The sequence below is a fragment of the Phoca vitulina genome, unplaced genomic scaffold (assembly GCF_004348235.1).
Source record: "Phoca vitulina isolate PV1807 unplaced genomic scaffold, GSC_HSeal_1.0 scaffold12, whole genome shotgun sequence".
In the NCBI taxonomy this organism is placed as follows: Eukaryota; Metazoa; Chordata; class Mammalia; order Carnivora; family Phocidae; genus Phoca; species Phoca vitulina.
Window position 1 is genome coordinate 30,793,728 of NW_022589715.1, and position 144,179 is coordinate 30,937,906.

Below are 144,179 nucleotides of genomic sequence, written 5' to 3' on the forward strand. Positions count from 1 at the left end.
CCAATACTGATGTGCCTGTTGTGATTAAAACATCAAAGGCCAATAGGACAAGCAAGAGGGAAATCTGGCTTATCTAAACGTGGTTCTAAGATGAAATATCCATCCTGTGTGTCATTAAAGCAGGGTCACTTTCATGAGGAGGACCCACTTGACCATGTCTAAATAATGCAATCACTTATTTTACGGGATCCTTTCTCCCATGATTGCTTCTTGAATCCGCTGGGACTCCGGGGGCCATCACAGGTTTCGCTGACTCTACGTTCCTCCTACCATTTATTGACTCTTTCCTCACGTGACAAGTGTTTTACATTTATTATTTAATACATCAACTCCACAGGAAGGCAGTATCATTCCCATTTTCAAATTAAGGCTCAGAGAAGTTGATTAACTTTCTCTCAGTAACACAGCTAATAGATGGGCTCTGAACTTTCGTTGGTAAAGGCTGCCATCATAGTCTAGTCGTACGGCAGAAGCAGCCCTTTCAGCCTCAATTACCAAAACGTGTAAAGTTCTGCTGAGGAATACTTTTATCCTTCCATTCGGAAGGGTCACTGGACACTGGGGACTTGGGACTATTCTGAAAGAGAGCCTTCTCTGAAACCACGATGACAACAACAAAAAGGTCGGACAGGCACGGTCACTCCAGGCCATACTTCTAGTACGTTCACCAGCGGTTCCCACGGCCTGTGTGATAAGCTGGCAGCACAGGGATGTCCATGCGGGAGGGGCAGGGGGTTCCCACAGCGCAGGAGGCCGACAGGGACTACTGTTGGGCCAGCTGCCCGTTTCTGATGAACTATGTCTTGTGACTCTGACGCAATAGCCGATAGCAATATTTAAAAATTACCTCGTAGAAATTTCTTGCTCACCTTAGTATCATGCATATATTTACTGGCAAAGAAAAAAATTCCCTAGAAATGCTTATTTAACCTTGCCAGTTCTGAAGAAGATACATTATAGTGAATCATGGGAAATTCTTTTATGATCTCATGTTCTACATAAAAATAGCTCCGCCTCAGTACTGATCCAGTTCCTATGGGCCAGATCCCAATTCTTTCTGCTTTCAAAAAAGTGGAAGCCCGACCTACCAAATGATTTCCTCTGGACTGAAATACATTAAAATGGAATAAACCTTCCCATTCAAACTCATCATTTTTCCCTCAGATACCAAAGTACAAAAACACCAGGCTAAATTTCTTTTAAATTATTTTATTTTTGTGTAAGCTAAAAGGAAATTTACACACTGAAATCTCAAAAGACCTTGGGCATGCACATTAACCTTGTCAGAGGTTCTTCTACGTGTCTTTCTTTTTTCCATAGGAATTTCCCCGAACATTTAAAACCCATAGTTTTTACTGTATATACAGCCTAAACCATAGCAATCTATGATTATGTCATTTTACACTGTGCAAAATCCTCAAAAAATAGTGGTACGATAAAACAAAAAATCATTAACAAGTAAATCTCATTGTAAGACATTCATGTAATTTGGTCCTTCTCCAAACCAAACTGATTTAAAACAGACACAATCTCTTTAAACCCCTCCAATCAAGTTCTGACAATGATCCACACCCTGTAACAAAAGAGCAATCGATAAAGTACCTTGCAAAAGGTCAAACAGCAATATGCCAGATTGAAAAGATTAAAAAAGAGCGCAAAAATGTTAAAAGCCAGATCTTAAACCCACTACACATAAAATTGAAAAAAAAAAAATTAAATGGGGACTTTGGAGCTTATTTATGATAGCAAAAATTAATTCAACATATGATATGAAAAATTAATAGGACATTCAATGCAATCTGAAAAAGACTGAAGGGGATTTCACAGACAGTGGAGATTTGAGTTTTTAATTTTCTTTTTTTTATTTCAAAAGTTTTGTAAGAAGGACACCACCAGTGTATTTCACAAAGACATAAATGTATACACCCCAGCAACACAAAAAGAATAAATCTTCAAAAATGTTCATCCCCGATTATTTACATTTTTTTCTAATATAAATTTAGGACTTCAGTATGTAAATAAATATACATTACTATGTATACCTTTCTAGTGCGGCTTACCAACAAATCAGCTGAACTTTTTTTTTTTTTTTAATTAGAGCAGGTATGCTTTTGATGGAAGGGAGGGAAGGGCTGGAGGTAAGGGAAAGCAATTGAAATTGTCCAATTCACATCAGTTATCAGTCTGCTTTCTCTTGGGACCTTGTGGAAGGTGTTAACGTGGCCGGGAACATCAACACCTTGGCATGCATGAACGTTAAGTCCGGAAGGCTAGCGATCACCTTGATGGCTTCTTCACTCAGGTGCTCTTCTCTTTTCGGTTTCCTATTGACAAATGAAAAACGAGAACCGTGTTAATGTGACTTTGTTGTAGGTCAAATGGGAGAAAATCCACTCTCAAGGTAGAGAGTTAGAGATCTGTGGGGACTTCTCTGCCAGGTCCTGAACCTCATAATCCCTGTGTGTGTGCTTCCGTGCCAGATGCCGAATCTCTCGCAGAGATGCATGCCCGAGTCGTGTGTGCTCATTACGGCCAGGCTCGGACTACAGACATTCCCGTGTTCCCATGTACGGCTCACAGACCTGCCGAAGGCTCGCAGCATCTACCTGGGCACACTTTTAAAATGTTACTAAGCAGAAATAGAATGCTGGAGCCCTAATAAAAGTTCACCCAACCAGATTTCTCCCTGACCCCCGTGAAACTACCAAAATTACTTCAACATAAAACAAAGTTTATGTCTGGCACAAGATCTTGTAAGTCATTTTAACCCGGGCTTTCTTCATTCCCCATGGGGAATTCCAGGAGAGAAAGCCCTCGGCTCAAAAACCCCCAGTCTCGGCCCCGCTGGGACACAGGCGGCAGGTCCAAGAGGGGCAGCACGGGAGCTGGTTCTGGATGCTGAGAATGGACACAGGCTGGACATGCTCGGGGAGAGGGGAAATCTCAAAATCCTAGGGGTTCTGCAGACGAAGTCCATTTTACTCACTGCCCCGGTATCAGAGGTGAGCAGGTTAGCGCCTAACACAGACAGGAAGAACTCCTTTTCATCCAGGGCTTCCCAGGAGGTGAGCTGCAGAAATGCCAAGTGAGCCTCAAATGTGGCTCAAATTGAGCACATGACTGTAACCCAACCCTGATTTTTCCCAAGATGTTAAATATATTGAAAGAATAGTTGCGGTCATACAGATACTAATTTTAGACCAAAGTTCATTTAAAATTGCTGATAGATTCTAAAAAGCCCAATTCTCTTTCATGGTAAAATAGTTGGTAGTATATTAGGTGTGACACCAGTTATTTCTTCCATCTAATTATTCTCTTTGTCGTTGTGATGGGGCACGGGACGTCAGGAGAAGAAGCGAGAGGGGAAAGACAAATATGGGCCTTTATTTCATACCTAGATTTTCTGTTATCACTTTTGAATTCAGGCTGAAATGAAAAGATTTAATAGAATGACGGAAAAATCAAACATCAGAATTGTAGGACCGAAGTTCTTCCACAAGGGATGGGCTTTAGGCACACCGAAGCCATCAGATCAACCAGTACTCAGTTCTAGGGGTTCTCAGAAGAATGGAATAGCAATCCAGTATTTTCTGCTTAAAATCTACAATTTTAATTACATTTAAATGGTGGCAAAATTATTAGGTGGGTGTTTGATGAAGAAAAACCAGACAATGAGGGCACCTGGGTGGCTCAGATGGTTAAGCGTCTGCCTTCATCTCAGGTCATGATCCCAGGGTCCTGGGATCAAGTCCCGCATTGGGCTCCTGGCTCAGCGTGGTGTCTGCTTCTCCCTCTCCCTCTGCCTCTCTCCCTGCTCATGCTCTCTCTCTCGATCTCTGTGTCTCGAATGAATAAATAAAAATATTAAAAAAAAAAAAAAAAAGAAAAACCAGAGAGTAAAGTGAAACACTGTAAGTGTCTGTATGATGGAAAAGGCCAGCCTCTCACCAGTGGTCCATTTTAGCATCACTAATGATGGAGTCAACCAGATTATTATGCAACTTCTGATGCAGTACAACACCTGTGCTGGAATCCAGCCAGAACGTTTCACCCGAATTCATTAAACTTGTGGATATAATTCCTAGCTTACAGGAAATAAGGGGAAAAGAGAAATATATTAACTACTACTTGAAGGAAGCCAACATATAAATCCCGAGGTTGGGATGTTCTGCAGGACATCTGGACTGATCTTTTTAATAAGCTACTGTTAAAACTGAAAACAAACAAAAAGGTTGGGGGTAGATAAGCTGGATTAAAGGAAGCTGAGGAGCCGTAACAGCCAGGTACAACAGTTCTCTGCTTTGCTGAAACCAATACTGAGTTGAGGGGACATCTGAACATAGCTTCGGTATCAGATGGAATAAAAATGCACTTAAGTTGACAGATGGAGATCACAAACTGCAGAGGTAAGTTCAATTTGGCATGGACCATAAAATCTCATTTTTGGTTAAAACAACACACATACATATATTATTTACATAGAAAATGATCTGAAAGGAGTTATACTGATCTGAGTGGTAAGGATGTGAAACTAAGTTTTAATTTTTTGTATTTTCTAACTTTCTATATCTTACTGCTTCTGTAATGATAGAAGGTTATTAAAAACAGTAACAGAGAGACTCTGGACTCCGGGAAACAAAAGGTTGTGGATGGGGAGGTGGGTGGGGGGATGGGATAACTGGGTGATGGGCATTAAGGAGGGCACATGATGTGATGAGCACTGGGTGTTATACACAACTAATGAATCACTGAACATTATATCAAAAACTAATGATGTACTATATGTTGGCTAACTGAATTAAAGAAAAAAAAACCTAACAAATAGGGGCGCCTGGGTGGCTCAGTCGGTTAAGTGTCTGCCTTTGGCTCAGGTCATGATTCCAGGGTCCTGGGATTGAGCCCTGTGTCGGGCTCCCTGCTCAGCAGGGAGTCTCCTTGTCCCTCCCTGCCGACTCGTGCTCTCTCAAATAAATAAAATCTTAAAACAAAACAAAACACAATAACAAAATTGCACCTTAATGAACTTTCTCATTTGTGAAACGCAGTTGGGGTGTGGGAAAGTAGAGCAAGGTAGAAGCTTTTACCCAAGAAATGGTTGGTAAAGATTACTCTATAGACTTTCTACTAATGCCCTTACTTCAGAGGCACTACTCAGAGGCAACAGGAAATTGAAAAAGTTTACAGAGTTGACAGTTTGTGTATTTATCTGTAGTCACTGTGCATTGATGTGATCTAGTTTCTTGGAATATAAGAAGAAAATGCTTGAGGAGAACCTGAAAATAAAAAGTTGTATCATGAACTTTTCTCAAATACAAAAGCAGGGACCTAATTTTGATTTACATTCTCGTTAGCTACGATGTATCCTTTTTGTCAGTGCAATACAACTGAGAGTCCAGAAACAAACCCATATATTAATGGAAAACTGATTTTCAATAAGGGTGCCAAGACCACCGATGAGGAAAAAGAGTCTTTTCATCAAACAGTGTGGGATATCTGCATGTAAAAGAATGAAGCTGGACCCCTCACAACACATTCAAATATTAAATCAAAATGGATCAAAGACCTAGATGTAAGAGTTGAAGCTGTAAAACTCTCAGAAAAAAACATAGGTGTAAATCTTCCTGACCTTGAAGTAGGCAATGGTTTCTGGGATGGCTATAACCAAAAAGTCAGACAAAAACAAGCCTCAGTGAGAATGTGGAGAAACTAGAATCCTTAACATATTATTGGAAGAATGTAAAATGGTGGCATTACTTTGAAAAACAGTTCAGCAGTTGCTCAAAAAGTTAAACATATTGTTACCATATGACCTGGTAGTTTCACTCTGAGTATGGAAAACATCTGTCCACACAAGAACCTGTACATGAATGTTCATAGCAGCATTAGTCAGAATAGTCAAAAAGCGAAAACAACCCAAGTATCCATCAACTGATTAATGGATAAGTAAAATGTGGTATAATTACACAAAGGAATATTATATTATGCAGCCATAAAAAGGAATTAAAAATACTGATACACACAGTATCATGGCCGAACTTGAAAACACGCTAAGAGAAAGAAGCCAGGAACAAAAGGTCACATACTGTACGATTCCATTTATATGAAATAACCAGAACAGGCAAATTCCTAGAGACAGAAAGCAGATTAGTGTATGTCAGGGGCTGGGAAAAGTGGCAGATAGGGAGTAACTGCTAATAAGTATGGAGTTTCTCTCTGGGGTGATAAAAATGTTCTGGAATTAGATAGTGGTAATGGTTGTACAATGCTGTGAACATACTAAAAACCACTCAATTGTATACTTGAGAAGGGTGGATTTTATGGTATGTGGATTATATCCCAACTAAAAGAAAAAAAAAAGACGTATGTATCCCTTTTGGCAAATAGTTGTTTGGCTTGTATAAACTTGAGTCAGAGGTCTGCCGCTACTAACAAGGTGGTCACCCACTGATTAAGGTAAGGAAGTAATTTTTCTTTGGATTAGAAAAGGTAAAGCAAGAAGGAACTATTTTAAAACTAAGATCTTGCATTTCTTTAAAAAGTGAGAAGTTACTTTAACAAACTGGGTAGGAAAGAGATGAGCACATGCATTTCTTCCTACATATGCAGCAAAGGCATTCAGAAAAGAGTATGTGTTTGTTACACGTCAATTTCCTCTACCTACTCCTCCGTTTCTTAACCTTGTGGTACCCTACAGTCACTCTACCTTTTGTGTACAGTTGTCAACAGTCAAGAAGATTTTGTTGAGCTTTACTTTCTGTAGTTTTTTTTAATTCAAAAACAAAAAGAAAAATAGAACAAAATGTAAAAACAACAAAGACTCTGAAATTTTCTGAAATGATGCATGCCATCCACCTTTCATCCACCCTGTACAACCGAGAATCATTCATGGGGACACCTTATGGTATTACCTTCTAATTGTAAGACGTGAATATTTGCATTTCTTACCATTTTCAAATAATTCCTCAAAACAAAAGACAGAGTTGGCAACTTGGTGGTTTTATTCCGCCCCCCCCCGCCCCGCCCCAATTTGTTGTGTTTTAAACACGAAGCTGGACAGATACGAGAGAGCAATTCAATGCAGTTACAACACTCACCTTAGGATACACACAATGGTTCTAGTTCATTCCGTAATAGTACAGAGTAAGGGAAACAATGAAAATAATTTCTTAAAGTGACAGGAGTTGTTCAAGTTCCCTGGTGTACACGGGATGTTTCAAGGATGAGTTACAAAGTTAGGAGAGCAAGCAAGCTAACAATGTGGTGTAGAGCTCCTCCTAATGGCACAAAGACTGAATTCTCATCATGGAACTTTCAAAGTTCTACCACAGTTCCTTCAGTGAGACTGCAGAAGTAAAAAAGTAACGAAATGGTAGGACTGTCCTTAGAAAAGGTTGCCCTAAAAATGGCAGGGGAAAGCCCAAACAATAAAAGCATCAGTATTTTTTTTTAAAAGTCAAATGTGCAGCAGCTTTTGGCTAACATATATAGAAAAAATGGACGAGAAACTTGTATGAGAAGAATTTCAATTTGAAAATATGATTTGGGGAGAGGAAAAATTAGAAAGTGAGCAAAAAGAATCCACAGAGGATTCATTTACAAACAGGTTCACTAAAGAGGATGCTTTACCAGTGCCAGCAGGTGTTACCACAAAGACACGGGAACGGTGAGAACAGGAGAATCTGTGGTGCTAAGGATATCCACAATTATAAGATAATAATGCCTTTTCATAATTATAAATATTAATAATAATACATATCTGTTGAATGAATGGATATTTAAGTACACAATACAGTTTGAAAGGCAATGGGATAATTCAAATCAAAGTTTTAAGACTGGTAAGCATTTATTATTCATAAGAAAAAAAGACTTTTTATAAATGGCTTTTTTTCTACAGAAGAATTGATTCAAAAGATAAACCTGAATCTGACATGGAAACAGAAGGTATTTATTTAGGAGTAAGGGCTATAATACTTCTGCCAAAGTGGGCCACTAGCAGGTAAGTATTTCCACTTGAAAATGCTGATGACAATGGGTTTGGAACAGTGAAGCTGGCGCTCCTATCAACCAGTATTTACTCCCGCGGCAGTGATTTCTTGGTTCACAATGACTACCTCTTATTAGGAACTGGCCTATTCTTACGGCTAACATGTCAAAGCAATGGCTTACTGTTCTGGTGCCTAGTTATGTAAAACTAAAGGTTTATCGAATCCTGAGCACAGGGCCCAAGTGACATTCCTTCTGTCTGGCTCCAACACTGCTTTTCTAAAGGCCACGTCCCTGAAGGGCCTCCCAGAAAGCTTGGCAAAGCAAGGCTTCACATCCCAACTCAGAGATGTTGTACATCAGCAAAAATGCAGAAAATAAAATAGTAGCCATCGCCTATTCCAGCTTAGGTCAGGAGTAGAAAGATTAGCCTAAGTGACTCTGGGAGCATGAAAGTGGGTTCCCACAGATGATCATCTCAGTGGTTATGAAGGGAAGAAGGGATTGTTTCTACAGTGGCTTATGATCTCAATACTTGATCAGAATTCTTCTCCACAAAGTTTGGCGGGGCCGGGGGGAAGGGGGGTAAGAAGAGAAAACCACATCTGTCAGCCCTTTCCAGCCTCTTATGAAATAGCTCCGCTCTAATAAAGTTCATAATTAAACATAATTTGATAACTGTTTTCTGGAATTAGGCATCATCTATTGATTTTTATAAATACAAAGTGAATTTTAATACAATTTATTGAAATACTGTCAACTTATTTGCTTTCCCATTTGGACTGTTTTCTTTAACACAGAATTCAAAACAGGGTGTAATGAACACTATCTGCTTACCTGGTAGATGTGCTTGTCTTCTCTACTGTGGACATGAGTCTTGCAAATGCATCAGTCACTTTGAGGTTTGAGGTGGAGATTTCCAGCTTAGCAGTTGTTAACTCATACAACTCTGGATCCACACCTTATAGTATAAAATGACAGTCAGTGAGGGCAAGCTGCAGTGCGTTACTCAGTCAGCCACGATCCAAAATGCAAAAGGCACTCGTTCTGTAAACATCTGAGTCTTTTACGAGCACAACACATCTTTAGACTACTGTAATATTGCATTTATTTTTTAAATTACAGATTCCACCTTTCAGAATTTTTATAAAGAAGGAAAATACTTTTAAAATTTCACTTTGGTATAAATACAGCCTTAATTCATCTAACATTTATGTAGTAGGTATCATGCAAATATTTCTAAAATTTCTATCTGCTGTAGAAAATTCTCTCAATTTTGGATTAGTGACATGAAAGTTATCAGTGTTTTATAGAGAGCACACATGATTTGTTATATGATACCTCAATGTTTAAATGGACTGATTAACCTCATTTTTGATATTTTCTCTCCCTCTACCTCTCTAACCGTTCTATCTCCATTACACTCTCTTCCACACCCAAAGATTTAGAAGCTAAAGTCTCAAATATGGTAAATGACTTGGTTAAATATATTCTGACCACGTGAGGACATGAAATATTCCTCAAAGCATCACATTATTACTAAAGATAAATTATATACCACATTGTTCTTTCTCCGAAGTAGGGAGGGTAAAATATTCCCAGAAAAACTAATAAAAGCACTACTTTTAGACAAAATGAAAATTGTCTCAGGGGTTAATTATATTTCTATGGTCTCATATCCGAGCTGGTTTTAAGGAATTCAAAATGAAGCTGAGTTAGATTTATTTGACTTCACTAAAACATACATATATATTTTTATATTTCCCTTGAATATAGATTTATATTAAATAACAATGACTATAAAAACACTTAAAAGAACAATTAAATATTTTTGACTCAGGCTCAATTTTGGGTAATAGAGACTCAGATAAAAAAAAAAAATTAATCCTCTGCTCTCTATGGTACCAGCAAATTACTTGAGGTAAAAAGTTTAGTAGTTTCAGAGTATAGCAGAAAAGCAGACTGTAAGGAAGAATGTCTTATAGTTTCATCAATTTTTATTTATTGTTTCTAAAAAAGCTCTGAAGATCAGCAGAGAAAATTATACATAAATGTAAATACTAATGTTATTAACAAGTTTCCTCCTTTTAAGATATTTTAAGGTTAAGAAAAAAATCAGGAACTGCCTTCTATTAACCAACTTTGCAGATGACTGGCAGATGTAAATACAGACTCAGATGTTTACAGAAATCAAACAAGCAAAAGCAGCTTCCACAGTTATCATGTCCAACAAGGAAGGAAGGCTATAGAAAATGTTCGTTGACTCTCCCAAGTTCTTAATATTTCATTAAGGTACAGTTTCAAAAAATACTTAATGAGACCCTTTCTTTGTATCTCTGTAAGGATATACGTTTCAATTAAAATCTAAAAAATTGTAGATACCTGTAGGGGACCAAATGAACCCAAAGTACCTCCTTCCTCCACTGTGAAAGGTTAGATTCCAAGTAACCACAAAATTTAAGCTGATGTCTAACATACAGCGCAGAATAAACAACTGCATTCTGACTGGCAACAAAAAGTGGTAGTAAAAATTTGGTCAGGTTTGTAAAATACTGGCCACTTGGCTGTCAAAGAATAAAGTGGGAGATCAAAAAAAAAAAAAAAAAAAAAAAAAAAAAAAAACAAAACCCCCCTTCCCCAAAAAAAAAAAAAAAGTGGGAAAAAAAAAAAAAAAAAAAAAAAAAAGACAACAAAAAACCCAACCCCCCTTGCCCAAAACAAAACCACCACCATCACAAAAAAACCAAACCAAAACAAAAGAAAACAAAGAACCCCAGGAAAGTACCATGACTATATTTTACATTTTTCAAAAACAAGGTAACTACTTACTCTACACTAATAATTGGAGAGTAATTCTTTTTTAATGGAAGAGTCTGCTTGTGTTTTTTTTGGTTTTTTGTTTGTTTGTTTTTTACAGAACCTTAATGAGGCACAGTTTAGTTACATAACTAAAGCTAGCCAACCAAGTTCTATGCCAACCTCCTAAGTCTCACACACAAATAATTAAATAACCGCAAGCTAAGACAAAATGACTTTCCCAGAAACAAGTCAGAAAAAGTGCAAGCAAGTGGTGAAATGGAACACTGAGAAAGGTGTTGATACCTGTAGGTTGATGGTAAGTTTTAACAAAACCCAATAGCAATAAAAAGAAGCCACAGCAAATTTATAGTAATCAAGTTTATAGAGCAGCTAGAGCATATTAATGAAAATACGGAACAAAAATATTTAAAAGGTTCCAAAGTAAGGAGGGCTGCATTTGAGCATGCTAATTTCACTTCCATTACAGCTCTAAGCTTCTGAAACCACTTGCTCTGCTTGAAGCTGTGTATACTGAGCCTGGTTATCACGTAATTTCTGTACTTCATTTGTGTTCTTAACTGAGTTTGAGATGTAACCAAAAATTAAACTTAAACCAGGTTTTAGGTGTCTAAAAATAGTGACCTCATGTAAATTATAGTACAGTTCATGACAAAACAAATCTGAGAGCAAATTTAAAATGGGAGTTTGGTAATTCATTCTTGGGAGTATAGTAATAAGGAAACTGATACACAAGTTTTTGTTGTCTTTTTTTCCCCCAATTAAGTATTAAAAACAGCTAATTAGGCTTACCCCGGTCATTCCATAGCTCAAACATATTTAGAAGTAATTTGGGTAAATAGTAAAATATCATTTTGAAGTCAAAACCAGACACAGATTGGTTTTTCATATGCTTGCAAAACCTTGGAAATAATGAAAATGATAACCAGGGGCTTAGATTTGAGAAATCCAGTCATTCTACCAAATGGCCTTGGAACTTCCTTACAGCAGGATCAGATTTCCATAACCAGATTTTGGAGAAGGATGTTCTGGGTTCCAGGCTCACCCTTATCTGACTCTTATGGTCTCCCCCATTTCCCACCATGGCTCCTGAACTGCTGGAAGTGGGTGGCAGGGTATCAAGCGGAATAGAATAAAACCAGCAAATTCTCAGGAACCAGGCTGGCTGTTAACTGGCTGCTAGTGGGGATAGACAGGGATCCTCGCTATGCATTCTGGGCATCGGCATCTATATAGTACCCCGACAGCTGTCCGGTGATCAATGGGCATGACGACCAGATCACAAGGGATGACAGGGACTCATTAAAATCATATCAAATAAAATGTAAACATATAAATGCCATTATATTTTAATCTTTTATTCAGTTAAAAAATGACAAAGTACATTAGTCCTTTGGTCAATAAACTGAACTTCGCAGGGCTGAACATTAATTTTTTTTTTTTTTTTAAAGATTTTATTTATTTATTTGAGAGAGAGAATGAGAGAGAGAGAGCATGAGAGGGGGAGGGCCAGAGGGAGAAGCAGACTCCCCGCTGAGCAGGGAACCCGATGTGGGACTCGATCCCGGGACTCCAGGATCATGACCTGAGCCGAAGGCAGTCGCTTAACCAACTGAGCCACCCAGGCGCCCCAGGGCTGAACATTAATTTAACAGGCACTCCAGTAAGTTTTAATTTCTAGCTTTTAATATCTCATAGCAATTATTTTCTACTATTCTGTAACATTTCTTTTTTCTCCATGGAAATCTAACAGAATACTTTCTATTTGAGAGCTACATAAAAACTACATAGTAAGTTCTATGTGGGATCTATATAGAACTTAGTGCTAGACTCTTACATTTTGGAACCCAATTATACACTTGGCATTAATAAACAACTAACTGAATGCTAGAATTTGTAGAGGTTCTATTACCACAGGCACTACAATGTAAAGTCATCTTTGTATACTAAAATATTCTTATATCTCTAAACCTGTATTTTTTCAAATGGCTTTATAGGATATGCTTTCAAAAATAAGCATATAAAAGATCACATTTTGCATTTACAGGAGCCCCCCCCCCCCCAAAACCTTGCCTTTAATTGTCTAAGGACATTAGGGCTACTTTATTCCTAGAAACTACTTTCAGCTCTGACTGGTACACCGAGAAAGCTTTCCTTAAAACACATTTCACAGAAGTCATTTGTTATAGTCAGATACTAGAAAATAACAATAGATAGATAAAAGAAAAGTATCAGAAAGATATTATAGAGAATACAACTACTTGTTTCCTTGTTTATAGGAAAGTCAAGTGATGTGGTCATGCTTTTAGTATTAAACTAGAATTGTGGTTTTAACACTCTGCTGACCTGGGATTGTGGTGCTGCTGCTAGAGCTACTGTCATCCACGGGCCCAAAGAAATCAAGGTTCAGAAGAGTGGAACCTCCACTAGCTTGAAATTCAGTGACCGTGTTGGTAGGCAGCCACACAGAAGGTAAGCCAAGGGAGGAGGGGTTATGTGTAAAAAGGGGTAAGACACACACTTGAACATGCAGGTTATAATTAGTAGTCATTACATATTTTAAAAATCAACATTAAAACAATGTGTACAGTATTAGTTTTTCATTACTAAGGACATTTCTAAAGTAACAATTTAATAATTCAATGTACATTTTCTCATGTACAAAGTAAATAATTTAACACTTAGTAAGGTTTTAGTTAAGAGTTCAGTTCTTTCAATCAAAACTCAAAGCCATACCAGAGAGACCAAGGGGAAAGTGTACCCGTTAAAGGGAAACAATACTTTAATCTCAACCCAACAGTAAATCACTGTACATGCCCAAATCAATCTTCTGTGTTAGTAATGTTGGTTTCGAATTAATGATTTTTAAAAAGTGACAAAGTTGTCAGTTTCAGGACACACACCAATACATTAACTTGGTTTAAATTAAAATAACATTAATAAGGACTGTCATAACTGCCCTACCCTGATGTGCAACCTCAAGCTGTACTGTTCCCCTTTAACTCTGAAACAGTAATCAGAAATAGCATACAGTTTTAAAGAAGTTGTTTGTTAATAAAAAGCATGATGATTTGACTGAATATTCGAGACACCAGACAACAGCAAAAGGTGCATCCAGGCTTTCCTTCAGCACTGCTATTCAATTGGATGCTTTCCAGATGTCCTAGGACCCCCAGTCTAAGGCAAAGCTGATAGAATGACAGGTGTTTTAGACAATGGCTCAAATAACTTATGAAGTATAAAGAATAAGAATAATTCTATCTTAGGGTCCAATTAAAATTTGTGGTGTCAACACATGGGAAAACTAGCATTTTGTGTCATTTATTTTAAAGACCCACATTACTAGGATAAGTTATTCCTTTTCAGGATTTTCTCTTAAAGCCTTGAGAGAAACCAATTATTTCTGGAACTACCTACTAGTATTTTGAGATAAGTTTTAGAAAAGGATCATGAAAATCATTCATTTTCCATTTGCATAATAAGTGCTCTATAAAATATTATTAAATCTGAAAACTACTTTAAGTCAATAAATACGGATCTATTTGCACACTGTTTTTGGTTATATAATTGTGCTTTGTGCTTTTTTTAAGCAGCCTCTAGCCACAAGACTTTGCATCCAAGAAAATTCCATAAATTAAATCTACAGAAACAAATTTCAAGTAAACTGGTCCTACCTAAAATATCATTTCAACTACTTAGATACTTGTAAAACATAAAGAAGCTTGTTTTTGACTTAAGATAAAGAAATTAAAATTTCACCTAGCTACTGCTACCTACTTATGGACATTAATACTGTTAATAATAGTAACAGCTGTTGTTTTTGAGCAATTACTGTTCAGAAAGAAAGCCTGAATTTCCAAAGATAAGAATAAGAAGTTATGTTCAAACAAAAAAGGAAATCAGCAGAGAGAAGTTTGTCTGAACTTTGTAGCTTTCTTAACTCTAGCTCTGGTGCTAGAGGCTCTACGGAGAGACGTACCATCTAAAGGGTTAGTAAGGCCACTGCTACTCCAGTCAAACTGGACGGGTGGTAGAGACTCCTAGAGTTGAAAACCAAAAAATCAAAATTAATCAGTACAGGCTGTAGCAACATAAAGAATCCTTAAAAAAAACAAAAACAAAAACTATTATAGCAAGATCATTAGGCAATAAAGTACCTAAAAGACAAAATTGGGATAATTTACAATTTCAGAAGGTTACCTAAAAATATGAACACAAACCAAAACTGAAAAATTGACAAACAATACAGTTTATTGATATTAAAAAACTGTCTGAGAAATGGAATTCACTTTACATTTTCAAACAGATTTTTATGGACTGATTCTATGTCAAGATTTCAATCTAGTCTCAAGTTATGACTTAAACTATTGGCTAGATTATAATTCAAATATTAAAAAAATCACTGACTTTAATCACTAAAGAGTGATCTACTTTATATTAAATGACTAGCCACTTAAAATTTCTCAGTGGACGGTCTAATGCAATAGAGAAGGTACCATATTGAAAATGAGATTTGAGTTATTCAAGACCAAATAACTACTAAATAACTAGTTGTATGACCAGGTGTAGCTTAATTTAGTTGGTCTCTTTGTATATAAAATGAGAAGGTTTAAAGTCCAAAGTCTCTGGTTCTTTACAATTTCCCAAAGTAAAAGTATGGGCCAGTAAATAGGAACTAAATTTAAAATTAAAAAAAAAAAAATTTAAATCAACTTCTCTAGTTTAGAAATTACTTATAATCAGTATCAGAATTTAATTTTTAAAATAATGTACTTAAAAGTATACTCAGAGCTCATCTGAATATTCAAGGTTTTAAATTTTGTTGACTGCCAAACACATAAAGATAAATTGAGTAAATGATACATGTAAGACGTAAAATAATACAAAACATTTAAAAAATGATCATTGCTTTAAGAACAAATTTTATAAGAAAAAATTGGGATTCCTGATTTTCTTCTTTTATTTTGGGGTGGTGTTGACAACACTTACTGAAATAGCCTGTGTTCTGACAGACTCTTAATACCAACATGTTTGCTGTCCTTTTTTTTTTTTCTGGTATTGCTTACCACTATGCTTTATTGTAAGGTAGGTACTATTAAAACTTTACATTCGTTTTTTGGTGTGTAGATAAAGACTTGTTCCCTGTAGGAAAGGAGCATGAACTGATTATTTTTGGAAGTTTAATTCCGTTATAATACAATTGTCTTGATAACTGGGTATCAATGACAGGCATGTTACTATTATGGATTTAGTCTTTCCTAAATCAGGTCAGGCCTGGAGGTTGAGGAGGGAGGTATAAACAAAGCAAAATCCTCACATTAGTGGTTGCCAGGGCGTTATAGGATAGTGGGGGTGGGGACGGCCATTAAGACAGTTCTTTATGGTGATGGAAGAGTCATGTATCTAGATTGTGATGGTGGTTACACAAATCTACCCATATGATAAAATGACATAGAGCTATACACACATATTGTAATAATCAAGTCATATCCCTTGTTTTAATATTATGCTATAATTAAGATGTAATTAGGGGGAGAAACTGCTGAAGGGTACAAAGCATCTCCTCTGTACGATCTTTGCAACTTCCTGTGAATCTATAATTATTTCAAATAAAATTAAAAATAATGCTGGTGAAAATCTAGTTTATAACTTACCTGCAAGACTAATAAGCATTTGGGAAATATCTTCCTTAGCTGATCTCAAAAACAAACAAACAAAAACCTCTAAGCATTCCCACAGATTCAACTCCTATTATTCTCCTTAGAGATCAGTGAAACCTTTAGTCCTACTGAATACTGACAGGATGGACAACACCCAGGTTTATGCAATAACAAAATTTCTGGTTAAATGGAGCAAAGCTCTTTCATTAACATGTTTTATCTAAATGATGTCAAGTAGCTGGTTGCTTAGAAGTATTTCAGTGATTTGCTGGAATTTGAGATTCTTATACAGGTGTACGGCATTTTGAAGACATAGCCAATATTATAATAACGAGGTGCTAAAACACGAATCAACATTTAATGGAAATAAGACAGAAGTAAAACAGAAGACCATAGCAATTATAAGCTAACAAATGGCACTGGTGAGGAAGGCTACTTAAAGAGAAAGCACTAAATGAAGCATTTTAGAACAACCTCAAGCAATGTGGTATGAATGATTACTACAGCGACTAAAAGCACTAAGGAAGATAAGGTCATAATAAAAAAGAGCAAAAACGCTATATGTTAACTAACTGGAATTTAAATTAAAACTTGAAATAAAAAAAATGGAAGGAGAAACATTAAGTACATTTAGATTTATCCCTAAGTATTTCACGGTTTTGTCGCTTTAGAAAATAACATGCTTTTAATCACTTGTTTTTAGTATATATAGAAATATAGGTTCATTTTTATATATTGATCTGATAGCCTGAAATTTTGCTAAATTCACTTATTGGCATTACCATCTTTTTTTTTGGTAAATTCATTGGGATTTTCTATGTAGATGATCATGTCATTTATGAATAAAGACAAACAATGCCTATTAAAAAAAAAAGAAAAAAGAGCTGCCCCGCCCCTGCCCCCCAAACCAATGGGGACTAGAGATCACAGACTTGGGTTCTAGTCTTAGATGTACCACTGATTAATGATTTTGGGTACATCATTTAGCCTTTCCAAATATGTTGTCTTAATGTAAAAAGAGAGCACAATGCTACATCATTTTTTTCTTTCTTCTAACTTTAAAATTCTGATTCACAAATGAAAGAGCCACATCAAGTAGCAGGAAATTGGATAAGTAGTGACTAGCCAGATAACTGCTAGCCAGAGAGCTGACTCTACTCAGCCGTGGATAAAGTATGGTTAACATACTGATCTTACCAAGAGGGGAATCAGTAATGGCACCATGAATGATGTGACCTTGAAATTCAGTGAATAAAGATTTTTTAAAGAACAAAACAACAAAAGTATCACTACTGCTTTTTGCCCATAAGCTGTCTTTCCAAGTAAGAGTATCCTGGAAAAAACACCAGAACGGTTGTTAGTAAGTCATCCAGCTCCTAAACAAGAGATGCAATGGTTACAAGAGTAATGAGTACAAACAAATTTGGAAGAAATAATAAAAATCCAATGGGTACCAAAACAGACAGAACAGACAGATCAGAAAGCAGTTAGTCATAATGAGAATTAAACAATGATGCTAAGTTTGAAAGTCACAGTGGTGCCAATATAAAAACATAAAAGCAAGGTTATGGCTATTTCCTCTGGATATTATGACTAGGGGGAAGATGTAATAGTATTACTGCATGGCCAAAATGTAAAGTAAAAATAATATACACACTGACTGCCAAAGAATAGTGGTAAGAAATATTGCTTTAAGAGAATCTTACAATGCATTTTAGAGGTTTTAAAAATATTTTAACCTGATTCAGGGGTACGGAGCCAAGCAAAGATCATATAATTTAGTGAAGAAGGTCAGGCATCTCAGCACAAAATTCTGATATGGATACTGAAATGTTCAGTTTAATTGTGTGTATGTTACAATGAAGTCCTAGAGAGGCTCAAGTTGATTCAGAATCAGTTTGAACAACAACTTCCACTGGGAAATACTATTTTCATTGGTTCCCAAAAAAGCCTAAAAGTGAAAGCTAATGAGGATCACAAACTACCACAAAAAAGTACAGAATAAACTTTTAAAATTACACATAAGTATTGGATTAACAAGAGAGATGTGTGCACTAAACAGAATAAAAGGATGTGATTAAAAAGTTTTTTTTATATAATTATTAGCAAGAGACCAAAGTTTCATCTTCCAGCAAAAGTCAGATATGCTTGCCTATGAATAGGGGGACAGTAGTCCTTTGATTATAAATCTAGAGGCCTGTGTGTACATGTAAAGAGATAGCAGCAGCTAAACACGTATTATGGAGCTATGACTAACCTCCATTAAATTAATACACATTAATTTCCATTAAAAGTTCCACTAAATTAACATTTTTTTATTAGATCATCTAGACTTTTAGTCATTTATAATTAAGTTCTGTAAGAAAGGTGATATAAACATGAGATGTGACTAGAATAAAATATATGAGATTGATTAAATCAGCTGGGGCAAAAATGACAGGTGAGAGCTAACCATGATAAAATAAGCAATAGCTCATGGGGCTGTAGCACAGAGAAGTACTTGGATGGGGGAGAAGAGGAGGCGTCGGCATCGGCAAGCAAAACTAGCAACAAGTGGCCTCAAATAAAGAGCGGCTTCATTTTCAGTAAACATACCGGGTAGTTTGAACCAGGTAGTTCAAATTACTTTCCTAACATCCAGTATTGCTGCAAGAAAAATGTTGCTTAAGGCTGAAGTAGGAATGTGCTATGGGAGAAGTAATTTTGGAATCTGCTTATGTAGGGCAGGCTTGGGAGGGAAGCTGATAGCTGGAGAACATATAAGGGCAATTAAAGGAAGATAACTAAGGACAGCCTACCTATGGAGACAAATTCGCCCAAACCTCCTTGCCTGCTGCCCAACTATCAACAAGGCCAGGCATCTTATGCTTCAGGCCTCCCTGCCCACTATTTCAGTGCTAGTAATAAATTGGCTTCAAAGGGATGTTTAAGCTATGCTCAAGTATAAACCACATTGGTACACAGCAGTAATATTAGATGTTCCTTGAAACACACGTGAAACGGTAGGACTTTGCTTTATATCATTATTTTCTAAAGTATATTCTTTAAAATACTAGTTCTATGGGTGTTATGACTCTTTTCCCCTGGTCCCTGTAGAGAAGGGTCCTGTGGCCAAGTAAATTTAAGAAATAATTAAAATTAAATAGGGTTATTCACTGCTGGATTCTCCAGAGTCCTTAATGTGTGCTGAGAATCTCCAAGGGTGGTTACAGGGTATGATGTGACAAATTTTCCAAACTTACTTCCCCCTGGAACCCTTCTTTAGTGGAGTATCTCTGGGGATTAGCGTTCAATGGAACACACATTTTGGGAACAGCTGTCCAAATATACATTTTTGTGTTAGATAAAACTGAAGATGATATTGAAGGTAAGAAGTGACAAACACAGAAAATGTTTTACAAATGGTAATGTTCACTTAAAAATATTAATCTTCTAAAAAGAATGCTTAACTAGCACTGAGTCAGTTTCTAATGTGATGTGGGAAGAGTAAGCAAATTTTTTCCCAGATAAAAAAGTGAGGGGTTAGCTTTGATAATAAACATACTAGACTGAAAAAAAAATTTGTGCTTAATGGTGCCAAGGTGGTGAAGAATAAGAAAGGTAAGACAGCTTTCTTTTTTTCTTAATCCAAATAATGTTTTGTAAAAGGCCACATCATTTTCAACTTAAGTAACACTTCTATTCAAACTCTCAAAACAACAGTTTTGATGTAATAAACACACCTAATTTTATTACTTTATAAAATCTGCAGGCTTCAGGAAAAACACATATTAGCAGATTTGAAGAGCTGGTGTAAATGCAGTGTTTCCCAATTATTTTGAAAATCAGTACTTACCAGATTGGTGTGTCAGTAATTATGATTATACAATGTTCAAGCTGTAAGGGACTTTTAGAGATGCCTGCTTCAAAGTCTTCATTTTATAGGTAAAGAAACTAGGGCCTAGAAAGGTTTTAAGGACTTACCGGTAACCAGCCAGTTCTCATATTGTGCCGTTTTTGAAAATTAAAGATGGCTTATTTATTGTATTCCAAGGGATGTTAATAAGTAATCAAAATAATGTCCATCATTAAATCAATTTTTAAAATATTTTAAACTAAAAGTTACATATTACGGGAAACACTGTGTCTGGACACATGTGTGTATACATGCATAAATATATCAATACATGTACAGATATTTTTACCTGGAATTGGTCAGATGTACATGTGTTCATTTCTGGTGACATGGTGTTTGTCTGACCAATGGAAGCGATTTTTTCTGCAGCAGATAGTGGTTTCAATGGTTCCTTGGTGGGCTCTAACATACCCTGAAAAAGGCATATTAGCCATTAGTGGAAGGGGGTGAGAAACCAACTCAAACTTTATGAGAAAGTCAATCTAGCAGAAAGTTAAAAACCAAGTCATTTGGAAAGTACTAAAGACAAAAAGGAACTATTCTTAAATTTTGTTAAGAGACGATCTAGCACTATAATGGAAAATGTTTAAAGAGACAATCTTCTAGCACTATAATGGAAAATGTTTTACAATAGTACCTTTGGAATCCAAACTTTTTGAAGACCTTGTATTTTAAATCTGATTGGTTTTAAAGTACCTAGTTATCACTGTTACACAAAAACATAAGAATTTGGGATGGCAGGGGTGGGGAAGAGGCAAGCACCACAGATTATATCCAGGCCCTAAGACTCCAACAATTTTATGATAGTCCAGACACGGAAACTGCAGAAAAGGACATCCTTTGTACCCTTTACACCATGGTGGTGCTTGGAGAAGTGAGAATTCTAAAACATGGCATCTAATGTGATGCTGTCTACATGCTCCAACGTAAATTTAGTATTTGATCCTATCTCCACTAAAGGATGGGAGCCTTAACACTTAGTTCCTGGGACTAGCAAAGCAGAGACATAGCCATTTCAGAGGGGGGAGAACATCTTACATGTTCCTCTAGGTGTGTTACAAATCTAATGCACTTTCTGAGTAAGAAAGGAAGGCATTCAGGGAAAGAAGGAAAAAAAAAACAACAACCCAGCATTTTGTATCAATACTTTACCAAACACTAATAATAATGGGTAATCATCAATTAATGGTCTGAAAAAAAGCTAAGCTTTAATACATTTTAAAATAATACTCAATAAACTCTTGAATATTTATCAACCAGACCACACAAAAGTCTCCCTTTACTGGGGGAAAAATATTAAAGTGGCTAAGACAGTAAGGTCAGAATCTGTATATTCCCAAAAACAAGTTTTCAGGACAATCCTCCCTCTTCTCATAAAATAGGGCAAATGCTAACTAAAGCAGTTTACAGACTGAATTCTTAACAATGGTATTTGTGAAAGGCTTTACTCTAGCAGCTTGTATGAAAATAAATTCATGGTCTAACTCAGTAGCTTATATATTAGACAGGCTTTCTATCTAGTGCACCCTTATATAAAGAGACAAAGCATTCAGCAAACAATTCCCAGCCTTAGCCAACTTCTCTAATGTGAACTATCCCTTAAATCAGTGGTTCTCAAAGGGGTTCCCAGTCAGCAGCTTTTGCATCACCTGGGAACTTGTCAGATGAACAGCCTCACCCCTACTGAATAAGAAACTCTGGGGGTGGTGCCCAACATTCTGTTTTAACATGTCTTCCAAGCAATTCTGATGCATATTAAGGTCTGAGACCAGTGACTTAAGTGATCATTTCAGGTCTTACTCCTCCAGATGAGACCAAAGGATACTGAATACCTCATCTGTGTGAAGCACCATGGGAAAAATTCAGGTATAATTAAATTTTGAAACCAGATATGAAAAAGAATAAGTTTCTAAATGTAAGGCATCATAAAGATGGAGTAGGAGAGGTATAGTTACTAAATCAACTTTGGTATTAAAAGCTTATAAAAATGGTGAAATTATTACTAATAGATTATAATTAAGATAGGAAAATAAAGCAAAAATATTAGTCTCTAACTCCTCACTAAATTTATTTATTTATTTATTTATTTTTTTAAAAGATTTTATTTATTTATTTATTAGAGAGTGAGCGAGAGAGAAACAGCATGAGAGAGGAGAGGGTCAGAGGGAGAAGCAGGCTCCCCGCTGAGCCGGGAGCCCGATGTGGGACTCGATCCCAGGACCCTGGGATCATGACCTGAGCCAAAGGCAGTCGCTTAACCAACTGAGCCACCCAGGCGCCCTCCTCACTAAATTTAAAGAACTGGCTAATGTGCTAAGCCTACACATAAGGATTAAGTAGTTATTGCTCCCAATGTGCTGAATGAAAACCCCTACAAATTCATACTTCCTACTCAGAATGTGACAGTAACACCAACAATCTCTAGAATGCTACTCCTTGAGGAAAAAAGAAATACAAATAACCAAAAAGTTAAAGAATGTTCTTCATTATATTTACCACAACAGAAAAAAGTATAAGGATAATCAAGGTGTTTTGAAAATACCAGATAAGTTACATTTATAAAGGAGCAGAAACTGAATAAAAGGCTGAAGCACAGAAAAGTTTTTGTCTAATTCCATAAAACAAACAAAACTACAAGAATGAAACAAAGTAAAACATTCCAATTCAGTATCAATAATTAGAGCTTATTCAGGGAAAAAGTTTGTAAATTAAAGAAGGTCAAGTTCCACAGCAAATTCATTTTCGCATGCACATAAAGGGTTGTATGATTTAAATTCCATACCAAGTTAGTTATTTTTTTTCTTAATCATTGTATTTTTACCTTATTTTCAAGTTATTGGTGAAAAAATTTAAAAATATTTTTAGTTTAATAGACAGAACATTTTGTTCACCAATAACTCAAAGACATACCAAAAACACAAATACATCAAACTTTAAAGTGTGACTGAGTCTTGATAAGGTACAGAAAGAAAATTCCTCAGTTATCCTGGACTACCTGGCATATCTGAAAAAACAAAATTCAACACATTTAAAAAATTAATGGAAAAACTGAGGACGAATTATGGGTCCTGGCTCATTTTCAATTACTATCGGTATTCCCAAGCTTTTATACACATCCATAGCTTCACTAATGCAACATTTAAAATTTATCACAACTGGATTAAAACATATGATATCTAAGCCTTCAGATACTTCTGCTTCCACTTTTTAAAAGCAAATTTAGAAAGGAAAAAAAAAAAAAAGAAGAGCAAGACCTCCAAAGGTACATATTACGGAGTTAAGAGCACTATGTTACTAGGATAAAAATAATCTTCAATGTAAAACAAAAGTGTTTTTAATTAATAGAATATAGAAAAATGTCTTTAAATCAAGACTTGAAGGGATTTATGACATCAAAAAGGAAATTAATAGTTATTCATTTAATGTTCCCACACTAAGTGCCCCTTAAAATATACTTTCCATGTCATGCCATGTAAGATAATTTAACAGAATGCAGCAATGATAAATTTGCACAGAGACATTTTTGCACTTACCAATCCTGCTGCATACATGGGCACTATAACAGGCTGCTTCTTATTACCCGTGAAGAGCTACATACATGTGTTAGAGAAAAAGAACACATATTTAGAGAATGCTACGGCATATAATGAAACAGTTAAAATATGCTTGCAATGCTGTATTATATACACTGTGAAACATAAGTATAACAAATTATTAAATTGCCCATATGAGATTATGTTTTTGATCTCTTAGTCCAATCCCTTCATTTTATAATGAACAAAAAACACTGAAAACAACCTTTTCTTAAAATAAGAAATATTGACTGGAGAAAAATTTAGATAGATTTATGTTTAAAAATTGGCATATTCAAAATACATGAGCATTTAAGACAACTAATAATTATTTTTCTGAGCTACTAGCTTATCACAGCTTGATTAGAAGTTGTAACAGTATTTAAAAACACTCATAGGTCCACTAAAGGATTTTCCAAGGTACTAACAAAACTCACAATGTTTCGGGTGTCTATACCCAAGGAGCACAAAAGCTTCTTGTTGCTATGGGAGCCGCCCCACTGATATCTCAAGCCATGTGCATCGTGGATATCCTGTAGCTCGGTCCACACATCCAGCAGTTCCCTGCAAAGGTCATGACAAAGCCACCAACAATGGGTTACTGAATAGCTTTCACCATGAATTCTAGTTTTAATGTGATGGTGAAATGTTATACATTCCAATTAATCTTGCATTTAACGTGAGTATACAACTATTATCTGAATAAAATCAACAGCCACCGCTTAGTCATTAAAGTGACTAAGTTAAACTCATTTGGAACAATATGCCAGTAATCAACCAAAATTTAGTATGTTTTTTTTAACTGTAAAACAAAAATATTTAAAAGGAGAAATCACTCAACCTTCCACCATATTACTACAGCCATTTAATATTTGTGCTTTTTTCCTCTTTGAGTCTTGACCCACAAACACAGCTGCAATTATATAGAGAATTTTGTGTTTTTTCAGATTTTAAGCATTTCTTCATCTACATGTATACCTTTTTCAATGGCTGTGTAACGTTCTATTAGACAGAATGCATCATTATTTATTTGGCCACAACCCTACAGTTTAAATAAGTTGTTTTACTATTCAGCTCCTATTGTTAGTTAAGGCAAAAATATCTTCCTGTATTTTATGGTGTGTTTTGTTGTAGAGTTGTGTTATATCCCAAAAATGAATCTCTTGGAGAGATTCCTGGGTCTATTTGGACAACTAGCATATTTTTAAATAACACATCTAAATGGTTTTAAGATGGGAAAGCATAAATGTTTTTGTCCCCTTTTCTTCTCAGAAATCACCCCCCCAAAAAACCAAGAAGCAAATCATAATCTTCATCTTTAAAGAAATTAAGAGGTACTTAAAACCTTGCACCACAAGCATTGAGGTTACAAAGAGAGATGAAGGAGAGACTTGCACAGAATCTGTCCAGAGGTGGAGAGTAATGAAATGCAAGAGAAGAGTACAGGAATAAGAGTAACTCTGAAATTAAAATTAGAAAATCAATCTAGAGCCTCTAACATCTAATAATTAATAGGAGTTCCAGAAAGAAAACAGACAATGGAGGGAAGGTAATGTCAATACAAGAGAACTGCTCAATACTGAAGAACAGAAGTCTCCAGATTGAAAGACTGTACACCTTGTGCTCAGTCCAATGAATGAAAAGATTTATCAAGACATTTCATTGTGAATTTTCAGAATACCAACAACAAAAAATCCTAAATTATAAATTTAATGTGAGGGTAGAATAAAATAAAATTTTACCACCCATGTACTTTATTTCTCAGGAGGCTATTAGAAGATGCGCTCCACCAGAATGGGCTCTAAGTGAAGGGAAGTCCCAAGACAACATGTGTTTCTAGATCGAATCCATTCCAGATTGGAATAGGACAATGGAGGACTCAGGAAAAAAATGGAATGGCTAGCCTGCCAGGTTTGATCACAAGTAAAATTGTACTAATAGGCTGCTGGAGGGTAGGAAAAGACTTAGTAAATGAAAAAGAGAGGCAACTATACGTCCAGGAAGAAGCTCTAATAATGGACAGTGAACACTATTTACATGATTATAATCATGAAAATACCAAATATCAACTTAATGAAAAACTATGATATAAATATAATGATGTACTACATGTTGGTAAATTGAATTTAAATAAAAAAATTAAAAAAAAATATAGGGACGACGAAGGGAGGAGGATAGCAGATGTAAAGTCTAAATTCTCATCTATCATACTAGAAGTCAAAAGATAATTTATAAAATTGATGAGAATATTGATTTAGAAATATTTTTAAAAGCGTTAAAAAATGGAGCAGGGAGTTTTTTTTTTTTTTTTATAGCACAATCTTACTTTTTAAACTTCAATACAATGTTACAAGAACATTTCAGAACCTTGATGCTTTAAGATAACCTTGTAAGTTAAAATAGTTGAAAGTAACAAATACACATGCTGTCTAAAAACTGTCTACTACTTACCCACTTTCAGCTAAGGCCTCTCTTGTTTTTATTGGGAAGGTGCTTGTTTCCAGCAAGTGCTTCAGGGAAGTAACTTCCTCTTCAGTATCAGGGATAAATATTGAAGGAAAACATGCTTCAAAAATTCGCTCCAGGCGGTTTAGTAAAGCTGTCTGCATCAAAACACACCCCAAAAGTTTATTTTCATTTCTCTAATTTTAATGATGTGTTTTATCATCAACACACACACACACCTCTAACCCTGTCCACTCCTATGAGAGAGGTTAACTACCAGTCAGGTACAGGAAACACTAAGGGAAAGGTGCATAACTAACTCAAAGGAGCTGTTCTAAATGATTACATTAAGTAATCACAGTGATACAGGGGTGACAAATGTAGTTCTATATCAAGCAACATATCTGGTACTTTACAAACATTACCTTATGTAATCTACTACAGAATTCCCAAAGAAGAAATTCTTACTCAATTGTACAGTGAGAAAGCAATCTCAAAGTGTGAATAATCTACCCAAAGCAAAAATAAAAACAAAGAGAAACATTCAGAAAAACAAGCAGCATTCATATTCTTTCTATCACTAGATGTTCCCTACTACCACTCATGTACTCTAGATTTAAGAATAATTAAATTGAATGTTTATGAAAAGTATTATGCTATTATAGTTGAACAGAACCTTTTTCTTGAATATAAACATTTGAATTTTAAAAGCCTTTTAGAAATATCTCTGCTGCTAATAGAACAAACCAAAGTAGGAAAGAATGTCTCAGTTTTTACTAAGAAATTCAATAGCTCATTTAATATTTTGATGATCTGTGTTATCTTTTAAAAATTCCATTTCTCTCTTCTTCTATCTATGGTGTGTATATTTTTGAATAGAACACTGCCTTTCCTCCAAGCAAAGACTGGATATTCCCTAGAGCATTTTCACTGAGAACATCGGCATTTTGGAGTATTTTCATTAATTGAAACTTGTTGAATTGAGATTAACCTACATTTTGGGGGGGTACTACTATATTATTCTACATGTGCAGCCTACAATAACATTTATTCCCACTTTCCTAACTGTATGTCAGATACATGTAAAATATTTTCAACTTAGCTCAATTTACTACTTAAACATCAAAGGGGAATACAGACTGTTAAGTTAAAGATTGTTGGAAGTGTACGCCTGAAATGATACCGAGTGTGTAAGAAAATGCCACATCATGGTGGTATTTCTCGCCAAGTAACAAAAACAAGTTAACGCCTGATTTCTGTTGTTTAGCAGAGTCAGCAAACAGGAAAATGAAAAACAAAAGGAAAAATCTTCACAAACATGTTTTCCAAACCAAAATCTCTCTTTTGGAAGCAGTATCAGAGCAAAAAACTTAACACTGAATAATTAGTCTCAGGGTACTCTTCCGCTATCTCTACAAAAGTTACTCTAACACCTTCATTATATTCGTGTGTGTGATATGGGAAAAGGTTCTCAGTATCAATTATGAAACCTACAGTAAAGAGTAGACTCAAGATCCCAAGGCTTGTGAAACTTGAGTGTGTCAAGGGGACCCGCACTTACTTGCTTCAACAGAGGGAATGGACAGACATTACTTTTAAAGGGATCAGATAACCATCTAATTGGAAACATGATGAGTGCTGGCTCCTTCTGGGCAGGGAAGGTAAACAAAAACTCACATATGACCAAATTTTACTTCTCTGTAAATTAAAACCGAATCTCTCTCGTATCCCCTTTGTTATCCTTTTAATGGGAAAGAAAAAATATTTATCAAAGGAAGGAAGAAATGACCCCAAAACACATTTAGTCAATTGGGCAATATTATACCTAACTACCAGTCTTAGGCACACCAGTGAGCAAATGCTCAAATCAGTGGAATGTACGTGAACAAACAGAACATCACATTCACCTCAAGTTTTTACTTCTTACCTAACCTTTTCTCATACAGAATGTAAATTACATGAAAAATTTATAAGAAAGTTCCATTTATCTTTACAGTTAGATATTACACTCAATTGCTTCAATGAAATATTTTGTTGAATGAAGTAGAGCAGGGGTCAGCAATTCTTTCTGTTCTTTTAACAATTTTTTCAATATAGGGCCAGCTAGTAAGTATTTTCAGTTTTGTGCCACCTATAAACAAATAAGTGTGGTGTGTTCCAATGAAACTTTATTTACTAAAACAGGCGGCAGGATAGATTTGTCTCATAGGCCACAGTTTGCTGACCCCTGAGGTAGAGCAATAAAAAAGATTCAAATAATCAGAATCCACTAACTGAACAGCACACCACCCACCACAAGGAGGAACTCTAACAATTCAAAAAAGAAAGCAGCTAACAATTAACAAAGATTGTGATGCAAATTAAATTTCCTGACATTTTCCTTTAAAAGTACATCAATTTCCAGCTATCCACAAATCCACGAGGCTAGTCTGATGGTAAAAGGGAATCCTCTAAAAAGAGTTTCTTACTAATATGTTGTTCATGGTAATACATCCAAATTTCATTTGCTACTAGTTAATTCCAGGAAGTAAGTGGCTGATAAACTAGAATACTTCAACGGAGGACTGTGGACCCAGAGGTGAGACTCAGTTTCTGGATTTATAAACTGGAAACAGGGGCAATCTCACAGGGTGGGTGACGAATTACAGGATTAAATACTTGGCACCCAGTGTGTGCCTCAGAAGTGGTAACTTCATCACTACTATTGTTAGTATCCAGACAGCACACACAAACACCGTGGCCTACCAAGGCATAAAATAAATGTCAAAACTAGGTTCAAATCTCACTAGGGATGTTTCTCTGCCACGATTTAGCATTCTAAATCATTATGAAAATACTTGTTTCAATCTATCAATTTCTACCATAAGAAGAAATTAAATAATCCAAATTTTTGCACCCTCCCTAAGATCCTCCTACTGAATTGGAAAATAAGTACCAATTTAAAAATGTCTATCATTAAGAGCCACTTACATAAATAGAACCTCTTACTGCTACTCTTTGTGGATTTTGTTTTTTATTAAAAAAATTTTTTTTGAGGGAGAGTAAGGGAGGGGGGCGGGTAGAGGGAGAATCTTAAGCAGGCTCCATGCCCAGTGCCCAGTTTAATACATACAACAGCCTTAAACCAAATTAGTAACAAAATTAATGTTACATCAACACTAGGGTCAACAAAGTGATATATTATTTAAACTTGGACTTACTCTACTGTGTGTAAGTGAAAAGGAACTTATTATTACCCTGCTTATAAGAATTCTTATTTCTATATAATAGAGTATATCTAGCCATAAGAGGCAATCTACTCCTGGTTTTGATTAAATGGGGACACTACACATTTTTAAACTCCTTGTAGCTGATTAACTCAGAAAAAGATGTGAATTAAATAGTAATATTTAATAATATAATATAACGATATATAACAACAGTAATATTTAATAATAAATAGTAATATTTATTAACATGTACATGTGGACTTGTATTAGATATAAAATTCTAAAAGACTGTATTTTATTATGTGGAATTAGAGGTAAGGTCAGACTGGCTAACTGAGTTTCCCCAGGCAGACAGGGCAGCATATAGCAAACAGTATCAGTATAACCCTAATCCGTTCAAGAAAGTGAGGGCCTAAATTCAGTAAAATATCACAAGATGTTCCCTGAAACATAGTTAAAACTGCAAAAGCCTGATAAAGCACATTATGTTTTTTATTTAATGCTTACACAGTGCTCACCACATGCCAGGCATTATTCTAGATGCTTTACAAATATTAGCTCACAGAAGAACACAGAGGAACCACAGGAGGGAGGTAACAGTCATATTATTATCCCCATTTTCTAGATGAGAAAAAGAGAGCACTAAGAGGTTAACTTGCCCATAGTCAGATGAATATTACATGCTGAATCCTAATCTAGTATAGTTTCAGTCTGTGTTCTTAAACACCGTATTAAGCTGTCATCAAAGCAGTTCTAAGTTCAATTTCTAAAAATTATAGGAGCTTTGAGGGCAGGGAATACGTCTCATCTTGAATCTCCAGTACTTAGGTTCCTGTACATAGCTGATACAGAAATGTTAGCTAGTTCACTGTGCACTAGATTTAAGAAAAAAAACAAAACACACTTCACTTTTATTTAAGACTGCAGGGGGCATATTTGTTCTACTTATGAAAGTATATCTTACTATAAACCATCTAAACCATTTTTGTACATAGGCTGGATATATTTACATAATCGTAACAAGTATAATAGCTGAATCCCTTACATACTAGGTACTATTCTTGATACTTACATATATTACTTTATGAATCTTTTTCAAAAAACCCCAACTGTTTCCAATATTACAGATGAAACTAAAGCGCAGGGAGATTAATTAACCACAGTCTCATGCTGGTACGGTGCACAGCAAGGATTTGATCCCAAGTCTGACTCCAAAGCCTATACTCTTTTCACCAAATCATGCTTTTATCCAATTTTGGTAGTTTTTCAAACATTTGTAGCCATTAGATAAGGGATTCAGCTGTTAACTGCTGAGGTGATGACTATACTTAAGAAAGCAATGATTCATCTAACACTACAATTCATAGTTTTCAACAAAGCAAATTATAAATTTTTACTAAAGAGTACTACACTGTAAATTAATGAGAAGGTGCTGAGTGCCCACACACTTAGCATAGTAGTTAGCTGAGGTTCCAATAGTAACTAAATAGCAAACAATGAAATAATAGTCACAATAATTACTTGACATTTAAATGCCTTTAACTCCAAAGTCAAAGAAGAAAAGTAGTCATCAGTTCTCCCTTGAATTTGGACTTAGAGAACTGGTGACTGGTTAGCCGAATACCAGCTATGTAACCAGTTCACACGTGCATCAAATTCTCAGCCTGGCAAATTGCAGCACATCTAGCCATTACACATTGTAAGAACCGAGGGCTCTGATAAATGTAGAGTTGAAAGTCAAATGCTATTCAAGGCGGATTTCTCTATTTTCTCTATTCACGTCGTGCTAGGACAAAGGACGAGGGCACTAGTACTCAGAAGAGGTCCTAATCTGTCAAAACTATTCTGCGAATGGAAACCAGCCCAAAGCAGCAGCTTTCCTCTCAAAATAGTTTGACAGGTGAGTATACAGCCAGAACTAGATGTTACTCCCACACAAATTCTCATTTGCCCCCCTACTATTACTTTCTGCTATTCACCAAAAAAATTCAGTTGCCAACACTATTTCTTTGCACCTTTACAGACCATTTTCCAAGAAGTTCATTTCTGAGATTATTCAGTAACTAACATTTATTGAGCACTTATTATGTGCAAGACAATGTGGTAAGCACATCTATACATATAATTTCATTTTACCTTCGGAGTGAGAGATTTTAAATAACTGCTATTACTATTCTCTAAATCTAAGGTTCAGGGAAGTGACTAATACAAGTTAGTGCTGAAACCTGGATCTCAATCTAGCAGTGTGACTCCAGAGCGTTGCTTTTAAGCACTATACTACTGCCAGGGCCAGGGCCTAAGGCCCACAATAAATTTAGGGATTTATGAAAAAAAATTTTTTTTTTTAAGATTTTATTTATTTATTTGACAGAGAGGGACATAGCGAGAGAGGGAACACAGGCAGGGGGAGTGTGAGAGGGAGAAGCAGGCTTCCTGCTGAGCAGGGAGCCCGATGTGGGGCTTGATCCCAGGACCCTGGGATCATGACCTGAGCCGAAGGCAGACGCTTAACGACTGAGCCACCCAGGCGCCCCTGGAATGCATGAAAATGTTTTAAGAGCTAATTTTTTTTTTTTTAAAGATTTTATTTATTTATTTGACAGAGAGGCACAGCGAGAGAGGGAAAACAAGCAGGGGGAGTGGGAGAGGGAGAAGCAGGCTTCCCGCTGAGCAGGGAGCCAGATGTGGGGCTCAATCCCGGGACTCTGAGATCATGACCTGAGTCGAAGGCAGACGCTTAACGACTGAGCCACCCAGGCGCCCCAAGAGCTAATTTTAACAAACTCATCTTTATACCAAGTTATAAAATAGAATTTTAAATATCTTTTATGGGTAAGACACATAAAAGTCATATGCGGCCCTGGCTACATTACTCGCAAAGGTACACTGGCTTTTATCTTTCCCAATTTTCTCATTTCTCATATATTTGTTTTCCTATCAGGGTCCTTTATTACCTTGAATGTCTCTATAATAATAGTTATTACTTTTTCAAACCTGATATGATTTCTGGGAAAGCACAAATGATCAACTATCCAATGGTTTTAATTCATCAATGAGGGCAAAGCATCATGTATGAATTCACTCTCATTCTGAGTTCTGTCATATCTCCATGTTTAGGGTAGGAGGTATATAAGCAGCCATTTCATTTCACCCACTGATGCAAACAAGTCATATTATCGAATGCAGAGTTTCCCAATTGGTAGGCCCCAGTCACAAACAGGCTACAAGTCTCTCCCAAATCTTGAAAGCTATACAGGGACAAATGGCACTCCCTGTTCTGATGGTTAATTTTATGTGTCAACTTGACTGGGCCATGAAGTGCCCGGACAACTGGTCAAACGTTATTCTGGGTGTATGTGTGCGGGTGGTTCTGGATGAGTTTAACGTTTGAATTGGTAGACTGGGTAAAGCAGACTGTCTTTCCGAATATGGGTGGGCCTCACCCAATCAACTGAAGACAGCTTTAGGACTGTATTTGGGACTTCTCTGCCTCCATAAAGACCTGAGCCAATCCCTTATAATAAGTCTCTCTTTCTACCCCCACCCCCCATCTCCTAAGCCCTCCCTCCCTCCCTCCTCCTGGTTCTGTTTCTCTGGAGAACCCTAATATACCTCTATTTTATAAATAACTATACTGGAGTATAAAAAGTGTATTGAAAATCTCATTCAGTTTTCCAAAGGGGTGTATAAGACCAGCACCTAGGATCCTAGACTCTGGTTCTTATGCCACTCAAATGCATTATCTTCTTGAAAGTATCTTGTATTTAAGGTAATTCCTAAAGTTCCTTCAACATATTTCTAGTTAAGTTTTCTTTTCTTCCTTTGGAACAAAAGTTGATTAATGTTAATAGTTTTAACATTGATAGCATTAGGTCTTGCTCTTAAGTGGAAGTTTAGAAGAAACATAAAATCCACTGGGTAATTTAATCTTCCATTTAAGAGGTTACCTTATGCCTTGCCACCATTAAATATTAAGTAAGATATCAAGTACGATCTACAATTGTACACTTTATCAATTCCCAATTTCAAGCTATAATGTAAGAAGAGTGACCAACTGTAATATTCACCATGTTCTAAAAAGATGGTTTGGCCCTTCTGTACAATTTGTGGATAAATCTAATAAAGTACTTCTACCTATTTGTAATTAAAGACCAGAATTTCCTGAGGGAAAAAAAAACAAAAGAAATTGCTATGCAGATACTTCAAGTAAGCAAAGAGCTATAAAGCCAAAATCTCAATTTCTTTCTTTAAAAAAAACCTGAGATATAACTGACATACATTATATTAGTTTTAGGTGTACAACATAATGATCTGATATGTATATTTTGCAAAATGACACCACAATAAGTCTAGTTAACATCCATCACCACACAGTTACAAATTTTTCATTTCTTGTGATGAGAACTTTTAAGATCTATTTTCTTAGAGATTTTCAAATATACAATATAGTATTATTAACTATAGTCACCATGCTATACATTCCATCTCCAGGACTTATTTATTTTATAACTGGAAGTCTGTATCTTTTGACCACTTAATTTCTTTATTTGGTTGCTTACTTCTGTTTTCAATAAGTTCAGGTGTTCATCCACAGAAAGGAAAACTTGCACAAATCTCAGGCAGATGATTAAATAAACAAAGGTGAAAATGTGGGGTTTGTTAGAGTCAGTTTGAGAATGCTGACTTTCTGGTGAACAAATCAAAATTTAATTTAAAAGTAAAAATAGGCCAAAGTATTCATAATTCTCTTCCTTTTTCTCTTTGTGATACTCTTAATTTTTAAGGCTCTCAAAACCAATCTTCATCTAGGAACACTTTCCCAGTAGCATTATCAAGTAGATGGCTAATAAGAAAAAATTACTCATAGCTTCCTTTTCTATAGTCAGTTAATATAAAGAGATTACTTACCAATTACCTAAATTCTCAAATAACATCCACAGTAATATTTAAAAAATTTTATAAAAGCTCAGAGTACTTACAATATTAACCTCCTTTACCATATACCTAAGAAAAAAGTCGTCTTGGCTATTTCAATAAAATTTCCTTTCTGGAATATTAACAGGTTAAAAAAAGAAATAAATCTGGAAAAAAGGACTGCTTTGAAAGTAAGGAGAATTTTTTTTGTTATTATCATTTTGCTTTGAACCTTAGCCCAAAAAACAAAGAACAGTCTGGACCTCTTTTCCAATTTGTACAACAGAAATACCACTATTTGATTTCTGCAATTTATAAGAATGTTAACAAGCAAATGAAATATATTGAGCTCTGGGTTCTTTTTATTTTTTTAAAGATTTTATTTATTTGACAAAGAGAGACACAGCGAGAGAGGAAACACAAGCAGGGGGAGTGGGAGAGAGAGAAGCAGGCTTCCCACCGAGCAGGGAGACCGATGCGGGGCTCCATCCCAGGACCCCGGGACCACGACCTGAGCTGAAGGCAGACGCTTAACGACTGAGCCACCCAGGTGCCCCGAGCTCTGGGTTCTCAGAAAAAAATATTCACTGAAAGGGAAGAATATTTCTCAATAAATGGTCATGTATGGCTTTTACATCAAGGCTTGAACCTCTGAGTTTCACTAGACCCACATTTGAGAATTAGTTTGACTTGTCCGAACATTTTATAAATTTGAAAGATGTCTTCTTGGTTGACTTTTCCCTAAGTAATAAATTATTACAATAAAGCTGCAACAATTGACTGTCTCTTGACCCAAGGAAGATATATTTTATTAAAATATTAAGATATCTTTTTGATAGCCTGAAAAAAGGAAAGTACTAAAAAATAGGGACCCAGACAATGTCACAGTGAAAATTAGAAATTTGAAATGACAACTGCACCATTTGTTTCATTTCTCAAAACAAAGAATTGCTCCCCATGTTTGTTTAATTGAATTAACTGAGCTATGAATTCTAAAGACTCACAACATTCTGTCAAAGCAGAATTTGGACAAAATGACTTAAAGGCACTGCACTCTGTTCAGGGCAGAATTGTTGCATCCAGGTAAGATTCAAGAGGAATAAATCATTCTAAATTTTACCATTAAAAACCTAATGTTCACTGTCATTTGGGGCTCCTGGGTAGCTCAGTCGGTTAGGTGTCCAACTCTTGATTTCAGCTCAGGAGTGCCGCGTCAGGCTCTGCACTCAGCAGAGTCTGCTTCTCTCTCTCTCTCTCCCCCTCCCCACACTTGTGCATGCTAATTAAAAAAAAAAAAAAAAAAGAACTCAGAGTTCACTGTCCTTAGTATGTGAGGATTTCTGTGCTGTCCTCAACACTGTAGCAAGTAGGAGAAACATTTTAGGAAAAATACCAGTAAATCTAATCCTCTCCTAGGGGACTTAGATTAATGTACTTTTCCAGCATATTCTGGAAAAGGAAGAAACTGCAGGCCACAACTGCCTTCACAACAGCAGGATAAGAATGAAAATCACTTCCAATTCAGTCATTTACTCAGCAGGGCTTACCCATTTCCCCACCTCAACTTCCTTCTAAACTTATCTTCCAGCCCCTTCCAATAATTTCTCCTTTCCAAAATCCATCATTTTCCAAACCTATTCAGCAAAAATAAAAGTCTGAGGACTGAGCCAAACAAATCTCAGGAAGTCTTAAATGTATCTTGCCACATCTACACAGTTTTTGCTCTATCTTTATAAAATAGAATCATACTACAAAATTTTTACTTTTCAGTGAATTTTTTTCATTCACTTTAAAATTTACTGTCATTTTATCTTCACAAAAGTCCCTTGAAGTGGATATTATCTCTCTTTTTTTTTTTTTTTCAAACAACTGAGCTCAGAAGTAACTTACCCAAAAAGCTATATGAGGCTGAGTCAAGATTCAAACTCAGATTTGTAAGATTATATAAAGCTTATATACTTTATTACTTACATCCAGTTATCAAGTTATAAATAACTTCAATCAACTTGTGTAATGCAAAATTTCCTTTTTGAAGTGGTCATACTTTAAAAATTCATTATCTCATGATGTTACAAGTTCTAGGGCTATAAAGATTATTCAATACCAGTGTCACTTTACAGTAAGATGAAACTAAATAGGAAAGGATTAGGTCAAAATCAACAGTCTTGGCTTTGCATTATATAATTAGTTTACTCCTTGTTTAAAATGGAAACCTTCTACTTCAATAATAAATTAATCAACAGGAATAATACACATTAGCCAAATCGTATAATAACTGAATTAGCAAATTAAGCTATTCAGACACTCAAAGTCAAATGAAAAGTGATTAGCTGTTTCCACCACCTGGTAATACCATAATAATATCTTCATGTATCAAAGCAATGATGTATAACCATTCCAATTAACACTCAGACTTCGGAAATACTTCTAATTGAAAATGGTTTGCTTAGCAAAAGATAACTGGAAGAATTTGCAGATTCTGATCTTGTTCTTAGTACCTTTAAAAGAAGCTGGTGAGACAAGTGTTCCCTATATCAACTGTCACTACAAAGCAGTGATTTTCTAGGGAGTGCTCTTCAACACCTCTGGGGTTGAAGAAAGGTTAGGTTTAACACAGGGTATAACTCAGGATTGGGGAACAACCTGGATATCAAACTGCGTCTCTAGGAGCTATTTTAGGTCAAAACAAATCTTACTGAATCTTCTCTGAAATAGTCTGCAACAGAAAAGAATAAAGTACAGGCGCTGGGGGGTAAAAATATTCTCCCCAACACACCTACTCCCCAAGAAGTGTAAACATAAATGTACGTTTGCAGGAAATTATAAGCAAATAAATACAGCCACAGTAAGTCAACCTATGACTGTTTCTCGTTCTAGGTCTAACCCTTAATTCTTCTCATACTCTCATCCCAGGTCTTTAGTCGCTGTCAAATTATGAAGTCCAAATCCGCTTTGTTCAAATTCTCTATCCTTCAATTCCCTACAGCCTTCAGCAGACGCTGGGGTTTCAAATTCTGCTTGCTCTCTCCTGTACTCAAAACTGTACTTCAGGGGCACCTGGGTGGCTCAGTTGGTTAAGCAGTTGGCTTCTTGATTTCGGCACAGGTCATGATCTCAGAGTCCTGGGATCAAGCCCCTCCTCCGATGGGTTCTGCGGGGAGTCTGTTTGAGGGTTCTCTCTCTCCCTCTTCCTCTGCCCCTCCCCCAGCTCATGCAAATGCACGGGCTCTCTCTCACATAAATAAATAAATCTTTAAAAAAAAAACAAAAACAAAAACTGTACTTCAATTACCTAGGTCTTCTGGTGGGCAAAATTAAGAGACATTATTTCTGAAACTTAAAAAAAAAATTCTTCTATACCTCAGTTTAGCCTTCTTCTTTTTTTTAAGTTTATTTTATTTTTTTTAAAGATTTATTTATTTGACAGAGAGAGACACAGCGAGAGAGGGAACACAAGCAGGGGGAGTGGGAGAGAGAGAAGCAGGCTTCCTGCTGAACAGGGAGCCCGATGTGGGGCTCGATCCCAGAACCCTGGGATCATGACCTGAGCCAAAGGCAGATCCTTAACGACTGAGCCAGCCAGGCGCCCCTAACCTTCTTCTAAAAATCACTGTAAAGGTAAAAACTGAAGGATTCATTGGATAGTTAATCAGCTAATTAATGAATTTTGACGTAAGTGGTATTTATGTTAATAAAAAAACCAAGCTGATGAATTTCTGTAAATATTAAATTCACTGAGATAAAAAGCTTACCAAGCATTACTTCTTATAGGACTGTCTATGTAAAGTTTACCACCAAAGGGTTGTGAAAAATTTAACTGATCTACAAATCAAGCAAACATTATGTATCGTAAGAGACTCCTTCAACAGGTACCCAATCTAAAAATACTTTCTGTAAAGCCTCCACAGCAATTAATGTATCATACAAAATAGAGAAAATCAGTAAATACCTGAACTGAAGTGGCTGTTTCCTGTAAATGGCCACCAGCAACTGCTCCTTTGGAAGTTGCTGAAGGGACACTGTGCATTTTGGGGGTTCCTGGAGTATCAATCTTTTCATCTGTCCTATGTGACTGCCAGGCTTCCTTTCGATGGTGAGATTCAGTAGCCTGCTGGTCTCCAAAAGCAGCCCAAGAGCAACTATCTTTCTGTCCATCCTCAAAAGCATTCCAATCTACAACTTGGCTAGGCCCAGCTGAACTGAAGTCTGCAAAATCATCGGAGTCTTGAAAAGCACTGCAGTCATCTCGAATATTTGGCACAGAATCAAAATCTCCAAATTCACCTTCTTGCCCAATTTCCAATTTTGAAACAGGATCAGTGCCTGTCCCAGCAGCCTTTCCTCCCAACTTACATTCCTCTGATAAACTATCAGAAGTCTGTTTTAGGTCGGACTCAGTAAATATAATTTCATCTTGGCAAGAAACAGCATTCGTATCCCCAAATTCTCCAAAGTCATCACCTGGCTCACTAAAATGTGGAAAGTGCTCTGAGGACTCTTCAAAAGTGATATCGCTCATTGAATCTTGAGTACCAGTAACAAAAGGTGGGGTTGTGCCACTGGCTGTGCCGAAGTCACCAAACTCATCCTCGTTAGTATCATTGCAAGTCACAAAGTCGTTACTACTATCACCATTTTTTACACTTAGAGAATCATCCAGAACATTTTCTTCTGTAGGATCAATGCTGCCGCTTTGGGAATAAGTGAACTTTCTACTTTCTTCTTTGGAAGAAGCAACTTCATCATCAGCATCAGAAGTGTTAACAGAATCCATACACAGGTCAGCACACTTCGAAGTAAACAAATCAAGTTGTTCCTCAGTTTTACACTCTTCTCTCATACTGGCTTCTGAATTATCAGCTGAGTCTGCCAAACTCCAAGGCTTTGACTGAACACTGGATTTTAAAAATTCATCCTGTTGCAATGCTGGAAGGCCTTGTTTTTCAGTACTGAAACCTCTGGTACTCATGACGCTTATTTCTGAAACACAAACCTGATCCTCTCCATCCAGGTCTCCTTTATCATCAAAACTTCTACCCAAAGACACTGCTTTTACAGAATTCAGTTCACTGACTCTATTAATTTTATTGTTTTCCTGAATGGTTAATGCTTCTCTATCACTTAAAACTTCACATCCTATTTCTTCTAGTTGTATTCTTTCCTTTTTGGAAAATGTGGCAAAATCTGCAAATTCCTCAGCAGGACTAGGTGCACAGTCTAAGTTATACTCAGTACTATGAGCGGTAAGAGGCTTTCTTCCTTTTGAATTGGCTACAGTGTCCAGATCATCTGTTCCCTGAGGATTTACAGTTTCCAGTACTGCAAACCCATTTGTCAGAATCTCCAGACAAGGAGGCTTTTCACCATTGCAGCTCTCTAACTGCCTGTTCTGATGAACAACATTCATATCAGTTCTAAAATCTCCTGGAGAGAAACTTTCAGGTGTTCCAACATTCTGTCTTTGCTTCACTATAGTATTTAAATTTCTGGGACTTTCTATGTCATCAGTGGAAGTATCTAAAGTTTTAGATGAAATTATTTCTTTGCTGGTGGTAGAAAGTAAAACATCAGACTGTCCTTTTACAGGAGAAGAAAGTTCAGCTGTGATGTCTTTATCATTACCATTTTTAATGGACTTAAAGCTAGTAAGGCTATCTACATTTTCTGAGAAATCATGAATTGGCATAAAATGGTTTGAAGGAACAAACTCTTCCTTGGGATGAGTATAATCCGGTGTATCAAAATCAACAAACCCTACACCAGAAGGGCTAACTTCTGAAAACCCACCAAATTCCCCAAATTCATCATCATCGTCATCCTCAGCTCCATTGTCTAGTGGTGGTGGGGATGAAGAGTACATTCGAATGATGTCTGGCTCCATTGCTCAATTGCTTTCAAATAATTAATTTATACCTGAAAAAAAAAAGAGAACAGATTTTTTTTTTTTGGAGGGAACAGATTACATATAAGGTCTTTCAAAATTCTCTCAAAGCAATTTCAAAACAATGCAAATTTACAGTGCTCTGTTTTGTATCTTTTAAATTATTTTTCCCTTAGGTTAGATTACTTTACACAGCTCTAATGGCAAAAGAAAAAAAAAAATTCTTCTAGTGCATGTTTCCAAGAACACTGGCATTACATTACTGAATTTGAGGTTTCCAAAAAAGTTGGAATAAACACAAAAGTGTATCTACAAAATTCTCTCTCGGGGAACTTGCTTGTTCTCTTAAGTTCTCTTTCCAGTCCACTGAGGATTCAGGTCCTGCCTTACGGATTTGTACGACTTCTTTATAAATAAGACATGAAAATTTTATCTCTAATAATTGCCACAAATATATTCCTCACTTTGCTTTTCAATGTTTATTTCTGACCCAAGTTAATTTTTTTTTTAAATAGACTTTTTAAAGCAGTTGTTTTAGAGCAGTTTTAGGTTCACTGCAAAATTGAGCAGAAGGTACAGTGAATTCCTAAACATTCCCCACCCCTATTAATGCATAGCCTCCTCTATTATGAACATCCTACAGAGTGGTGTATCTGTTACAACTGATGAACCTACATTGACACACATCATTATCACCCAAAGTCCATAGTTTATATTAGGGTTTGTTCTTGGTGTTGCACATTCTATGGGTTAGGACAAATGCATAAATATGTATCCACCATTATAGTATCACACAGAGTAATTTCAATGCCCTAAAAATCCTCTGTTCCACCCATTCATCTCTCCCTCTCCCCTGCCCCTGGCAACCACTGATCCTTTTACTGTCTCCATAGTTTTGCCTTTTTTGGGATATCATATAGTTGGAATCGTACAGTATGTCACATCGTACGTAGCCTGAACATACTGTATGACTGGTTCTTTCACTTAGTAACATGCATCTAAGCCTCCTCCATGTCTTTTCATGGTTGATAGCTCATTTCTTTTTAGCGCTGAATAATATTCCATTGTCTAGATGTATCCCAGTTTATTTAAGTCAATTTTTTTTATAAGTTTCAATACTGAAATCATTTCTGACTTAAAGGATTGCAAAAACAATACAGAGTTCTCATGTATATCCCACCCAATTTCCCACAATGATAGTATAGTATAATGATAGCACATGACCAAATCAGAAAACTGAAAGGAAGTTGCAAAAACAAGAGTTCTCATGTATATCCCACCCAATTTCCCACAATGATAGTACGGTAAATAATGAGAGTACATGACCAAACCAGAAAACTGACATCAGTAAAACACTATGAACTCAGCTACAGACCTTATTTAGATTTCACCAGTTTTGTGTATGTGGTTATGAAATTTTATCACATGTGCAGATTAGATTCAAATAACCACCACTATAATTGGGATAAGAACTGCTGTAAAATAGTTCAATAATATTCATCAATATAAAGAAACTCCCTTGTGTTACCTCTCACTATTCATACCCTCCCCGAAGCCCTAACTCCTGCCAGCCACTGATCTATTCTCCATCATTATAATTTTGCTACTTCACAAGTATTATGTACATGGAATTATACAATATGTAATTCTTTGAAGTTTTTTTTTTTCACTGCGCTTAATGCCCCTGAGATCCATCCATGTTGTTGCATGTCAAGAATTCCTTCTTTTTTATTGCCAAGTAGTCCTCCGTTGTATAGCTGCACCACAGTTTGTTTCTCCGTTCACTCAATGCAGGACATTTGGATTATTTCTAATCACAAATAATTACAAATACAGCTGCTATGAATATTTATGTACAGACTGTTATCTGACCATGAGTTTTTAATTCTCTAAGATAAATTCTCAGGAGTGCAAATGTTGGGTTACAGTAAGTGTAAGTTTAACTTTATAAGAAACTGCCAAACTGTTTTCCAAAGTTAATTTTTAAAGGGACAAATCGATCAACTTTTCATTAGTAATTTTCATTATTTTGCTTTCATACAAGCTTGAGATTAATAAGTATTCACTTTTTTTTCTTTTAGTTTTCTTTGCATTTAGTTTTTTTTAATTTAAATTCAATTAGCCAACAAATAATACCTCATTAGTTTCTGATGTAATGTTCAGTGATTCATCTGTTGCTGCATTTAGTTTTTAATACATCTAGAATTTATTTTGGTATATGATCTAAGGCAAAGGTCTAAGCAATTTTTTTTTTCTAAATAGCCAAGCAATTATCATAATCCCATTTACTGAATAATCCTTCCCATACCCATTAGTTTATGGTATCTTCTTTCTATATACATTTAACTCTTATGTGGAATCTATGTCTGGGTTATCCTGTTCCTTTGTAATAAAAAGTCAAAAGGGCCACAAGACAGATTTACATTAAAAGCAAAGGGAGAATTAACAACAAAAGTCCTAGAATAAAACCAGTCCATAAATTGATACTTTCAAAGAACTGAAGCCCAAGGAATATTCCCTGTAATTCACAGTTGCAAAATTAGATACATGAAGAAAATATTTTACTACAAAATTCAACCAGTTTTATAAATTCAAAAAAAAAAAACCACACCAAAACAACACAACCACTTTCTTCCAACTCTCAGAATAAAAATTCATAAGATCCTCCAGCTATAGGGAAAAGGTACCTTAGAAACCACTTAATTTAATTAGACATGAGGAAAATGAGGCCTATTGGTGAGCAACTCTCCCAAAGGTCATACAGCTGGTTAGTAGACAATGGCTTCAGAATTTTGAAAAGGTTCTTTGAGGTCAATGACTGGTCAGTCACTGAGAGTTATTTGAAAGAAATTGAACAAATCAAAAGAAAAAGACTCCATTGCAATATATCTGTTTTAAACTGCCTTCCTTACAAAATCAGCATCATAAAGAAGAAAATGATGGCTTTACTTCTGAGATAACTTTTCTGCTGATTTAAAGAGAAAAGGAAAATAACAGTAAAAGTTACATATAAACCCTATTTTCCTCCTCCTTTGATAACCCCTTCCAATGCTTAGGTGTACAGGGTAATTTGACCTCTAACAGTTTCCCTGTGATTATGAAGTTCCTATTTTTAAAAGTACTCTGATTGTTAATGAGTATGTGGAGAAAAGGACATTTGCACACACATACTGCTGGTGGGTGTGTAAATAGTTAGAAGGCTTCCAGAAGGCAATCTGGCTATACTATACAAACTTTTTTTTTTCCTTAAAAGTAAAAATGCTCCAAAGGGATTAGTTAAGGAAATCATGCTTTGTCCTTCCAATAGGATACTATGTAGCCATTAATATCATGATTTCCCCCCCCCCTTTTTTAATTTTAAAAGCATTCATAATGTTGGCAACATATCAAAAGGACACAAAAGCCAGCTTGAAGGGATTCTTGGTGGTAAAATCAGTGACAACTTGAGCATCAAAATAAAGATAATACTGGATTATAATCCACTGAATAAAAGAATCAACTATCAGTCCTCTGATATAAACATTTAAGATACTGCAGTTTCAAAATATCTCCCCACAACATACTCAATTACAAAGGAAAAAAATGTAACTTTACAGTGGTGGAGGCTGACACTTCATCAAATGATCAAAGTGAGCATGATTAGTAATGGGAATATTGAAATCATGTATCACCTGACAAGATGCAACAAGAACACAGGATCACTCCTGGAATATTCCTGCCCAAAATACACAACCTGAATCTACTCATGAAACTTCAGACAAATTCAAATTGAGAGTTAGTCTACAAGACAACTGGCCTGTAATCTTCAAAAGTATCAATGTCATGAAAGTTAAGGAAAAACTCAAGAATTCTTCCAAACGGAAGATGACTAAAGAGACATGACAAGTAAATTCAACACCTGATTTTCAACTGGCTTCCCTTTCTATACAGGTCATTATTGGGATGACTGTGAAACCTGAATAAAGTCCAAGGAGCAATGTGTTGATGCTAATTTCCTGATTTTTTTTTTTTTTAAGATTTTATTTATTTATTTAACAGAGAGAGAGACAGTGAGAGAGGGAACACAAGCAGGGGGAGTGGGAGAGGGAGAAGCAGGCTTCCCGCGGAGCAGAGAGCCCGATGTGGGGCTTGATCCCAGGACCCGGGGACCATGACCCAAGCCAAAGGCAGACGCTTAACGACTGAGCCACCCAGGCGCCTCTAATTTCTTGATTTTGAGGGTAGTATTGTGGTTATGTAAGAGAATGTCTTTGGTTGTTGGAAATGCACCCTAACATACTTGGGAGAGATGGGAGATCAGGTTGGCAACAGTCTCAAATTATTCTGGAAAAAGACTTATTTGTACTGAACTTGCAACTTTTTCTATGTTTGTGATCATCTCAAAATGAAAATGAAAAAATTAAAAGCATTCAAGGAGATTTATGTTTGCATTTAAATGTGCACAGTGTATAATAAATGTGTTACTTATATAGTATCTTATTTTTAAAAACTGGCAAAATATACATAAAATTTACTATTTAAAAATATAAAAAAATTACTATTTTAATCATTTTTAAGTGTACAGTTCAGTGGCATTAAGTACATTCAAACTGTTGTGCAACCATCACCACCACCCATCTTTAGAACTCTTTTTATCTTCCAAAATATTAAAATGTTTTCTGTACTCATTTTTTAAAGAGATTTTATTTTTTATTTATTTGAGAGAAAGAGCGAGAGAAAGAGAGAAGCAAACTCCACACTGAGCATGGAGACCGACATGGGGCTTGATTCCATGACCACGAGATCATGACCTGAGCCGAAACCAAGAGTCAGATGCTTAACCAACTGAAGCACCCAGGTGCCCCCGTTTTTTGTATTCATTAAACAATAACTCCCCATTCTCCCTCCTCCCAGCTCCTGCAACCAGCATTCTATTTTGTCTCCATGAATTAGACCACTCTAGGTACTTCATATAAGTGGAATTACACATTTGTCCTTCTGTGACTGGCTTATTTCACTTAGCATAATGTCCTCAAGGTTCATGCATTTTGTGTAGCATGAGTCAGAATTCATCCTTTTCAAGGCTGAATATTATTCCATTATATGTATATACTACCATCTGCTGGCAGACTGCTGGGTTGCTTCTACCTTTTGGCCATTGTGAATAATCTGCTATGAACATAGGTGTACAACATACCTTATTTTTTTTTTTAACTTTTTGTTTTGAAACAATAATAGATTAATATAAAGTTGCAAAAATAGAAGACACTTGCACACCCTTCACCTAGCTCCCCCTAACGGTGAATCTTATACAGTTCTAGTATAATAGCAAACCTGGAAATTGACCATGTTGGCACAGTACTATTAACTAGACTACAAACCTTCTTCAGTCCTCACCTTTATAAAAAAACAAAACAAAAACAAAAAAAACTTGCATCCACCTGTATTTGTGTGTAGTTCTGTTTAATTTTATCCCATGTACACATCGGTGTAACTACCCAACTATCAAGATACAGAACTGCTCCCTCCCTCGCACCCCATCCCTGGGAAACCACTGATCTGTGTTCTGTCTCCATAGTTCTGTCATTTCAAAAGTGTTATGTAATTATATAGTATATAACCTCTTGAAGGTGACTTTTTCACTAAGTATAATGCCCTTAAGGTCCATCCTGGTTATTGCATGTATCAGTAGGTCAATTATTTTCATTGCTAAGTAGTATTCTATGGTACAGATATACCAGCTTGTTCAACTACTTATCAACTGAATGACATATGGGTTAGTTCTATATTTTATTTTATTTTTTCAAAGATTCTATTTATTTATTTGACAGAGAGAGATAGCAAGAGCAGGAACACAAGCAGGGGAAGTGGGGGAGGGAGAAGCAGGCTTCCAGCCGAGCAGGGAGCCCGATGTGGGACTCTTGATCCCAGGATGCTGGGATCATGACCTGAGCCAAAGGCAGACGCCCAACGACTGAGCCACCCAGGCGCCCCTCCTATATTTTATTATTATAAATAGTACATAAACTACATTAATAATATATGTACCAGTAGCATATTTAAATAGTATACATATTAAAGATGCTAACAACATTTATGTACAGGTTTTTGTGTTAACCTAAGTTCTTATTTTCTGGGATAAATGCCCAAAAGTGTGATTACTGGGTTCTATGGTAAGTACAAGTTTAGTTTTGTAAAAGCCTGCCAAACTATTTTTCAGAGTGCTGTACCATTTTACCTTCCATAATACCTTTTTTTTTTTTTAAGATTTTATTTATTTGTCAGAGAGAGAGAGAGAGCGCACATGAGCGCACAAGCAGGGGGAACGGCAGGCAGAGGGAGAAGCAGACTTCCCATTGAGCAAGGAGCCCGATGTGGGACTTGATCCCAGGACCCTGGGATCATGACCTGAGCCAAAGGCAGACGCTTAACTGACTAAGCCACCCAGGCGGCCCATAATACTTTACTTTTTAAAGAATCACCTGTGATGTTTCTTATTGGTAGAATCTGTTCATGGTTAACCTACTGTTTTTCCTAAAACTTTTCATTGTTTGAAAAATGAAATATTTTACTTGGTTCAGGCTTATTTCAAACTCAGATGTTAAGGAAATACCAATCTGAATCAGAAACTTTGTAATCAAACCAACAACACAGAAAATAGTTCTTCTTGTCACATCTTGAAAAAGTACTCCTTCTCCTTCTTGATGCAACAAGCTCTGTCAGCCTCCCAGACTATGAACATTTCCTTCTTTCTCAAAACTGTGTCACCTACTGATGGGAAGAACTTGGGCTACATATTCCCCTTCAGCAGGTTTTGGCTTTGGTCCAATTCATCCTTCAAAAATCTAAGAGAGGGGCGCCTGGGTGGCTCAGTCATTGAGCATCTGCCTTCGGCTCAGGTCATGATTCCAGGTCCTGGGATCGAGCCCCGCATCGGGCTCCCTGCTCAGCGGGAAGCCTGCTTCTCCCTCTCCCACTCCCCCTGCTTGTATTCCCTCTCTGGCTGTGTCTCTCTCTGTCAAATAAATAAATAAAATCTTTAAAAAAAAAAAATCTAAGAGAATGCTACTCTCAAGTTTCAGTCAAGAATGCCAACCAGCCAGTGTGGAGGAGGCTTGAAACTTTCCAGAATTTTCCAACTCAGTAAAATTTGTTAGTTGAAGTACTATTTGTTAATTGAAGTATTTGTATGATGAATTAACTTATTAAGTTTGACTTTGACAAAGCCTTTTTTTTTTTTTTACACAGAAAATATGGACTTAAAATAGCTATTCCTACTTAACAGGAAAAAGGGATAGATGAGCTACTTTAATATTGTGCCTGGCACACAGCAACCTTAATAACTGTTACTGTTTCTTCATCCTTCTTAATGGACTACTTCACACCACAAGGAGTTCTAATCAGTTTTCTAATTTCTTTATCATCTGAACAAGCACATGCACACACGTGTGTGTGTTTGTGTGTGTGTGTAGAAGGGCATGTTCAAATTCCCATTTTTATGCCTGCTTATTCCAAGACCTCTTGAGCAAGTAACTGTTTAAACAAGTAATCGGGGTATCTAGGAAAGAGTCAAGCTATAGTATACACAAAAAGTAGACACAGGGCTTTCATGCTTGGGTAATAAATGGGGTATCCTGAAGCTAGTTAGAGCATGCAGATAAGAGAATTTGGCAGACCTCCTGCACTTTGGAGATCTGTCCATGGGAAATCACATCCTTAATACAGAGCCTAGGGGACAACATAAGTGAAAAATAGTAAATAAAAATGCAAGCCAAAGACGACCTTCAGGGCTACAAACCATGAAAATCAAAGGATCTTGGGTTTGGTAATTCTATTATAGGAGTTGACTACAGAGGGGCCAGGGGAATAATCCACAATCCTAGCAGCAATCAGCAGTGGAACCCTGAGTCCTGTGCCAGATTAGTTGCCAGGGCAACAAGGCATACAATGGGTGAAAGTGATTCAGTATGAATCTCTCATAAGAAAAGAAGTTGCACCTGCTCAAGGAGTTCTAGCCTCAGGTCTGAAATGGTCATGGAAAAGAAGAGGTGGTAGGTCTGTAGGTTGAAACCTCTGGGGTCAAGTGGAAAGGTGGGCCTGGGAACACAGAGGAATAAAAGGAGGAATGGGGCTAACTATCACCTAAGACTATCTGGCAATTTAAAAATAGTTTCCCAAAAGAAAGAAAGTTGGAGCACTTAAGTTACCAGATATCAAGACCTGGTTTAAAGCTACATGTCATGTGATAACAAAGATGCCATTGCAGTGTGGAGGGGGAAAGGACAAGCCTTTTCTTTGAACAAACAGTGCCGGATCAAGTAAATACCTACACAGGCGGAATCAATCTTTGATTCTACCTAATAACTCACACAAAAATCAGCTCCAGACAGACTGTAGGCCTAAATGTGAAAGGTAAAAACAATCAACCTTCTACAAGATAACTTAAGAGATTTTTCATGACCTTAGGGAAGGCAAGGTGTTTTAAATAGGACATAGAAAACAGTAATCATAAAAGAGAAAATGATACATTGGACTTCACGAAGATCTAAAACTTCTGTTCACCTAAAGAACGAAATTAAGAGAGTGAAAAGGCAAGCCACTGCCTGGGAGAAGAAAGCTGTGGTACATATAACTGTCAAAGAACTCAGAGCCAGAATATATACAGAATTCCTACAAATCAATGTGAGACAACCCAATAGAAAAATGGCCAAAATACCTGAACAGGTAAATCACAAAACAGATTATCCAAATAGCCAGTGAGCATATGAAAAGTCGTCAGGGAAATGCATATTAAAACACAGCAAGACACTACTATACACCCACCAGAACAGCTAAAATTAAAACAAAACAATTTTAGGGATGCCTGGGTGGCTCAGTCGTTAAGCATCTGCCTCCGGCTCAGGTCATGGTCCCTGGGTCCTGGGATCGAGCCCCGCGTCGGGCTCCCTGCTCCACAGGAAGCCTGCTTCTCCCTCTCCCACTCCCCCTGCTTGTGTTCCCTCTCTTGCGCTCTCTCTGTCAAATAAATAAATAAAATCTTTAAAACAAAACAAAACAATTTTAATCATAGCTACCAATGGCAACAATATGGAACAACTGGTGTTCTCATACTTTAATGGTTCAAGTGTAAACTAGTATACACATGTGGAAAACTGTTTGTCAGTATATACTAAAACTGTACCAGGTACATACTCCACAAAAGTGAGTACATTCATGCACTGAAGGCATGTACAAGACTGTTCATGACAACTTTATTCTTAATTAAAACAACCCAAGTGTCCATCAGCAGAATGGTTAAAATGAATCATTGTGTGTGTGTATATATATATATACACACACACACACACAAATGGGGTACATTATGAATTATTATTACATGCAACAACATGGATGACTATCACAGACATGATGTGTGAAAGAAACCAGATATATACACACAAAATATATATTGTGTGATTCCATTTCTAGGAAGTCTAAAACAGGCAAAACTAAACTATGGTGATAATTCAGAATAGGGGTACCTATAGCAGGTACAGTATTGACTGGAAGGGGGTATAAAAGAGCCTGGTGTGTGCGAATGTTATTTTCTCTTGATCAGAGTACTAGTTACACAGGCACATATATTTGTAAAAATTCATCCCACCGTACACTTAGGACTTGTACGCTTTGCTGTATGTATGCAACAATAAAAAACAAAAAGTATTTCTCAGAAAATCAATATATTTAGATTAACAACAACTACATTACAAGTGAATGCATATGGGACCATAATAATAAGCATACCATTCTAATAAAAAAAAGTTTGCTTATTTATACTTTGCCTAACTGGGATTTAAGGTAATATATGTATGTCTCAAAAAGTAGCATGGTATAGGAGAAAGATCTTGGACTTGGAGTCAGATAGATCCTAGGTTCAGATTCCAGTTTCCTCATTTACTAATTATGTGAGTTTGCCCTCCTTGAGCTTCAGTTTCCTATCTATAAAAAAGGGCCAGCAGTTCCTCCCTTTCAATGCTGTTGTGAGGATTACAGGTAACAGACCTTCAGTACCTGGCACATTCTGTGCCTCAGCAAGTTATCAACTACCATTACATTTTAACTTACACCAAGTCTGTGGTTCAAACCATAATCTACCCTTAACAAAAATCTAAGCCAATGTTTGCTTGGTTGCCAAAAACATTCACATGACTCTGCATATACTTTAAAAGGTCACTGAAAGAATAAGTCACTTAAAAATATTACTAACACTGGGGCGCCTGGGTGGCTCAGTTGGTTAAGCGACTGCCTTCGGCTCAGGTCATGATCCTGGAGTCCCGGGATCGAGTCCCACGTCGGGCTCCCTGCTCAGCAGGGAGTCTGCTTCTCCCTCTGACCCTCCCCCTTCTCATGCTCTCTGTATCTCATTCTCTCTCTCAAATAAATAAATAAAATCTTTAAAAAAAAAAAAAAAAAAAACATTTAAAAAAAAAAATATTACTAACACTAAAGATACATGACATTGACTTTATTGCCAATTTCTATAACCCATCCCTGGAAAATATGAAACAATGCCCAAGGTTGAAGGACTGAGACCACAGAGGTTAATAGTAGTCTATTAAAAGAATGGAGGTTTTGATGAGGAACAGGACAATACAACCCAGATGTCCTCAGTAGTAACTTGAAGTAAACTGGCTGTAGATACTATCCATTTAGAGAAAAGACCACAAGAATAAAAGCTTCTAAGAAGGTACCTGGTTGGGATGGAAAGGATTCTACATATTCCTCTAAGATAGAGTTAATCCTTGACCACCCCTCTATCCTCCATCATTCACACAGAGTATTAACTATCTTAAGGGTCTTTGGGCTCACATTTGGTGGTAGTGGTGGGGTCTCTAAGAGGCCCTTTAGGAATTTCCCAGATTCAAACACTGAGAGAACCTTCCAGACAAGCTAAAAACTCACCAGAAAGAAACTCCCACGTTTTATAGGGCTCCAGCCAAGCTGCATCAATGTGTACATCAACTTTCAAGGCCAGATAAACACACCCAGATAATACAATCCCCAGCTTTACTGAGGACCTTTCACTCCAAACTTAGTTTTACTGGACTGGAATGGGGGTGGGGGTAATGGAGAACACAAACAAGCAGAAGGATGGTGGTAAGAAATGAGAAAAGAAAAGACAGACAACCATATCTGAAGTTGTGCTATAAGCTTTAAGTAGCACAAACTACACCAGCAAGGTTTAGTTAATGGATCACACACACAAAAACTGCTACCTTCTTACCATGATGTCTGAGGTTTTTAATGAGTCACTTGTCAAATCATTTGGGTGAGTGATGGGGAAAAAAATGTGTATTTTCTTTAGAAAAATGAACGAAAATGTTACATAAGCAATTAACAACATCGATTTGCATTACAAATGTTGCCTGCTATTGCGGTAGTTCAAATTATTCAAATCTTTTTTTTTTTTAAAGATTTTATTTATTTATCTGACAGAGAGAGACAGTGAGAGAGGGAACGCAAGCAGGGGGAGTGGGAGAGGGAGAAGCAGGCTTCCTGCAGAGCAGGGAGCCTGATGCGGGGCTCGATCCCAGGACCCTGGGATCATGACCTGAGCCGAAGGCAGACGCTTAACGACTGAGCCACCCAGGCACCCCTAAATTATTCAAATCTTTACTTGTAATATCCTCACGGGAGTTTTAAGATACTATCAAAATATAGTCTCATTGAATCTGCCCAGCTTACATTCTGCTTAAGAGTCACCTCATCGTCTTGTCTCAGAAAGAGCCCTTCTTCTGAGCGATATGTTTTAGTTAACTTTCTGGTTTTCCATACAACTAGAAATGACTGGACCATGCATGATGTCACAAAAGTTTTCATGCTTCTAAAATTGAAAATCTACAAGAATGATAATTTTCATTTTCTGAGTGCTTTGTCCTCAGCCTATTATATTAGCTCTATGATAACAAAACAAGGAGAGCCCCTAGAAATAGATGCTTTTTAGTAAAGAATTGAGAAAAGTTTTGTTGTTGTTATTTGTTTGTAGGACTCCCTTCAAAACAGGCTGCAAACTTCAAGGCTATTTAATCAAACTTCCATAATCCCCAAGCTGAATATTTTTTTTATAAAGATTTTATTTATTTGAGAGAGAGAGAGAATGAGATAGAGAAAGAGAGAGAGAGAGTATGAGAGTGGGGAGAGTCGGAGGGAGAAGTAGACTCCCTGCTGAGCAGGGAGCCCAATGAAGGACTCGATCCCGGGACTCCAAGATCATGACCTGAGCCGAAGGAAGTCGCTTAACCACCTGAGCCACCGAGGTGCCCCGAAGCTGAATATTTTTAAGAGATCCCATAATTCCTTCAAACTTGCCGATTTAAAAACAAAAACCCAAGACATCATAGACATCAACTGCATAACATGCAGTATTATTTAAAACATTTGTTGAGGGGCATCTGGGTGGCTCAGCTGGTTAAGCATCTGGTCTTTGGCTCAGGTCATGATCCCAAGGTCCTGGGATTGAGCCCCTGGTCAGGCTCCCTGCTCAGCGGGGAGTCTGCTTCTCCCTCTCCCTCTGCCCCTCCACCCCGCTCATGCTCTCTCTCTCGCTCACTCTCTCTCAAATAAAAACTTAAAAAAAAAAATTCGTTGAACAAATAGTATGTTCCCAGTGCTTATACCAATATCAAGTTAACATTTATTCAACGCTTACTATGTGTTGATACTATGTGAAAAGTACTCATGAATTATCTCATTTAGTCCTCATACTATGCTATGAGGTAGAGATTATTACCTTCATTTTACAAATAAAAGCTTACAGAGGTTAAATAATCCCTCATGGTAGTGTAACTACTAAGCAGTGAATCAGTCACAAGCTAATAAAACACTCGAAAAATGTCTTATTGCAGAAATAATTGACAGCAAATACTAAAATTACAAGAATCACCTTAAAGGTTTCTGAAACTTCCACAATAATTTGGAAGTAGAAAAAAAGATGCTTACAACCTAATAACCAACAAAAATGCCAAGAGGTGAATGTCTTCTTTTAATATTAATGTACACAGTATTAAAAATGTGGTGAAGAATGAAACAAGCGGCAAAATATCTTTATAACTAAGTTGATCACCCTCAAAAGGCCAGACTGCCAAAAATGACAACCAAATTTTCTGTCTTCCTGATTTTGATGGGGAAGGATGATTCACAAATAAGGATGTCAATAAGGATGATTCACAAAAGTACAAATATCATACATATAAGGTAAATGATGACAATAAGCAGCAACTCACATTCACTCTTCAATGAATGTTGCTAAATAGCAGTAAGAGTTAATAATTTTACAGAAGGTAGTTTTCAAAAATTCCTAAGAAAGAGCTTTCCTTTTACTGTGTATTTTAACTTTCTACGTAAATCTGTAAGACATTTTATTTGTGTTTGTATGGCTGCACAGTAAAAATTAAACAAGATAAATAAAAACATCTGAAATTGCTTTACCTTGAATTCATCATATCAACTGACCATATTTGAGAGATTACTAGCTATTATTCCCCAAAAGGCACTTCAACTTGAAGTTGAATAAATGATACTGGATAACTGTTGATAACAAAGACAACAAAACAGAAGCAGCAGTGAGAGGATGGATGCATTAGCCCTGGGAAACAGTTTTTTCCCTAGTACTCTCTGCTCTTATTACAGTTACAGAATAAATTAGCCACTCTAATTTTCCCTCTAATATCCCTGAAACTTTGCGACGAAAACAGAATCTAAAAGCAGGAACTACTTCAGTTTCATGTCCTTTCACTAAAATCTTGCTTACATCTACAATATTGTCTACAGATAACCCCTGGACCTTCTGTTCTCTATCTGAATTGCTTGCTCCAGAGGACCCTTTGAATTTCTCCATTACTACTGATGCTTTCTCATCAAGCTTGTAAATGTTCAAGAGTCTTCCAACCTCAAACAAATCAGAGCAAAACAAAACAAACTCCTCCCTTCTGTGTCCTTCTAGCTCTCCTCCTCCTCACCACCAAGCTTCTTCAAAGGGCCCTATCTATTCGCTATCTCTACTTCCTAACCTCCCACTCACTCCTCAACCCAGCACAATCTGGCTTCTATCCTACCACTCCACTGAAACTGCTCTTGCAAGAGGTACTTTACTTGAGCTCAAAAGACTGGAAATGTGCAGGAATAGGCAGGCCTCTGCTGTTGGCCACTGCATCCTCAGGGCCTGGTGCACAGGAGGAACTGAATACACTATTATTGTTTTTGCTGGGGCATTTACTCCACTGACTACTGGTGAACTGTCTCCTCCTCCACCTCCCACTAGGTTTCTATAACCCTAGCTCTGGTGCTCCACCAATTAAGTTAGGAAACACTGAAGTTCAGTTAAGGTAAGTAAGTGTGATCTGAGAGAGGCTGGTCTGAAATCTAATACATGTAAAAGAAAGCAAATCCAATCATTTGTGCTGCAACTGTCTGAAAAAAGAATATGTTGAGAGGGGCAGTATTTATATGCAAGCTAGGGGAAAAAAAAACAAAACAGCTAAAGGACAAATTTTTGTTCATGTGTTTTTAACAGACCAGCTAGTATGACTCTCTGCTTTGATTTGAGGCAGTTTCTCACCATAAGTGGAGGTGTCAGCTGGTTTCTCCAGAGCGTGATGCGACTCTGGATGGCCCAACTAATTTCCCCTGCTCTTGTTCTCTGCTCCCAGCAACTTTAATACTCCATGTAAAATTTCCCACAGATTTGCAATCAGCCGACATGAACTGCTGACATGTTTTGAAAGAAATTTCTTACTGTAAAGCTTTAGATTTAAATTCTGGTCAAGACTGATGAGTTAAACCTCAAGATCCCATGGTATTCTGAAGAAAATAAAAACCAAAAACACAAAACCTACTTTGTGGACTTTCAAAATGGAAACCCCCCCTCTAGTCTGTAACTAAAATACGTATACGTTGGCAGGCCTTTGGCAGCTGCCCTTCCTGATAGTGCTACTCTCTGTATTATAAATATCTACCATGAGAGCAACTCACCTTTTAGAGAAAAAACCATCTAGTAAAAGTTCTAAAACTGCAACCAAATGCAGTTAGAATTCAATTATCTGAGCTAATGAGAAAGGATGCAGTGTCCTACATAATCTATAACTCACAAATTTGGCTTTAAAATATGACCTATGTACCAGCAGATTTACCTCACAAATTGTCTTTGTTAAGTGATATTTGTTACTTTAATTTGTTCCCTGACCACCCATCAACTGAGAAAAAGATAACCTAGAAACCTGTGAGAAGGAAACCAGATGATGAACCAGACTTAAAAATAGTCATAAATCATCCACAAATAATAACATATAATGACCTTCTTGGGATGAGTTACTATAAAACAAAAGCTTTGTATATGTGAAAAACCAAATATAAACACATTACAAAACAGTGCTCAAGAGTGTATGTGTGTGTGGTATACACAGGTAATGCCACAAGTAGGTCCCCCTGTACTGATAACCTTTATGGAAACTATGGAAGGAATTCCCATAGCAAACAAATTCTAGGTGGTTGACCTTTTAATGGTGGTGTTCCTTGGTTTAAAGTTTTACTTTCTCCTGAGAGGTAGAAAGGCTAAAGGGTAAAAAGAATTTCACCAAAGAGTACTTACCCTTACTCTCTGGGTACTCTTGATAGTTTCATTTTTTCTTAAAAGCTGGTCAGGATCCCCTAAATTGATTTTACAAACCTAAATTTATAAACCAGAAATAGGTCATAACCCAAAGTTAAAAAAAAAAAAAAAAAGACAAAAAGGACACTGAAGAATTTAAAGAAAATGACCAAAATTAACAGTCAATTTCCCCTAAATATTATTAGTATCACTGAGGTTAGGGAAATGCAGGTCCTTCTATATAGATGTTATGAACAATGTCAAGTAATCAATAAAAAAAATTTGAAAGTTGTCCATATATTTACCTTTAAACTATGTAAGCGGCACGATATAAGGTGATTTAAAACTTCTGCAGTATTTCTATTCTGGGTATTTTCTAAGACATCAATTCTCCTATGATCAGTTTTATAGGAATAACTCATTTTACAGTCTTGTAGCCATTGCTTAAAGTCTGCTACAACAAGAAAAAAATTCAAAATTATCTCTGCAAAATCTTAGCACAGAATTTGTGTTAATAATGTATGTCTACCATAACAAGAACTGCTTGCACGCATCAATTTTGTTCAAGGTTTAATCCCCCTCACAATAATACTATCATTCTCTTTCCTTCTGATCCACTTCCTCTAAATCCAATTATTGCTTCCAGCATATAAGAGGAGCAAACAGAGCTTCTTTCAAAACAAAGAACTCCTCCTTGATCTGGTGCTTACAAGGACAAAATGCATTCTTAAATTACATTATTTGAATGAACCAAGTAATTTGATAAAATGAAAGTATTCCTTTTCTCTTCACAGAATTTTACATATAGTAATAAAAAATACTATTTATTTTTCAAATTCATACTACCCCCAATCTAGAAAGCAAGTCACTTTAAGAATAAAATTAAAGATACTATTGGTGGGAGTAAATGTTGGTTCATACTCCAGGCAATTCTGCAATATACCAAAAAATTTAATGCATATTTTTTGGACTAAACAATTTCATCCACAAGAATGTAGCCTATAGAAGCATTCATACAAGTATACAAAGATCATTCCACATAAATGTTAATTCCTACAGTTTGTTTAAAAAGCAACTGAAAATAAATATTTATCAATAAGGAATAGGGTAAATAAAAAATATAGCCATTAAAAAAAAGATAAAGCTACATTACTAATCAGGAAATGTGTCTAAAACACATTTTTAAGTGAAAAAAGCATTTCTGAAAGGCATTCTCTCTTGATTCTCTTACTTACCATAGCCTTTCTCCTCCTTCAACGGATCTGCTTCTTCTGCTTGCCTCTTAAATTTCAGTGTTTCCCAGGCCTTGGCCTCCCCATATTCTTATCCTGGAGAGATCTCATCCACCTTTTGTTTTTATATGTTCATAATGCCAAAACCCCTATCTATCTACAAGCTGCCCAACCTCCAGATCTGTCTACCCAAATGCCTTTCTGAGTATCTCTACTTGGATGTCCCAAAGAGATCTCATATTCTCCAATTCCAAAACTGAAGTCAACCTCTACTCAAAGAACAGAAACCACTTCTTCCTATACAACATTCTGAATTCTAAGTCCAGAAATCTGAGTGTTAGCCCTGACCGTTCCCCCTTCGCCACCCCCATACCACAAATTAAATCAACCACAAATTAAATTTTCTATATTGCTTACTATATTTGTTTTAACATCCCACAACCAATAGCTTATTTCAGGGCCTCATTATTTTTGGCCAGGATTACTACAGTCTACTTGAAACTCCTATTTTATCCAACATGGCTAAGACACTCTCTCTTTGCTCCAGCCAAACAAAAGTACCCCCTGGTTCCTCCACCCACTGTTACCTCTAGGTTGTCACATGTCATTTCTTCTACTATCCTTACCTGTTTGGAGAACCCATTTACTATACCTTCAAACCCTATTCAGTCATGAAGTTTTCTGTGAAGTGAGATCACCAATACTTATCAAGTTATTATGTCATAGGTACTATGCTAGGTGCTATTCATACACTATCCAATTTAATCTTAACTACTCATTTTTATGGAGGAAAAACCAGGCTTAGAGAGGTCAAATAATCTGCTCACGGTCTCATACAGACTAAGTATGGAAAGTAGGGCTCTAACATTACAGTCAGTGTTTTCATTATGTTAGGTTGCCTTTCTGAATTAATTAATCCTTCTTTATATCTACCTCTTTTATTACATTTGACAAAATAAATCAAATTTGTTTCCATGTTTTTCTCCCCTAGTAGCCTATAAACCAATGTTACTCAATCTTAGCTTTGTATTAAGTTTTCCTTTTTTTTAAATAAAGTTTTTTTTTTCCTAAAGATTTTTATTTATTTATTTAACAGAGAGAGAGAGAGCACAAGTAGGCAGAGCAGCAGACAGAGGGAGAGGGAGAAGCAGGCTCTCCGCCGAGCAGGGAGCCCGATGCGGGGCTCGATCCCAGGACCCTGGGATCATGACCTGAGCCGAAGGTAGCCGCTTAACGACTGAGCCACCCAGGTGCCCCTAAAGTTTTCCTTTTTTAATAGAACAGGTGGACCTAAAGATTGGTATTTTTTTAAAAGTTTCAAAGATGATGCTGATTGTCAGCAAAGCTTGAGAGCCACTGAGTTAAGTTTCCAGAGGATAAGAATATCACCGGACTTTATAACTTTGGGGATGACATAAATGTCTGTAAACTTCACTGAACTCACTGATACAGGTAAATCAATGAAATTGTAATTTTTCTTATAAAAAGTTTTCCCCTACTTACAATGATTTAATCGTACAAACATTTCTTAAAGTTCTGTCATACACATTTATCTGAGAATATCATAAAGAAATTTCACACTCAAGATTTAAAAAGAGTTTACAACATAAAATTTTTGATATTTTTCTTAAATGAAACTTGGAAGATTTCCTTAAAGGATCAAATTTAAATTACTGCCATAATCCTTGAAACAGATGCAATTATGTATATAATTTAAATGTTATAGAATCCTTGGAAAAAATAAAATCATGTTTAAAAAATTAATCAGTTTCACTTGCAGTTGAATGTTAAGAAACGAATGTGAACAGCAACAACAAACTTTTCTCTACTTCCAGAAACCAAGGTCACTGGTAATCTGATTAAAATCTGTACTTTTTATTTAGGTGCGAAACTTGCACTGTGTGTCAGGTAAACTTCTGAAACCTAATGAGATGGAAAGCTGTCATCTGCTGGCTCATTATGATATAGAGGAATGTGTCTGAAATATGAAAGGAGTAAGAAGAAATGACAACTTAACTATAGGTAAAAAGTCATGAATATTCTCTCTTTTTTTTAAGTAACGAATAGTCAAATATTCCAGTTTGGGCTTCAGGAAAGAGAAAATTTGAATGAGATTCCTGAAACTCTTGGTGTTTTTTGTTTTTTGTTTTTTTAAGGAACAAAGATGCTATTAAAAATATCCAGTGCAAAAAGAGTTAATTTATCTCTTAATGAAGGTCCATGACTTTTTAAAAATAGCTACTATAAGCAAAAGTCTTAAGAAATCAATGCCTCAGATTTTGAGTGTCACTGTAGCAAAAGTGTTTTACCTGAAAATAGTCCAGCTCAACATTTCTGCATCCAAATAACAAGATGAGAGATTATTAACCATAGCAAAACAGAAAATACTACAAAACATAAGCAATGACTAAGAAGAAAATACCCCAAAAACACCCACCTTGGAGGGTGGGTGAGGCAGAAATATTATTCATTTTATCTCTTTAAATAACTGTGGTCTCATTAAGATATATACAAATATTAAAGATCCTACTCCTAGAAGTCTTGCTTTGAAAAGTATCATTTAAAAGAATAATAAGATGTGAATTAAGAATGATATCCTCTATTACCTAAACATGGAATTGTTATTTAACATAAAAATTCAATGTTAGCAATGTAGAATTTTTACATTTGTTGTTAAAACTTGCTAGGTATTTTATTTATCTATTTTTTTTTGCTGCTCATGTAAAATGGGGTCTCCACTTCCATCCTATTTTCTTTTTTTTTTTTTAAGATTTTATTTTTTTATTTGAGAGAGTTAGCAAGAGCAGGAACACAAGCAGGGGGAGTGGGAGAGGGAAAAGCAGGCTTCCTGCTGAGCAGGGAGTCCGATGCGGGGCTCGATCCCAGGACCCTGGGATCATGACCTGAGCTGAAGGCAGACGCTTAACAACTGAGCCACCCAGGCGCCCCTCCATCCTATTTTCTAACTGCTAAGTACTATTTATAAAATTGAAAGCTCCTGTTACTTGTAAAGTTTACCATCACATCATAAGCAAACTGGAGTAGTTTGACCATTTCCTTTCCAATTCTTATGTCTTTTTCTTTATTGATTGCGTTGGCTAATGCCTCCAATACCAAATCTAATAGTAGTGGTGATAGTAGGCATTAGTATCCCCCCTAAATTAAGATACTGATTTTTTATCTGAGGCATACATACATTTTATCATATTATAGAACTATCCAATAATTCTTATTTTAAATTGCTTTGTTAAAAAAATTAAAAATGAGTTTCAAAATTTATGCAGCGAGTTACAGTATTTAAGGAGAGAATTACATAATTTTTCCTTAAATCTGTTAAATCAACAAAAAACCCAATACTTATTCATAATTGTTTTCAACGTGTTCGTGAGGGAAGAAGCCCAGTTTGTTTTCTGCTGCTGGAAAAAGGTATGTTTCCAAATAATCAAATAAACATTGTGTTAGATTACTTGCCTGATTACACATGTCAAACAGAAATATTTAACTTAATTGATCCAATTTACTCCTTACTTTCACTTTTACAAATAAGTCTCAAAACAAACTTAAATTTTCTTGTTAAGTATGAAACATATTCAAATTAGTATAAGTTCTAACAGGTTTCATCCAGGCTCTTTTCTTATTCAACTTCCCCCCAAACAATCTCATCCACCTAAGGCTTTAATTACCACATTCTAGGACTCCCAGATTTATCCCTACAGCCCAGCTCTCAAACCTGAGCTCCAGACCTGCCAGGCCAACACTCTACTAGTTCTCTCCACCTGAATTCCTCAACTCAAACTGAGCTTAACAGGAAGAGAACTCAAGCTTTTCTTCCTCAAATTTGGTCCTCTTCCAGGGCTCTCTAACTCAGGGAATGGCCCCTCTACTCACCTAGTTACTAAGTCAGAAACATGAGGGCCACCTTTGAGGAAGCTCCTCACCTTCCCTTATCTTCTAAATAACGATTTTTATCTCATAAATCCCTCAATTCTAGAATATCTGTACCTCCTTTCACCTCCTGTGACTTGTTCTGGTCTAAGCTGCCATTATCATTTAAACAGCCCCTTCCTGACTGGTTTCAATCATGCCCAACCGAAGTAATCTTTTAAAAAGTCAATCTGATCACACTGATTCCCTGATGGTGATAAAGATTTTTTAAAAATCTTTAATAAAATTTATATAAGCCATTCCCATCTCTCCAGTCACCTTCTCTTCCCTTCCCCTATTGTTTCCAATGCTCTAAACCAGGCCCTCTTTGATTTATTGAAAGGCAAACATTCTTTTGTGCCACACGGCCTTTGCACCTGTAGTCCTATTGCCTAAAACATTCCCACACATCCTTCAATTCTTAGATGAGGGATCAATTTCTCAGGTAAATTTCCTAACACCCTCCCCCAAGTCCTATATTTCATTCAGAGCATAAGAACTGCAGTAAGTTATAGTCTGTAATTAAACACTTATAATTTGAAAAATGACTGTGCATACTGTGCATCCTATGAAAAACATACTGACAAACTGAAATATAAGAAGTGATTTTTAAAAACTTATTTACTGCTTTCCAGAGTAGTGAAGTTAATCTTATATTTCTTTTCCATAGATAAAAATAAGTCAGTGTCATGCTCCAGAGCAGCACTGTCCAACTGAAATACAACTCGAGCCACATATACAATTTTAACTCTTCCAACGGTCAATTAAAAAAGCAGATGAAATTATATGCTTAACTCAAAGCATTTAAATTATCTTAATATATGAACAACCTAAAATATATATCTTAACATTAGTTTTGAAATCTGGTGTGTTTTTTACACTTAGAGCACATCTACTTTGGACTGGCTTTATTAAAAGTGTGACACGTGGCCAGTGGTTATTGTGCTGCACAACATAGTTCCAGAAGATAATGTCTTTTTTTTTTCTTTTAAATATTTTATTTATTTATTTAACAGAGAGAGACACAGTGAGAGCAGGAACACAAGCAGGGGGAGTGGGGGAGGGAGAAGCAGGCTTCCCGCTGAGCAGGGAGACGGATGCGGGGCTGGATCCCAGGACCCTGGGACCATGACCTGAGCCGAAGGCGGACACTTAACGACTGAGCCACCCAGGCGCCCCTAATGTTGTCTTTCTTGTACTTAAATAGCTTGCTAACATAATCAGAGTTATTTTAAAAAGAACATGGCAGGGGCGTCTGGGTGGCTCAGTTGGTTAAGCATCTGTCTTCGGCTCAGGTCATGATCCCAGGGTCCTGGGATCGAGCCCCGCATCGGGCTCCCTGCTCCGTGGGAAGCCTGCTTCTCCCTCTCCCACTCCCCCTGCTTGTGTTCCCTCTCTCGCTGTGTCTCTCTCTGTCAAATAAATAAATAAATCTTAAAAAAAGAAAAAAAAAGAACATGTCATTAAGCAATTTTAAATTCATATCAAATAAGGACACATCTCCCTTTAAACCCCTCAAAAATGTTTAAATTACGCAAATATTCCATACTGCTGAAAAGCCTAAATCCAAAAAAAAAATTCAGGTAAGCAGTTTAAAAACTGCATTTTTACTGATCACCTGAGGAGATTAAAGGAAGATGGGTACTCTCAAACACTGCTTGTAGATAAGTGATTTTATTATAACCTCTTGGAAAGCAACTGGTTTTCCCTTTGATTTAGTAACTCCACTTCTAAGACTCAGTCCTATGGAAATAACCAAAAACAAAGTCAAAGATCACAAACTTTTTCACCAAGATATAATATGATTCATACATACATGTGTATATGACACTCATATACCCACGGAGGGGCGGGGGTGGGGGGGAGGCGGGAAAACTGAATGCAATCCAAAACATTTGGTTATCTCTTTGTAGTGTGATGACTAATATTCCTTTTAACACATATTATTCCTTTTAACATATATTTACTGAGTGTTACTCTGCGCCAGGCATTAAAACAGATGAGTCCCTGCCATCAAGGGGCATACCAGTTTTCTTTATGCTTTTCCACATCTTCCAACTCTTCTATAATAAACATATTATCCTTTCGTAATTTTAATAACCAGAAAAAATATAATATGGATTTGATTTGGACAAATCAACTGAAAAGAGATATCCACCTGGGGAAGAATTTGAATATAGCCTTCAATATTAGTTTAGATGAAAATTTTCTGAAATGGCAAGGGAAGTTTAGTTGACTAACACAAAACAAAACAGTCTGAAGTCTATGATAAGACTTCAGTTTGTTAAAAGGGCATACACACACACACATATATAATGTGGGGAAAGTTATACATTAAACTGTTAACGGGATATTTCTGAATAGCAGGAATGTGATTTTCTTTTTTTTTTTTTTGCTTGCCAATTTTCTACAATGCCCCTGTAATAAAAGACTATTTTCAAAAATTAAAATATATATATACAGCCACTATTTCTGAGCATCTACTACATACAAAACTGTGCTAGGTTCTATAAGAGGTAGAAATGAGTAAAAGGAGTCACAATCTTAAAGAAAACTATAACTAATTAGGGGGAACAACAGAAGAGAACAATAAAATTAACACAAGCCAGAATATAAACATCAAATGAAGTAAAATGTAGTTACAAGGATTCGAAGAAAAAGATCTTACTTGATTGCAAAGAGGAAGAATGGTGAAAATGAGAAAAAGCTTCGTAGAGATAGAATCTGAAATGAAAAGGGTTTTAACTGACAGAGGTAACAGCAGGCACTAAAAATAAAGTATGGGGCAAGTGTCAAAGAACAGTAAGTCACATAATAGGAGTTTGGTTAGAATGTAGGATATATGAAGGAAGTAGGCAGTATGCTGGAAAAGTGGGCTGTGAGGGCCTTGAATTTTCAGAAGGGAGTACCTCTAAGTTTTTTGAATTTAGCAATGGGGAAATTACTAGAGGTTCCAATTCAAGAAACTGTCCATATCACTGTAACCACCTCCTAATGGAATCTTCCTGCTTCCACTCCTGCACTCCTATAGTCTATTTTTTGTACAGCAGCCAGCCAGATCCTTTTTTTTCCCCCTAGCCAGAACCTTTTAAAACAGATTATGTCACATCTCTACTCAAAAACCCTACAATGGCTTCCCATTTCACACAGTAAAAAGTCAAAGTCATTAGAATTTCTACAAAGCCCTGCAACACTGCCCTCTTACCCTCTAACTCTGTGATCACATATACTACTTTTCCCCTTGCAATTCTTTGACTATTCCAGGCATACTTCCGCTTCTATCACTCTTCCCTTGTATTTTCCTCACCAGCTTCAGGTCTTCAGCTTTCTCTGAGCCCATCCTAAATAAAACAGCAAGCCCCAACAAAAACAACCTCCTACTCCTGTCTCTAAGACAAAAAGTCTGAACTCCCATATCCTTCCAAATGGACTGTTTTTCTTTGTGATACTTATCATCATCTGCCACCTCTATATTTTATTTTTTTAATCCCCACACATATATATACACACACACACAAATGCAAGAAAATGAAGCTCAATAAGGGCAATTTTTTTTTCTTATTTGTTCATTTCAGTATCCCCAGCATCTAGAACAGGGCCTCATATACTGCAGCAAGAATGAAAGAGAATACCATAGTGTTAGTTGAAATGGCTTATGGCATTTTTTAAAGTATTTACATAAATAGAGCCTACAGTAAATTTATTCTAATTTACTACTTTATTTTCCTCTGGGAACTGTTCACCAAAACAGTGCTTATAAATTAAGCTTTGAGCATACAGACAACCTTTAATTTACTAGCAATTTATCTCTGCAAGGTTTACTTAAGATTGAAGAAGAAAGGAGAGAGTATTAAACCTATTTTCCTTCTTTTTTCATTTCTCCCAAACTAATGAGCAATGATTCCCCACCTCTCTGCTTCCTCCCCAGTGTATAGTTTCTGACATTTTCCTTTTCCCAGGGAATAGGTCTAATCCAGACCTACGAGCCCCAACCGCAGGGTAAGGCCAGAAATAGACACTAGAGTTTGAGTGTGATACAGGGCTGTGGAGATGGCTGGCAGGAGTAAGAGGAGAGCCCAGGCAAGGGAGGTTACTGCAGAGGAACCTCGGAAGGGGAACAATTCTTTAAATATTTTCAAGTTAGAACCTCCTTATATTTTAAAGGAAAGTCAATACAAAATGACACTTAACTACTTCCCTGTCCTCTTTTTAAATATACAATGCTAAAAGACAAAGTGACACTTTATTTTAAAATGAAAAACCTGACCTTTTATTTTATTATGATTTCAAGCACACAAGTTTAGGAAAAAAATATAATGAATGATCAAGTACCCACCACTTAGCTGTGTTAAATCCTAACCTTTTACGAAATTGCTTCAGATTTATATTAAAAACAGTAAAGCTATGGTTGAAAAACACAGGCCCTTCCTAGATCCTTTATCCCTCTTCAGTTTTTCAGAGGTAACTTTTATTCTCATTTAGTATTTATCATTCCAATGAATGTTTTTATACTTTTGCTACATATTCCATGATTCCCAGAAAATATATTGTATAGTTTTGCATGTTTTAAAAACTATATTAAAATTACATAAATATAAGCAAAACTATCATATTATATCCTGGCTCTGTTACCAGCTGTTTGACCTTAGGCAAGTTGCTTAACATCTGTGCCTCAGTTTCTTTTCTGAAAAATGGGGATACCACCTATGAGTTTATAAGGTTGTTATGAGGATTAAATGAGTTAATATACTCTAAATAAATCACTTAGATAAGTATCTCACTCATCAGTGTTAGTAATTATCATAAAGTTGCAAAAGGACGTGTGATTGTTATTATATATACACACTCTGAGAAAAGACTAATTATTGAATTGATAGATATATATAACCCATATAATGCCAGACATTTTTCAAATTGTGTAAAAAGTATAAATACTTACGAAGTTCAGGCTGGAAAGATTCACTAGACTAAATAAAGAGGAACTGAAACTGCTAAGAGAGGAACTGAAACTGCTAAGAGAGAATAAAGTCCTTATTTTTTAACTTATGAATTGCAGGTAACATTAAATTACAATATAAACATTTGATTTAAATAATTTATGACAGTTTAAAAATACCTAAATACGTAATGGCCTCCTTTATGAGTTTTGGTGGGTAGGGTTATGAGAGAAGGGGTAATTCCTCAATGGGAAGCTATGCAAAGACTTTTTATTTTTATTTTATTTTTATTTTTAAGATTTTGTTTATTTGAGAGAGAGAGAGACAGCGAGAGAGGGAACACAAGCAGGGGGAGTGGGAGAGGGAGAAGCAGGCTTCCCGCTGAGCAGGGAGCCTGATGCGGGGCTCGATCCCAGGATCCTGGGATCATGACCTGAGCCGAAGGCAGACACTTAACGACTGAGCCACCCAGGCGCCCCTCAAAGACTTTTTAAACTGTTAATTTAGCTCTCACACAAAAATAAAACATTTGGTACTCAAATTTCACTTGTTTTCTGAACTCTTAACTAACTGCAAGTAAAACAAATTAAAATTTTAAATGATGTTTCATAATAGGATTCATCTAGATTACAAAATTTTCATAAAGACAACTGGATTCTGCAAAATTTATCCATGCAATTATGGACTCAGTATCTAATTATGGACACATTTAATATAGGATTATTTTTTAATAGTCTCTAGGTTAAAAATCCGAAAACAAAAACAAATGCCCTACATATTATGTGAATTCTAGTGAATTTCTTACAAGAGCTTTTTAAAGGTTTTAAAAATAAATCTATACTTTGAAGATTAATGTATCTGATTGATACATAAAGGAATTCGATCTAATAAGCATTTACTAGGTGTCATTTACTAAATATTTTATACAAGATCTTTAAATCCATGTACTGTATCCTCATGGACAAAATTTACAAGGCTACCATAGGTACTCTGTATAGACACATATACTTCTGCAAACAGTTAAAAATGACTACTACAAAAGCCAACATTTAAGCAGGCAAAGCATATAAAATGTAGATAAACTGTGCAAATTATATCCATGGAACAGTGCTGAAACATTTGTCTCCCCTAGAGTTTGGCATATATTTCAATGTCTAAAAGGTTAACAGTAACAATTAAATGTAACATCAAGGATCTGTCTCCCCCTCCCACCCTCAAAATAAAAAACAAACAAAACCCAAACAACCCAATTCGGAGTATGAGAAAATACTCCGTGAAAGCCAGTGAAGAGGGAAGATTAAAGTTCAAAAGTAAAGTTTTACTTTTCTTCTCCTAAAGTGAGAACTCTGAAACGGAACCACTGCTTTTAATTTGCCCCCTTCCCATGCCCCCACTAAAATATTTACAAATATGAGTCAGTCCTTTCCTCGGTCCCCAAGAGAAGATTCAGTGGGAAACCAAGCTAAAACTTGCTAAACCACTAAGAGAAAAACCTAGCCACTCTCAGTACTTTCCTAATGGAGAAAAGACCCTACCACTGTTCACCCTATACTCTTGTCCTCTGCCTAAGCAAGACACTGCACCTGCCAAACTGGGAGCGTAAAGAATAATGGTCCAACTTTGCGAACGCAATCTGGGGAGGAGACAGATTATTTCTTGAGGAGTGCAAGAAAGGAGCAGAAAAGATCCTTTCAGGAGCGGATGCATGAGCTTTGGGGCTCTCCTCTGCCTGTTGGAGGACTCAAAATCCGCTTGCTTCAGAGACCCTTGGAAGCAGCCGCACTCCGGTCGCAGCCGGCCTCGGGCCTGGGAGAAGCAGGCAGTGTTTACACCTGTCACGAGGAAGGGGGAGGGAAAAAGAGGAAGCCCGAGCAAAGCCCCAAACTTCTCTACAGCTCCCGGGAGGGAGCGGCCGGCCGGAGCTGTGGGCAGGTGGAAGCGGAGGGGCAGGGCAAGTCGGCGGCGGCCGGGGATGTGGGAACCGCTCACATTTCCCCGGCCGGTGCCCGGGATGGCGGGGAGGGATCTGTGCGGTCTGGACGCTGCCGCCGGCGTCCCCGCACCCGCCGCGGAAGAGAGCAGAGCCCAAGTCCAGAGCCCGCAGGCCCGCAGAGCCGGCACCGTCCCTGTCCCCGCAGTCCCAGGCTCCGCGGCAGGCAGGTGCTCCCGGCCCGGGCAAGGATCCGGCCAGCGGGCCGGGCCGGGTCCCAGCACCCTGTTTCCCCCGCGCGGCCGGGGAAGCGGAGCGGTGGCGCTTACCTGGCTCGTTCGGGGCGGCCGCGATGGGCATGGCTCAGGGGCCCGGGGAGTAACTGGCTCCCCGGGGAAGGACCGGCTAGTCCGACGCGGAGCTGGTGAGAGCGGAAGGCAGGCTGCTCACAGCCCTGTCAGCGAAGCAGCGCCATGGACGCCCACCCGGAGTTTCAGCGCTGTCGCGGGACCCCCATCCCATCACCCTCCGCCCTCTTCCGCCGCCGCCGCCGCCTCCTCCACCTCCTCCTCCGCCGAGACCCCCCGCCCACTCCACACACTCTCCCATCATGCAGCGGGGGAACCGCTGCCGCCGACACGTCACTTCCGGGCGCCGGTGGCTAGGTCGGGGCCGGGCGCTGGTGGGTGCGGGGGGGAGGGGCGGAGGACACTCCAGGGGAATTAGTGTCACAGAACGCTTACCCCTGCGCAGGCGCGGTTGTGCAGAGTGCCGGCCGCCATTTTGGGTGTGGGCAAGCTGCCCTTTTTCTTTACTTCCTTGCGAGTCATCAAGCTGTTGCGGGGAAAGACGTCTTTCCGCATTCCGCCTGCCGCTGAAGCTGCGCTCCAGGCGAGGGACAGGTGCTTTTCAGCCGGTTAACGATATCGTTCAGTCAAGACCGAGTTAAGTCTCTTGCTCTCCAAATAAAATTGCCAACATTTTGAAATACAGAACCATATCTTCTCCACCAAAAACCTACCGGAGAGCCCTTATCGGCTTGCCCTTTTCGCCCCGAAAAACGACTTTTCATTCAGTCCAAGTCCCTTCCTCTTTTTAATTTAAACTGACAGAAGAGGAAGCTGGTGGTTGATACATAACAAAGAGATGGTTATAAATCAGTCTTAAGAGGGAAAGCACCCGCCGAAGACTGACAAATCGGCTTTGAGCCCAACACCAAAAAAAAAAAAAAAAGGAATTTTGCTAACAGATGGAGACGGTGGTAATTTTTCATAGATGCTGCGGGAGAATATCCAATGAAGCTAAAGATAGCAAATCAACTTATGCATTTCTCTAGCAGGGGTCATAACGGATTCTTTTTCTATCATCAGTCTTGAGCAGTTGATCATTTGCGTTTTTATAACCTTTCCCTCTTTTTTTTTTTTATCATCACAAATATCTGTTAGAACACCGACCACTGTAAAAATCAAACTACAAGGCTTTAAGGATTATTGTTATCGTCCGGGATGATGAGCCCGGGGTACCTACCCTGCAAATCATGAGCCCTGCTGAGTGCTCATTCTGCTCACTTTTGCCAAACCTGCACCGGTAATAGTTCCAAGACAACAAAGCTCAACAGCTACGCAAAGAAACAAGGACGGAAAACACCCCCTCAGCCACAGAGAAGTGTCCACCCCCTTGAGTGGAGAAATTATACAAATCAGGGGAAGGATAAGGACAAAAGCAGTTCATCACGGTTTATCCCGCCTCTGCAATGTTCTAGACAAATTAACTTGGAGCGCTAAAATAGACTCGCATTTGTCTTTTTACAACTCAGTCGCTGTAAGAAATACGGAGACTGCATCACTTTAAATTGGAGTACCAATTGCTTTGTGGTGGTACTGGATTTTTTGTTATTGCTCAGTCACTAAAGAAAAATCTATATGACTTGTCAAATTCCTATTGTATTTCGCCCCCTGCTGGTGTAGCTCGCGTGCAAGCGTGAAAAAAAATATATGTATATGTCACTATAAATGTTTATTGACCAAGGAAAGAAAAAAAATGTATGTGTGTGTTTGTGTAGAGACTGGAAATGAATTGACTTTAGGTGAACACATGCTTGTTTTAATTTGATAGCTCTACTAAACAGAAATATCGGAATAAGAAGAACATATGATAAAATCCTAAAGCAGACCCTACACCAAGAAAATGTTTAAATTGAAATAATGAATTTAAACATCAAAACGTTAAAAAGAAAACCCTGCTTTAGGAAAAATATCTCCCTGATCCATACATAACATATGATTATAAAATGATGATTCTTGTCAGATAAATGTAGAAGCCAATTGTATTCACTTAAGGACAACAATTTAGAAATCCGTGTCCAACTTTGAATATGGAAATTGAGTAGCCATTTGGTCAGATGACTTGTGAGTGCAACCAACCAACTTGTAATTGGTAATCTTACACAGCATTCTGAAGACAGCATTCCAAAGCCTATGAAAATGTAGTACAAAAGGACAGTCTTGTTTCTGAATGTTTTTAAGATGATGAATCTGTAGGAAACATAATTATTAAAATTTATTGCATTTGGAAAAAAGTCATTGCATTTGGATCTAATGATGGTATTATTTTTGTTTACTTTTTAAAAATTATGACCATAACTTGATTACCTAAGAATTTGCATCAAGAAAAGAAAAAGTAAATGATCATTTATCATGTGTTGTATTTACTTCTAGTTTTTTCTCCTGTGTGGATTTTTTACAAAGCTGTAATCATAACTTAATAAAGTTATGTAAACATAACTTTCCACTTAATATTATGTTGTAAGCATTTCCTTCTATTGCTTAACATTTTATAAAATCTTAACTTTAATTGCCTACATGGTATTCAATGGAGTGGACATACTGTGATCCATCCAGTATCCTATTAGTAGATATTTTCCACTATTGCAAATAATACTCTGATGAACATTTTGTGCATGTGGCTTTGTCCAATTGTAGGACTTTTTTCTCAATATAAAAATGATTGAGCCAAAAACTATTAATGTTTTATTGGCACTTTATCATCTCACATTATTTTCCAAAAGACTATGCCAATTTACAACGCCACCAGGATGTAGGAATGTACCAATTTTACCACCTCCCTACCAGCAGTGGATAATAATTAAAACAAAAAAAAAGATGGAATTATACTTTATAGACTAAAAGTTGAAAGGAACTTAACTCATATTGTATAAGAAATCAACAAGCACAAAACCCCAGCAATGTGATGTTCTGGAAAAGCAATATCATAGACCTGGGTCTATGAACAGGGTCTATCACCACTATGATTTTGTATGATTTTGATTTAACCTCTCTGGGCTTCAGTCTTCTTATATGTCAAATGAGAGAGTGCAACTAGATCACAGGTTCTCAACTCCTTTAGGACAAGTAACTAGCACATATATCTCTTTGAGAATATGGCCAAAGCTTTGGCCCATCCTGCAGAAAATACTCATCCCACAGAGGTTCAGATTTCTTAGACCTCCTAAAGCTCATTCATGGAAGAGGTAAGTCTATGAACCGCAGCTCCAGAAACCCTGCATCAGATGACTTCCAAGGTCCTTTGCATCTACACATTTTCCTAGGATTTCATTTTATGACCCAGTAAACACTTTCTGGCTAAGTAATACTTTTTAGTGGATAAACAAATGATAATATATTCATAGATGGATTACTTTTCAGCACTTAAATAAACTAGGGCTATAGGTATCAATACGGTTAGATTATAAAAACAAGAGTGAATGAAGTTTCAGAATGGGTAAAATGTGATATGAATTTTATAGTATCTGTGAATTTTAAAAAGAAACCAATACTTTGTGGATATAAATTTTATATAATAAAATATAAAAATATGGATTAGGGGCTAGTATGGAATGGGCCAGAGAGCAATAAAGTGGACTTTATCTGTCATTGCAATGTTTTATATCTTTAAGAAAATCTGAAGCAAATGTGACAAGCCATTTACAGTTTTTTCTTTTTTTTTCTAGCTTTAAGATCTAACTGACAAATAAAAATTGTATTTACTTAAGATGTACAATTGATGTTTTGACCAAGCCATTAACATTTAATTCTAGGTGGAGGGTACATGGGTGTGTGTTATATAATTCTCTGACATGCTCTGTATTCACTTTTTCATGGTTAAAAAATAGTTTTTCCAGAGCTAGTTAGTTTAAAACCATGAATTGTGAACAGCATTCTAGAGAGAGTTTCTGACATATTGTGCTAATGCTAGTTTCTGAGATTTGTACAACTTTTCAAAATGCTTTTCAGTATATTATCCCTCCTGATTCTCACAGTCCCTGTAGAGCCTCTAGGGTCCCTCCCTCAAGTGTCTGTTACTGCTCCCCCAAACTTAAAAATCACTCCCGGAGCCAGACTGCCACACTGGTTTTCTGGAGAGCTTCCTACTGGCATTTTGGGCCTCTACTGGTATGTTAGAACTGACAGAGACAATAATTCAGGTGTTCTGGCCTCTGGGTCAGAACCTAAATTCTTATAGCTTGTAGACCCCCTGAGGTAAATGTTGCTGTGGTGCTTTTCCTAACGGGAAATCAGGCCAGACATCTCCCAGAACAAGGCAAGAGAGACTTGAGCAGGAGCTATGCTGGGACCTTACTCTTCTCTAGCGTAGAGGGGTACTTGTTCTCAGACTCCAGGCAGGATCTTTGCCTCCCTTCATTAATACCATCAAGATGAGTGTCTCTCCTCTCAGGTAATCGAGTCATCCCTAGGCTAAGGGCTCAGAAGCAGAGAGCAACCCCAGGGGGCTGGCAATCACTTCTCTCCACACCTTTAGTCCTGCTGTAATCCTATCTTAGACTATTTTATCTCACTCAACCTGTGTACATTATTTCTGTTTGTCCCTCCCCAAACTGAAAGACAAAGGCAATTGGACACAATGAGCCCCCGATGTGATATAGATCATAGCTAAAATACACAGGTCACAGAAAGCATGGAGATGGCAGAAGTACACAGTATTCTTGCCAAATATATTTAATCTGAATCTTACTAAGCCTTTAAAACTACCTTCCAGTTTATAGGAAATACCGGAGGAACAAGTTAAGCAGGACTACTAAGAAACAATTGCACCAGTCCAGTACGTGGATTATTCTACAAACAACTCATTCTCTTCAAAAGGGATAGTCTAGGTTAAAAGAGACTTAAGAGAAATTACAACCTAATGCAATTTGTGGTTCATCGATAGAATTGTTATTTGAATAAATTGGTTATAAAAGACATTTTGGGGATAGTTGAGGAAATCTGACTATGTACTGACTTAAATGTCTTGAGGAATTATTAATAATTTTTAATAATATGGTAATTAAGTTATGGATATGTATGAGAATGTCCTTACTTTTTGGAGATGCCTGACATGAAATGATGTATATAATTTATTTTAAAACGGTTCAGAAAGGGGTGCCTGGGTGGCTCAGTTGGTTAAGCATCTGACTCTTGATTTTGGCTCAGGTCATGATCTCAGGGTCCTGGAATCAGCCCCATGGCAGGTTCCCTGCTGTGCAGGGAGTCTGCTTGTCTCCCTCTCCCTTTGCCCCTCCCCCTGCTTGCTCTGTCTCTCTCAAATAAATAAATCTTTATAAACAAAGAAATAAAAATAAGACGGTTCAGGAAAAAACCCCAAATACATAGAGATAAAGCAAACATGGCAAAATGCTGGAAATTATTAAATTGAATCTAGGTGATGGATGTCTTAGTGTTTATTATGCTATTATTTTTACTTTTCTGCTATTTTGAGTATTTCATAATAAGAAGTAAGAGAAAAGGCTATTAAAAAATACCCAAGTATACAGATGAGGTCTGGGTTTCCCTTACATTTATTTCCAAATTACTGCATTCCCTAGGCAATCATTGTTAAACACACATTTCTGATTCTGGAGCAGACCTTGTAAACAGTGATCTTGTAAAGGGGTTTAAAGATGTAGAAAGGAGAAAACAAGCAAGGACTGCAACTTCCAAATCAATTGTAATTAGTTTAAATCCTCTAATATGCACAAATACAGTAGAATTACAGCTCCGCTCAACAAGGAGCAGTTCTAATGCAGTGTTAGCAAGAGAACAGCAGGAATTATATTATCAAGAGTAGTGCACTATTTAAGCAGCAGTCTCAGCTGAAGCCCTCTCTGACTTTCCAAGACTGGTCCTTCTGCTTGAAATGCCTTTCTTCCTGCTTCTTACAGTGGATGACTGTCCTTTTTCCTTCTTCTTCTCCTCCTCCTCCTCCTCCTCCCCCTCCCCCTCCTCCTCCTTCTTCTTCTTTCTTCTTCTTCTTCTTCTTCTTCTCCTTCTCCTCCTTCTCCTCCCTCTTCTCCTTCTCCTTCTTCTCCTTCTCCTCCTTCTCCTCTTTCTCCTTCTCCTCTTTCTCCTTCTCCTCCTTCTCCTCTTTCTCCTTCTCCTCCTTCTCTTTCTCCTCCTTCTCCTTTTCCTTCTTCTTCTCTTCATCTCCGTCTCCTTCTCCTTCTTCTTCTTTGAAGAGCTCAGAATCTGAACCCCTTTCCTATGTTTGGGAAAATCACCAGTTTATGAGTCTAGGTGGGAGGCAAACCCTTCCTCCCAGTATAAAGGCTGAAAGGGCCAATGTGGGGAATTAAAGACAGCTGCAGATTTTGCCACTCTGCAATTTTGAGATGGCATCTATCGCTCTTCTTGAGTGTGTGCTAGCCTGTGGCTTAATTTGACCCACAGCATGGGTGGACGTGGTGCTGTGTAACTTTTCAGGCTGAGCATTAAGAGATCGGAAGCTTCTGACTTTGCTGCTTGGCATGCTCATCCTGGAAGAGAGACATCACATAAAATGTACAACTCCCTGAGTGCAGCATGCTGTGGGAAGCCCAATCTACTTGAAGATAGAAGTGACCTACGCTAAGCTCCCAGCCAACAGCCAGCCATGCAAGTGAACCATCTTGGTCATTCCAGGCAGATGAGCCTTCAGACGATTTTTTAGACCCCGGAGGCACTGCTTAGAGCAGAAGGACTAACCAGCTGAGCCCAGTCATTCTACAGAATCTTGAGATATAATAATGGTCATTGCTGTTTTAAGCCACCAAGTTCTGGGGTGGTTTGTTACTCAGCAACTGGCAACGAAAACAGGCAGAAACTTCTTTTCTCAGCTTCCTTTGCTGCTAGGTGGAGCATGCAAACGAGGCTTTGCTGAACAGATGCCCCTCCCCAGACTTCAAATTAGGAGCTAATTAACAAATAGAAGCAAGAACCACAGAGAACTTTTTCTGATGGTGATGGGAGCTGGCTTGGCGACACAGAGCTTATGAGGCAGCAGTGGCTGGTGGCTGTTTCATGCTCAAGGCTCAATACCAGTTTCGGCAGCCTCCTCACTGGACCAGATCTCTGGCATGTTTGGGGAGATGTTTCTGGCTGTTTGGGTTCTGAGCTTGGTTCTTGAATCATGTAGGAAATTCTGTGAGCTACCTAATATTTTAATAAATTTCCACTTAATCAGTCAATGTCCATTTCTGTTGCTGGTGACTAAGAACTCTGACAGATACTCCCTTAAACTATGTGGCTTCTATTTGTTCCTTAAGAAAAAATTCAAACCACAATAATTACCCCTCCTTCACTGACCTCTTCTCTGTACTCCCTGCCCCCCCTTAAATTTCTTTCTTCTCTTCTAAGCCCCTGTCATGCCTTGTGTGTATCTATAATATTGCTCTTATCACATCCAGTGTAATTTCCAATTTCCCAAACTGCCTCCCTCACTAAACACATAACTTTAAAGGAAAGAACTGGGTTCTTCATCTCTGTATCTCTAGTGCCTAGTATAGTGTTTATCTAACATTTGTTGGATGAATGAGTAATTGAATGAATGAAATTGATGGTATGAAATTTAGTATGTTTATAACAGCTCTGGACGTAAATAGTTATCATTTCTAAGGTTTTTTTTTTTTTTACCATTTACATTCTTGTCATAATAGAACATTGATAAGGTTCTCTTGACAAGAAAAATAGAGCAAATTTTAGAGTATTGCTTTTATAAAATACCACTGTAAATTCTTTGGATACTACTGATATCCATAATATTAATGGATTCCTTCTTAACCTAGCAACTATCTCCCTTTTGTGCACTGCCAGAGACATTTTCATTGTTATTACAATGATTACTTTTATTCTTTTTTGATGTAAAAATGTTGAAAGTGTGGGTTTAAAAAATCCTTTTAGTGATATTCCCTAGAGTACTTTAATTTAGACATTTGAGATAAAGAGTTGTGTAAAAAAGTCATCTTAGAAGTAAAGCGATGGCAGATACACATTGTGAAGCTTCTAGCCATGATTTAGTGAAGTCATAACAAACATGTTCTCATTTGAGAACAGCATCAGGTTAAAGGTTAATGAAAATATTTGTATGGCCAAAAATCCAGCTACTGAATCAGGATTCTCCCACTGTATCCCCGGGCTTGTGGCATAGACAGCTATGTTTTTCAGAGTTCCACAGGTGATAGTGATGAGCCAAAAGTTGATAACAATTAAGACAAGGGACCATTTATTTACTTTTGGCTATGAGCTTATTATTTAGCCACGTAAGAACATTAACTACTGTGTTAAGGCTCTGTCCCAGGTTCTGTGAAGACAAATATGAACAAGATACTCCTTGTCCCTCAGGGGTCTGCAGCCTGGTATCAGGTACATGCAAAGATTTTACATGTTTTGTGCACTTTTCTGTATGTTTTATACTTCAATAAAACAATCGTTAATAGTTTCTACCTCATCGATCTATCTGAAGTCGAAATGAGATGCTGTCAATATGGTACTGAACACAGAGCTTGGAACATACTAAGTACCAGCCAATGGCAGCTATCACTGATGTGGTTATTCCATGAGTGTTGTATCTTTACTGACTGGGACATAGAATCGATTTCTCCCTACTGTATCAGGTGCATGGAGTTTCAGATAGACCCCCGAGGACTCCCGAGCATGAGTTCAAGTGGATCAGTGTTTCAGGATCAGTGTTCCAAGACCCTTCCTTCCATGTTGTTCTCAAAGCAGTTCCTGGACTGGGACGAGGTAGGGCTGAATCCTGGGTAGTACTTGGGTATAAAAGAGAGCATGTAAAGAAACATGAACTAAGGAAATGGTGTTGGTGGTTCCCAGCCCCTGGGAGGTTTTATAAGCTTACTATGGTGCTTTTATCCTTCCATCAGTATTATGTACATATGATACTCACATGTTTATTGAATGAATGAGCACAAATGTTTAGAGTGCATCAGTGTTAAGTCTGTGTTACCTTCTACAGAAATGTGTCCACTCTGAATCCTGGAGCACTGATATGCTCCTGCTGAGAGAATCCAAGTTACCCATCTTTTGTAACACCCAACCTGGAGAAATGTTATTGAAGTTCACTCAATATGCCAGCTTCATCACAGATTAGCAATCTAGATCTACATTTATGCAAATTCTAAATCTTTCGGCCATGTAGGGCAACCGCTTTCTGGTGGGGTATTTCTCAAGACTCCCTTTACTATAGACAACATGGTTGTTTACATTGAAAACTCTCAAAATCTATGAAAAAAAATACTAAAACTGAAAAGTGAATTTAAAAACATTGCATATTACAAGGCTAGTATACAAAAATCTACTCTATTTGTATATGCTACCAACAAACAATTGAAAAAATGAACTTTAAAAATACCACTTATAATAGCATTCAAAAACAAAATATTTGGGAATAAACTTGATAAAAATCTGCAAGACATTTATTCTGCTAACAATAAAGCATTGTGAGAAACTTTAGCAAAGACCTAATTGAACAGAAATATATAATGTTCATGCAGCAGAAAACTTAAATTGTTAAGGTGGCAGTTTCCCCCAATTTAACCTATAGATTCAACATAATCCTAATCAAAATCCCAAGCAGCGATTTTTTTCCAGAATTTCTTTTTAACTGAGATATAATTGACACACAATATAGCATTATACTATTAGTTTCAGGTGTACAATGTAACGATTTGATATTTGCCTATATTGAGAAATGATCACCACAATAAGTCTAGTTAACATCCATGACCGTATTTAAATTTGAAACAAAAACCAGAAGTGTATTTTTCCTTAAGAAGAGAATCAGTTTTGGGGCGCCTGGGTGGCTCAGTCAGTTAAGTGTCCGGCTCTTGATTTTGGCTCAGGTCATGATCTCAGGGTTGTGAATTTAGCCCCGTGTGGGGCTCCGTGCTTAGCTCAGGGGGTGAGTCTGCTTGAGATTCTCTCTCTCCCTCTCCCTCTGCCCCTCCCCCTGCTCATGCACATGCATGCTCTCTCTCTCTAAAATAAATAAATAAATCTTTTTTAAAAAAGAGGAGAATCAGTTTTTATTCAATGGAATCTATGAAACAAATCATTTGGATCTAAAATATATTATTTATTCAATGTTGTGTTGAAAATGGCCTGCCCTTTTGATGAAGAAGCTGAAATGAGCTAATGAACTAAACAAAAAGCCTTTGTTAGCTGGCTACTGGGATAGTGATGAAGGTCTCAGATTAGCATAAATTTGTCTGTGCCCTGATATCCATCAAAGTACAGCTTTCTCTGTTGTCATTGATTATAGGGGGATAAAATCACCATTGCTGTCAAATGGTTTTTCTACAGAGCCTTATCCTTATCAAATATAAACTTATAACATCTATATGGACAGAAAGGCTTGTGATAAAGGCTCATACAGTCTTGGAAGGTAGTAAAACAATGATAGGAAATGATGATGGTTGACAAATTACCTTAGTATTAATCACAGGGAGATACATATATGAAATTCCATTACACTCGAAGCATTTTTTTCTTCTACTTTCTCGCTTTTCTCTGGGTTTTTCTTCCTCAAGACCATACAGTGTGATTTCTGGTGTTTGAGGCAGCAAGAACCAGCTCCATTATCTTCCTTTTGCAGGGGTTTAAAAATAAATAAATAAAAGTTCTTCTGACAATTTATAAACCTAAAACTCAATGAGGAGCTTTGTCTCTTCCACAGTGTGCTTTAAAAAATATTCTGAGCTGTGCAATTGGCTCTGGCAAGTGCCTATCACACCACAACCCCACATGACTTTCAGAATAGCTAGAAGGACAGCCTCAAGGTCGTTCTCTCTCTGGGATCTCTCTTGCCCTTTGTTTTCTCCTGCCCATCCTTCTCCTAAACCTGCCTCCTCCCAGCCTCCCTGCTTGAGAACTGGCACTCGTCCTCTACCACTATCACCTCTAGATGCGCTCAGTGTGTACATTCAACCCAACCCAGCAAGGCAAGAGTCTTTGGCCTTAGCCAAGCAGATCACCGTTGTTCCTCAATCCTACCTTTGGGATCTCAAGACATCTATGTAGTTTTGTTTTGTTTCATTTATTTTACAAAGATGGAATCATCTGACTCCCCATACAGTTTTGAGCTAATTACTTAAAAAAAAAAAAAAAGTATATTATGGACGTTTCCCCCATCAGTACATACAGCACTTTTCTCTCCTTTTTTATGGCTGCATAGTTCTCCATAATGTGGCCAACTATGTATTTAAAAAAAAACAAACTAATTCCACATTCTCTACTATGTTTAACTGTGACAAATAATGCCATGATTTCTTAATCAGGGGAGTGGGATAGAAAGTGGAAGTAAGTTTGGAGCATGTCAAAGGGCTGGCTGCAAGTCTGGTTTGGAATATGATGATGACTACAATAAGTCTGAACTCACCTCCAGAGTGCAACTGGATGCCTTGGAAATGGGGTGAGGGTGAAGGAAGGAGGAAGTGGAGAGGGCAGCAGAAGAGCTGGGACAATGTCTGGATCAGTGGGTAGGTCTTGTTCTTCCCAGTATCCCAATCCTTTTTAGGCAACTGGTGAATTCATTCAATTACCAACATGGTGTTAGCCCCGTGTTAACTCATCTCTTCTCAACCGAACGCTCTAACGACTGGCTCTTCTATACCTTAGTTTGGGAAGGCAAGCTGAGCCCAATTTTTGCAGGATTTTAAATTGTGCACCAAGGAGTTAAAGCAATAGGGAGCTGTTAATGGATTGTGCTTGAGTTGAGACTTCAGATCTCAGCTCAGAAGTTTGCTTTGCGACCACTCAAGTGTTCTTAGGAGATAAACAGCACTATTAAAGAACAGCCAACTGTGGGAAAGAACACAATACATCACCTGTCTGGTTGTGTTTCAACTCAATTGTTTACTTTTATCTCCAGGGGTAGCCCCATTCTACTCATTTCACTTCATATTATTTGTACTCTTTTACTGTATATAACTATGTTCCCATGATGTCCCCCATCCTCATAGCCCTGTTGGTTTCTTCTCTTTTTGACTACTGGTGAATTTATAATGCACACTTGCAGCATTTTCTAGCATAACTTTTAAAGGTAAATACACTTGTGCCACCCCCCCCCCCCGCCGCCTCCCCGCCAAGCCTGACTTTTCTAAAGCATTTGACTTTACAGTTATATCCCCCCCACAACAGAATCACTTTTTCAGTCATCATGTATTTGGGGAGATGGTCATTTCCTATAAGGCATATTTTGCAAAGAGCAAAGTAACTCTAATAATTATAGCAATATGTAAAATGATATGATCTGCATATGTTAAACTGTGTAATATGATACGATCTATATGCTAAACTACTCATCTAACTACAATCTAACACAAGCCCTCAAATAACAAAATGCTGCAAATTCTCAATTTTGTAGAGTATATTTGAATCTCTTGATGTTATGTATTTATTATTATTATTTTTTTTTAACTCTTAATTCCATTTCCTCTGCAGGCATAACTTCACAGGAGACTTATCCTCTTTCCTTCTCTTGTTGATCACCTTTTGGTTGAAGCATGCCTCTGCTTCCCAAACCTCCTCCAGTGTCCACTCTGTTCTTGGGTTCTGCTTTGGACAACCTGCCATGGGGCTTCTGTTTGATCTGGGGTTTCCTAGGCTGCGTTCCTCAGTCGTTTTGCTCAAGACCAAGAGAGGACAGCTCTCCTCACTGCTTTCTGCAAGCTGCCTTTTGCTGAAAGCTAGAGCGCACAAAGAACCCCTTTAGGGCTTGAAAGAAGGTGCTGTCCACATTCGGTACCTTGCTTCTGGCATCAGTCCCTTCCATCTTTCTCCCTGCCAACCTCTTTCTATCCCTCTCTGGAGATCTGTCTCCTTCGCTGCCAGGGCTCTCAGACTTCATCTCCCCAGGAAATGATTTTCTCAGTCTCTCCACAAAAGCCCAGGAGGAAAGAAACTGGCCTTTCATTCATAATTGGCCACTGTGTGCTATGGGATGTAGTGGGAGTAGGAGTAAATATTCTCCATAGTTGACATAAATGCATCTTCTAACAAAAACCAGCTGCGGCTGTCATTGGAGTGGGTAGAAAGCTTACTGTGTTTGGAATGATCAATGATGAGATTACCAGAAAGTCAATGTGTCAAGGAGTGACTTAGAGTATCCTACTGGATGAGGAAATGAAGATCAATTTATTTTACTCATGGTGTGTATGAATGGGTACTTTTGTGTGTGTGTGTGTTAGTGTGTGTGTGTGTGTGTGTGTGTGTGTGATTTCCTTCCTTTGTAAAGGAGCTAGTTTCTGAAATTGAGAGGACCAGGCTCCAAGGGGATAATTAGGATTTTAACAGCTTACTGTGAGTGGAAAATTTCATTTCTCTAAGTATTGAGAAGTGCATGCTAATAGTTATTCCAGCCATTGGTTAGTCTGCCAAAGATTCCTATCAGACTTAGACATTCAGATAGATGACTGAACAAGCACTACAATCAGCAGAGACCTGTAAAGACTTTTCTGGAGAAAATCAGTCTGTACCCACTGCATTATCCAGGTATGTTTGTTTTTCAGATTCATAAGTATTTTGCTGTCGGAGCAGCCTTTTTATTCCTCTTAACTTTCTACTGAATTCTTCGAGGTAGCTCTTCCAAATTCTTCTCAATCTTCTTACAAAACTTCTGACCTCCCCCTACTGCCACAGATACCTCTACCCCTAATTTACTGAGAAGGTCAAGGCCTCAGCTCTTCTCTCTACTATCTCAGTTTTGTCTGCCTCCCCCCCCATCCTTTTTTCCCCCCCCCCCCCCCCCCCCCGCCCAGTTCTTTCTATCTGTTTCCAGAGAAGCCACATCCTATTTTTCATCCCAAAGCTAACGTTTCCTGGGGGTCTTTTACCAATGATTCTCCACTTAATCCCCATTGTTCATTATCTCCCTCTTTCTGGCATCTTCAAGTTCTTGTTCTCTAGCTTCTTGAAAGCAGGCCCTGTCGTCTTGACTGCAAAAACCTATACCACAGCTATGCTTTCCTGTCAGATTGCTAGCTAACCTGTCTTTCTGGAAAGTGTAGGCTATAGCCAATTTATCTGGAACGATCACAATTTTTATTAAAACTGGCCTCTTATAGGTCATCAACGCACTGCTTAAACACCACACCCAATGACCTCATGCTGCTGATTTCTGTAACCCTTGATACTCCTGACTGTGGGCCATGCTTAGGAAAGGAGGACAACGGGGGTTGGAGTGGGAGAAGGAGGTAAATGAGATTCCAGAGGGGAGGTGCAGTTTTTATAAGCTGCCGTTACCGAGGTAAAGCTGAGTCAGACACACCAGGACCTTGGGCTTGGTTCCTTTTTGTGGAGGCTGGAGGGGGCAGAGTTGCCTCCCAGGCCCTATCCTCAGAGCCCAAACAGCAGGCCCTGTACGTCCTGGTGGACTTGAGCACAGCACTGCTTGGGCAGAGGACTGGCTGTATGACTTTTGTTTTAGGGAAAGGAGTTGGACAGACATCCCAGGGCCTACGGGGAGGTTCCTGCTTACTTTATGGAGTCAGGCATATTGAAAATGTTCAACCTGAGTGTTTCTAATCGAAAGCACCCAAGTCACTCCAAATCCAACACTATCCTCAGGAGCGGAAGATAACCTTGGATGCTTTCTCTTTCTTCAGATTCTTACCATGGTTTCCATAACACCATGCTATTCCTCCCTCTCTGGTCTTCCTCTCTCACTGGCTCATCTGTTGCATGAGCTGTAATAGTCAAAACACCCCAAGTTCCCCTTCATACTGATTCCTCTTCTCTCAGTACATCCACCCTTGATTTCTCTTTCATTCCCATGCTCTTGGAAAGCCTGGTGAAGCACCCTCCTCCTCTGATGTGACCAAGAGTATACTCGTCCTAGGAGGCACAGTTTATCTTAGATTAATTTGAAAGATATGCAAACATGCACCAGGCTACCCCACCCTAATTCACCAGTTTGGAAGGTTGTGGGTGGTGATGGTGGCCACATTCATTCATGCCGGAAATTACAAGTTCCCATAGAAACAACAGTGCTCATTCCACAAGTCCTTTGATGTTGCCAAATCCTTTCATTGTTCACAATCTTTAATTTAATGGCACATTTTGTAGTCTCATACTAGAGGGCCCATTCCTTCCACAAGTCCTTTGATGTTGCCAAATCCTTTCATTGTTCACAATCTTTAATTTAATGGCACATTTTGTAGTCTCATACTAGAGGGCCCATTCCTTCGAGAGGCTCAAGATGCATTGATATGTAATGATAACTAATGAGGAATGTAGAAGGAATGCCAGCATTAGAAAATTGCTATTTGGCCACCACCACAGTAATAACTGCTTCAGGCAAGATTCATCAAGGAAAGCTAAAAAAAATTTTTTAAGTTTATTTATTTAGTTTAGTAATCTCTACACCCAACATGGGGCTCAAACTCACAAGCCTGAGATCAAGAGTCAAATGCTCTTTCCAACTGAGCCAGCCAGGTACCCCAAGAAAAGCTAAAAATTAATGAGCAAATGAGGGATGAGAAATAGGATAGTAATATAATCTCAAAGTATCTCCCCATAAAATACTTATTACAAAGCTAAAATTAGTCATTTTACGATGGAGAAACCTGTGAGATACCACTTTAACCAAGTGATCAAAGGTAACACCATCATTAATGGGACAAAAAGGCACCATGTGCTTCTTGACATGAACCTCTGAGAAGGCTACTATATGGCTTTTGGAATATTCCTGACAAATATGCATAACCTCGATCTAATCATGAAGAAACATTAGACAAACCCAAACTGAGGACTATTCTGCAAAAGAACTAGCCTGTTTTCTTAAAATCTGTCAAGGTCATGAAAGAACTATTTCAAATTAGAAGGGATTAAAGAAACACGACAACTAAACACGACATGTGGTTCAGAATCTAATCCTGGACCAGAAAAAGGACTTTAGTGGGGCAACTGGCAAAATCTGAATAAAGTTTGTAGATTAAATATTATTGTTTCTTTCTTTTTTTTTTTTTTAAAGATTTTATTTATTTATTTGACAGAGAGAGACACAGTGAGAGAGGGAACACAAGCAGGGGGAGTGGGAAAGGGAAAAGCAGGCTTCCCGCGGAGCAGGGAGCCCGATGTGGGGCTTGATGTGGGGCTCGATCCCAGGACCCTGAGATCATGACCTGAGCCGAAGGCAGACGCTTAACAACTGAGCCACCCAGGTGCCCCAATATTATTGTTTCAATGCCAGTTTCTTGATTTTGGCAATTATACTATGGTTATGTAAGAAAACGTCCTTGTTTTTCAGAAAATACACAGTGAGATATTTAGAGGTAAAGGGGTATCATGTTTGTGATTTACTCTCAAATAGTTCAGAAAAAATTGCATGTGTGTAGAGAGAGGCTGAGAATAATAAAGTGTGATAATATATTAACATTTGGGGAATTTGAAAAAAGTATATGGAAATTCTTTGTACTACTTTTGCAATTTATCAGTCTCCAATTACTTCACAATATAAAGTTTAAAAATATCTCATAATAAAAATACCAACTTTTATTGAAGACTTGATGAATACTTACTAAATACTCTTCAAAGCACTTTGTATGTATAGTACCTTTTAATCTTCACAGTAACCGCATGTGGCAAGTACTCTTACTATCTGCAAATTAAAGATGAGGAAACAGGTTTAGAGAGGTTAAAAGACTCGGCCAAAGTCCCACTGTTAGGAATGTTTGAGCCATAATTTAGAGAGGCTGTCTGATTCCAGAGCTCATGCACTTCACCTCTGTGTCATGTATAATTTACCAAAGATTGCTTAGATTAATCAGCCATCTGGCTGGCTAGCTCAGCTCTCTGGAAAATTCTCAATGACATCACATCATGTAGATATAACCAGGTGGCTCTGGTTGGGACTACATTCACAGTTTTTAAGCAGTTTTCTTTTTTCTTTTCTCCTAAAAAAAAAAGATTTATTGGGCGCCTGGGTGGCTCAGTTGGTTAAGTGACTGCCTTCGGCTCAGGTCATGATCCTGGAGTCCCGGGATCGAGTCCCACATCGGGCTCCCTGCTCGGCAGGGAGTCTGCTTCTCCCTCTGACCCTCCCCCCTCTCATGTGCTCTCTCTCTCTCAAATAAATAAATAAAATCTTAAAAAAAAAAAAAAAAAAAGATTTATTTATTTATTTTGGAGAGAGAGCGTGCGCATGTGAGTGGGGGGAAGGGCAGAGGGAGAGAATCTCAAGCAGACTCCCTGCCCAACAGGGAGCCCAATGCAGGGCTGGATCCCATGACCCCGAGGCCATGACCTGAGCTGAAACCAAAAGTCGGATGCTTAACAGACTGAGCCACCCAGACGCCCCTTTAAACGGTTTTAAACAGGGGTAGGGAAGAGACCGATACTTCTTACCTCTATCCAGTTCTTTCTCCTTCCCTGGACACTGAAGGCTACACTTCTCATCTTCCCTGCAGTTAGGAAAGGCCATGTGATTAGTTCTAGCCAATAAAATGTGAGCAGGAGAGATGTGTATCATTTCCAATGGGAAGTATTTAAGGGCAAATGTATCCCCTCCATGCTCTCTCTTTACTGTCCGTGGTGACTGTGAAACCGACAAGTTGAAATGGTAGAGCCACAAGATGGAAATGATCTGGATCCTGGAGTCACTGCATGAAGGACAGATGCCTAGAAGAATTACCCCACCCCTGTTGGATTTTGTGTAAACAAGAAATAAATCTATGAAATTAATCACTAAGCTGTCAGGGTTTACTTATGACCACAGCCTAGCTTAGCCTAATATGCAGACTACAAGGGCTTAAATGCTTGCAGGGGCTTGACTAGCAGACAATTAAAATGAATAAAGTAGCTATCAGTGAACTAGGAATGGGAGGGGAACTTTGTTGAATAGGAGGTGCTTGTCCCGTTATAGAAGAGCAGGGCTCAGATCTAGCTCTTTCTCTTATGAAATATTTTGGGGCCAGCATTGCCGGGTCTTAACCGAATTTTTATTTTTTCAAGAGAAGCTGGAAATCTGGATGTTAATGTGAACTCCCTCAAAATTTAAATGTTGGCAGCTCATACAAATTTAAAACAAAATGAAGTCAAAACCAAAAATAGACATCCTTGCTATTTCCTAAACATCATAGGAATGCCTCTGCCTCAAGGTCTCTGCTTGCTGGTCCTTCTGGGATGTTCTTCCTCTTAGACACCTGCAAGACCTGGTCCTTCTTCTCTTCAGGTCTTTGTCCAAATATCACCTTCTCAGCAAAGCCTTTCCTGACCACCATCTTTAAAATTGCAACACCCTCTCCCTCCTGCCTATATTCTCTCCCCTTTCCCTGTTTTTCCCCGCTCCTTCATACTATCTATCACCTTCTAAATTAATAATAATTTAAAAAAACATTTTGATTGGTCTGCCCATTTCCTATCACTATACTCAAAGTATATGAGGGCAAGAAGTGTTTGTCTTGATTTGTCAGCTTTTGTATGCCAAGTGCCTAGAATAGTACCTGGCAAATAGTGCTCAACATTTATTTGTTAAGTGAATGAATTTTAAAAAACACTCCACTATGTGAATCAGACCAAGCACACCTGGAGATCTGATTCGGTTCAAGAGCCATCAGTTTACAATTTTGCTTTTAGACACTGAGCAGTCCTTGGAGAAAAGTGCCATTTAGGGTTGTGAGCAGTCCTCTGCCTCCCACAGAGTAGACATTTGATTTATTTTGTTCTGGGAAATAGACCACAATGCGTTTTGAGAAAAGTCTTGTCTATTTCAGGGAGCCTCATGCCTGCTTTCCTCTTCCCAGAATACTGGGACAGCAGTCTACTTTTCATCTTGTCTCTGCTGTAAAGCCTGGATTTCATTCCTAAATTTCTGTCTAGATCCTGGCGTGTGGACCAGTCCTGGTCTTCCCAGTTACAGGAGCCAGTGCTGTCCCTTTGGGTTTGAGTTGGGTTTGAGTTGGATTTGAGTTGGGTTTGAGCTGTGTTTGAGCTGGGTTTGAGTTGGGTTTGAGCTGGGTTTCAGCTGGGTCTGAGTTGGGTCTGAGCTGGGTTTGAGCTGGGTTTGAGCTGGGTTTCTGTCACTGTGAATGACAGAGTGCTGACAAGTTAAATGTGACTTTGGGCAAGTTGTTTCATGTTTCTGAGTCTCAGTTCCTTTGTTTATAAAAAGGAGTGGGTCACATTAGAAAAGCACCAAAGCCTTTTCCAGGATTTCAACACTTTATAGAATTCTAACACAATTAAGGCTCTCAATCTATGGAGCCCAAACATTTTCCACTGTGGGTGAACTTGCTTCCCCAGAGTCACATGCCACTCTGCCCCTATAACTGATATAGGAAATGTTGGGGTTTGGAGCCCCAGAAAGAATTCTTGAGATGTCTTCAGTGCAAAAAGATGGTTTTGTTAATGCACAGGGACAGGATCCATGGGCAGAAACGGATTGTGAGGAGCAACTGATTATATACCGTGGAGTTGGGGGAGGTAAAGACAGGGAAGTTTCCAAAAGAACTTCATGTGCTAAAGACTCACAGGATCCTGGAGGCCTAACTATTGTCAAGCTAAGGTTGTTTTTTCCTCTAGCAAAGCATTAACGTTAGGATAGTTGGGAGTTTCCTGGAGGAATGGCCTACTCTGTCTGCCTCCAGTATTTGTCCACGGGCTGCAGGTTATAAGGAAATTCATCTGTATCCACCGTTCTTTTGCCTTTGTTCCCCACCTCGTCGCCACCAGCCCCTCTGACGTAGGCTCTCCCCCTGCCCCTGCTGGTAGAGCCATGCGTAGGTCATTTCTAGTATCTCCAGGTATGTCCTACAACAGGATCCTCGTCGGCGCATTTTGTTCTTTTGGACCCGGCTCTTGCTTGCCGCAGTTCAGGGCATGATGGTAACTGTGGATATGCTCCTTTTCCACGCCCACACGGTACCCTGGTGTCTGGTAGCTGCTGGGCCACACTTGGGCATCAGAATAATAATAACAACTAGCATTTATGGAATGTTACTAAAGTGCCAGGGACTCAGTAGTGCTTTACGTGAATAATTTCATATGAGGCAACTACTCTTTGGTCTAGAACATACTCTTCCCAGAAAACTCACAGTTCTCCCTCATCTCCTCCAAGTCTTTGCCCAATTATTGCCTCCCCAGTGAGGCCTATTCTGACTCCCTGCATCTGGGCCTCACCCCCCACAGCTACCCATCTCATTCCCTTGTGGTACTTTTTTTCCCAGAGCACTTTCTTCTAACATACTCTGCTTTATGATTTCCATACTAGTAGTGTTTCCTGTCTGCCTCCCTTACCGGAATGTAAGCTCTGCAAGGCTAGGATCTTTATTTTGTTTACTTCTGTCTCTCAAGCCCCTAGGACAGTATCTGGCATATAGCTCAATAAATGCTTGTGGAATACATACATATTTTTCATTTTGCAGGAAAGAGAACTGAGACACACAAAGGGAAGTAGCTATCCCACGTCACGTACCCAGCAAGTGACAGAGCTTGGGTTGAAATCCAGGCCATCTGATTTCTGTTAACCACGACACTATCTCTGTGTGAACTGGGTAGTCCCCAGACCTAGATGTATCCTCCCTGGACATACTGTTCCTCCTCGAGGCGCAGCCGTAGCCCTGGGGCACGAACAGGGCACTGAGAGTGGGTCCCAATCCACCAGTGAACCCATGAATCTTCCTCTTCCTTCAGCTCAACCCCATCCCTTCCCCAGACACTGCCCACTTCCAGAATAATATAGTACCCTCAATGAGATTAAACTTTCATTTAAGCCAGGGAAAGAGTTCATCTTCTAGAAACATCAGTTTTCCACCTAGCAAGTGCTCCTGAGGTTAAGCAATAGAAGGATTGGCCACTTTCTTGCAATGAAGTAGGATATCCAGAAAACAAAACAGAATCAGCTCTAAGTGCGTAAATGTGTGTGTGTGTGTGTGTGTGAGAGAGAGAGAGAGAGAGAGAGAGATGAGCAAGACTTTTATACCGTGAGCTCCCCTTACCAAGTTCCTCTCCTTCTCTTCTTTTAATTCTAGTTCCAAAGTCCAGCCATGCTACCAATACCTGCTGAAGCCCCTCTGAACGGAACAGGGTTTTCTGCAAAGCCCACCTCCCAAGAGGGCTGGAGGGAGGGCAGCTCCCCACTGCAAGTATGAGAAAGTGTTGTCCTATTACTGGAGGATTCCCCCCAGCGCCTCCTCAATCCCGCAACGTCCAATTAGAGCCTCCTGTGAGAGTGACTCCTCCACACTCGGTGAGAAACGATAGCTTTTCCTTTGTATGCAGTTCCTTCCGCTCCCTGCCCTGCCCCCTGGGCAAGCGATGGAAGTGTGTCTGTGGTGTTGTTTTGAAACAAAGGAACACTGGACGCGTTGCACGGGCCATAAAAGGCGGAGAGGTACAGAAAGACCGTCTGGGGCTGAGCGCAGTGCTACGCATAGGGTGCTTAGAAAAGGGGCCGATCATCTTTCTGCTCTTGGAGAGAAAGCTGTGTCTTAAAAGCACAACCTCCCCTTTGTGGCCCTATGCTTCTGATGATACCAACAAAGATACTAATATTAATAAAGATGCTATTCTTCTCTCCTTTTCTCCTCCCCCCACCCCCCTTCTAGAAAATCAACACCTATGAATTCTGTGGGGGCCCAGGGGGCGGAGCATTCTCCTAATGTCAGCCTGCCAAGAGGACCCTGGCACTTATCTGAAAAGACATCTGTGCCATAGGACCAGGCTAAGGGGGATGCGTTTCCATCCTCAAACATTTCCTGTCTTTCTAGTGACTTCCCATCTGTCCATGATTGACAAGTAGTTTTAGCTGCTGGGATGGATAAAAACAAAACCAAATCCTGTTGTGATCTTTTCACAGCTGGGCCCTTTGTGTTCATCTCTGAGTGAGTGGCAGGCAGGACCAGTGTGACCAAAGAGGGGAAAGCTGAACGCAACGTCGCCCCAGAGGAGAGAAGAAGAGGACAAGGTGGGGTGCCACATAGCCTGTGCCTGGGCCCAGGGCTCTGAGGTACACAGCAAGGCCTGGGAGAGGCAGACCACCATAAGCGGTTAGGTCTGAGGAACCCCAGACAGTCATTTTTACTGGCCTCCCTTTTCCTCTCTTGTAATTTGGGAGGTTTGGGGGAAGATGCCTTGACAGGATGGCCTCCGGCAAACCACACATCCTCCTACCTCACTGTTCTCCATTTGTCAGGGAACGGTATGCAGCAGGTACCTCTGAATTGTGGTTCTGAGGCTGAGAGGAGGCAGGAGGGGCCACATCTCGTGAAGCCGAGCTAGCAAGCAGCGATGCCAGATGTGGCCATGCCAGGGGGTCTCAAACTTGAGAGTTCATCAGAATCCCCTAGACGGGACTGCGGACCCCCCCCCCCCCCCCAGTTGCCTTTCAGTAGGACTGGGTGGAGGCTGAGAATTTACATTTCTGACAAGTTCCCAGGTGATGGGAATCACTGGTTGAGAACCACCGCTCTCCCCCTCGCCCAGGCGGGGAAGCCCTCAGAGATGAAGATCACCCGGATGAAGCACAGCGCCGCCCCCCCCCCCCCCCCCCCCCGGGCTGCCCCCCCCAGGATGTCTGCCTTTCCTTTCCCTCCCACCTGTAGGGGGCAGCTTCGTTCTGTCTCAGCCTAGAGTAAGGACTTCCCCCCCCCCAACCCGAATAACTTGGAGGTTAACTGCTGATAAAATACTCCTATTTCCTGAAAATCCTAGACAGATGCTATCTATCTGGGCCCTTGGCTAGGGAGCCCCTTCAGTCTGAGTGTTCTCAACGCTGGCTGACTGGGGCTTTAGTACCGAAAGAGGTCAGTTTTGCTAATGGGGGACTCCTAAAGGCAGGGAGGGAGTGGGTCGCATTCGCCTTAGTGTTCCCACTGCTAGCAAAGGGCTGGCTCAGGCTCAGGGCCCAATAAATGGTCCACAAACGAACAAAATAAGACCCTGAAATGAGTATTTGTGCAAGAGCCAGTGAAAGAGAAGGGCAGAAAGGGTTGGAAAGAGTTTTTTTTGTTGTTGTTTTTGAGAGAGAGAGAGCACACAAGGGGGTAAGGGGCAGAGGGAGAGGGAGAAGTAGATTCTTCAGACTCCCCATGGAGCAGGGATTCCCATCGACAGGGCCGGATCCCAGAACTCCGAGACCATGACCCCAGCCAAAGGCAGGCACCCAATCAACTGAGCCACCCAGGCGCCCCGGGATGGAAAGAGTTTTAAACACTGTCAGTCTCCCGGGGACACCAACCCCTGTTTGTGAAAGCAAGAGTGTCCTCTGAAGCTGAGTGATTCCTTCTCCCCTGTGAGGAGACACAGGACTTCACCAAGGCTAACACGTTCAGACAGAGGGCTGCAGCAGCAAAACCAGCCAGCAGGGGGAGCTGTACATGTGCTCTGTAGGTTCTTAGCGCCTGCAAGGGGCAAGGCATCCCCCAGTCCTTCTGTTCTTATTTGGAAAAAAAAAATGTGATACTGCAAAATGCCTCAAACGTTTATTTAAAACAAGATGAGAGTAAATAAGCAATACACAAGAAACTCCCAAGCTGAATGACAGTATTCTATTTGTACTACAAACAGCCTACCAAATCCAGAGGTGGTGTTGCTCCAACAAATAACAATCCTCCCACTCAGGAGGCTGGCCAGCCTATAGATTTGTTCAGTGTGGAAAGGCAAGGCATTCTGGGGACATGCAAGGAGCAGCAGAGGCTCTGAGATGGGAAGAAGGCGTTTTGGGCAAAAGAGAAAACTAAGCTAATTTGAAAGGGCTCCTCTCTCCTGTCCATCCCTCAGGCTAGGAGGTCAGATTTGCGTAGAGACTCAAGAGGGGGATATGAGAAAAATCACAACAGTCACATTATCTACCCACCGGTACTCACTTTCCCATGATGTGCTGATTTCTATGTGAAAGTGGTACCCTGTGGGGCCCACTCTCAGTAGGAGAGGCCTTCTGGTTGGGTCTCTGAGAGTGGCCCTAGGCTTGTAGTACTGTTCCATTCCCTCGCTCTCTCAAAGTTTCTCTAGTGCCCAGAGTGACCATGCCATGGGACATGATCAGCACATAAGACAAGCTATGGATGGAGGACAGAGCAACATCAAGTGACCAACCCATGACGGACTGCCAGAGTCATGACTGACCCTCAGGAACAATGTTATCTGTCCCCCACACTGGTAATGGACACATCATTTGGTGGCACTTTGCACTAAAGCAGTTCCTTGAGCTTTCTATCTCCCCTTCTCCAAAGCTGGTCCCCCTCCCATATTGTCAATCTGCTATTTTATCATCAGCATTTACAAATTCATCTAAACAAGAAACTTTTTATTTTCTACTCTCTCTGCCATCCACGTTGAGGCAACAAAGAATCCTGATGATTCTCTGTCCTTTCCCTTCCACAGCCACTAATGAGGACTCATCTGGATGGTTCCTAGCCTCTGTCTCCTCAAATTCCATTCTCAACACTGATTCCAGATGATCTAAAAGTCATATTTGATTATGGAGTTCACCTGTTTAAAAACCACTGCTAGCTCCCCAGTGCCGATAGAGGATGAGGCTGCATTACTTTCAGGAACCAGGCAGGGTAGGAATAGATGAATGAGGGAATGAATAGAAACAAACAGATGGGGAAGAGGAATTGGGAATAAGAGAGTTTTATTGTACTCCTGTCCTGTGATAGGAGACCCCACCACTGCAATCCTGTAAGCCCTCAAGTTGAATTCCAATCAAGACAGGGGAATATAAATTGTATTTAAAATCTTTTATTCGATTATTTATGCCACGCCAGCCAGGCAGGCTTCTCATCTCCTCCTCTACTCTCCTTATAGATTCCGAAAGCACTTTGGACTGCTTCCCTAGGATTTGCGCTGATGAGAAATAAGGTGCCACACGGTCAGGCCCGTGTAGCCTAGCAGACTATACTCCAGAGGGCCTCTGTACTCAGCTGGGTGGGCACTTCCAACAGAATGTCCCTTCTAGTCCTCCCCAGCCTCTAGCTGGACAGAAGAATATGTTCTCAAAAGTAGAACAATACTTCCTCTTTTAACACAGGCCCTTGTTCTCTACTTTCCTTAGAAAAATATCTTTTTCTGAACACTCACACACACACTCACACACACACACACACACACACACACACACACACAGTATTTAGCTTCTGATAAAAATTGCTGTTGCTCTGTTTTTGTCCTTAATATCTGTCTCCTGGGGCTGGTTGGCCCCTGTTGCTGCACTTGACGGGAGCTGACAAGTAACCACTCATTGGTGTCACCGATGCTGTGACTGGAGTGGCCCTGGGATGAGGTGCTGAGACAGTGGTTTTGTGTTTATGCACCCGGGCAACCGTCATGTTTACTCACAGTCTCTTTGGTCAGGTTCCAAACCAGCAGTACTGCACCCGTTAACACTGGGCTCCCCACCAGTGACTGATGGGCTGGCCTCTTAGTTGTAAGGAATTGTTACTTTTAACCTGAGCAATTGGTGGTTTCATTTGAGAAGCACTTTTACAAACACACATCAGAGTTTCGCCTGACAAAAACCCTTCATGCCCAATGGGGCGGTGAAACCAAAAGGTGTGGCTATGTACTAATCAGCTCATCTGTTCCTCTCCTTGAGAGACTCATTGTGTCTATCAATCCACTTGGATTTGTTGAGGTCCCACTGTGTGTTTGGCATTGATCTAGCCTTCAGGGACCCAAAGATAACTAAGATATGGTCTGCCAGGAGTGGTAAGTATGTGAGCAGGGAAACGCAGGGCGGGGTCCTAGGGCTAGAAAAGCAGGCAGAGGCCAAGTGCTGTGGGAGTACAGAGGAGGTGGAGGGCGATTGGGGAAGGTTTGTGGAAGAGTTGACATTTGAGCTGGGTGCAAAAGGCAAGGAAGAAGCTTTTTAAGAACAGCCATGCCAAATACTGTGCTTGGTGCTTTACTGGCATTGATGGATATGCAAGGCTCATAACAGCCCTGTGAGAAAGAAATTGTTATTATGCCCATTTTACAGATGAGGGAGCAGAGGCTTATGGAAGGTTAAGTCACTTGCCTAAGGTTACATACCTAGTAAGTCAAGGAGCTGGGACATGAGACATTGCCAGTTACATAGTAAGCACTCAGTAAACATTAGCTAATAAAGCCCATGCCCCTTATACCATGTTATTCTGGCTTCAGAGGCATGTGAAAGAAGCATATGTCTGGGTTTTACTCTGGATCACTAGAGGCATGAGTCCTTTTCGGTGGCATTCTTAAAGCTCTGAGTTACATCTTGGAGCCTTGCCTACATTATGAAGAAGGCAGACTCGGTCTATGGCTCCCATTGGTCACAGGCATGCCCCTGTTCCCCTCTCATGCGCTCCTCTTTCTTCAAGCTGCTCCTCCTGCTCTTTCTCCACTTTTAAACAACCTATTTCTTAATAAAGGATCAGGCCATTTAAGTTTGAATCTGAGAACTCGAAATATGGGGGAAAACATGGAGATCATTTAGTTCAGCTTCTTGATTTACAGATGCAAAAACTGAAGCTGAGTTAACCAAGATTCTTTTTGCTTCAAGAAACAACACAATTTAAGCTATCTCAAGTAAAAAAGAGAGAGAGAGATATCAGAGATATATTAGCTTTCAGGGAATTTTTTTTAAATGTCACTGGTTGATTTGTGCTCTCTTTTTAATCTCAAATCTTTTGTCTCTACTTCAAAATGTCATGGCTTCAATTGTTCTTATTACAGTTCGAATTCCTTTATATGGCTGGTAGAAGGTATGGTGACAGGAAACCCCAGGCTGTATCATTTCATGCTAGTGATTTTAGATAAAAGAGAGAACTTCTGTCTCCTTGTTTCAGTGTATATAAATCCCAGGGAAAGACTGACTGGCCAAATGTGGGTCACATCGATACTTCTTGGACCAAGCACTGTGGCCGTCTGGTTGTGTTATGATGATTGACCAGACCTGGGTCTCATGCTATCCCAATGTGGGGGTATGGTAGAGATGGCAGGTATAATGGAGAGCAGCCCTACCAGAATCATATGTGCCTTTATAGAGGAAGGAAGGCGCTCATCAGAAGGGCAGTGAGGTAGTAAGCCATCTAAGATGGTCCCAGATGATCCCCACCACCTCCTTTATCCAGGTCTTCTGTAATCCCCTCCCCTTGAGTGTGAGCTTGACCTAGTGACTCATTTCTAATGAGCAGAATATGGCAAAATTGATGGGATATCCCTTCTGACATTGCTTAACCAAAGTCTGGGACCCCTGCCCCCTCCTTTTTCCTTACTCATTCTGATGAAATCAGTTCCCATGTTGTAAGTTGCCCTGTGAAAAGACTCATGTGGCAAGGAACTGAGGGTTGCCTCTGACCAAGAGCCAACAAGAGACTGAGTCCTGCCGGCAATCACCGAGTGGCCTTGGGAGTGATGCTTCCCCACCTGAGACTTGAGTAGAAGGCAGCCCAGGCCAACTGTTTGATTGCAGCTGTGAGAGATTCTGAGCTGGATGATCCAGCAAAGCTACCCTCCCATTCCCCACCCACAGACACTGAGAGATAATAAATGTGCATTGCTTTAGGCTGCTAAGTTTGGGGGTAATTTGTTACACAGCAATAGAAAACCAACACAAGAAGGAATGACATTGAGCAGATAGGAAAAACAGAGAGATATCCATCACAGAACTTACTAGGACACAAAATACCATCATTGTTCTCGTTTCTGAATGTCCTGAACTTTCCTTTTGAGACTTTTCCTTCCAGTTTTGTATTCTTCCCTGCCTGGATTATCCTTTTATTCTTCATGCCTTTTCTTTATTTATTTTCCCATTCTCCATGCTTTTATAAGAGCCAGGAGGAAAGGGAAGGGAACAAAGAAGAGAAATATGTTAGAAAACTCACAAGAATGAGGGCCTACTATGTGTCAAGCACTTTGCAGGCCACTTTCCATGACTGGTCTAATTTAGTCATTCCCCCACACCCTATTTTTGTGTTTATTAGTTCTGTTCTACAGGTAAGAAGCCTGGAGAGTTGACATGACTTGCTCAAGATCACTTATCAGGGAAGGGACGGTGCTGGGACACAAGCAAAGCATGGTCATTCCCTGGCAGCCTGCTGCCTCCTGGCATGCAGGTAATTGTTTTTATCCAGTAATAGACTCACTTGTTCCTGCTCATGGGGCATGGACTCCAACATCAGGCCTTCACTCAGAGAGGGCTGCCCAGTTTGATTGTACAGCTTCCACAGAATTCCTCTCTTCTTTTCTTTCTGTGCCAACAGGTAAATTTCTAACCAGACCTGCTGCCAGGTGAACAAATCCCCTGGGAAGGAATCCCTTCTTCACTCTCCAAGTCAAATCGTTTCTGTGTTAAATCAAAGACTGAGCGTGCTAGGGAGGACGCAGGGCCACCTGCTCCCACAGGCGCCGGCAACAGCCCTTGTTTATTGAGGACAGCTGCCCATCCTGGCAGGAAAGGGGAACCAGGAATTTCGGGGCCCAGAGAGGATGTCCCAGGCCTCCACACCACAAAGTGGAAAACCTCCGCCTTAGCTTCTCCTGCCACACCAAATGGAGACAGGCGATGGAGTGGAGAGGTTCTATGTGCAGATACAACTCTGATTCCATCACTAAGATGGTCCGGTGAAGTCCCATCAGCCCAGCAAGAGAAACCTACAACAGTGACTAGACCATGAGCCTGGTTTCAGAGACAGAGAAAAAATAATTTCCCTGATATGCTCTTCTATGCCGTATGAGTCATAGCCGAACTGCCCAGAGAAGCATTTTTAGAACATCACCGAGGGGACAGTCATAGGTCTAAACCTTAAGGACTACATTTTTTAAAGGTCAACTGCTTTCTCCCTGGAGAGGGTGCTTCTAAAAGGGACCACAGAGTTGGATAATTAATAATTGTGATGTTGGGAGAGTAGCGTGGAAAAGGGAAAAATTGCTTGGAAGAGGCTCCACATCTGATTTGCGCCTCCCCCCTCCCTGCATTGCTCTCATCAAGGGATGCACCGAAACTCAGCTCCGCTTTCCAGAGCAGAGCTCTCACGGACCTTAGTGATTTGCAGTTGCGTTGCAGTATTAATCGCATTTATAGAGCCAACAATCGCATTTTGGCAGAGACCGCTACCACGGAAACGTGTCACACATTCTTGCCCCCCATTTATATTCTCAATAGCCTATGGTAATTGCCGCCATCGTTTCTTCTTGACAGATCTGTGCTGTATTTGTACACACGCCAATATTCAGCACATACCTGGTGTGCGCTTGTAGCCTAATTCAAGAAATGGGAGAAGGAATCGGATGTATGAGGGTTGAAGGCTGAACTGACTTCTTCCCATTTCTGGGACAAGTCACTCATATTCAGTTTCCATCCTCACCGTCAGGATTTCTCTCTGCCTCTTCTTCAATCCCCACTGCTCCCCTGAATTCCAAGCTTTTCATCCCTGCTCCTTGGGCTGTTCTGCTGCCTCCTCCCAGATTCTCCAAGGCTCCTCTCTGCCGGAACTCTGACATGCTGTGGCCACGTCTCCCCCATATTGTGGCTGGCCCTGGAATGGACTAGCTACTTTTTACCTACTTCCTGCAGCCAGGGCTGTTCTTGGAAGGCTGGCCCTTCTCTGAGGATTGTTAATAAGGAACACCCTTGCTGAGCACTTAGTATCAGCAAGACTTGTGCCGAGCTCTTCATGTGTGTTGTTTTCATTAATCCTCACGAGAAGCTTGTTCTCCTTGTCATCCTGCTTTACAAATGAGGACACTGATGAACAGAGATGCTAAGTGACATGCACGGAGTCACCAGTCTAGTGTTGGTCCTGGAATTTGAACTCAGCCAGCTTGGCTCCAGAGCTGATGTTCTTCACCATGACACTGTTATTGGCTGGTGCCAGGATCTTAGACCCTAAAGGGTCCTTTAGGCCCTTGTTATTTGCAGGCCAGGTGTAGCTCTATCATGAGATAAGACAGGTATTCAATAAATTCTATTCAAGAATCATGTGTTGAATATCTGCTGGGTGCAAAGCACTGCTAGCTAGTAAACCTGAGCTGTAGGTTTTGGTGTGGGGATGACCCATGCTAATCTTTCACTTAAAGATTGGAAAGAGAATCCTTTTGCTCGTAAGAAGAGCAGATCTGACTTGAGGCAAAACTGGCAGGTTTCTGTGTCCCATCGTGGGGCACTTCTTGAAGCCTGTTCTCTTCTTTCTTCAACTTCAAAAGCTTCTCCTTCTCCAGCAGGATCTCCTCTCTGTGCTTCTGCACCCAGCATTGCACTCAGAAATAGTTATAGGCACATCCGTGCATCTGTAATGTAAGTTTTATCTTCTGCTTATCCAGGAGGGCCCTTCAACATTTATTCACTTGCCTAGCTCTGGAGAGGCCACAGTGGATCACGGTATCCCCAACCTCACTGAGCTTATACTTTGGTAGATGAGGGCAGACATGAGTCCCTCTAAAGTGTGAAATGAAATAAGAACCCTAAAGGGGAATATGTGAAGTGAGGTAAGACCCCAAGTTGATTTTAAAGGGCATTATTTTCTGGGGCGATGGAGATATTATAAATCTTGATGGGCATTTTGGTTGCATAGGGAATATATTTTTCAAACCTTGTGTGCATTGAGGACCTGACATTTCTCTGTGTGTAAACTTTACCTAAGTAAAAGCTCTTTTGTCTAGGAAATAAGGAAAGGCGTAGTTCTAAAGGAACACAAGTAAGTAGACACAGAGTCATTCCCAAGTGTCATATAGGTAAATCATCTATCTAAGAGCCATTCATTCAACAAATACTTACTGAGCACCTAATATGTACTAGGCTGTTTGAGGATCCATCAGTGAAGAGACAAAGAGCACTGTGTTCATGGAGCTTACATTCTAGTAGAACCCTTTGGGGGATGAAGGAAGGATTTTAGCAGGAGAGCAGCAGATTTCAGGCCATTGAGATGGCCTCAGTGATCCACAAAAAGGGGGGGATTAGTGAAAAAGGCCCAGAAAGCAGAAAGCCCAAGTTCCTGAGATGCTTTGTAGGCTACAGCTACTCTTTCAGGTGGGGCCCAGAGAGAAAGCCTTCAAATCTTCCAGCCCTAACCCCACCCAGAGTCTCCCTACAGCTTGGGAGGGCAGCCTCCACACCCCCTCCCCACCAGTGACTCCGTGGGATGAGAGGACAATGCCTCTGCCAGAGGGCCCAGCCTCCCTTCTGCAAACAGGGCAACAGGGCGTGGGCTCTGGCCAAAGCCAGCAAACTAGGAGGTTGGAAACTTATTTTCTGAGTGCTGGGAGAGGCAGGGAGGTGTCGGTGCTTTTTGAAATCAAACCTATGTCCTTAGAAACACCGCAGAAGGGCTTGGCAGAGCCCCTGGGAGTGGGATGGTGCTGCTGTGAATCACAGGAACCCCAGGCGAGAAGAGGCCATCTGAGCAGGATGTAGCTTCTTTTGAAGTACCAAAATCTTTATTAAATAAAGGATCCGGGAAGCCTTGATCATACAGCACAGTTTAATAACATTGTCTGTGATGAAGGACAACGAGGCAACATATGGTCGTTGTTAACTAAAAATGATGGAAGTGCCATATAATCTCTGAATTTATAAAGATAGCACGACTTACGCGATACATCATATTCTGCGGTTGGTCTTTTTCAGTAAAAATAAGAAGACGCAAGAGGAGAAGAGTTGGCGTTGCAGTCTGTGAGACTTGTCTTAATATCTCTCATCCTTTCCCAATTTTTGTTCCTCCTAGAACGCATTTTTTTGTCCTTTAGTTGATCATACTCAGATTGTTTACTTTCTGTTCCATTAGTTGAAAATATATATAAAACTTCCAGGTGGTATGGGAACTTTCTTTTAGCAGGTGCATAAGAGAAAGAAATTAAGTTCAGGAAGAATTTCCTTAAGCCTAAACAACATAAAAAACTTCATTTATGTTACAAAATGACCAAAATGCCTCCAATGAACCCTGAAAGTAAACAAGCAGCCAAGTTCTTCTCCAACACGTTGGAACTCTTCTCTAGAGGCTGTCTCAGCCTGTGGCTTGCCCAATGTACCATGCTGACCCACAAGGGGGAAAGAAACAGAAGAAAAGACACAGTCAAGAGAGGTCAACACACTCTTGGAATTTGGAAAGCTGATGTATTTTTGCACAAGTTGTGAAATTTTTTCTGTAAAAGTCTAGGTAGCAAATAGTTTAGGTTTTGGGGGGCTACGTGGTCTGTGTCAAAACTATTTAACTCTCTCATGATAGCATGAGAATAGCCGCAGACAGTAAGTAAACAAATAGGTATGGCTGTGTTCCAATAAAACTTTATCTACAAAAACAGCCATGGGTTGGATATGGCCCACAGGCCATTCATTGTTGGCCAGTCCTTGTATTACTGGTTAAACAACAGGCCAGAGACAACAAAAAGAGAAGTGGGGGAAATGGGGCTGGAAAATGGAGTCAAGGACGGTTATGTGTTCACCAAACCCCATTTTTGTACAGACATGTATTCGCTTGTGTTTTTCCAGCCTCCCTCAGAGTTAGGTGGGGCCATGTGACTGAGCTCTGAAGAGCAAAATATGGGCAGAAATAAGGCATGCTACTTTCAGGCCTGGCCTTTGTGTTCTCACTTGCTCTTTCTTTATCTGCTGGCTGGAACAGCAGGAGACAGGGGAGAACTCTGAGGCCCCAGAAATTGCAGTCACGTGGTTGGAGGAACTTGGGTTCCCAGATAATAGGGTTGGGCAGAGCTTCCCTGCCGACACTGTCAGACCTAGACAGGAAGTAGCCATTAATTCTTCATTTTGCTAACTGGCTGAGAATTGGGGGTTGGTTTGTTACAGCAGCCAAGGTTACTTCTTTGAACCAGTGCAGAATCCAAGGATCATGTTACTTTGTGCCACAGACCCCTGGAAAGCCCAGGAATTGGATGCAACATATACTTTTTTTTTTTAAGATTTTATTTATTTATTTCAGAGAGAGAGAGAGTGTGTGCAAGAGAGCGCGAGCCCCTCAGGTGGAGGGGCAGAGGGAGAAGGAGAGAATCTCAAGCGGGCTCCGTAATGTGCGTGGAACCAATGCACCAACGTGGGGCTGGATCTCACGACCCCAAAATCATGACCTGAGCCCAAACCAAGAGTCAGATGCTCAACCGACTGAGCCACCCAGATGCCCGGCAACAGATACTTTTGAATGTGGGGTAAGGGTGGGGTTGCAATTAGCAGAATTGCTTGAATTTTCAGATTAAAAAAACACTCAGACCCTGAGATCCCACCTTAACTCTGCAAAGTCAGCAGACAGCCTTTCCAGAGGAGTTTTCAAATCCTTCACCTAAAACGAGTCTGTTTGATTCTAACAGAAGCTTTGTTAGAACCTGTTAATTATGAGAAGCAGAGACCATTTAAGCTAGTTTAACAAAACTGGGGAATTTATGATAGAACTATTGGGGCATTGCCACAGATTTGAAGATCAGCATAAAGGCCAGCCTGAGGTCAGGTCAGGGTTCCAGAACTGGAAATCCATCAGGACTGTCAGCTCTGCTTCTCAGCCAGCCGCTGGTTCTTCTGTGACCCAGCTTCCTCTATCAAGGGGTGGCCAAGCTCAGAAACGGAGGTTTTTATTTTTCCCTCTCAAAAAACCCAGCCCAGACTGAACCTGAGTCTCCTGGTACCCATTCTAAGATCGCAGTATGGCAAGTCTGGTTGGCACTGTGTGCGACTGGTGTCCACTCCTGGTCCAGTCAGCGGTGGCCACAGGCTACAGACACTCTGCTGAGGCCCAGCCTGGGGTGAGGTTGGCTCTGCAGAGGGTCAGTGTGAACTGAACCGACCCCCCATGCAGGTAGGCAGGGCAGGTGTTTTTTCCTTCATTTCATATAGGTGGTGACACAGGCCGGGCAGACGTCATTGTTCCCATTTTTCCCACAAGGGAAGCGTGGCCCAGAAAGGTTAATGAATTTCTGTAAGCCACCTAGACGCCTCAGCAGGGCTGGTCCCACGGCCAGCCTGGCTCTTCCTCCAGCTGCTCATCCTTACCACAGTGTCCCTCTGTGTCCCACGTAAATCGGTAATTGTCTGTTATATTTACCAAAAGGATAACCTTCTCAAAAACAAGTTTGGTTTTCCCTATTGCCCTTCCAAAGATTTTGCTTGATTTTGCCATGGCAAGAGGGATGAGGGTGTGAAAGAAAGACCCAGGAGATCCATGGGTTTTGAGCACTATAAGCTGGTTTGAAGACTGGAACTATCTGAGAGCCTCTGCTATAACTCACCTCCTGGACTCTGGCCTGAAAGATCACTAAATAGTATGATTGCTACCATTACTACTATAGTACTGAATAGTCTGATCAAAAAATAATTTTAAAAAACTGCACAAGTAGCCCTAGACCAGAAAGTTCTGGTGGACCGGAATCTTCTCTCTCAGGACCAACCTAGCCCTGCCCTTGGTACCTAGTAGGCACTCAATATATATTTGTTGAAAGACTGAACGCCTTTGTTTCCTGCAGAAAAATTGGGAAGTACTGAGCAGCATAAGGAAGAAATAAGATTCACACATAATTCCACCACTACCTCTTGAAATGTGTCCTTCATACATTTTTATAAAAATAGGATTTTACTCTACATACTGTTTTATCTTCTTTCCTCCCTCTCTTCCTCCCTCACTTCTTTCTTCTTTCTTCCTTTCATTTTACAGTATTTTAGGACATCATTTGTAGTGACAGTCTAGGATTTCATCCCATGATCACATTTATTTGTTGACGATGCTCTCCCTTTTAGGTTGTTTCCAGATTTTTCCCTACACTAAGCAGGCTGTAATGAATCCCCTGGCATCTCAATCTTTAGGTCTATCTTAGGCTGTTTCCATGAGGTAAGTTCCTAGAAGCGGAATTCCTGGCTCAAATGGCGGACGCACTTTGGATGCTTTCTGCTCACTGGCCTGCCGACAAGCCTGCTCCAATGTCTGCTTCTACCTGTGCTGTTTGAGAATGTCTATTTTCAAAGGTCTGATTTTTTTAAAAAGTGTCCTTTGGCTTTAGCAAATGCTTTTAGAAGGTCTGTTGGTTTTTCCTGTCCAGGTGAGACTCCTGAGAGACAGGAAACATTGGCCTGGGTGTTCTAGTGCTTCAGGAGGTGAGGAGGTGGCGTGCTGACAGCAGGGGTGGGGGGGGGTTTGATCTGGAACAGCCTCTTGGCCCATAAGCTGCCCTTTGCAGTCAAACAAGGAGCAGAAAAAAAGAAAGTCTCAGTGTTCATACACTCCGAAGCCCATAAAGTGTTGTATGACAAGCAAAGGGACTTCTTTCTACAATTTGTTCACCAGAATTGGAGCCCTTTTGAGACCATGGGCCACAGGATAAGATGGCTGCAGGGACGTGACATCTACTAAGCGTGGTGTGAGTCTGAGGACCGCACAAGGCTGCTGCCGGCTCCTTCCCACAGGAATGGAGATGGGCCCGAGTCCTGCATGGGCCAAAGCCCTAGACGACTAGGCTTGTTATCAATGACCAGAGAACCAAAAGGTATCATGCGTGATGATAAAACTACATCGTAAAGCATATTCACATGAGGTTAATTTACTCATCACAATGACCAACATCAAGGCCACAGAAACTGTTCATAGCATATATGAATTGTTCTAGGTCACACAGCTAGTAACTGGCAGTTGGAAAATTGAGAATAAGTTTCTGGAGTCTTTATGGTTTGGCCTTTCCACTCTCCTGTGATGAACATTCGTATCCTGTCCATCCTGGGTTACACCCTCTTCAACAGAACCATACTGTGGGGAGAAAACAGACTCTAGAATAAAAACATTAGGCCCATTTAGTAAGTGCTTACTGCCAGGGTGACTGGAGGCCCCATCAGCCTGGATCTTTGAGTGAGGCTGATACGGAATCCAACACTGTCCACCAACCTGAGGTAGATATGTAGCAACAAGCAAGAAACAAACCTGTGTTGTTTTCAGTCACTAAAATTCAAGGATTGTTTATGACTGCAGCACACTATCTAAAGTGAAGGAAGATGGGGAGGCTGGTGGAGCACGAGAGAGAGAAAGTTACCCAGCAGCAGAGCCCGCCATTTTAGCACCTTCTCTCTCCAGACCCAGCTTAATACTTGGCCTTTGTGTCTGCTTTCACCTGCAATGCCCACATGAAGGTACAGGTCAGTTATTGGGAAGAGAAGTGAAAAGCTCATCCTTTTTGGGGGGGGGGGGGGGCTGTGGGTGGTGAAGAAAAGCCCAGAAACTGGAGGGTCTGGCTGTGAGGACTCAAGTGACTACCTGGCGGAACCACAGACACCCTAGTGGAAGGTATGTGGAAATGCAGAATCCAGTGCCCTCTCGGTTCTCCTCAGCCCCAGGGACACAGGCAGATGCCGCGGACCCCAAGGCTGTCGTGGGCTCGGCAGTTCGGCCTCCTCCCGCCAGGGAGCCCAGCACATGCACTGTCCCTCACCCACATGGACTACTCAGGACTCTGTTTCAGGATATGAGTGGAGGCCTCAACTTAGGGAACTTAAGGTCTAGCCATCCTTCTTATTGTCCCCACCTCATGTCCTCTCGGTGCTCATACCCCCATTTTCTGACCCAGTTTGGAGGGCCTCTCAGGAACCCTTGCCCTCCCCATTTCTTAGGGATGGACAGGTCTCCACGAGGCGGAGAAGCCCAGGACCCATGAGTGAGCCATCCCGGCGAAGTGATGCCTGTCTGGAGTGTGGGCAGTGGGCATGTCTGGCAAATGTGGCCTTGGCATCTGTCTTTGGATAACGATGTTATTCTTGGGTACCACAGATGGTAAAGTTATCACTGTCTCTTTCAACAGACTTTCTGCTGGAAGCATCTCTGTAGATCTGAACCGTCTGCAATGCTTCCAGCAGACTACTGTGTTTGCAGACAGCTTTCCAAGGTCGCCTGAGAGCACTTCATCTCAGCCCTTCTCTTTTGTAGGGCATCTGAGTAAGCGGATGAGGCCCTTCTCTCTTTCTGTATCTGTTTTCCTTACCCTTCTAGCAAAGTTCAATTTCTTAGAGGGCCACCCTCATTACTCTCTAAGCAAGGATAATCCTGGGAAAACATGTGAAGTATTTGGAGTATCCAACTCCTTGCCTTCCAGGGCCTTTCCAGCAGCCTGGAACTCCGCCTCACCCCTACTTTTCACACCACCTCCTCCTGCTCCCGGCTTTGCTCCTGCAGAGCCTCCGGGCCAGAGAGAAGAAGATCTGCATTCCAGCTCCACATCTACCTTGGGCACACTGTGATTTTAAGCAGTTGATGTCATCTCCCTGGACCTCAGTTTTCTCATCTGTAAAATGGCAGCATTAGATCCCCTCAAAAATGAGTTCTATGTCTTCTGTCAGTTCCCTTTCTCACTTTAGACCTAGCCTTCCAAGTCCCAGTCCTGCAGGGCCAATAGCTTCGGCTTTCCAGATCTTTTCTTTGAATTCTTCCCTGGTGACTTCTAGAAGCAGGCCTCATCTCCAGAGCGTAACTCTGCTGCTGGGAACGCTACAGCCTGCCTCAGGTGGGTGAGTGGAATTCTGGAGCCAGATTTTGTGGTGTCTCCCACTCGCTGCAAACAGTCAGCCACCCAGAACTTGCTTGTCTAAGGGGTCTTTTTCACCGTGGCCAGACACTTCACTTGCAGCAAACTTCGTGTGTAAGTAGGAGTTTTCTCTCTCTCCTAGGCGGTGGGTGGACTAGGGGGTTCCTTTTAACCTATTGTGGTGTGAGAACACAGCTCGACTTCCCATTTAACTTTCATGGTGATGCTTCATATGCAGGGCTTTTCATAAAAGCCTGTGCAGGGTATGACCTCCTGTCCTCCTGACCTAAAAAGGTTGGGTGCTTTTTTCATTGCTTAACCAGGGAGTTACTTTTTGCGGAAAAGAGAAAATCTGATCCTTTTCTCCTCTAGAGCCCTGGGTAGGTTGTGATAGCTTTCTAGATAGGATTAAAAAAAGAAGTGCGTGCTCTTTGGAGTGAAGATGGAAGCCATTCAGGTGGCTTGAAGAGAGCCTGAGACGCAGGCAAATACAAACGCAGGCAAATACAAACACACTCTCATAAGCTCAAATTTGCAAATGACTTAAAATTTGCCAGGAAAGTGTGGATGACTAATCAAAGCAGAAGTCTTCCAGTGCGGGAACTTTCTTTCTTTCTTTCTTTCTTCTTTCTTTCTTTCTTTCTTTCTTTCTTTCTTTCTTTCTTTCTTTCTTTCTTTCTTTCTTTCTTTTCTTTCTTTCTTTTTCTTTCTTTCTTTCTTTCTTTCTTTCTTTCTTTCTTTCTTTCTTCTTTCTTTCTTTCTTTCTTTCTTACTTTCTTCTTTCTTTCTTTCTTCTTTCAACAGTTTTTTTTTTTAAGATTTTATTTATTTATTTGACAGAGAGACACAGCGAGAGAAGGAACACAAGCAGGGGGAGTGGGAGAGGGAGAAGTAGGCTCCCTGCTCAGGGAGCCCAATGCGGGGCTCGATCCCAGGACCCTGGGATCATGACCTGAGCTGAAGGCAGACGCTTAACAACTGAGCCACCCAGGCGCCCTGTGAGGGAACTTTAAAACAAAAAACAAAAAATACCCCCAAACCCCATAACAAATAAAAGACAAAACAAGACCCAAATACCCTAAACAACCCCAACAACAAGATGGGATAATTAGTAAGGCTCTTAGGACTCCCCAGAATTACAGCTGAGCAAGCTTGTTAAGGCCTAAGTGGTTGTTTTCCATCTGGCTCTAGCTGCCGGGTGCACTCGGTGGCTTATTGGAATAAGGATGCCCTGTCACTGCTGTTTCACCAGCCACTAAATAATCCCTTCAAACCGTCACTGGGAGGTGGGTCAGCACATAAGCCTCTCCTGAAGAATCAACCAAGACAGTAACCAGAGTCCCAGCTCACCCCGGAATGGCCCCAAGGAGCCCAGACAGGACATTGCTGTCTCGGGCCCCTCATCACCCTTCCTCAGCTGGTTCGCACTGTGTCTCCGCAGAAAGCCCTGCCCAGGATCCCTCCTCCCAAGTGGCCATGGACAAGTCACTTAAGCCCTCTGGCTTGTTTTTCTCATCTGCCATGTGAGAACCTAGCAAGCTCTCCTGCTCAGGTAGCCTCAGAACTGCTAAGTTGAGGTCCAGAATATAAAATATCAGGTGAGGGAGTCATCATTCTGATGTATTCGAAGAGCCACCCTTTGCTGAATGCTCGTTACATGCCAGGCACCATGCTAACTGCTCTGTGGACCTTCTGTTGCTTAATCCTTACAATAATCTTGTGAAGAAGATTTTTGCATCCCCACATTACAGAAGAGAAAAATGAGGCTCAGATTGGTCAAAACTTATACAGGGAGATCACAGAGCTGCAAGCAGCAAGATTTGAACCCCAATCTGTCTGTCCTAATGCTCTTCCTTTGCACGGTATTTATTTTTTTTAATTAACTTCTAAAAAATTCTGGTATAGTTAACACACAGTTTTATATTCGTATCAGGTATAAAATACACCGATTCAACCATCAGTTTGTTCTCTATATTTAAGAGTCTGTTGCTTGGTTTGTCTCTCTCTCTTTTATCCTTTGCCCATTTGTTTTGCTTCTTAAATTCTACATATGAATGAAATCGTATGGTATTTGTCTTTCTCTGACTGGCTTATTTCACTTAGCATTGTACCTCCTAGATCCATCCATGTTGTTGCAAATGGTAGGATTTCATTCTTTTTTATGGCTGAATAATATTCCATTGTGTGTGTGTGTGTGTGTGTGTGTGTGTGTGTGTATTGATGGACACTTGGGCTGCTTCCATAATCTGGCTTATTATAAATACCGCAGCAATAAACATAGGGATGCATGTATCCATTTGAATTAGTGTTTTTGTATTTTTGGGCTAAATGCCCAGTGGTGTAATTACTGGATCATAGGTTAGTTCCATTTTTAACTTTTGAGGAACCTCTATGCCATTTTCCACAGCAGCTGCACCAGTTTGAATTCCCACTAACAGTGCATGAGGGTTCCTATTACTCTACATCCTCACCAACACTTATTTCTTGTGTTGTTGATTTTAGCCATTCAGACAGGTGTGAGGTGATATCTCATTGTAGTTTTGATTTGCATTTCCCTGATGATGAGTGTCATGTTGAACATCTTTTCATGTGTCCATCTGTATTTCTTCTTTAGAGAAATGTCTGCTCATGTTTTCTGCCCATTTTTAATTAGGTTATTTGTTTTTTGGGCGTTGAGTTGTATAAGTTCTTTATATATTTTGGATACTAATTCTTTATTGGAGATGTCATTTGCAAATATCTTCCCCTATTCAGTAGGTTGTGTTTTAGTCCCAATAGTTTATTTTTGCTTTTGTTTCCCTTGCCTCAGGAGACATATTTAGAAAAAAGTTGCTATAGCCAATGTCTGAGAAATTACTGCCTGTGCTCTCTTCTAGGATTTTTATAGTTTCAGTTCTCACATTTAAGTCCTTAATCCATTTTGAGTTTATTTTTGTGGATGGTGTAGGAAAGTGGTCCAGTTTCATTCTTTTGCATGTAGCTGTCCAGTTTTCCCAACACCATTTGTTGAAGAGGCTGTCTTTTTCCCATTGCATGTTCTTTCCTCCTTTGTCAAAGATTAATTGACCATGTAAATGTGCGTTTATTTCTGGGCTTTCTATACTATTCCATTGATCTATGTCCTTTGCACAGTATTTCTGAGTGGAGAGAAAGTGATTCTTCTCCAAGATTTTGTCAAATACAAAGAAGGCACCCCAATTACAGAGCCCTGGCAAGCCTTCAGATGACTGTAGCCCTGGTTGACCGCTTAATTGTAATATCATGAGAGACCCTGAGTCAGAACCACCCACTTAAGCTGTTCCTAAATTCCTGAACAATAAAAACTGTGTGAGACAATAAGTGTTTACTGTTGTATTAAGCCTCTAAATTTTGGGATAATTTGTGGCAAAGCAATAGATAACATACAACATTTTGGCTACCATGGATTCATCCAACAAACATTTATTTATTATTAATTGTGACAAGCACCCTGCTAAATGCTTGAAATGCAGTAGTGAACAAGATTAATATGGTACCTGCCTTGATGGAAATGATCATCTAGCAGGAGAGAGGGATATTAAACGAGCAAAGAGATAAGAGAACATTGAGAAGGAAGCACCTTCTTTAAAATTAAGTTATTGGTAAAGTTGAAGAGGAGACATTAAACCTGAGTCTTGAGGATAGAAAGAATCGGAGGTTCTGGCATTTTCCTCCCCACCTGTCTTGGTGTCCTCACTCTTTGCTGCCTTGAGTTGTTTTGGAAATGAGGCACAGTATTAAAGAAACTAGCAAATGAAATGATAGAGACTTCTTAGCTTTCTTTGGGCCTGAATCTCCCCTATGGAGAAAATGGCCTTTAAAAAGCTCCCTTGGGGAGCTGGTCAGGCCAAATAGCTCTGCATAAGAAAGGGAATTGGGGAGATGCAGAAGCTGTGTGGGGACAGCTAGAAGTTAAAGAGGGACTTGGGGAGAAAAAAATGTCTAGTAGGGATTTTTATTCCGCTGTTTGTTGAGTGGTATGTGATAAAATGCTCTTTTTCCCACAAAATGGCCAATAAAATCTCTTGCCGCTTAACGCTTTCTGGAGTAGGTTGGCTTTTTGAGGCGATGACAAAGCACTGCGTTCTCCTCCAAGATTGGCTTCAGGTGAACCCAAGACTGTTCACAGGAGACCAGCCACATAGGGGTTGGACAGACACATAAATACAATCGTGTTAGTCATAAAAATAAATGAAGGCTTCTGATCATCGCAGCCATCTGAAATGGACAGCTGTGCTCCCGACACTGCTCGGCGGCCTCCGCGGTGCTGCGGACAGCTGTGCGGCCGCTGCTGAGTTTTGTGTAGCACGGACGTGCGAGGGGCATTCAGGCCCTTGGAAGCCCAGCTGAAGCCTTCTGGACCCAGACACCCTCCGGGGTCACCCCAGCAAGCTCTGTTCTCTGGAACATACAATGTTCCGCCCACTCAGTCTGGCCCTATTTACTGACATTCATCTTTATGTATATTTTATATGTCCATGACCTGTCTTTCCAGTTAGACCATCAAGTCTTCAAAGGTAGGTGACATTTGCCTTTTATCTCTTTTTATAAGCCACAGTGCCTAATAGGGTGCCTTCATATAAAAGTGCTCCATTAATATCCAGCTTCACTTCATTCGCATCAGTTACCAGTGATTCTCTGACGGGAGAGAGGAACTGTGGACGTGAATAACTATGCAGACGTGCTTTAAGAGCATAAACCGTATAAACGTACTTGCCCTTTCAACTTAGTGAGCTGAATTTTTAAAAATCATTTACATAATTTCGAAGTTATTGAGGATTGCAAGGGGAATCCCAAGTCAAGAACTTACACTGCTTACAAAAGCAGAGAGAATGTTAGTTGCCTCAAAAAAAATCCCCAAACTGTGAGGTAACTCCAATATTCGACTTTAATCAGAGTCTTATGAGAGCAGGTCTCTTTCCAATCTCCTCAAATAAAGAGACTGGTCTTGTGTTCCATAATGTGAGGTTTTTTTTTTTTTTTTTAATTTGAGGATTTTAAAAATATAGGATCAATGAATGGTGAATTAGAATCTTAGAGTAACAGACCACATTACTCCCTGAAGATTCTCATTAAAAGAGAATGTTTTCAATAGTTCCATATCATTTTGTGCATATCTTCCTTGTTCACTTTTTAATGTAACATGAAAAATCATTTTATGTTGAACTAAAGATTATTTTTACTGCATTAGGAGAAATCCATGTTTCTAATTTTGGAACAGCTGTAATAATTGAGGGTAGAAAAAAATCTCTAATTATATTTTACAAACATCATTCTAAATATTGCCTAATACACTGCTAATTTTGGCTAGATTTTATTTTATTTTATTATTTTTTTTAAAGATTTTTTTTTTTAAAGATTTTATTTATTTGACAGTGAGAGAGGGAACACAAGCAGGGGGAGTGGGAGAGGGAGAAGCAGGCTTCCTGCAGAGCAGGGAGCCCGATGCAGGGCTCGATCCCAGGACCCTGGGATCATGACCTGAGCCGAAGGCAGACGCTTAACAACTGAGCCACCCGGGCGCCCACCCCCCCTTTTTTTTTAAAGATTTTAGATTTTAAATAAAATAGACTTCAATGAAACAATAGTAAAAGCATATTCCAAGGGATTAGACACAGGCTCAAAGACTAGCACTTTTAATACTGTTTTACAATGTTGTGGAGGATTGTTGTAGAAATTGTTATCATGATTCTTATTTTTTTAGAGAGGGAGAGAGGCGGGCAGGGCAAAGGAGGATGGAGAAAGAATCCCAAGCAGCCTCCACACCCAGCGTGGAGCCCGACGTGGGGCTCGGCCTCAGGACCCTGAGATCATGACCTAAGCCAAAATCAAGCCCGTAGCTTAACTGACTGAGCCACCCAGGCGCCCGGCATCATGATTATTTTAACTCTGGCTTTTTCAGTTGTGATGAATGTTTTATACCTGCACAAGCTGTTGTTAACTCTAGCTCTACAAACACCATGACACAGGGGTCATTATTTCTATTTCTCACGGGAGGGCTAAGAAACCTGGAAGTTTAAAGTGCCCACCTGAAATTGTGACTGATGGTTCGTGGGGTGTTTGGAAAGTTCTTTCTTTTTTTAATTAATTTATTTGAGAGAGAGAGCGCGTGGGGAGGAGGGACAAAAGGAGAGGGAGTCTTAAGCAGATTCCACACTGATCGAGGGCTCGATCTCACAACTCTGAGATCACGACCTGAGCCAAACCAAGAGTTGGACGCTTAACTGACTGCACCCACCAGGCACCCCTGGAAAGTTCTTAATCTGACCATGACCATGTGTAGCCGCTTTGTACTGCAATGTAGATTATTCAATTTACCAATGTATTTCAACAATTAAAACATTTTTATCCTTCTTTAAAAAAAAAACCTAAATACAATAAAGTGTCCACCTGAGCTTACACAAGGAATCCCCGAGGCCAGGGCGTCCTAGTCCCGCCTCTCACCACGACCTCACCGCTTCTCTTCCTCCTCTTCCCAGACCAGCTATTTAGGCAAGCTTCGATTATGTGCATTTATCATTTTAGAAATAATGACAGAATACTGATGGAAAGGGAGGTGCTGGGGTCATTAGCAAACGTTTGTTATCATTCTTACTCATGAAAGCTTGGAAGGCCCCCAAAACCTCACATCATCCCCAAGGCCTGTGGCCAGCTTGCTGCTTCCCAGGGCCTATTATTTAGGGACTGTGTTGCCCTATCAAACAATGATGTCTCCTTACCTTCTGGCTTTGCTTGCCTAGTCACCATCTTACCCTGGGAGATGGAAGGGTGTATCAAAGCAAGAGAAAGCGTCAGTGGCTATTTCTTCCCCTTCTCTCTTAGTTGAGTATTGTTTTGGCATCTTGTATACACCCATATTAATTAATTATTAAGTATATGTCTTGCAAGGCAGTTCTTTGCCTTGGGCAGGAGACTGTTTTTTTTTAGGGAAAAAGCATTGTGAGATTAACATGGCAATTAGTAAGCAAGGCAAGCATGCGGTGTCATGTACCAACTCACCAGCGTTTTCTTGTGAAAGGAAGACTCTAAATTCACTTCCAGAATGCCATGAACAGCTCACTGGGGCCATTACCACTTGCCCTCTGACCCCTTTCCAAGTTATAAGCCACTTTGTATATTTGCCTCAGAGAAAAATTGGGCCCCACCCTGGCGATTCTCCAATGAATAACTAATTGAAATGCTTACCAATAAGGAAGGCAGGCTTCTTCCAGAACCTCAATCTTTCTCAGAGCATGCACTGTTTAAAATAGGTGTCAGGGGGTTCCTGGGGTCCTAAGACAACCCAAATGAGGAAGATTTTCATAAAACTTGGTTGAAAGGCACTTTCTTTTACTACAGTGTCTTATATTTGAGGTGGGGGCAGAGTGAAGAGAGGAGAAGGTTAAATCAGGGATAATGTCACATAGCTGTAGGGTTTATAATGACAGTTGCATGATTTTTTGTGGGGAGAGCAGGACCCGCTTGTGTGGAAATGCAGTTTTCACAGGAAGACATCCACGGGTTGGAATATCACAACCCCATACAGTCCAACAGTTTGACAGCGAATGGAATTCACCAAGGCAGAGTTGCTTAATTTAGGATCCAGGACCACTGATGATATCCAGGATGTTTCTTTTTTTTCTTTAATTTAAATTCAATTAGCCAACATACAGCAGTACCTCATTAGTTTCAGATGTAGAGTTCAGTTACTCATCAGTTGCATATAACACCCAGTGCTCACACATCTCGTGCTCTCCCTAATGCCCACCATCCATCTCCCCTCCAGCAACCCTCAGTTTGCTTCCTACATCTAAGAGTCTCCCATGGCTTGTCTCCCTGATTTCTTCCCTTTCAGTTTTCCCTTCTTTCCCCTATGATCCTCTGCACTACTTCTTATATTCCACATATAAGTGAAACCATATAATTGTCTTTCTCTGATTGACTTACTTTGCTCTGCATAATACCCTCCAGTTCCATCCACGTCGATGTAAATGGTAAGATTTCATCCTTTTTGATGGCTGAGCAACATCAGGATGTTTCTTAAAAATACAAATTCCTGGGACTGACTCCAGACCTATTGAAACAATCTCCCAAGGGAGAAGCTGGACTTCTGCCTTTAAGCAGATTTCCTGGGTGATTTTTTTTTTAATCTTTATTTTTTAGAGAGAGGGAGAGAGAGCATGAGCCAGGTGGGGATGTGGGAGAAGAGGGAGGGAGACAGAATCCTAAGCAGGCTCCATGCCCAGTGCAGAGCCCAACATGAGGCTCCATCTCACGACCCTGAGATCATCACCTGAGCCAAAATCAAGAGCTGGACACCTAACTGACTAAGCCATTGCTGGGTGATTCTCAAAGCACACTAAATTTTAAATCCACCAGAGAGCTTTGTCAGTTTATTCATTGATGTATCCAAGTGCCTAGAACAGCAACTAACACAGCTCAATAAATACCTGTTGAATGAATGAAGGCCTTCCGTGTCTGAGGCACTTGGAGGCTCCAGTTAGGGTTATCTTCCACACCATCTAATCCACAGTGCCGTCACGCAGCAAGTATAATGTCATATTCCACAAGGGATCTCTTAGCTAGGCTGTGGGGGAGGGGAAGCTCTCCCATCCCCGCCCAACAGCATCAGCAAATTGTCCCCACCTTAACAGGTGCCACCCTGCCTCTACTCAACTGCAAAAGCCTGACAGAGACCAGTCTCCTAGCTTTGCATCCTTAAAAAATAAAAATGGAAAAAAAGGGGAATAAAAATAATTAAGACATAAGTAGGACAGCCTGTGAGTAAGTGACTCTCTACGCATCTCCCATAACTGAAGCTAGGCAAACTTCAATAAGCCACAGTTTTACTTGTAGGCAGAATAGCCAAGGAATCAAGTTCCCTTCCTAATCATTCCAACCACAGGAAAGAGAAGATGGGGGAAATGCAATCTTGCTTTTGTATATACAATGTGCTAAGACTATATTTAATGATTTATTAGGAAACCACTGTATCCTTAACAGGTGGATGGATTAAGAAATTGGTACATCTGTACAATAGAACACTACTCAGCAATAAAAACTATTGATACACACACCACATGGAACTCAAATGCATTATGTAAATGGAAAAAAGCTAACCTCAAAAGATTAGGTACTGTATGATATTCTTTATAGGACACTCAGGAAAAGGCAAAACTACAGGGAGGGGGCAGAGAACAGTGGTTACCTGATTAGGGTGAGGAATGGGGGACAAGTTTAACTACAAAAGGATAGCACAAGGGAATTTTTGGGGGTGATGGAACAATTCTCTATCCTGATTGAGGTGGTAATTACAGGAATCTATGCATGTGTTAAAACCCATTGTACACCAAATAAAGCTAACTTACTGTATATAAACTGTATTAAAAAAAACCCCATTGGAGGCGCCTGGGTGGCTCAGTCGTTAAGGGTCTGCCTTCGGCTCAGGTCATGATCCCAGGGTCCTGGGATCGAGTCCCACATCGGGCTCCCTGCTCAGCGGGAAGCCTGCTTCTCCCTCTCCCACTCCCCCTGCTTGTGTTCCCTCTCTGTCTTGCTCTCTGTCAAATAAATAAATAAATAAATAAATAAAATCTTTAAACAACAACAGCAAAAAAAACCCATTGCACATACAACATAAACTCATTAGGTCTCCGAGACACTCTCCTTTCCTTGATCAGTTTATCAAGGTGGGAAACATGAACAACTGGTCTTGGGAGTATACATGAAAGTGAGGGAACACTGCCATACCATATGGCTTAGGCTAAGTATACCCTACCTGGCACCAAATTTAGCATTTTATAAACTGGAAACCATTTTGTAGAAAATTCCTTTATTATAGTGCAAATAACTTTCAGCAGTGACATAATAATGTAAGAACACATTTAGCAACATTTTACACCACGCAGTAAATAAGAAAGTGTTTCTTTGAAAATATGTCATCATAAGAACATTATTCCTACATTAATGCCGGAAAATGCCAAGGCTGTTTCTCTCAAGGCAACAGGGCTCCCTCCCTCTTTTTGGATATTTCCTTCTTAACAGAAATGAAAGGATTTGCCATTTTAACAAGCCACCATCATTTCCCAGAGCGACTTCTTAGGGGGTTTTGAACTGAGGTTGGCAAGATTTGAAATGGGGTTTCGGATTTTAAAAAAATAATAATTTTAAGACAATTCTGGGACAGCCCAGAAAGTAGAAGTCACTTCTATTAGTTTTTAAGTAGATACATACATTCACTCCAATTTTGATGCAGAAATGGACAGATTGTCTAAAGCCTGCCTTTTATTCCCCCAGAGCCTGATTGTTATTTATACTCCTTGGTTTTGGTCATGTTGCAAAATTAGGGCTCTGGTCAGAAATAACTCCTTACATACCGAAATGCTTTCCTGTGAAACTTTAAATTGCACTTTCCACCCTGAATTCCCACCTTAGACCTCACATGCCAATGAGAGGCAAGAACATTGTTTCCAGTTTATAGCTAATGCGTAACACAGCCTACCCCCTGCTAATTGAGCTATACCTGAATCAAACCATCACATCATTTGGATTAATTCCAACAGGCTTAACCAAGAGGTTCCCACTGGGCCTCCCAGAGAAAGGAAGGGTTAACCGTGTATCTTTACACCGAGCTGCCCAAGGGCTTGGCAGCTAAGCGGTTAGCTGATAGGTAGAACAGTGTCACTTCCAATTAGCCACAAGCCCAGCTCCTCTGGTTTCTGCTGAATTATGCAGTGTGTGGGGATGGAGGGCCACTCAAAGGAAACCTCCCGTGGGGGGTCTTCCACCAAAACCCCTACAAATACGGTTCAGGGTACCCTCGAAGTGTCCGCACGAACACGCCTCAAAATCTAGCGGCTTTATAAACCACCAGAAGTGAATCACAGGCTTGAAAGTACCTGGAGCCAAAGAACAGCCCTCTTGGCTGAATATGGCTGATTAAGTCAGCTGGTACATAAAGCTTTTCAACGCTCAGCCAGTCTTGTTGGATAAGGTTATCTTCTTATATAACACAATGGAACTGTGCTAAATAGTTTCAAAGTTGAGAAGTACCCAAATATATCACCTATAAAAAAATTCACGATTTTAGTTTGCTTTTTTCTTAGACTTTGGTACTGAAACACTGTCTACATTCTCGACACATGAAAATGACGTGGCCACTTCCGTGCCTCTGCATGTTGTGTAAAAAAACTCAAAAGCAAAGCAGGACAAGGACATGTCATAACATGATGCAGTATGCTGTACAAACAAAACCTAAATTATATATAAATACATCCCCACCCCAGCTCCCCCTTGTCCCTCCCCACTACCTGACCAAAGCAGTGCCAAGGGTCCTTCTCTCCAGGGCCAGTGCAGTTTGTGAAGCCCGGCACCCAGGACTCCAGCCATCCCTTGCCGTGCGGTGATATTCACACCACTGCCTCCTCCTGGAGATGCTCTGCTGTCCGATCAGCTCCACAAACGCAAGGAAACCCCTACAGCTTAATTTGAAACATTCACACTATGGGCTGGACTCCAGGAATCTGGAGTTCTGGGAGTTAACCTTCCAGATAAACTAACTGGATCATTCCCTAATCTGGATCCCCCCTTATCCTAATGTCTCAGCACAGCTAACACAGTAGGAAGCATCCTCTCCTCTGAAGTTCCAAAGGCACTGCTTAGAGATATTGGTGAGGGTCACATAATAAAAGTAATACAATGAGCTAACAGCTTAAGTTGATATAAATTATTTCCAAGTAAGTTATTTGGGGCCATTTGCTTCTGCTTTACACTGCATTCCAGAATCATTTTCATAGTACACTTTTGAAAGTTTATATAATAGTTATTTTAAAAATTGTCTCCGCAATCACCTCTTACATGTTTTCAATTAGTTTAGTAACAACTTAACAAGCTGTTATAAAGACCTAGGGAAAAGTAGTTAATTAGTCTTAAGGAAGCCAATACTGTGCTAATTCACAGTAAAGAGAAAACGTGATATAAATAGAATTTATGTAATCGTCGATTACTTGAAAAGCAGTTTTATCAAAATGTTGCAAACTTTTCCCAAAAGCACTTACAGCAATTTATATCAAGAGATCCTAAGTTTAGGGGTATGGAAGATACAATTCTTTCATGACTGTAATATGTAATCTTCCCCTTTGGACCTAAGATATCTGTACATTCAAAAGTTCGTAACTTGCTGTTTTTGAGACATTAATCATTCTCTAATACGTACACTGAGTATAAATAAATAACTACGAGAAAGCTTTAAAAATCTGAATTAACGTTATGCTGTGCAAAAACCAAAAAACAAGAATAAATCCAAAACAAAACCAACCAAACCTTGAACAACCTACATTCTATGTAAATACCCTGACTAAAATGTTGGTTGTGCTACACACTTCACTTCAGTGCAGAAAGGAGTTGATCTCGGTGTACCATCTTTGTTGGCGGTGGTGGTAAGTCTCAAGCACTTTTGTTTCTAAGTATCCCCTTGCTTTGAAAAGATGAATAACTTGCTACCAAATCACAAATGATCACAAATCCATGTCAGTTTAGTCTGAATAAAATCCAGCATAAATGTATTACTTTGTTCTGGAAATATTGGCTCGGTGTCTTTGTTCTGACAGCTTCCTAAGGGCAAACCACAGTTTGAAGTTGTCGTTTTGGGTTTAAACTGCACAGAAAGAAGAGACAGTGAAGCCTGCTTTTTGTTTTTGTTTTCTTTTTAGGTCTCCAGATCTGGCGAGGACACTGCTTCCAGACCCACAGTCAGACAGTTGTGGCACCTGATCCTATGCGAAATAGAGGTGGTTTAAACAGCGTCAGCCAAGCTTAGTGATCTGGAGGTCCCCGTTGATCTTTATGGTGTCGATTGCAGATAACGTCTGAATGCGGTGGTAGAAATCAAAAAGTTGGTGTCCATCCACAAACACTCTGAAGCGTGGGTGCTCACAGAGAATTTCCACCTGGAAGAAACAAAATCATAAGCTCAATTCACAATTTCAGTGAACCCTGATGGGGAGAACACACACACAATACTTCAGTTTAGAGAAAGGCAACATCTTCAGTGGTTCTCGAACCTTGGGATCATACAGAAGTACAACACAGGCTGCTGGACGCCACCCCCCCAAAATTTTCGATTTAGTAGGTCAAGGGTCAGATCTAAGAATCTGCATTTCCATCACATTCTAACATGACGCTGCTATTGCTGGAATGAGGAACACACCTTGTGAACCATTGTTCTTCACTCTTCAATATCCTTTAAAGATTTTAATTGTTCATGCTTGACCACTTCTCCGTTCTCTTTGTACTCCAGGAAGTAACGTAAAGCAGCACAGATTTATTTATATGGCACTTAAGGCCTCCACGGTCATCCCCTGAACCTACCCCACCCTCAGAGGAGACCCTCGCAGAGATAAACTGGCACCCACTTAGTAGCATGTAATAACAGTCCAGGCACTCAACCATGGTAAACACTAAAGCAGAGAGAAGGTTACAAAGTAATTACCATTGGATCAAGGATGTGTAATTAACAAGGCTTTGTCAGGCCAAACACAAATGCTGATTCCATATGGTAAAAGCTTTTCTTCCTCTTTTCCTTAAGGAATTCACCGTAGATTTTAATCACTGGTTCTGTGCTATGTATTTATTAAAAGCATTGGTGGCCACCATGTAAGAAGAGACTTCATATGTGATATTAGTCACATTTAATTCATATTATTCCTAAAATTATATCACCAAGAAGGGCCGATTTCATTTCAGTTTGGTTGTTGGGGAGCATTATATTCCTCTTGGCAGACAGAAGCTCTGGTTACTCATACTCATGAGCTACGCATTAAGATTCATCATTAAGAAACTGTCACAGTCAAAAAAAAAAAAAAAGAAAGAAAGAAACTGTCATAGTCAAGAGGAGCCTAAGGGGCCATTATTCTAGAGAAGGGCGGAGGGCACGGGTAATATGTACGGGGACCTTCCCCAGACTATGATTAGAAGGGCAACAATCTCAATTCTATCACTGACTAAAAGTCATGGATTCTTATTCCGCCCCAACCACATGTTATGATGAGAAGAAAAATTATTACTTCTTCATAAGGCCCTTGTAAATGTCTAGATGAAGAGCAACAGGTTAAGGGTAGTTGTGCTTTTATTAGGCTTATATGCAACACGGAGCTTCTCACTGAGCTGTTATTATTGTGATGGATGTTAACAGGTGTAATACAGACAACTTCACCAGGCCTGGTATTTCAATAAATCCTTTCCTAACACATTACCCACATTACCTGCATCTCTTACTTGGCACTGCCCTTCATAAGGAAGGTGCTACGAATGTTGCTTGGCTGGATGGGAAGTCTGGGCTGTGCTTCCTGCCCACTAGAGGGTGGAGAGCCAAGTTATACCCATCCGGGCCCAAGGGAAGGAATTTGTCAGCCACACAGCCGGTGACAATACAACAGACTGAGGCTTCTTAACCCAGAGGGAGACACAAGGACCAGACCTCATTAGCAAAAGTAACACGAGAAAATGAAAAGATTATCACTATTGTTCTTAAAAAAAGTCACCACTAATAAGGTTTAGGGCTCCTTATAGGTTGAAAAAAAATGAGGAAATTTCTAGCACTTATTATTTATTAATCAATCAGGATATTTTGGGACAGGTATAGATTACGTGCCTAGTACTAGGTTGAGTACTACATAGAAAAGTATTTGTTCTTAACAATCTGGACGTGGGTTTATTTACTAAATCTACTGGCTAAACAGAGCCAAGAGCTACTATGGTGAGTATTAGTTCATATCAGCAAACAGAGCTCTTTTGATCATTTTTCTTTTTTTCACCATCAGGTGACAAATTTCCTAGACATGCAAAAATTGTGGCTGCTTAAAGCATTCTTGGCGTACGCCAGAGGAGCAGAGCACCATCACCCCGCCAGTGGCTGCAGTGGAAGCGCTCGAGGTACTCACCCTGAATGGCTGGTCTGGGATGAATGGAAAGTAAGGGATTGTGGACTGTTCTTCACCTCTTTCGCCAGATATACAAGAATTTCTGAGTAGTTGCCGGTCTGTGAACACAGCTTTGAGTTCAATGGCCACATCGGCGGGAGGGTCTTCGGAGTCACCACAGGTCAAGCTGATGGCAAAACTGAAAAGAACATCGTTTCATTTATTCTGGGTTTGGCTATCATCGACCCAGGCTCCCACAGTTCCTCTTTCTCCTTGGGGTTTGTCTGCTTTGAATGGGCCACTACTCTTTACATAGGAGATTAGACTATGTATGGAGGAGGAGGATTACAGTGAAGCCAGGTATTTTATTTATTTTATTTTCAAAATTTTCTTTAAGAATTTATTTGACAGAGAGAGACACAACTAGAGAGGGAACACAAGCAGGGGGAGTGGGAGAGGGAGAAGCAGGCTTCCCGCTGAGGCAGGAGCCAGATTTGGGGCTCGATCCCAGGACCCTGGGATCATGACCTGAGCCAAAGGCAGACGCTTAATGACTGAGCCACCCAGGCGCCCCCAAGCCAGGTATTTTAATACCGAAAGGAGGCTGTGGTAAGAACTTCGGTGGAGTTGAACATGACTAACATTAGGGATTTCAGATACCCCAAACCACCCACACATCTGTGTCTTAATCCATTTCAGAATTCTCAAAAACAGCCCCAGAAACTGACCAGAGGAAATAATATCTTGTAATATTTGCTTGTCATTTATATTGGTAGATCTTGCTCCAAGCACCATGTTTAAAAACCCTTAAAAAAAATCCTTTGGCTTCCTCAAGGGTCAAAGAGAAAATGATGTGGGCCTATATTTATAATCTCTGATATAAATAGCTGTCTGGAGAAATGATGGCTGGGATTCATACACATTCTTTTCATGGGAACGTGGTACTTTCTTGGCACTTCCAACTAGCAACACTGGCCACAGGGAGAAGAGGAGGAGCAAGCAACCACAACAAGAGTGGGCAGGGCCTTGTAACTGCCTGATAAGCTTTGGGGGTAACAAGGACTCTCTGGCTTACCTCTCTGGGTTGAGGTCTACAATGCCCATCACCAGCACCTTCTTGCCTGGTCTCATGCCACCTTTAATATGCCCACAAAATGGAACTATCTGCAAAGGAGGACAGGAGAAACAGGAGGTGTACCGCCTGTCGGGGCAGAGCCAAGCCCTCAGATCCCGAGGACCTGACCCATCAGAAAATGCAATTAGAAAGGAAAAGGGTGCAGGCAGAGACACAGAGCCCGGAACGAAATCACTTACCAGGCGTGGGAAGTACACGTCGGCTTGAACTGGAGAGCCCAAGGAGTTGTTTAAATGCCCATCATCTAGTTTCTAAAAATAGCAGCACACAGATTGGCTTTCCAGAGGCTCTAGTTTTAGGGGGCGTGGGGGCTGGGAGGAGCAGGGGAGGGAGTGGGGAAGCACCTATACAGATCTGGCTGAATCCAGCAGCCTTCACCGGACACAGGCAGTGTCTGCGGATGCTGCCACCCCACAGCCCACTGAATAACCTCAGAAAGCCCGGGAACAAAACCCGTCCTTCCCACCCGGTAGCTCAGCTTCCGAAGATCCCCAGACCTTCAGATCTAGATCAAAATCCAGGTCGAGGCACGCCGGGGAGCCAGAGCCCCGCGTCGGAGGAGGGGAGGCCCCTCTTCAACCGCAAACGCCTCTGGACCCGCAGTCGCCCAGGCCTGTCCTGAGGGACATGGCTGGGGTGCAGGGCCGCTCTCAACTTCTCTCGGGGGCCCGAGGGCCAGACCCATTTCCAAGGGGGAATCCCCGGGACGTCGGAGGCGGCCGCGGGGCGCGCGCCCCAGACACACTCGCACAAGCGCACACTCACACGTGCAACGTGCACACACCTGGCCGCCGGCTGCAATGGCACCGCGGGGGCAGTCGGTCACCCCCACGCCGCCGTCCGCCCCCATGCACCCTCTCTCCGGTGCACCCGGGGCACCCCGCCTGCCCCCCAGGCCGGCCACTCACAGCCGGCGCTCGCTAACAGGTACCGGGCGCCTTCCCACGCGGGGAGCGCCGGGCTGGGCCTCAGCCTCGTCTACGCCGCAGCCAGGCTGAGCAGGCGGCGGCGTGCGGGGCCGCGGGAGAGGGGCGCCTCGCGTGCACCCCTCCGCACTCACCACCGCGGTATCGCTGTCGGCCACCGATCCCGCCATCTTCTTGCACGGCGCGCCGGGGTGCACGGCTGGCGGCCCGGCGGCGGCGGCGGCGGGGGACGTGGGACGCGGCGCGCGGGCGGGGATCCCGGGGCGGTCCTGCGCCGGGCGGGGGCGCGGGTCCGAGGCTGGCCCGGCGCGCGCACACACCACACACACTCGGGCGCGCACGCGCGCGCACGCCAGGGGCCAGGCGCCGACCCGGCAGGCTGGGCTGGGGTGGAGGGGGAAGGGAGCGGGAGGGCGGCGCGGGTCGGGAGGTCGGAGGTGGCCGCCGCTGCCGGTACCGGGGCTGCCGAGTCGGGGCTGCTTTCTTCCTCGGGGTGCTGCTGTCGCCTCCCGAGGCAGAAAGGTGACCAGGGCCACGTCGCGCTGGCCCTGGGAGGCATTTAAAGGCCGCCGGGGCCCGGCTCGGGAACCGGGAACAGGGCGGGGACCCGGCTGGGCTGCCGCGGCTTGCTCAGCTTGCCCTGCCCCTCGGCCATTGGAAGGTGGCGGGAGGCTGAAAGGGGGAGGGACGGGCCAGTCGCAGCCGGGGCGTGCGGGAGGGCGGGGGCCCTGGGGGCTGGGGAAGTAAGGACCAGGGCCTGCCAGGTGACAGGTGCTTGTGACACCTTCGCCCCTCCCTTCCAGCCAACCTCCTTCCTTCTGTCACGTCCTGGGGCAGGTGGAACGGTGGAGGCCGAGGTCGAGGGAGGACTGGAGGGTGGGGACGGTATTCCAGAGCTCCAGATTTCTTTCAGAAAATTCCAACAAAGTGGAAGAGAAGATTCGTTCGGCCCTCTAGGGTAGAAGGATAATGAGAGGGCTCTAGATTTGCGTAAATAAATATTTGACCCGAAAGCAAGAGGCAGGGAAGACTCAGGGTAAGGACTTTTTTTTTAAATCCCAGGAGGCTAGATACAGAATAGGCCTCTCTCTCCCTTGTGGACTGATGGGCAGGCCTGGGCGACCCTGGAGGCTCTCCAGGACAGGGGTCTGGCTATGTCTTACCAAGCGGAACCGCTCCCAGTGAGTCCTCAGCCCCCCTGGGCCCTGTTTTTCACACGTCACCTGCTCAGTGTGGGCCAATAAGTTTCTCACTGGGAAACTCCTTATATCCTCTGTGGAGTAATTCCCAGGGGTACACCCCTCTTTTAGTCCAAGGCACAAATTCCTTTTTGGTTTTTTTTTTTTTTTAAGATTTTATTTATTTATTCATGAGAGACAGAGAGAGAGAGAGAGAGAGGCAGAGGGAGAAGCAGGCTCCCAAGGAGCAGGGAGCCCGATGCGGGACTCGATCCCAGGACCCTGGGATCATGACCTGAGCCGAAAAAGGCAGACGCTTAACGACTGAGCCACACAGGCACCCGATTATGTAACTTCTTAGATAAAGCTGTATCAACATACCCTCTATTAGGTGACATCTTGGTTTAAACATTCCATTGCATGAATCACCAGGGTGTTTTACACTAATAAGCAGGGAGCATGTGTGACATGCTGCAGTCCCAGAGGGGCCCTCACAGGCTCCCTTCCGGCCAGTGCTGCTGGCTGTGTGGCCTGGAACATCACTGCAGCTTTTGGGTCTTAGCTTTCCCCTTATGGACCAGAGCTAATCGTAGTAACCTCAGTCCAGTAGGGAGAATTACCTGCACACATCTGTATGCCACAGTCCTATCCTTTGTATGCTCTGAAGTAGAGACTCAAATGCAACACAGTTGTGGTTCACATTTTTTATCTTGTTTGCAAGTCTTAGCTCAAAATCACACCTTAGTGATTGTTTAAAATATATAGGCAGTTATAAGAAACCATGGACATTTTGAAAGCCCACTTGGATATATCTCGGTTTCTGAGAGTCTGGTATGGGGAAAAACCATCGAAGTCATTTTTTTGTCATTAGTTGAGTGTGACAGAATACATCTTGGTGGTTAAAGAGACTGTGCCCTGGGTTCAAATCCTGTCTCTACAGTTTACTAGCTGAGTGATCTTGGACAAGTGTCTAAGCTTTTCTGTGCCTTAATTTCTTCACCTGTGAATCAGAGATGACAGTGCTGATGCTAGTGCCTTCTTGTTGGGAAGGTGAAGTAAATGGGTTCTTGGACCTTCCTTAGAATAGTACCTGGCACATAGTAGCACTCACTCTGCAAAAATGCTCAGTGCCTGCCATGCACCAGGCACTGGGGATCCAGCAGGGATTTTGTCTGTTGAACTTCTAGTGGGGAAAGGCAGTCCATCAACAAAAAAAATACATAATATGTCAGGCAGTAAAAGTGCTAGAAAAAAATAGGAAAGAAAGTAAGGTGGGAGAGAGAGATAGGAGGTGGAGTGGTGTTATTTACATAGGGGTGGGCAGGGAAGCCACCTCTGGTAAAGTGATGTTTGATAAGACCCCTGAAGAAAGGCAAGGGGGAGGGAGTCCTTTGGAAGTCTGGAAGAAGAGGTTTCTGGTGGAGGGAACTGCAAGGAAAAAGTCCCAGGTGAAGTATGTGAAGAGTGTTGGGTGCTTCGACAGAAGAGATAAATAATTACCAATAAAATAGGCCCCATAGACCATGTGAGGATTGGCTTTTACTTGAGAGAGGGGGGAAGACATTGGAAGTTTCTGAGCAAAGGAGTGACATAGTTTTTCCTCTGTTATAGATGCATCCCTCTGGCTGCTGTGTGGAGTGGCCTTTGTGGGGCGGGGAGTGCCCAGGAGGGAGGGTACAAGCAGGACTCCTCCATATAATGGTGGCTCAGACACCCGGTGGAAGTGATAAAGATGTGAGAAGCCATGGGCCCTTGATAAGTCTTAGCTGTTACCATTATGAAGCTTTGAGAGTTCATATTGACTTCTGAGCCTGTTTCCTCACCTGCAAAATGAAGGGTTGGGTTCATTCATCATTCCTTCTTAGCTCTTAGAAAGTTCTTGGGGTTCCTGAAAAGATGTGTAAATACCATCTGAATTTGAATGGGTTTGAGAGTAAGGGCTGCTGAATGAAAGCAATCTTGGGTTGACTCTTGGCTTGATAAGTGATTTTATAAGGTGAAGAATAATCCTTTGATTTGTTTTGTAAGTGGAGTTGAAGATGTTTGGATTGCTTGAGATGTGTTTCTTACATCTTGGGAATTTAAAGAACAGGAAGGTACTGAACCGTCCCAGAGTACTTTAACGTGGAAAATTGCCTTTTATCCCCAAAATGCTTCATTCCTTCTCAGTCTACAGAATGACTCATTTTAAATATGAAGAGGAAGGAGAAAGCCTAAATGAATTTTTTATTCTAATTAAAGCTGAACAGAGTCAAACTACTTTTTACAGGGAAAAGTTATTAGCAAATTAATGAATTATAGAGCTTTAATTTATTTTTATTCTTAGTTGTGTAGAGAAGGCAGACTGCTCTCTACTCGGATTTCAGGCATTTGTGTCTAAAACAACATTAACCAAGACTGTGACCCTTTTATGAGGTGCACCAGTGAAATTTCAAGATGAACTGCACTACTACTGGAAAATGCTAAAAAGGCCAAAGAAGGGGGGGAAGGCAGTCAAACAGATGGTTAACATCAAAAAAGAAGTATAAACAGGTCTTTGAAGATTTTGCTAAATGATCTTCCCAGATGAAAAGAGTAGATCACTTCCTTTTTTCCTTCCCATTTAATGTGTTTTATTCACATGTGTGCAGGCCGCATTTCTAATATTGGGAGGAGACTACAGCATTGATGTCAATTAAACAACTATTTTATGGGTATTGTTTTGTTCTATGATACCATGGACCAAAAAGAAATACTTGAAAAGGCCCAAGTCTTGTCTTCGAGGAGCTCACAGCTCACTCTGGGAACCAATGGCAGAATGTCGTGGTTGGTAAGGTAATAAAGGCCTCACATTTATAGCCCGAGCACTGAGCGGGGGAGTCAGTTGCATTCGGGGGCTTAAGGCAGCTTCCTGGAGGAGGTGGCAAATTTCTGATCAAAGGTGTACAGCGACTTCCACAGTCCCGAAAAAGCATGTCTTCAAACACCACATCACAGCTCCATTTATGGCCTGAATTCTAAATCCAGGCTTCTCTGTTCTCTCTGGCCCAGCAGCTAGCTAAAGCCACGTCTCAGAGGTTGCGTTTTCGTCTCCCGCCCTGGTACAGATGGACATGCCTTGTTCCCTTGCCCTGAGCCTGCCTTTGTAGGCTTTCTGCGGGCCCCGACCCCCTCGGCCTGACTTTGACCTTCTGACCACCTGTTTTCTGTGTGTGTATAGACACATTGGCTGGAGCAGGTTTTCCTAACCTCAACGCCATTGACACTGTAGGCTGGGAAATCCTTTGTTGTGGGGGGCTGTCCTGTGCATTGTAGGATGTTGAGCACTAGATGACAGTAATGTCACCCCCTACTCCGACATTGACAAATGTACCCCATGGGGTGCGGGTGGGGAGTGCAAAATTGCCTCCCATTCAGGACCTGCTATCTAGAAGGTGCTTTAAGATTCCTATTATTCAGAGGCGCCTGGGTCGCTCAGTTGTTAAGCATCTGCCTTCGGCTCGGGTCATGATTCCAGGGTCCTGGGATTGAGCCCCACATCGGGCTCCCTGATCAGCGGGGAGTCTGTTTCTCCCTCTCCACCTGCCGCTCTCCCTGCTTTGTGCTCTCTCTCTCTCTCAAATAAATAAATAAAATCTTTTTTAAAAAAGATTCCTATTATTCATATTTTTATACATGATATGAAATTTATCCAATCTAATCTAGAGTAAACTTGCACATCAGAAACGCCTCCTTTTGTATTTGGTGAGTCATCGCTTCCTGATACTACATGAGCACTTCACCAGTGGTCGCACAAAGAACACCTAAGATGAAGGGGGACCTGTGCAAGCCCCTGTAGCTATAAGTCCCAGCTCAAAATGTCTTTGTAATATTGAGAAATTTGCATTCTGTTTTATCATACTGCCATGTTTATTTTTGATATAAACCTAATGTGCTCCCTACACCCTTAAATACAGTAAAATTGAAGCATCCCAAGTGTTTACCTTCTTTTATCCTGTGGCTTGATGCCCTCCCCACCCCAGGCCCCAAAGGATGGTTGCAGCCTCTTTTGAGGAATGACACCGCACAGTTTTATAGGCCTGTCAGGCTTTCCACTCTCCATAATTGTTTTTGCCAGGCCAGTCTCTGCTCATGATAAATATTCATGTAAGTGGCAAAATACACAAAGTCAGCATCCTTTTGCTTACCTAGTTGGTAGGAGGGCACACATTTATCAAGCTCTTTTTCTATATTTCAATACATGATTAAAGTTCTTAATTATTGTAGGAACTATGCCCACCGTTATCAAATAATTATTTTAGACATGCATACATTTGTGTTGTACCAAAGTAATCAGGGGACAACCATAAAACTTGGCAGTCAATGGCAGTTCCTAACATTTCATTATTTTCAGTTTATTTATGAGGAAACTAGAACCAGCCTCCTGCTTGTGTTTTAATTACGGGCACAAGAAGGATTGATTTCAGAAAAACTCCTCGCTGAGGAAGAGAATACTGAGCCCATCCCCCCGAGGCTTCAGAGGTACTTGCTCTTTCCTACCCAGGGGATGTCACTGTGGGCCCTTTAGTGTGTGTGAGAGCCGCTGGGGTGCACCCCGTCCTGGGAGCTCACTCCCGGGAAGGGTGACAAGAGCTGCCAGGGAAGTGAAAGCCTTCTGCCGAGGAAAACAAAGAACACTTCCAACGTTTGGAATTGGCAGCTTGAATGAAAGATATTTTAAGATTCTCTCCAGCATGGCATTGGGCGTATCCTGAGAGCTGAGGATGTGCTTCTGGGCCTTCTCCCCAGCCTCACCTTTCGGTGATTCCAAGAGGCGGATCTGGTCTTCAGCCAGTCTTTTTGCCAATAAAGAATGTGACGGGCCTGTGTGACTGCGCCCCAGGCCTAATTTCACTCTTCTCATTATGCTTGATGTTTCTGTTTTCATTTGCTGGTTTATAGTCCTCCCTTTTATTGCATCTGTGATTTTACTTTCTTGTTGTCAAGTGGCAGAAAGGGTTTCTTAGTTTTGTAGTTTCATGGAAACTTGCGTGGCTCAGCTGGGTGGAAGGAGATCAACACATTTGGATTTAGCAGTCATTTGGAGGTCCCAGCTAGTGAGGAGGAAAACTCAGGTGGCAGGCTGCCAGGTGGTCATTTGGGTTTTAGAGGAAATGTGGTTGGGTGACACAGATTTCTGGATTTCTTACAAGGTGAGCTACACAGAGTAGGGATTAACAGAGCGCAGCTTCTCAGCAGACCACCAGCCAGGAGAGACCTGGAAATTTAAACTTGGCATCCAAATTTGACCAATCAAAGAGATTCAGAGAAAACAGATTTCATTTATTTATTCATTCGTTTATTATTTATTTATTATTCTTTATGGAGCTGGGCTCTGTTTTGGTCATCATTATGATAATTTTTTACTTTCCAAAGAAGAAGAAGGAGAAGGAGAAGGAGAAGAAGGAGAAGAAGGAGAAGAAGGAGAAGAAGAAAAACAACCATACACATGCTTGCACTTAAAATACTTGCCTTCTTCTTCGATATGACTTTCTTTTTTCTTTTTATTATTATGTTATGTTAATCACCATACATTACATCATTAGTTTTTGATGTAGTGTTCCATGATTCATTGTTTGCCTATAACACCCAGTGCTCCATGCAGAATGTGCCCTCTTTAATACCCATCACCAGGCTAACCCATCACCCCACGCCCCTCCCCTCTAGAACCCTCAGTTTGTTTCTCAGAGTCCATAGTCTCTCATGGTTCGTCTCCCCCTCCAATTTCCCCCCCTTCATTCTTCCCCTCCTGCAATCTTCTTCTTCTTCTTTTTTTTAACATATAATGTATTATTTGTTTCAGAGGTACAGGTCTGTGATTCAACAGCCTTACACAATTCACAGTGCTCACCATAGCACATACCCTCCCCCAATGTCTATCACTCAGCCACCCCATCCCTCCCACCCCCCACCACTCCAGCAACCCTCAGTTTGTTTCCTGAGATTAAGAATTCCTCATATCAGTGTCCATATGACTTTCTTAAGGGTATCTCTGGTCTCCTCAGATTGTAGATTCCTTCCCTGCACACTGCCTCTTCCATCTGAAAATATTCAGAATGGGTCTAAGAGCTCCCCGCCAACATGGTGATATAGCCCAGAAAATAGAAATAAAATGTTTTGAATCCAGAGACTGGTTACATTCCACTTCCAATCAGATAACACATTTTCTATCTAAATTTAGATTATCTGCTACATGTTTATTTTAGGTCTGAATTGTTTAAATGATTAATTTATCTCACAGAGAAAGATTAAATGACGAGTTGAAGAAAACGTTTTACATAGCAGAAGAAGTTCACATTGGCAGTCTACACTGATTAAACTCCTCACATTTCATTCATTCACAACCTTGGCCTGAGTTGGTTAGTGTCGCTCCTACACCTAAGAATAAGTTGGAACTCTATAAATTCAGTAGGGCTTGGCCTAGGCATGACTTTTCAAGATTGCTGGTGAGCGTGCCTGTGTGTGTGTGTGTGTGTGTGTGTGTGTGTGTGTGTGTGTCTCAAGGCTGGGTTGAATGGGGACAGAGGGAAATTTTCAACTTATCTTAAAAGCCAATCCTCATTTTAATTACCAAGAATAAACACAAGTAAATTGGGGAGAGGAACCAAGGGAAAACTCCATCAAGAGAAGAGAGGAAACTCATGCTTTAAAAAAAAGTTGGGTTTGTTTTTTGTTTGTTTGCTTGTTTGGGTGTTTTTGAAATGAGTGAGGCAGAGACACAAGTATTAAATTTATATCCTTTGAAGCTTTCTCTGTTAAGCCAAGTCCCCCTTAACACTAATTTGGAATCTGCCCTCATACAACTGGATTCCTGGCCAATCCTGCCCACCTCACACATCGGTTGCACTTAATGATGCAAAATAGCTCATTTCCCTGGTAATCCCAGCTTCTCCCCTGGACAGGTTGGTCCACTTCCTTCCTGGTCTTTTAGATTCCTCCCTACTCCTTCTACTAGCTCTGGGCTCTCCTGGGCAGATTCTTCCTCCACCCATCTTTAGTGAGTATGTTCTCAGCCTGAAAGAAAATTAAAAACAAACACATCCTGTTTACATTCGGTCCTTCTTTGGAAGGCAGAAGTCCCTGTCTTTCAGGAGGCCAATACTCATCTCTCTCTCTCCCCTTCCCTTTTTGGCAGATAAAGGTTTGTTTTAGTGAATAACTGATCTGTGTTATTGCCAAAGCCACTAGGTACAGACGAAAGAGAGGGAGTTTTATTTCTTGGTCTCTTCCTCCTTGGACAGAGTCTTAATGATTTCCTCTTTCTTGGCCTGGAGCCACTCTTCACAGCCCTTGTGTGCTTCCTTGGTCTTTGATCTGCGGGCCTCAGCCTGGTCAGCTGGAAGCTTCTGGCAAGCCTTGTCTGCCTTCAGCGTGTGGATGTGTTCCACGAGAATCCGCTTGTTTATGAACACGTAACCCTTCACTTTCAGGTACAGGCTGGGAGACATGCGGTGGTCAGTCTCTGGCGCAGAATACCTTCTCAGGCATTCCAGCGTTACCTCTTCTCTTACCAATGCCCTTCTGGCGGGCCAAAGGGTTTTTCCGGCACCGAGCACGGAAACGGACAGTCACAGGCTTCCGGATGATCAGCCCGTCTTTGATCAGTTTCCGGATCTGCTGACGGGCGCGGGTGATCTCATTGGTCTCACTGGGGCCAACCAGGCCTTCTTTTTGCCACAGCACAGTACGCGGGAGGCAAGCCTCTTCTGAAGCCCGAGCACAGCATGGCTGCAGCTGCAGTGACGAAAAGAAAGCCATCCTTTTTAATTTTAGTCACTGTTGACAGACTGATGCCATAGCCGGGACAGGCCAGAAAGTATCATCCTATTTCAAGCCAAAGTGATATAGCTAACAAGTATTCTAGAGAAGTTACAACCAAGGGTTGGCTCTAGATGATTTATACAGACAAGCCAATGCTAGATACGCTATAAAAGGAAATAAGAAGGAATGGGCTTAGTGAGGACAGACGATGGGTACCATTTCTGATTATGGGCAGGATGAGTGTTTTTTCAGGTCTAGTGATGGTTTTAATCTATAATACTGCTCATTCTCAGTGGCCTCCTAGTGGCACATAAAACAGCCACAGGTTCACCTAAAAGCCTTTGAAATAATGACACAATGCTAAAATAGAGTGTCACCCAGGAATTCAGGAGACGCCGTTATCTTTTAGTAATTGTAGCTCAGCTCCCTTCTTCAATGTTGAGCTTGTGTTTGGTCAGCATGGTCTTTTAAAAAATAAGTTGTACCACATCAACCCTCCTTAAGATCACTTGGTGGGTTCTCCTCGTATTTAGAATGAAACCTTAACTCCTTTCTGTGGCTTTTAAGGCCTATGGGATCTAGCCCTATGTCTCCAACTTCCCCTGGGGGCCACACTCTCCCTTGCTCAGCTGCTCTTCAGCCAAAACTGGCCTCCCTGCTGTTCTTCCAGCAGCCAAGTACACTTACTGCTCAGGGTCTTCTCATTTGCTGTTCCTCCTGCCTGGAATGCACTTTTCTGATCTGTCACCCTTCCATTCTTACATGTCCCCTCCCCTTCCCTAATTTAGGCCCTGGCCCGCATCTTTACTGTATCCTCAACTTCTCCACAGTATTTAACCTCCATCTTTAATCATCTTGTTTATTAGTTGGCGTGGCCTTTCCACACCAGAGGGTAAGGGCCTCAAGAGCAGGCTGTTTTCTTTCTTCTTCATGAAGGAGGTGAAACTGGGCACAACCACAGATCCACAGATGAAATATAACCTCAGAGCTGTTGAGGACGCCAGGGTCCCAAGGCCAGAGTCCACTCATTTCCCTCCTGTTACACAGCCTGAGAACAATCCACCTTGGGTTGTAAAGACGGCACTGAGCTGTCCTTCCCACCACTGAGAAGTCTTGATTCTAGAAGCCATCAGTTATATCTAAATTCATGTTAGCCATTGGGAGAAATTGCCGAACCTAAATTTAAAACGTCAGAAAATACCCTTGTAAGCAAGAAAAAATTGAGTTGGTAAGAGCAAGCACAGAAAAGATAATAGCGAAAAAAAATCCTAAAGCATAAACATAGCAATACAATAGTTAATACCGGCGGTATTGTTTCCTCATCCTGATTAGGGAGACTCTCAGGCTCTTTAAAGTAACCTGATGTTGAACATTAATTATAACCTCTTCTCTAAGAGGGATGAGTGGTGAAGGTGCTGCCTTTCCAGATTCCTTATTTAATTTTATTTAACAAGCACTGACAGAGTGTTCACTGTACTTCAGGGACTTCTCTAAATACCTGACAAATGCCATCTCAGGTTGTGGTCTCTGGAAGCAGTAGTCGAGACAGAGTTTGGGCTGCTTCTTAGGAATTAACACCTTGGAAGAGAAGGGGAGAAAGCAGGAAAATGTCAGACTGCAATGCGGCTCAACAAAGCCTTGGCCAGCCTGGCAGGGAGCTTGAGGCGAGTGCTGCCCAGCAGCGTCCTGCATCAGACCAGAATGGCCTGCCTTTATACCCCGCCTCACTTAGTCACCAAACGTGGGCTCCCCTAGAAAGGGCACGGCCTCAGGCAAGTCTGCTGGCTGAGCCGCACTGAAGTTGCTGAGAGCTGGAGTCTGCTCAGTCTCCTTTCTGCACCTGGGCAGCAAGTTCGCCCTTGAAGGGGGATCTGGGCAGTGCATCTTCGTGTCTATTCAACTATTAACTCATTTAACCCTCAGACAATCCTAGGAGGTAAGTCCTTTAATCCTTCCCATCTTACAGATGAGAAAACGGAGGCACGGAGAAATTAATTAACTTGCCAAATTAGGTCAGGTAGCAGAGGTGAGATTCGACCCAGGCAGTGTGGTTCCAGATTCAGAGCTCTTAACAGCTCAGCTATGCTGTCTTAGCTGTTACTTCAGAGAGGGTTGAACATAGCCTAAAAATAGTAACAGCAGCAATTTTGTTTGTTATTAGTTCTTTCTAAGGTCCTGCAGCCTGCCTCTCTCTCTCTCTCTCTCTGTGTGTGTGTGTGTGTGTGTGTTTGTGGTGTGCATGCTTGCCTGGTACTAGTGAATTTATTAAGAACAACGTCAAAAGAATGATCATTTTGGGTGGCCTACTACATTCACCTGTAAAAAATCTAAGAATCAGGACTAGATGCTGAGGGGCAATGACTGGGCTGAAGTCCAGAACAAGATGACATGTGCTAAGCTTCTCATGCTGGCCTGGAAGAAGGAAGGGCCCCTTCGGAGTTTAGGGTGAGAGAGTGGGTAGGTAGAAGAAAGGTACTAAAATGCAGGGCAAGACCAATCCTGTGCTCTGCCAGTCACAGCAGTGAGGGCTTAGCTAAGAACGCCTGAAGGAATGGCAGGTGGCACATGGGAAGAGGGTAAAGGAAGGAGAGTGAGGCTCAGCAGCAGTGAGCACGGTGGGCCCTGGGCCCTTCAGAGGGGGTGAAAGACAGGGGTCTGGGCAGCAGAGGAGGTAAGAGACAGGGGTCTGGGCTGCTCCTCAGAGGTGAACTGTGTGGACTTAGAGGAGGAGAGAAAAGAGGAAATCCAGAACATTTTTTCCATCACCATTTTTGGCTTTATACACACACATACTCTTTTAAAGATATTTTTAAATCATTTCCTATATTATGGAATTAGACTTCTTATTTCTAAAGACCAGGCTTAGGTAAGGGAGAGATCCAAAGATGAGGAGTTTTATTTTGGATGACGCAGAATACACATCTCCCCCTACGTGCAATTCTATCTCTGTCCAGAAGAGCTCACAGAGTAGCAGTCATTATCCTTAAGACTTTTAGCTCCAGTAGGATTTAGTGGCTTCCCATTCCTTTTGCTGGAGTTTGGTAAAATCCCCTCTTTGAGCCTGAAGAGAAATTTTGTTTTAATCCCTCTCTACCTTTATTTACATGTGAAATCCTGGTTTGAAAGGCTGGGACAAAACTTGGTAGTAAGTGCTCTTTGCAAAAATAGTCATCAGGAATAACATTCAGCAACATGCTGTGTAAACTTCCCAGCAGACCAAATGCGTTCTTTGAGCCAGAGGGATTAAAGGATTCTACCTGGGATCTGAATAAAGGTCATTCTTGCTACTGAACTGACTCTATTGCCGTCGCTGACCCGTACGTGAGCAGGTTCTTTTCCTTCTCACAAGCTCTGTCCCATTCTCTTAGGGATATTTCAACAAGATTTACCCATTTTCATAACACCTAAAGCTGTCTTAGAAAACTTACCCTATAGCTTGCAGCATAACAGTACTCTAAAGAATTCACAAAGCAAAGCAAGTATGTAGATGTTAAAAAGTAATTTACAACTAAGGGGAAACTCGTGATGCCAAGTGCAATCTTACTTAGAGTAGATACTTGAACTCCTTTATGACACTGAACCAAACTGGGAGAATGTAAAGAGGTGTTTCTGTATCTGGAGTACAGTGTGTTTCTACTGCCATCCTCTTGAAAACGAGCATGGTTTCAAAGAAACACAGCTGTTTCCTGGAGCAAATGGTTTGTATCTGGGGTGGGGGACAAATAATTTCTTCCTGAACTCTATAGGATTTTATTGAAGAATGTGTCCCCAAATGTGACAGGCCTTATGAAGGCAGACGCAGGAAGAAGTCTGGAGGGTCATCATCCAGCAGAAGGGGTTGAGTGATGGTGGAAGGGAGAGGAGAGATCTTGACATTTTCATGGCCTCCATTTCTCTTTGATGATTCTGAGCTGCCTTTCTGCAGTCACTTCTCAGCTGGGCATAGTGCAGGGGACCCAATGAAAATGAGCCCGATTCCAGGTAGTACTGAAAAGGTGGGCTGTTTCACAATTTGAGATGCCTATATTTAGTCCTTAGACGCTGCACATGGAAGCTACCTCTGCTTCTAGAATGTTTGTCTCTCCCAAGAAGCTCGATTTGGTATCAAAAAGTGAACTGCTTTGGAGGTACCTGGGTGGTGCAGTCGGTGAAGTCTCCAAGTCTTGGTTTCGGCTCAGGTCCTGGTCTCAGGGTTGTGAGATTGAGCCCGAAGTTGGACTCCACGATCAGCGGGGAGTCTGCTTGAGATTCTCTCTTCCTCCTCCCCTCCACTCCCCAGCTCTCTCCCTCTCTCTCACTCTAAAGTCAATAAATAAATCTTGAAAAAAAAAAGTGAACTGCTTCATTGAATGCTATTCTCACAAGCAAAACCAGGATACGTTCTTGTGAAAAATCTAAGCATTGGCCCATTTAGAGATGAAATTGCTGGATCATAGGGAATGCACATCTAATAGTTTTGTGGATACTACTAGGTTTCTGTCCAGCACAGTTGTACCAACTAGACACATTTTTACTCCCATGTGTGATGCATCTCCACTCAGCCGAACCACCCTTAGGACAAATTCATTTCCCCCTTCTAAAAAACAAAGACAGGGGCGCCTGGGTGGCTCAGTCGTTGGGCTTCTGCCTTCGGCTCGGGTCATGATCCTGGGGTCCTGGGATCGAGCCCCGTGTCGGGCTCCCTGCTCGGCGGAGAGCCTGCTTCTCCCTCTCCCACTCCCCCTGCTTGTGTTCCCTCTCTCGCTGTGTCTCTCTCTGTCAAATGAATGGATGAAATCTTAAAAAAACAAAACAAAACAAAGACAAATGCAACAAGCTGCTCACCAAAATTCAGTCTCTAAAAGATGTTTGTTAACAGATCGAAAATGAATTTGATGGCATCAGATATAGACCCTTGGCCCTGGGCCTCTCCCCGTGATGCAGACCACACACATAGCCTTCGGTCTGGTGTTGTCCTAGAATTAACTGTCCATTTCTTTTGTGGATGACATTCAAGCCATGAAAAGACAGCAAGGTCAGTGAGGGCTGGAAGGGAAAGGCGGTGTAGCTCATAAAACCAAGAGGCACTTAAGATTTAACAAGATTAACAAGTGTTGTTTGAAAAAACCTACTCAGCCTGAGTCACAGAGGGGGAGAAGGGCTCCAGCTCAATTCTCTTGGCTTTGCTGTCACACGAGTGGAAAGCTCCCAAAAGCCTTGCAAGAAACTGCAAGAAAGCTCTTTGGAAAATGCCTGTCTTTCATGGTTATTCCTCTTGGACCTTTACAGAAAGAACCAGTCGCTCTTTTTCACTGTCCCAGTTATTTGCTGTGAACATTTCTGGTGTCTGCCTTGTGGGGACAGTTACGTCTGAGGTTTGCTCAGGTTCTTACATTCAAGTCATTTAATACACAGAAAACTCACACTAGACTCTTCTGGAACAATTTCCACCAAAAAAATACAGTGGATCCAGCAACAGCAAGCTGAGGGACAATTCATTCCTTTTCCAGGCTGTGTGTAAATACATGAATTAGCAGAGTTCACGAAAAAACTTGTCATTCAAATGCCTACCGATCTTTTTGTCTCTGGGCAAAAGCAGTTTTTAGCTTTTATAACAACTGCCGTCTTCAGGACACACCATGCTTTCTATTTCATACGCTGACATTTGGCTTTAAATGCTTAAAAACTAGAAGATCTCAGTGACGTTGGGTAATTCCTGGGTAAGCGATTTGCTAAATGCTATCAATATAGATGGAATGCCCAAAGGTATGCCAGGTGTATATGCACATTGCAATATAGACAGGTAAATAGAGCATGAACATTTATTTGGATACCTTTTAATTTAAGGCATGTCATTTAAGGTTTTCACGGTACGTCCATATGGAAGCTACCAGTGCTCTGGTGGAAGGGAGAGGAGATATCTGGGCTCTCACACACTCACCTTACATCCGTACAGAAGCTACAAGTGCTCTGCCTGGGGGTGCAGGTGGCTTGGTGCTTCTGCTAGGCCAAACACTTCTGGCGGATTACCTAATTTCCAATCTCCCCTTCTTGGCAAGCAGAACTATTTGGAGGTGAGTGACTATTTGCCAGCTAATAAACTCTATTCCCCAGACTCCCTTGCTGCTTAAGGTAGTCATGCAATGCACATCTGGCCAACAGGATGTAAATGAAAGCCTGATCGAAGGGGCTTTTCGAAAAGCCACTGTTTTCTCTCATAAAAAGCTGGCCTGTGTCTTTTGTTCTTTTCTCGTCCTCCTTCTTTCTTACAGGAGCATGGCCATAAAGAGGGCAGGAGCTACTTGCTAGGGATGGCAGAGCAGGAAGGTAGGAGAAATTGGTCCTTGATGGTATCAGAAAGCTTGGATGGCGGACCCTTGGCGGGCAATGCTGCCTCTGCAACTCTCCTGCAATTCAGGGAACTAAACCACGTGTGTTAGCCGCCGCAGTCAGGTTTCTGTTCCCGGCATCCGAAGCACTGGTACGTGTTGCTGAATTTCCTTAGAGCAGGGTACTTAACCTAAGGAGCCCTGGTTCTAAACAAGAGTGGCTCAATTGTCCCATGACGTCACTCCACTTAGGGTTTAAGGAAGATCAGTTTTCAAACATCCTGAGGATTTGATTTGGCAAAAAAAAAGAAAGAAAGAAAACTCTGAGATTCCTCTCCCAATGCTTGAGTGGCTTCCAGTGGCCACTGTGACCCAAAAGGCAAGAAGGTATTTGTCTGATGGTCTCAGCTTTGCAGAGATTTAGTGGAAGAAGATAACTTTATGGGGTCTGTCTGTGCACCCCTGGTCATGCTTACGTAAAAGGCTCCCCTCCCAATCATCCAGCAAGCTTCTCTAGTAAATGAGAACATCAAGAACAAAAGTCAGTTCCATATCCTGCTGCACCAAATAATCAAAAGGTGTTTAAGTGTGCGCACATCTGTTAATGGGCCCACGGACACGTACACCTATGCATCACCGATACTGTTCTTTAGCATACATGAGGAACCCAGACTTCCTTTTCCCTCAGTTAAAGATCTAGTTTATGTTGTGTAAACATACATTTTAGTTTGGCAAATAGAAATGGGTCCATGGATTGATAGGACAAGAATCAGAGTGGTGGACTCTTGTTTGACTCTCATAATAAAGCCCTTTCCACCTCAAGAGAGAAAGAATGAGAAGTGTTGGTAGAACAGTGAATAGTTCAGTCTGAGTGGGTATTTGAGGCCTGTGCATGACAAGGCTGGAAAGGCAGACCCGGGATCTAACAGGGTGCCTTGGGGCCAGGTTCAGGAGTTTGGAATTTATCCTGTAGACTGGCCTTTCCCAGAGGCTTCCTTAGAACTCTAGAGCAATGAGATGTTTCATAAAAGAAGGATTCCATGGTCAGATAAATTTGGGAACTATACATACTACATCACTCTCCCTTGAGAACTCATACTCTATAATTGCATATTAAATGCTGAGAAGTTTTGCATTAAAGGAGCTGGTTAAAATCAGTCCTGGGTTCCTCTCCCCCCTATTCCCCTTATATTACTTGTTAGCAGGTATATGCTTTGGAAGCTGCTGCAGGGGAAGTGGGGGGCCATTGGAGGTCTTTGAAAAGAGTAATGTAAGCAGCTGCTTTAGAAAGATTTTCAAATCAAAATTTGAGGAAGAGGGCACTTGACGAAAATACTAGAGGCAAGGGGCTCCTCAACTTGGCTACATACTGGAATCATTTGGGGATTAAAAAATTCCCAGACTCCATTGTATTTCTAGAGGTTCTGATTCAGTAGGTGTGGGCTGGGCGTGGGAGTGTGTGTGTGTGTGTGTGTGTGTGTGTGAGTGTGAGTGTGTGTGATTCTGAAGCAAAAGCTAGTGTTGGAATTTATGAGTCCAAATTAATTGTGAGGATTATGATAGTCCAGTGGAAAGTTAATGAGACTAGTACTTGGATGGAAGCAGCAGGAGTAAAAAAAGTGGGAAGGATGAAATAAACTAAGTAAGGCAAGAAGCTACATGTCTTGGCAAGTGACCGAATGTGAGGATAGTATAGGGCAGGGAGAAATTCAAAGAGGTTTTCAGCCTGGGTTATTAGGAAAGGAGATGGTATATCACTAATGGAGGTTAAAGGTTAGGGGGCCAGGCAGTATTCTGAGCTAAGACGATGCTTAGGTCTTGGACATGCTTAGGTCGAGCTGCCCAGCATATACGAAGGCCTACCGACCGGCTGAAAAGGCAGGTTTCCAACACAAGGGAATGAAGGGGTCTAGATCCATAGACAGATCGTAGTTACAACTCTGGGGATAGCTCAGTGTTCCCAGGGATGAAGTGTAAAGAGGGGGAAAGCCAAGAATAGAACCACAGGAATGCCTACCTTCCAGGCTTGTGCTCTTGAGATTCAGTAGGGATGGCCAGAGGAGCTGAACAGTCAAGAACTACATTACAAATGTCAGGGAAGGAAAGCCTCTAGAAGGGTTCAAGGTCCTCTCCCTCCAGCCAGATCTTATAGCAGACAGTGCTGTGGTATGGGCACTGGGCCTGGCTCCCAGCTCTACTTCTTATTGACGTTGTGTTCTCGAGCAAGTTTACATAACTTCTCAGGCCTCCGCTTCCTCATGTATAAAATGAGGATTACATTGACTGTATGTTATAGGTAAATGCTTATTGTAGTACCATGCAATATGGTATAAGTGGTATATAATGTAGTATATCACCATAATATGTACTCTATTACATATATTATTGTCTTAGTGAAATGTCCTTTGACCTCATTAAAATATCAGTTGTACAGAAAAAATAAGTGAAAAAGAGAAATAATCAACCCCAATTCTATCATCCTAAAAGTATTTTTTTACTCTAATGGTTGTATTTTAGTCTTTGACCACGTGCATGTATCATTTTACATAGCTACAATTTTGAAGTATGCTTTTGAACTTAGCATTATACCCTAAGACTTTCCTCTTATGGTTACTTAATTTTCTTAATTATCATTTTATTTACTCAATAATTTCCAGTCAGTGGAATTTGAGTAGTTTCCAATGTTGTTTTTTAAATTTATTTAAGCAGCGATCTAATTAACTCAAGCATTAATATAGCCCTCTAATTTTTATAAAATTATTTCCTTCTGGATGAACTATCAGCAATAGAATTACTGCCTCAAAGGGTTTGAACCATGAACAGTGAATGGTTTTCAAAATATATTGCTGAATGGCTTTCCAAGAGTTGTATTAATTAACATGGTTTCCAAAGGTTATACCTGTTAACAAAGTATGAGTCTACCCGTCTCACCATATCCTTACCAGAACTAGTAATATCATCATTTTTTAATATTTTTGCCAGCATAATGGGAACTGACTGGCTGAAAACAAAGATCATGGTTGCTTAATCTGTATTTTGATAATAATTGAGGCTAAATATTGAATATTTTCCATATGCTTATGTTACTAATTGTATCTCCTCTTGTAGAGGAGTCCGACTGACACTAGTACAAAGGTAAACTTGTTGATGACACATCTGTCCACCTGTAAAAATAAAAGCTTATGGAATCACCCTTGGAATGTTGAAAGAAAGAATTGGGTAGGATATTCTGTTAGTCAAGGTCTTAGTTGGAATGTGGTGAGGAGTGTTTAATGAAGGGCTATTTACAAAGGTGTGGTACTATTAAGGGAAGTTAACAAGGGATGGTACAGTACCCAGGGCTAGCAACAATGATGTCATTTCTAGGCCTGAAGTGGTAAAGGGAGGGCCCAGGTAAAGGAACCCAGAGAGACAGTTGTAGGAAAGGGCTGCCTGACAGGAGCTGTGGCCTTTGGAGAGATACTGTCGGCCTACGGTGACCCAGGGGGAGGGAACAGGTAATGAATATCCTGACCCTGATGATTTCTACTTACCCTCTGATCTCCTGGGGTGCCTCTCATTGACCCAGCCCAAATGCCAGGGGGTACAGTTGACCCCATCCATTAAAGTCAGTCTCCTAAAGCCCTAAGGAGGATGAAAAAGAGAAGTGAGAGGATTTAGAAGAACAAATGGAAAATATGGAACAAATTCAGCACACATATTCTGGCATTAAGATATTTTAGAATGGCTGGTAATATAAGCCTTCACAAATAGATACGAGATTATGGATCTGAGGTCTCACTTAATTCAACTTTTGAATGTTATTAAAAGCTATTTAATTTCCATAATTTAGCTATTCAATAGAAACAAATGTAATGTTAATGCCATTACTTCATCTGTTTTAAAGAATCTGGATAGGAGAATTTATTCCTTGTTTGAAGGCAAATTTATTATGCCAAAATTTCGGAAGCAGGCAGGAAAGAAGAATTCAAAATCTCAGTCAATAAGAAAGCAAGGGGATAAGCAAAGAGGAAACTGTCCAGGAATGTTAGGAATGAAAGGGATTATAGTGAGTGTACCCCCAAACTTTCTGATTCAGTAGGTTGGGTGGGTCCTGGAAATTTGTATTTGTAATAAGGGCTCCAAATCATTCTGATATAGTGAGTGGACTGTCATTTTGGACAAAGGTGCAAAAGCAGTTCACTGATGGAAAGAGAGACTAATCAATAAATGGTGCTGTAGCAATTGGACATCCATAAGCTAAAAAAATTTAACCTTGACCTTAGTTGCACACCTTATACAAAAATTAACTTAAAATGGGTCATGGATTTAAAGTGTAAAATGTAAAACCATAAAACTTTTAGAAAGAAACATAAGAGAAAATCTTCAGGATCTTGGTCTAAGTAGAGATCTTTTAAGCTTGTCACCAAAAGCACAATTCATAAGAGTAAAAATAAATAAATTAGACTTTATCAAAGTTAGACATTTTTGTTCTGCAGAAGGCCCTGGTAAAAGGATGAAAAGACAAATTACAGACAGGGGGAAAATATTTGGAAGCCACATATCTGACCAAGGACTAGCATCTAGCATATAGAAAGGACTCTTGAAACAACAAGGAAAAAACAAAGAATCCGATTAGAAAATGGGTAAAAGACATGAAGATATATTTCACTGAAAAAGACATACAGATAGCAAATAAACACCTAAAAATATGTTCAGCATCACTAGCCATCAGGGAATGGCAAATTAAAACCACAGCACTACACACCTATCAGAATGGCTAAAATAAAAAATAGTGACGATAGCACCAAATGCTGGCGAAGATGTGAAGAAACTGGTTCTTTCACGCATGGCCAGTGGGAATGTCAAGTGGCACAGCCACTCTGGAGAACGGTGTGATGGTTTCTTTAAAAAATAAAACATGCAACTACCATACAACCCAGCAACTGTACTCCTGGGCAGTTATCCCAGAGAAACCAAGCCTCACGTTCGCATAAAAACTTGCACGTGAATGTAAAAAGCAGCTATATTTTATGTAAATGCATCTTTAAGTCTCCTGGACTAATCTTTTTAATCTAATTTACACCTCCTATATAGAAATTCTGGAGTCACTACTTCTGCCTTTGTAGGCTGAAAGAGAAAAAAATATATAGAAAATAAAACCAAGTGCTTGATTTGAAGACTTGATACTAAGCCTTCCAGGGAAAGGAGAGATTATATACTATATAAGCCCCAAGGAATTACATTGCTGCTCTTGGAATCATTGATCTGAACCTGGACACTACTGGACATAATTCAGAGTCCTGAAAAATGAAAATGTTTTAAAAGTTTAATGAATATTTATTGAGCAGGTACTATGGGTGAAGCATGGGTTTTGCATTAAAATAACCTCTGTACCTGATAATTATCCACAGTGCACACATAAGCCAATTGAAGTGCAGACGGGTTTAGATTAGATTCTACTCTGTGCCAGGTACTTTGATATTCAGCTGTTATCTGATTTAATTCTCCCTGTTAGTCTTGGTAGAAGTTTCCTACCTCCTGATTTCTCAAGTCTTTGGCCATCATAAGGAAGATTATAATAGGGGTGCTCTGAAACTGGATCTCCAAATTAGGACAATGAATTTTGTAGAGCTGCATTAAAATGTGCAAAGAAAGGAGGTCTTGAAATATCAATCTTTGGGCTGTTCCTTCTCCCCCTTCATTCTGGATCCTTTCTTTAAGGGGCCTGTTATAGTCAGAATGCAAAGAGAAGAAAATACTAGTATCGAGGTTATTGTATGCTTCCAAATCAGGTCCTTGCAAATTAAAAGACGAGGCTCTGAGGGCCTTGGGGCAGAGAGTTTATGCCATAGCAAAGACAAGAAGAAGGTGAGAAAGGAAAAGCTAAGCTATCCCTTGCTCAGCGGCCTACACTCCAGAGAGACTCCTCAGAGATCTCTTGTCCTGGAGGGGGAGAGAGCTGGGGGACTCTGCCACGAGAGGACTACTCTGTACCATTTCACTGCCAGGAGCAGAGCCCCGTGGCAGTTCTTCTACTGCTATTCATAGGCTGAATTGTGTCCTCCTACATAGGCAGAAGCCCAGTACTTCAAAATATGACTGTATTTGGAGATAGGGCCTTTAGAGGTGATTAAATGGGTGGGCCCTGATGCACTCTGACCAGTGTCCTTATAAGAAGAGGAAATTTGGACACACACAGAGACACCAGGGATATATGTACACAGAGGGAGGACCC

At 40.4% G+C, this 144,179-nt stretch overlaps 2 protein-coding genes and 1 pseudogene across 9 annotated transcripts; all 3 read right to left on the reverse strand.

The window, feature by feature from the left end:
* Window positions 1-1,193: 1,193 nt before the first annotated feature.
* AFTPH (aftiphilin) lies at window positions 1,194-69,715 on the reverse strand. Of its 7 annotated transcripts, none has more exons than XM_032410848.1 (12): window positions 68,333-68,597; window positions 56,286-56,431; window positions 55,981-56,058; window positions 38,445-40,408; window positions 26,379-26,530; window positions 24,365-24,491; window positions 23,889-23,945; window positions 20,645-20,767; window positions 14,780-14,840; window positions 13,147-13,230; window positions 8,821-8,944; window positions 1,194-2,324 (listed from the first exon to the last, which is right to left on the reverse strand). In XM_032410848.1, the coding sequence occupies exons 4-12, from the start codon at window positions 40,374-40,376 to the stop codon at window positions 2,180-2,182; spliced, it is 2,805 nt and encodes a 934-aa protein (XP_032266739.1). In that variant the 5' UTR covers window positions 40,377-40,408; window positions 55,981-56,058; window positions 56,286-56,431; window positions 68,333-68,597; the 3' UTR covers window positions 1,194-2,179. The 7 variants fall into 7 exon arrangements, with proteins under 7 accessions (XP_032266739.1, XP_032266738.1, XP_032266737.1 ...); XM_032410847.1 differs by having other exon boundaries at window positions 56,286-56,434; XM_032410846.1 differs by lacking the exon at window positions 68,333-68,597 and having other exon boundaries at window positions 56,286-57,530.
* Window positions 69,716-115,306: 45,591 nt separating this feature from the next.
* LGALSL (galectin like) lies at window positions 115,307-122,945 on the reverse strand. 2 transcript variants are annotated; one of them, XM_032410854.1, is made up of 5 exons: window positions 122,832-122,945; window positions 121,951-122,022; window positions 121,712-121,800; window positions 120,658-120,835; window positions 115,307-118,665 (listed from the first exon to the last, which is right to left on the reverse strand). In XM_032410854.1, the coding sequence occupies exons 1-5, from the start codon at window positions 122,865-122,867 to the stop codon at window positions 118,522-118,524; spliced, it is 519 nt and encodes a 172-aa protein (XP_032266745.1). In that variant the 5' UTR covers window positions 122,868-122,945; the 3' UTR covers window positions 115,307-118,521. The 2 variants fall into 2 exon arrangements, with proteins under 2 accessions (XP_032266745.1, XP_032266744.1); XM_032410853.1 differs by lacking the exon at window positions 122,832-122,945 and adding an exon at window positions 122,556-122,810.
* An 8,084-nt stretch (window positions 122,946-131,029) lies between these two features.
* On the reverse strand, window positions 131,030-140,980 carry LOC116636447 (annotated as a pseudogene).
* Window positions 140,981-144,179: the final 3,199 nt, after the last annotated feature.

Bases quoted from the DNA above. Each gene is read 5' to 3' on its own strand.
- AFTPH (XM_032410851.1), bottom strand. From the start codon at position 40,376: ATGGAGCCAGACATCATTCGAATGTACTCTTCATCCCCACCACCACTA. The intron at 26,531-38,444 runs GTATTTACTGAT...GTTTTGATGCAG, and splicing joins AAACAGCCACTTCAGTTCAG to ACAGCTTTACTAAACCGCCT. The intron at 24,492-26,378 runs GTAAGTAGTAGA...TGACCTTTGCAG, and splicing joins GAGGCCTTAGCTGAAAGTGG to GGAACTGCTGGATGTGTGGA.
- LGALSL (XM_032410853.1), bottom strand. From the start codon at position 122,621: ATGGGGGCGGACGGCGGCGTGGGGGTGACCGACTGCCCCCGCGGTGCC. The intron at 122,023-122,555 runs GTGTGTGCACGT...TGCTATTTTTAG, and splicing joins CCATTGCAGCCGGCGGCCAG to AAACTAGATGATGGGCATTT. The intron at 121,801-121,950 runs GTAAGTGATTTC...CCTCCTTTGCAG, and splicing joins ACGTGTACTTCCCACGCCTG to ATAGTTCCATTTTGTGGGCA.